The 128,662-nt window shown below is 37.7% G+C and overlaps 1 protein-coding gene and 2 pseudogenes across 1 annotated transcript; all 3 read right to left on the bottom strand.

The window, feature by feature from the left end:
• Window positions 1–24,252: 24,252 nt before the first annotated feature.
• On the bottom strand, window positions 24,253–25,587 carry LOC119516527 (annotated as a pseudogene).
• Window positions 25,588–59,003: 33,416 nt separating this feature from the next.
• Window positions 59,004–108,290, bottom strand: LOC119516446 (annotated as a pseudogene).
• Window positions 108,291–110,049: 1,759 nt separating this feature from the next.
• LOC119516532 (CDKN2AIP N-terminal-like protein) lies at window positions 110,050–110,399 on the bottom strand. Its single transcript, XM_037812838.1, is given in 2 exon segments — window positions 110,050–110,201; window positions 110,204–110,399. Coding segments are annotated over 2 exon segments (348 nt in total).
• Between the last annotated feature and the right edge of the window lie 18,263 nt (window positions 110,400–128,662).

The following is a 128,662-nucleotide window of genomic DNA, read 5'->3' as shown; positions in this document are numbered from 1 at the left end:
AACTGAACCCTCTATCTGCCCCATCAGTGCTCCTCTTTTTTCCTAATGTTACCATCATTTTCCCAATCAAACTTGCTTGAAATCTTAGGGTCATATTCAATGGCTCTCTTCCTGTTTTTCCTAATATCAAATCTGTGGTTTAGTCTGTTCTTAACATAGATATCATTTCTTACTGGGCCTTACTAAACACATATCTGTTAGACAATAAGATCTTCCTCAGCATCAAAGCAGAGAAGCCACCCAGCATGCTGTGTGTCAGGCAGGCCACCCCACAGCCTCTGTGCCAACAAGAATGACCTGCCAAGTTCTGGTCTCCTTGCACAAAAGAGAGCCTAAAAATTCAACTTCTTGGCATTCTTCTACATCTACTATGTTTTTTGTTTATTGGAAAACAATTTCTTCTTCACATTAGCATGGCTTGTGCCATCTATGTCTCTGATCTATCTAGAATGCTGGCTATGAAACACAAAAATGTTCTATAGCAAGAAATCTGTGGTTGATTTTGTCTTACCTATTCTCAAAATTGTAGGCTCTATGGCTGGGAAAAAACAGATTCAAGATCATCTGGTTTCACTTTGTAAAGGAAAAAATGTTAAAGTTCAATGACTTGTTTGAGGTTACTCATCTAGAAGTTGGTTTAGGAGTCTAAATATCTGCCTCCTAATTCTAGGGATGGGATTTGTCTATTTTACAAACTATATTTGGCTGTCTTCTAAGGTGTACTGTTAGGGAGCATAAAGTGTGGTATATGACTGGAAAGTAACTGCATGCATGTGATGGGATAAAAGACAGAAAAGAAATTAAGTATACGGAATTCTCATTTGTGTGTCATGTACGTTCACCCACAGACACGTGTAAGCAGAGCCTCCAATACCAGCTGGCTCATTTGTGGAAAAAAAAAGGAAAGAGCCAGGCTTTCTCAGATTTGTTTTTGCTATAAATGTTCAGATGCATGGTAACCCCTCTATCCACTGAATTATTTATTGATTCAGCTTTGTGCTTGGCACTGCGATAAGAGCTGGAGATGCAGGCTTGAGTGAAAATGAGCTCCTGCCCTAGGGAGTTCAAAGTCAGTTCACATTCTCCAAAGGTAGACTCATTAAGGAAAGACAAATCTGGGAATTTACAAAAATCTTTATTTATAAAACAGAATAATGAAAATTGAAAGCGGGAAATATATTTTACTTAGTCCAGCCCTGTCATTTCACAGATAAGGAAGTAGGCATAGCAAAGTTCTGGCCTTCTGAAAGCCCTTCTTAATATTTGAGCCAAAACTGAATCCAGATTTCCTGACTCCCAAGCAGGACTCTTTCACCACATTCTCTCTACATTAAAATCAGCTGAAAAAAAATGGCTGACTAACTGAAAATTAAAACAACAAAACCCAAAAATACATGCCTGGTCACCAAAGGTAGAGAGATTGGATGTGGGGCCTGGGCTTTTTTTTTTTTTTTTTAACGTTCATCAGTAAATTCTAATATGTAGCCTATGTTGAGAATGATTATACTAAGAGCTGTAAAGGATATGAAGATGAATAAAACATCTATTGATCTCCAGAGGCTCTAATTGGAGGTGTGAGATGCCCTTGACAAGGTGAACTGTGTCTAAACCAGGACTCTGATAAAATGTGTCTAAAAGTAAAATAGGATCATTTGTATTTTAATCTTGCCCATTAATTCAGTAGAGTTGAAACTTTTAAATTTTATTTTTGCTGATTTTTTCTTGAAATTGAGTTGAATCTTATTTATATGCCTGTATTAGTTCTCAATTTTGATAGTAGAAATAATTGGATTTAAAGGATAGTTCCTCTAATTGAAAAAAAAAAAAAAGGGAAACCAGTATCTCCAAATTAAGACCAAATCCTAAACATTCTTTATAGCATAGCAAACACCTTTCAATCTCACCTTCTCTGTCTCACCCCAATGTAGACAATTCTTTAGACATAGACTGGTGCTTTCTCCTTTGCTGACAGGGGACAAGTGGGTGTTTTGAGGGGTTGAGATGAGGGGTTTCTTGCTTCCTTGTAAAACTGTATCAAATATGCTAGGACTAAGCTCCCTGTTACTGTCATCAGTTCATTGGCTCATTCCATCCACATTACGATTTCTCTTTACAGCCCATTTCAGACTGTAACCAGTTGCCTCTGTCTCTTCATTATGCTTATGTAGTTCACATAATTTCACTGATCTGCCATTAAGGAAAGCCAGAGCCAAAAAAGTTACCTATGAGCAGTCACAGTTTAGAAATAAAAACCTGTATTATATATGTAAGTATTTGTGGTGCTAGTTTCATTAATTTCTAGGTTAATTGCACTTCTCAAAATTAAATCTAAGTGACTTAAGAGAAAGCAAGCCTGTGGGCTCAGTGGTAATTCTGCATCCTTCAAAATTTCTTGAGCTGGCAACTCTGACCATGGCTTGCTATACCCGAACGGCATGTTTTGTGAGGTCAAGGGCAGAGCCTTACTCAGAAGTAATGCTTTGACTGGTTCGTTGGTGATGCCTGAAAATGTATCATGAAAGGTTATCTACTTTGGGTCTTCAAAAGTCTGCTGTAAGAATACGGTACTCCAGTGAGCTTTAGCACCTTAATTAATAAAAGATAACATTTTGGGAAAGTAAGGGGAATTTGTCATGACCTACAATAACTGAATGAAACAGTGGTGAGAGACAAGTTACTCTTCCTCCTCAGTGATATGATGTCAGTGACTGTTTTTGGGAACACATTGGCTGGGTAAGAAAGAGATTAGAGAAGACTTTGGGAGCCTGACAATAGACTTGAAACTCTAAAAATAGGACTCTTCTGACAGACACCATGATAAATATTGTCAATTTCTGCACTAAAATAATTTTAATAATAATTTCAAAACTACTTAAAAATCTTTATCTGGTATTTCCCCATAAGTAATAAAAATCTTTTTCAATTGCATAATTACTTATAATTTACAAAGGACTCTTATTCCTTTATCTCATTTGACACTTTCAACATCTCTGTGATATAAATATTCCTGTTTTACAGAATAAGAGACTGAGGGTCAAAGAGCTTAAGTGACTTATAAAGGGCTCCTGAAGTAGCTAGAGAGATGAATCCAAAGCCAGTGTCTCCTAAATTGGGGGGCCTTGCTTTCCTCACTCTTCTGCATTCTGGTACACTCCAGGTGTTGTAATTATGTGCTAAAATCCCTGCATTCCACTTTGGGTAGGAAGGTACTATGGGTGTATCACTGGCTCTTCACTCTGGTTTCTCCCAGTGTTTATGACCACGGATCTCAATCTTGGCTGCACACTAAAATCCTTGAGGCTGAAGCCTCACTCTGAGAGATTCTGATTTACTTTGTCTGAGGTTTGGCCTGGGTGCCCATATAATTTTTAAAAAATCTCCCTGGGTGATTTTGATGTGCATTCAAGATGGAGAACCAGTGGTTTATAGAAATGGCTCTCGGTATGCCATGGGTGGGGGCAGGGTGTGTGTACGTTCGGTCATGTGTGCCCATGCATCCATGCCCATCAGAATCACCTGCAGAACTTCTAAAGAATACTCTAAACAAGCCTCACTCTGCTGGGTGCATTAGAGATATCTTCTTTGTTAGCGTATGTGGTGTGGAGGAGAAGGGAAGAGATTGGGGTGGAGACATGTATTTTGAAAAAATATATTCTAGACGATTTGTTGACTGCTTGAATTTGCGTCTTAAAAACACTTCTCAGGTTGTAGGAACATGATGCATCCTCAGTGGCTAATCAACATTCTGTCTGACTTGGTTCACACTGCCTTTGTGCCCCAGCAGGTAGAATGGTCTGTCATGCGAGCTAAGGAAGCAAGAGTGTAAAGATGAAAATCACCTTCTGGCAGGGGCAAAACAGCGGCACAGTGACTCCTGGGGGAAGACTTGACTTGAGTGTCCAAACCTTCAGGAACTAAAGGGAGGGAATTGTTCATATTATAACATTCTGGTCACCAAAACCTTTCTGGAGGATTGTCCGGTTCAGTCATTCATACAACAATATTGCAGGTCCAATATGTGTCAGGCACTGGGGCTAGTCTGTGAAGATGAAATGGTGAGCAGGACAGAAGAATATCCTGCTTCCAGAAAGTTAAGAGTATCTTACCGAGAGAAGGTTATAGAAGGCACTTGAGCACTTGCAGCTGGCTGACAGAGTGTCTCAGCATCTTAGATGCAAGATCAAGGCTGAGGATGGCTGGTTAGAGTCAAAAGAGCTTGCGACACAGTTAGCAGAACAACGTCAGTCTCGAGGGAGCCAGCAGCCTACAGTGTGAGACAGTGGAACTGACTGAGGTGCTCAGCTAGGAAAACATTTCTGCAGCTCGGTTGGTCAGTTTGCCTTTTTAGCTCAGCGCCAAGGAGGCCAAGACTTGAATATGCAGAGAGTTCCCTCTACTGGTCAGACGCCGTTATTGCATACCACAGAGCCAGGAGAAGCGTAACTACCAAGGGGAAGAGATGCTCCAGTGAAATTAGGCGCTGCCCCGTCACCCTTTTTTTTTTCATATTTATTTTATTTACACTTTCCCTTTTTTACATTTCTTCTTTTACTTTATCTAGCAATAATATCTGTCTCTCTGACCAATTACTTGAGGTGTAGTAAGCACTTAAGGTTCTTGACAACAAACAGGGATACAGACAAGCAGGACATTAAGTTCCTGTCTGGGAGTGTGTTTGGAGAGGCACAGGCACGCATACAAAAAGCCATTGATGAAAAAGCTCCTCAAGTATGTAGTTCCTTCGGTTCTTCCTTTGAAAAGGCTTCTTTCCCCTTCATTCCGCTTGCAGATGCCCGTCCCCTATTGCAGACTCTCGTGACCTCCAGCCTAGTTGAAGCCGGGGGTGGGGGTGGGGGCCCGGACGGGTTCTCTGCCTCTGGCTTCCTCACTGTGGCAGGACTGTCCCGCACCCTCATCTTTATGCACCTCCCTTGCTTAAGCGCCCAGGCTGTCATCCTACTCCGTGCTCCCACAGCACCCTGTGCTTACCTTTCTCTCAGGGGTTTCCATACTACACCGAAAGGCACTGCTTACTGTCCTCCCGCCGGTAGGCTACAAACCAATTACAAACAGGGAATGATTCCAATGGAGAGATGGAGGCATCGACTCATATTTTCTATGCCATTTTGTGTTGTAAGTACTTCTATCCCAGACTTTTTTCTTTTGCCAGAGGGCAGGGACCTTATTTCATTCATCTTTGTTTTCTTAACATTTAGTGCAATGCCTGCTAATACTTGGTGCTTAAATGTTTTGATAAAGATTTGCAGGCAAAGGTGTTTATTGCAGCATTATTTATAATTTGTTTTAAAATGAAAATTATATACATGTTCAAACATAGTGACATAGGTAAGTAAATTATAGTGTCTCCATGGAGTTGTCAGTTATACAGTAAATAAAAATAGGCTTTGAGGGATTTTCAAATTCTTTGGGGAAAGATTTGTCATGTTATGGTAAATTTTAAAAAGGATATTATGTAATATTTGATCTATTCTATGAACCATACACAGAAAAGCGTATTGGAAGGAAATACTAAAAAAAAAATGTTAATAATGGCTATGTAATTTCCTATAGACCCAATTCTTTCTATAAGGAGGATATATTATCTCTATAATTAGAAAAGTAACTCTTACTAAGTTTCATGATATAATCATTACATATCCACTTTTTCAAGGCCTTAAGGACTCCCTGTTGTATATAGGATAAAAAAATAAAATTCTTTTGTTTGGCAAATTAGACCAGGCTCAGTAACAACTTTTTAGCTTCATCTTGCTTCACTGTTCTCTTTTTCTGCATCCCATGCTGCACCCATATTAAATTTCTGAATATGCTATCTTTAAAAAAAAAAAATTTAATACATACTCAATTGTAAAAAACTTGAAAAATTCCAAAAAGCATAAGGAAGAAAACAAAAGTGGCTGTTAGATAGCCACAAAAATATTTGTCACTTTCCTTCTTTCTTTTCTACGTATCTAAATTAACTTGTTGTGTGTAAATGTGTATATATGTTATATATAACGTAATTGGCTATATATAATATATACAGTCCTGCACATTTCTTTTTTCACTCACCATGCATGTTTTCATATGGCATTAAATTTTTTTGAAAACTTTTTTTTTTGCTGCCTAATTTCCATTTTAATACTCTCTCTTTAAGCAATTTTATTGACTCCTTTGAGTTTAAATATGACCTATATGCCAGGAGCTCTCAAATTTATATCTGTAGCCCCACTTCTCTTCTTTGTTTATTCGCTACAAATTTGACATCTGTATCACTCATGCTCCATATGTAACATGCCCCAAACTGGACCCAAATCTGCTTCTCCGTTCTTGCCAATTTAGCAAATTGAGCACCTCTTTTGACTAAGATGCTCCTGGTAGAAACTAGTTATCCTTGACGTCTTTACTTTCCTTCCTTCACATAACCAAATGAAGTAGGTTCACCTCCAGAATATACATTACCTGCTTAGTGCTCCCCATTTCCACACCATCCTCCAGGCCAAGCTGCCATCTTGTATGTTTCTTTAGTACCACTGCAATAGCCTCAGGTCTCCCTCTTTATAGCAACGACAGTGATCTTTTTCACAATGTAAACTATAACTGTGTCTTTCCCTTGCCAAGACTTTTCAATGGCTTCCCATTTCACCTAGGATGATAACGAGAATCCCACAAGGCCCTGGAGGATTCTCACCTTGCCTACTCTCCAGCCTCACTGCCTGTCAGTCTCCCTCCTTGCTCATGATGCTACAGCTACTTGGGCCTTCTTTCAGTTTCCTAGATGCCTTTCTCTCTTGCCCTTCTCAGGGCATTTATGCATGCTGTTCCCTAAGCCTAGAATCTCTTCCTCCTACTCTTCCTGGTGAGCTCCTAACTCCCGCTCATCCTCCAGTTCTCAGATCTCCCTGACCCCCTCATAAATTATGCCCCCGTTATAGTCTCTCATGGAGTTTAATACTTGTCCTTCACAGCCTTACCCCAATTTGCATCACATATTTTTGTCAATTGGTTTATTGCCTATCTCACCCACTGCCCGATATTCCCTGATCTTCATATCCAGTGACCAGGACAGTTCCTGACATAGAGAAGATGCTTCAAAATTGAATATTGAATGAAATATGTTCCCTCTGGCTGTGCCTCAGGTTTTCTGAGAAGACTCACCAGTAGATGATGCTTATATTCACTTGTTGTTCTTTAGGCTCAGAAGGCTGCTGAGGCTCAGGTCAACTTGATTGTGATCAAGAAGGATCCTCCTCTCCAAGGAGATCAGTAGCTTAAAGCCAGGGCTTTGGAGTCAGCTGCACTTGGATTTGAATCCTGGCTCTGCTGTTCATACACGTGTGACAAGAGCAAAGTACATCCATCATTGGTACACTGGGGGGATGATGTTCACCTCCCAGAGCTGTTGTTAGGATTAAGTGCTCACAGCAGGTGCTTAAGAGATGGTAGCTGTTTTTCCCCTCTTTCTCCTCCTCATCTTCATCATCAACGTCATCATTACCTTGAGTGTGTTTTCACATTGGATTATTTGGAAAGGTCCCGGGTGAATCCTTTGTAAAAGGCAAGGACCCATGGTACCTGCCTCAGCCACTTCTGATTATGCCATCCATTGGGATCCTGTGCTTTGTACTACTTTTCTGCCCCATGCAGAGACAGTATCTGCAGCCAAGGGTTTTCCATCAGCTCCTGGCCTCCACTCACTGCTTCACCCTGACAGCCCTGTGCCTGGAGTTGCCACACATTACCCCACACAGCTGAGACCAGAAGCCGTGGGGAGAAGCTGGTGGTGGGAGCCAGCGGGCTCGTGGGAAGATGCAGAAAGGGTAGGGGTGGGGGTGAAAGGCTAATTAGGAGGAATTGAATTCAGCATTTTCCTCTTTGTACAAATTTCCTGCAGAAGGAGGAGTCATTAATAGGAAGGTTCCCAGAATGACACCCTGGGCTAGTTGCCCAGAGAAATAAACTAGAGGGCAGGTCATGAACAAAAGCTAGCTCCTGGGCAGGAGGCTGCATAGCACACCCTTCCCTTTCACATGTCATGTTTGTATTTAAAGTTCCCATTCCAAACACCCATAAAACAATAGCCCCACCACTAATGATTTCCTGCAGGCCCCCTGGAAAGCATTAGAAAAATGTTTCCCTTTTAATAGGCTGTTCAGGGAAGGCAAAATCAATAATTTCTAGCCAGACATTTTGCAGTTGCAATGTATAGTTTAAAGACCCCTGGTTGCTACCCTATCTCCTCTAAAAAATGGCCACATGCTATTGTTGTATTTTGTAGAGGTTGGTATTGGCTTGTAATTCTCAAGATGCATAGAATGAAAGAAAAGCTCATGGTAATAGATACCTTGCAAATGCTTTCTATGTATCTTTCTTGAACCTAGATGCATTTGGCTACTGCAAATAAATTCTATTATGTGATTTACAAATGGAATATCTAACAGAATTATTCTTTTTAGGACTCTGACAAATTAAACCAGTTATCTAATGTGGATAGCCCTATATCTAATAGAGACTTGATTAATGTGTCTTCAATAAAAAGATATACTATATTTCAAAGAGCTAGAAATTGAGATATAATCTGAAGACCAGTTTTCTATGAATTCCGCTCTTCAGTCAAGCTGTGGGTTGCTTTGAGTAATTAAATTCACTAGTGGCCAGCCATTGTTCCACAGTGTGCAGGCATGGTTTCCTCTTTTCTCCATCTTTGAATATATTACTCTAATGATGCTCTCTCTGCTCTTTTTCCTGAGAAATGGACTAAATTTCAGAGATTGCCAATCAGAGATGCGTGTAAAGCAAAGGTGCCTCTCATTTTTAAAATCTTCATCTCCTCCCCCACCATTTCTCCCTTGGTCTCCTCCATGCTGTGCATCATTATCCTACCTTCCCCTTGGCTTGGAGAAAAGTTTGTACATGAATGAGTGGAAGCATTTTCTGCAGGGTAAGTGTTAGGTTGGAGTCGTTCCGGAATCCACACAACGCAGCGAATCATGGTTTAAGTAGAGAGTTTGAGGTTTATTAGAAGAAGAAAGCAGGTGGGAGCCAGCAGGAAGAAAGAAAGAAAATGGCTCCAGCTCTCTATCTGAGAGCAGCATTTTTGAAAGGAAAAACCCACGTTGGGATGGGAGGGTGTTGGGGGGGAAGGGTGCCTGCTGAGTGTGTCCTGTGCCTCGATTGGGTGAGTGCCTATCACTTTCTGAGCTGATTGGTTGCTACGGTTCTGAGCATTATTCTTCTTTGAAATGTAGCTGTGTTATCTATCTAGGGAGACCAGGCCTTTCTGGTTGTTCATCTTATGGGCATATCTGATCTTGCCTTACCCGCCCCCTGGGGGTTGAGGCGCCACCATGGCCCGAACAGCCTTGAATAGCCTTTATCCTTTAGTTTATGTTGCACCTGGTTTTTCTGAGATAAGCTGCAGGGTCCCTAGATTATAAATTCCTTCTATATACTAGATTCTTTTTCTGGAATCTGACAGTAGGGACTGGACTTTTCCTTCCTGAAGCATGTGGGGGAGTAAGAAGAGTGCTGCCCTGGGAGTGAGGAGGATTAATATTTAGCTCCAACCTTGCTGCTAATCTGCTGTGTGACATTGGGCAAGGCACTTATCCTCCACTGGCCCCCTGTTTTGGTTATCCACTGCTCCATGACAAATTACTCCAAAATTTAGCAGCTTAAAACAACAAACATTTATTATCTCTCCCAGCTTCTGAGGGATGGGAATCTGGAAGTGGCTTTAGCTGGGTGGTTCTGGCTCAGGATCTCTCATGAGGTTGAAGTCAAGTATCAGCTGGAGTGGCAGTTATTTCAAGGCTTGATCAGCGCTGGAGAACCCACTTCCAGGCTCACTCATGGTTGCTAGCCAGCCTTGGTTCTTCACTGATGGCTAGAAGTATCTCTTCCTCACTATGTGAGCCTTTCCCTAAGTGACCTGAATGTTCTTGTGGCATAGTTCCTTCCTCCAGGATAGGGAGGGGGAGGGGTAGGGGTAGGGGGAGGATACCCAAGTCTGAAGCCAGTCTTTTCTAAACTCATCTTGGACATGCCATTATTTCTGCCGTATGCTATTGGTTCATGCAGACCAACCCTTGTCCAATGTAGAAGGGACAGTACAAGGGTGTGAATATGGAGCCATCTTGGAGACTGGCTATTGCCCCACATCAGCTACAACATGAGGGGGTTAACTCGGTAAAATAGGACACTCTTAACTCTAACAGCCTATGATGACGTGTGTAAAACAGACCTTTATGCTGACCTAAATCACAGCTGAAGGATGTGGCTGTCTGTCTTTCCCAAATTGTCTTCCCACTTGCCTGCTGGCACTTCCCATCACTGGCCAATATTTAGAATGAAGACACTAAATGCCACTGGAGAGGAAAATACCCTGTGGAAGAGGTCACAAAACATGCCCTTGTCAGCCACTGACACTCCCTTCCAGACCAGCTTAACACCTTCGGCTTCCCTCGCATACCTGGGAAGCAACATGGTAGATGGTATGGGGAGTGGAGTGACATAGTCCTGAATTCAAATCCTGACTCTTCCACCTAAGTCTGAACAAGCCACCTAACATCCTTGTGGCTCAGTTTTTTAGCCATTAAATGAGGGAGATAATGTTTACCTCGCAGGGTGGTTGTGAGAATTAAATGAGATGATTTAGACTCTTGCTGCTGCACCTTCTCTCTAGCAGGTGCTTGATATTTATTAGTTTTCTTCTCCTCACTTCCTTGATAATAGGGCCTGGAGGAAATTAGTGATAATTCAGAAATCAAAGCAGTTTGCCAGCAAAAGAGATGCTAATAATGATGGTACTAAGCACACTGGGCAATTTTGTTCAGTTTCAATATCAGCGAATCTTCACATATTAGAGTTTGGAGGCAACTTATTTAGTCCACTTTATAGCTGTTACATAAGGACTCAGAATGACCCCTTATGATGTGTCAGCGTCCTCTTTATTTGCTCTGAGGTCAAAGAAAGAATCCTGCATGGCTTGCCATTGGCAAGGGTCCTCTCCCGGTTTTCTCATAACATCTCATGTGCTTGTCACCCACAACCAGACTTTTTCAATACTGAGAGTCAGTGCAGGTTGTCATGGGTTTGGAGTCAGAAGATCTGGGCTAGTATCTTGTCCCTTCCACTTAGTCTATGAATTTCCAAAAAGCAGGCAGCGTGTTTCCCAAACTAAATCACAGAAAAATTTCCATGTGTTAGAAGTGAAAAGAGAAAGGGAAAGGAAGGAGGGAGGGAAGGAGGGAAAGATGGAGAGGGGAGGAAAGGAGAGGAGGGGAGGGGAGGGATGGGGAGGGGAGGGGAGAAGAGGGGAGGGGAGAGTACCTCTCAGACATGCTTCTTCGCTTTCACCTGTGAAATAAGTATCATGATAATATTCTCTAAGCACTTACCCTGACAAGGTATTGTGAGGATAAAAATAAATAAGGAATGGGAAAGCTTTAATGGGAAAGCTTTGTAAACCAGAATGTCATACCATGGTTGAAATTCTGATGACTTAATAGAATATCTCCAAGAATAAGGGATCAGCTTTTGTCTCACAGAGTCTGTGACGGTGAATGCCAGGCATTTCACAGTCCAAGGGTGTGATCTGGGGCAGATGGTGCTTCTGGCACCTCTTTCGGGTTGACTTTATTGATCTAAGCATACCATGTATGCAGCTACTGCTCAGTTTTAAGGGCTACATTGACACTCAGGAATGTTCATTCTGTTACAAACTTAAGCATGTTCAGCAATTAGTAAAAAATAAGCTATCACTTTATTGGATCTTCAATATGTGGCAGATGTGGTGCCAAGCACTTTACATGTATTAGTTCATAACCAGGACTTCTATGCTGAACAATTCCAGGCCCCTGTGAATGGTGTTCTCCAGAGTTGTGTAGTGCATGGTCTGCTTGGTTGCACACGAAAGTCCTGCTCTCAGAAACCCAGTGAGGTGTATTTGCACAGGCTATTTGATTAATCTCAGTCACCCTAATTTTACGCATGAAAAACTCCAAGATTTGGAGAAATTAGTAACATTCTCAAGGTAATAAAGCTAGAAAGTCATTGAGTCAGAATTCTAAAGCCCAGGCTTTTATCACTATCTTGTGTTATTTTACGGGTTTAATGGAATTGTCACTGTCTTCCAGTCAAAGACCAGTAGGAGCACATTTGTAGTTGAACAAATTGAGTTTATTGCTCTTTGCAGCAAAGGAGAATGCACACCAGGAAGAATGTATTATGAGATTCAGGCTTGGCTTAGGGGATTTGGGGGAGGGTTTAAGGAAGCAGAGTTTTGTTCTGAATTAGATGCTGTTAGGAAGTGGAGGTAATTGAAGGGTTAGATATCTTAATCTTCTCTATAGGGAGGGCAGACTAGAGCAATGCTAAAGCTACAATTGGTAAAGAGGCAATAGTCATTCATATTAGCTGGGAAAGGGGTATGTTTGGTATTTTGTGGCCTGAACAACGTTCATGTTTTTTGTCTGTGCTCAGATGTGATTATGGAGTACTCTTGCTTCTGTCTTGACCCATCTGAGAAATTGTTTATGTGTAACAGGAGAATACCAAGGCTTAGTTGTGAGTGCTGGGCCATCTCCTAGCAACACCAAAGCCTTGCAAGAGAACCAGGCCAGCTCCTGAATGCTTTACTTTTTATCAGAATAAAATGTCTGGAGAGGACTGGTCTACACATCAGTGGATAAGCATGTTAAGCCTTGACTGGGCAGCTCAAAATGGAATGGGCAGCTCAAAATGGGAGTCAACCATTTTGTCATGAAAGAGGTGGAAGACAGTAAAATATGGCGATATCATGCAGAGGCATCACATTTTCTTTACAGAAGTGACTTATTGCTGGTTGTAGGTATTCTAGAAATAGTTTGTTATAGTTCAGTATAAGTAATATTTTTTCCAGAACCACTTGTTTGGCCTGGATTGCCGTTCTTTGAAAAGTTGCTATCTCATCTGTTTGAATGATGAGTTAGTCAGTCTTGATGGGAGAAGATAGCATAATATGGTAGGAAAAGCACATATGATATGTTGAGTCGTGCAGACATGGGATTGAAACAATCCACAAAGGGCCTTTGTAGGATAAAGGGAATGTGTGGAAGTGCTGTGGCAGCCTTAATTTTAGGTCAAGAACCATGACATATCCATATGGGGAGGGTGACAAAATGAGAACTTTTGAGAGAAGAAGCACATTCTAGTGATATATGAAGGTAGGCAAAATGGTTTCCAAAGTACAATCATTATGAAGGATTTTATATATATATATATATATAAAAAACTATATAATATAAACTATTTTACTTTGTGTGTGTGTGTATGTGTGTATATATATATATATTTTTACATAAATGTGAGACATCTGAGCAAGGGACTGTCATGTTATGGCAGGGACTGAGGATGAGATGAGAAGAAATTCTGCTTTTAATTTCTTTTTAGAGACAAGGTAGCCAATAAACCATGGGCCTAATTTATCTGTGGCTTCAAGGTAGATCATCTTAGGGAAATGTAGGCAGGCATTTTCAACGATAAAATAACTTAGATGAAGTCCCCAAATGCTTTCAAATGTGGCAGCCAGACACGAATATAGTTAGGGCCACACTCTAAAATAGTTATCTAGTCTGCCCACTAAATCGTTGTTGCAGTTGTCAGAATTCACCTTTCTCTAAAATATAATTACCACATTATCTAAAGGGTGTTTTTTTTAAAAAGACTTAGAACTTTAGAAAGATGACAGAAGGCACCATAGCACAAGTTGAAAGGCAAGTGACAGACTGGAAGAAGATGATTGCAATGCTTAAAACTGACAAAATGTTAATATCTGGAATATAAATGAACTCTAGACAAATCAGTAGAGAAAAGACAAAAACCCATAGGAAAACAAAGACTAGGCAATTCAAAGAAGAACAAACACAAATTTGCTAACAAGTATATGAAGAAAAGATCAACCCCACTACTGATAAGTTTATGGCAAATTGAAATGACAAGATACTATCTGTGGTGGTGAAGTTCATATGTCAACTTGGCTAGCTTATGGTGTCCAGTTGTCTGGTCAAGCAAGCCCTGGCCTAACTGTTATGCTGAGGATATTTCGTGGATTAAATCATCAGTAAGTTGATTGCATCAATGGCTGATTACATCTACAATCAACTAAGGAGATTGACTTGAACAATGAGACAGGTCTCATCTAATCAGCTGAAGGCCTTAAAAGGAGAATCGATGATTCCAGCAGTCAGAAGGAGGAATTTCCCTCTACTTCAGCCAGCCAGCTTCTCCTGGGGAATTCATCAAAACTATCATTGGAGTTGCCAGAGAAAGATAAAATCCAGTAAACAATGGGTCTTGCAAGGACCAATGGCTAAGTCAGTGTCTGCACTTAAGGTCCCTCATGCTTCAATGGGAAAATGACAGAAGTTGTTCATTGTGATTGAATATTCAAATACCCATTTATTCTGTTGTCATCTTTAGTATAAGAAAATATACAAGAAACAACATAAGTGGATATATAACAAATAGAATACTTGCTCTTTAAGTAATTAGTAGATACACTCCACCAGGTATGACTTGGCCTTGTTGGGCCACATTTCTCCTCCTTTGTTATCTATGCTCGGTGTTCCCAGGGTTGTGTCAGTTCAGTTCTGAGATTGGGATGGTTGCAGGGAATACTGAGTTCTTGGTCTGAAATTACCCTTAGGTCAATCTTTATGTACCAAATATTTGTACTAAGTCAATTTCAAAAGAGATTTACTTCTTCCAATATGTTCTGCAAAATGTGTGCCACTGGCTAATTACCACATAAATAGGAAAGTCACCTTAGCATTGCCCAGCACTGTGCCTCTTCTGAGAAGACACTGAACTATAGAAGCTATGGGAAGTTTTCAGTTGTCCAGGAAGAGTGTCTTCTAAATTAGTCTACATGTGCAGGCTTTCTTAGGCACTATTCTACTCCTTGTGATTATTCTCAAATATTGTTTCTGGCCCTAGCATATTAGGATTTTACTATTTAACATGTTTCGTTCATTATCACTTAAGTTACTTCTGCACATTTTACTTCATGTAAAATTCCTGTCTTCTAGGTCCTCAGCTATCTACAGAGACTGGAATTAGTGAGAATGTCCTGGGCTTCCTTTGGGTTGGATTTTTAGTTCATCAAATCAACTTCTTAGCATAGGTCTCCATAAAGGTATGTAAATAGTTTAGTGGTAAGACCACTAGCTAGCTATGTGATCTTAATCCTTAATCTGAGTGCAGTTTACTTATCAATAAAATTGTTTACATAGCACATGAAGGAATTGAGTGAAGATTAGAGATTACATATATATATCACACCTGTTACAAAGCTTGGCCCTCGATAAATGATAGCTCATGCTGTTATCAGCTACAACTATGCTTGGCTTTCCATAATATAGTTAAATCAGAGCCATCTGCAGAATGATGGATTTCTTGCCCAAATACAGAAAATACAATACCTGACTCATTTCGTCTCACCCACTCAGCTGAATTTCTCTCCATGGTTGTCTTAGCTCGTGGGGAAAGGCCTATCATTGCCAGTGGGTGATGGTGATTTGTTCTTGCCTCAAGAAACAACATCACATTTTTTTTCCTCCAATTGTCAAGTACATTACAATACACTTTAATAACTTCACCTCCATGGAGAAGATCTCAGATGTGATGAAGGAGTTCCCCTGCTGCTATTAGGTATTATTTCTCCAACTCTTTCATAACTGTACTTCTTACTTGAAATGAAGGGTAGTTTAACATTTGCTCCCTGGACTGAATTGCAATTTTACTATAGAGTTAATCCCCATAAACTGGAAGGAACAGGCAGTAAAGCTGTAGAGACCGTAACATAATCACTAATGAAAAACAGCTGCTGGCCTCATATTGGTGGTCTGGTGGATTACCGCTTCACTTATCCAGAGGTCATTAATTTGACAATCTCAACCAGTGCTCTTTTGGTGGATAAAATGGGGTGTTACTTGCAACATGAAAGGAATTCTTTTTTCTCTTCTGTTCCTGTATTCTTTTTATTTCTGAATCTGTACCTGAGAAGTTAGGAATTAACAAATGATCATAATTATTAAATCAATAAATAGATATTTCTTTTTACTTTCTAAGTGTATCAGAATAGCCAGAAGGAAATACCTGAAATTGTCAAATTGTAATCTAGTCACCTTGATCTTTGATGATTGTGTAACTTTTATCTTGTGCCCTTGTGATTGTAAAAACCTTGTGACTGACCCTCATTTGTAGCCATTTTATCTGGTTTTGTGACTTTGGAGTCCTGTGATCACCAAAGACAGCTTCTAATGTTTATTGATGAAGGGTCTTGGGTCAGCCCAGAACTAACCCACCCCAAGCCCAAAATTATTTTGAAAACTGAAGCTCGATCTAACCAAAACGGGCCCACCTGACATGCACAGTGGCTTAGACTTTAATCTATAAGTGACCTACACCTCATTATAAGACTAAAAATCATGTCGATCATCATATTAAGGCTGCCATTTTCTTACATACGTTCTATGTCTAGGGATGTGATCAATCTGTGCATGCTCAATAATTAGATCACCTCTAATTACATCATCTGGGGCCATTGTGCTCATTATCCTAAAACCTGCCCATCTTTTAATACTATAAAAGTATCAGAATTACTGCAGTTCAGAGAGACAGATTTTTGGGCCCATAGGCCATCTAATCTCCTGCTTCGTGCCTAGCAATAAAACTCTTTCTCTCTTTGAAACCCCAGTGTCTCAGGAATTAGTTGTTTGAGTGCATCAGGCACAGAATTCACCACCTTGGTCTGGTAACAACTCCCTTTTATCCCTTGTTAATTTTATAATTTTTATTATGTGTAACTTATACAGAATGGCAGATGGGAGTTCAGGATTCACCTTACCGCCTGCTGAGAGCCACCTCTTTGGGGACAGGTGTATCAAGTGTTAATCTCCCTTGCCGAGTAACATAGGCACTGTGTTCACAATACTGTATATTAATACCCCTGAAACAGGAGACTAGCACTTACTGGCATGTCGTTTCCTCACAGACTCGTGATGTGATTTGAGTGGCCTGATTCTCTGTTCAGACTGTTATTTCTTCCAGTTTGTTTTCCCTCTGCACATCAGGATCGGGATGTATATGTGGGTAGAGATGGGGAATGGCTAGAAAGCAGCATGGTTGGCATTGAGTTAAACACTTACTGAGACCAAAGAAACATTGTAGAAAATCCAGAGAGGGGATAACCCACAGGTAGGTAATTTGCACAGCAACTGTATAAGAAATACACAGTTAATGTTCCAAGTGAGAGTTCTGAGGGTTTAGAAGTAACTTCTCCCTTAATAAACCCATCCCCCAGCTTCCTGAGAAGAGACTTTGGGTTTTATCAAGTTTCTAAAACTTGCTGACCATGGAAAAATATAGAAATGTATGAAAGGAATTGCCTTTTTAATGTGCCAATTGTAGTCATTAAGGGCCATTGGAAGAATATGAGCATGCAATTTAGGGAGAAACTTGTGTCTAACTACCAGTTTAGTTAATATGGAGGGACTGCAGCAGTAAAAAAAAAAAAAAAATTAGATTTATTTCTTCCTTTATTTGCTAATGTGCAGGGTTGCTGCTTCTTCTCCAAGCACAGGGACCTCGGGTTCTAGGGTAAGCAGGTGATCCTGAGCAGACAGTCCGTACGTTGAGCATTAGCATCAAATGGTGAGGGAGAAGGGGTCACACCACTGTGCCCCTCAGCACTGGGTCCCCAAGCTGTCCCTCTTTCCTGGAGCTCCACCTCTGTTTCTACCGGTTTTTGGCTTGTGGGCCTGACATTTCTCAGTTGTGTGCTTCCCAACATGATTCTATCTCCTAGGTTTCTAGATTCATCTTCCCTTGTTTCTCGATGCCTGCATCTCGTTGCTCCCTCTGCATCCATCCCTGTATTGCGACCACTAGTTCAGACCCCAGCACGATGAGCTGCTCAAAGGACTTGGGCTCTCCTCCTTTATGAGTGTAACCAAGAAATTAGGATTTAAAAAAATGATTATTACTACTGAATCATGATATAAATATTCCTTTTTTTCTTTCTGGTCTGTTAAAGAGAGGGAAATATTTGAAATCTCTGCAGTATGAACCAGTGATTTATCTTTCTCTGGTTGCAGAGTCTTAGCCTGTGAAATTAATTTGATTTATTATCTCATTCCGCAAATATACGTCAGCCTCCTACTGTGTGCCACGCACTGTTAGAGGCACTGAGAATACATGGGTGGATAATTGGATGAACTTCCAAACTGGTGGAGAAAGACAGTCACTAAAAAGAAATGAGGTATTTTCACAAACTGATAAATGCTATTAAAAATAAAAATAGGGATGTGATAGAGAGAAAGAGAGGAGTTGCTTTAGAATGGGACTTCTCAGAAGAGGGAACATTTGACCTGAGACTCAAAAGATAGAAAGGAGCCAGGGGCAGAGGAAACAAATGCAAAGTCCTGATGTTGGAATAAGCCTTTTGTCTCCAAGGACAGGAAAGAATCCCATGTGGTTGGATTCAGCAAGGGAAGAGTAGAGGGCCAGGTAGGAACCAGATTATCTAGTTCCTGTATGCCCAAGTAAGAACTGTACAGAGTTTAAAGCAGAGAATCAGTTGGTCTGATTTGTATTCTTAGAAGACCAACTTGTTTGCTGGGTGAAGACAAGATTGTAGAGACACAAGAGTCAAAACAGAAACAGCGATTAGGAGGGTATTGTAATACATGGTCCAGCAAAGGATGATGGTGCTTGGACTAGAGTGTTGGAGATAAAGAGAAGGGGATACATTCTAGAATATATTTCAGAGATAGAGGTGAGAGGACTTGATGAGGAGTAGAATATAAGGGAAAGAGGAATCAAGGACGACTCCTAAGTGTACAGTTTGAGCAATTGTGTGAACCGGGGGTGAGGAAAATCAAGACTTCTATTTGATTGCTTTGGTCAAATGACAACCATTCTTTTAAGTGACTGAACACCACTGCACATCCTTCTTATGTTTGAGGATTTTCCTATTTTATGAGTCCATGTTTTCCTAAGATAGAAGCCTAGAACCTTGCTTTACCAGTGGTCCTTGTGGCTGGGATGCAGGCTTGTGATCCTGGCTCATTCAGATACTTGTGAAACTCCAAATCAGACTCCATTGTGGCCATGGAGTCCGTAGCCAAATCCAGTTAATGGAGGCAGCAGTGGCAGGGAGGCAGGCATTGTATCTGAGCCCAGAGCCCACGACGTGAGCCCTGCTGTCTGTTCCCAGCAATGGTGGCAGTGGTATCTCCCTTGAGTAGTTCCACGGTATAACTGGAACCTGGCCGTGTAGCCTTTAAGTCTGGTTCTCTTGTCCTTCTAGGAATTTGCCAGATACATAATACACTTTAAAATTCCATTTCTGCCTAAATTAGCAGGATAAGATTGGTTTATTTTCAAGTGAGAATCTTGAGTAGTACTTCCATGTTGGGTTTGAGAAATAACAAGGGATGATCTCAAGCTGACAATGGGAAATATGAGTGTGGTATTTAGTGGAGAGGATATAGCCACAGTTATATATCTGGTAGACAATGGCATAGAGATGGTATTTACAGTCACAGGGTGAGTGAGAGCATGGAGGGAGAGGTTTGTTTACAGAGAAGAGGACCCATCCCTGGGACACTACCCCACAACAAGCTTGAACAGGCAGGCTGAGCCAAGAGTGAGAGGAAGCTCCTTATCAGAGAGAAGAACAATCAGAAGACAGATCATGAAAGCCAAGAGGGACTATTTCAGGAAGAAAGATATGGCTGGTTGTGTCAAATACAACCAAGAAGCACTATCTGGTATTGGTGATTATTTCTTAGTCATTTCTTAAGAAAGAAAGTTGAATATGGGTTTAGAGCCGGTCAAATATGTACGTATCGGAGGTCTGTAATTTACAAACAGCATGGCTTTGGGCAAATCCTTAGCCCTTCTAAGAGTGATGCCTATCTCAAAACATGGTGATGAGATTTAAAGTTAAATCAGAGTAGATGAGACAATGCATCAAAACCCTTAGCATGGATCCTGTATGTACCAAGAGCTCAACAAATGGAAGTTGACTTTGTAAGCTGCTCAAGAGCAAAGATTGAGGATGTGACCTCCAACTTTGCAGAAAGTCTGTGGACAAATTCAACTACAGCCTGTTCCACACCTCCTAAAACAAAGCAAAACAAACAAAAAGTAAAAACACAAAATAAATTAAAAGATCTGTAATTTCTATTAAACCATTCTCATCAGCATCATACAGTTTTCTTCCTGCAGTTCAAGTGGTAGAAAGACAAAATCTGAAGAGGGATGAGAAGCAGTTTCTATATAGATGTTTAACTTTGGAACTGTAAGTTGTTATTTTATGTTTCTGAGGGAATGTCAAAGACCTTTGGATTTTGACCTTTTAGGTAGATTAGGCTCCTGTTTCTTATTTTTGTTTTTTGTTTTTCCTTCCTCCATTTTGTTTCAAGTCTCGCATCTGCTTTATTTTTCTCTCCCTGCAGATCACTTCTCTGCTCTTTCATCCAATGGTTCATTCATTATAGTTACCTCCAAATATCAGCCTCAGATTTTGAGTTCATGACTCTTCTTTGACTCCCCACAATTAATTGATTCAATCTCTGGGCCCCACACCACAGATTTTCAAGAGACAGCCTCTTCATTGGCCCAGCTTCAGTGGTCTGTTTACTCCTGGCCCATCCAGCTTCCTGCATGCTGTAGGCAGTGCTGGTTTTTTAAGATGGGAATGAGGTGGGATGAAATGATGGGCATCACTAGATCATAGAATTATGTATGTAAGTGGTAAAGCAACATTCTATTTGTTTTCCTAGTTATATATTCTAAAATGTTTCTCTTCCTTTCTCTGTTTTTTTAAGATCAAGGACTCAGTAAACTACCACCTGCTTTTTACATTAGTTCTATTCAGTTGAACAGTAACCAAAGCAAGTCGTAGTTTGTTTCTACCAGATTAAGCATGTGAACTAGCCATTTATGAAGTTTGGCACATTTTTGCTTCCATGCTTGCTTTATGCTGTTCAAAATGAAATGTTTCTACACAAAACTGGGCTATCTCACTAATAGATATTGCTCCTTTGCTTCCTGCACAAGTGTTATTTTTCACTGTAATTGAAATAAGTTTTTTAAATCTGTTTTTTTTTTTCAAAAAAAGAAAAGAGAAAAAGTAAAAAAGCAAATATCTTCTAGCAATAGAACATGGTTTGTTTCTTCCTCAGACCAGTCGTACCACACTCTCCTTCCCTTCAAAGCTGCTGATCTCTAATAACAGCTTAAAACAGCTTACGCCTTGTAGTGGGTTGACTAGTGTTTCCCCTCCCCCCAATTCATGTCCCTCATAACCTCAGAAAGTGGCCTTATTTGGCAATACGGTCATTGCAGATGGAATAAGTTAAGATGAGGTCATACTGGATTGGGGTGGGCCCTAAATCCAATAACTTGTATTCTTATAAAAAGAGGAGAGGACACAGAGAGTTGCAGAGGGAAGACGGCCAAGTGAAAATGAAGGCAGAGATTGGAATGAGGCAGCTACAGTTCAAGGACTGGAAAGGATCAGAGGAGCCACCAGAGGTTGGGAAGAGGCAAGGAAGGGTTCTTCCACATAGCCTTCAGGGGGAGCGTGGTGCTATCGACACCTTGATTTTGGACCGATACCCTAATAAACTATGAGAGAATAATTTTTCTGTTGTTTTAAGCCATGCAGTTCATGGTAATTCATTACGGCATCCCTGGGAAACTAATACACACCCCAAACCTCATCTCAGTATCTGCTTCTGTAGAATCCGTCCTGCAGTAGATATCCAAGTGGAGATGTTAAGTCATACAAAAGTGTGAGTTAGAGATGTACAGTTTTAACTAGTCAATATGTGGATGGTGAGTGAAGATATGTAAGTGGCTGATATTGTGTGTAGGAAAGAATGCAGAAGAGACGCAGCCCAGGACCAAGTCTTGACAAACTGGCAGAGAAGGATGAACTAAAAGACTATTCAGGACTAGGAGGATACCCAGGAGTGGGTTGAATCATAAAAGACAAGAGAACAAAATGGTTAACTCCACAGAATGCTGCTCTGAGGCTGAGCGAGTTGAGGATCTAACAATATATTGGTTACCTAAGCTCAGTGGTTTGATGGGCTTTTGTGGGCAGAAGCGAATAATTTCATGGGTTGTGGAATGAGTGAGAAATGAGGAAATAGGGACAGTAAGTGGAAAAAACTCTTTTAAGAAATGTGGTTGATAAAAGGAGAGAAGACACAGGGCTATAACTGAAAGGGAAAATAAAGTTGGAGGGGTTTCTTAGAGAAGACTGGGCGTATCTGAATGATGATGGGGGGAACCAAGCAGAGACAGTGGGTTAGAAGACCCAGAAGAGAGAGGACGTAATTGACAGAGTAGGATTCTTGAGGAAATGGGCTGCAGAACATAGAGGATTTGACTTTAGCTAGGATGAAGGACACTGGTTTTATTTTAATAGGGGTCAAGAAGGAGAGGGGAACAGATGCAGCAAGGATTTAGGCTTGGGAGCTGGTGATGGGAAGTGGGGAACTTTCTGGGGGCTTCAAATTTCTCTGTGAGGTTGGAAGTGAGATTGTCTGCTGAGAGTGAGAACGCTTGTCGGATATGGTGGTTCAGTTGAAGAGAGGGAAGATTTAATTTAGCCACTGGGGAGAGTGAGAAAATGAACTGACTAAAGAAATGTAGTAGGATTGCAGAATAGTGTGGGAGCCTGGCTGAAATTGATGATTCTGAATGTAGGCTTGTTATAGCCCAATGCGGTGCACTTTGGATATTTTGTACTTTTACTTTAGGCACAGAATTGAAAATATCACCATTTTTAGCTGATCCTTTTAGAGGGCTACAGAAAAGTGAGATGAAAATGCTTTGCCACAGAAGGAGTCAATGTTCTAAACATGTAGAACTGTGAGTTCACCTTTCACCCTATGATTCTCCTTGCTTCCTGGCCTTTAGCTATTTCTTCAATAAATTCTTGAAAATGTGTCACCTTATTTTCAGAGAAAAGTACAGTATATGAAGAAGGTTGATATTACGTTTTCTCATTTAATCCTCTAACATCCCTTTAAAGTAGGTAATATTATTCCTACTTGAGGAACGTGTTTGCAAAGTAATGGAAATGACCCATGGTCACTCAGTTGGTAAGAGTCAAAACAGGGACATGAGCTCAAGTCTCTCCATCCCAAATCGGTTATCTTACCATTGGTCTACTTTACAGACATGAACTTAATTTGGGCTAATTTTTACTGTTGAGTTAAATTAGAGATAATCTTATTTTTGCTTCATTTATTTAGCTGCTTCTCCTGATTTTGAATTTGTAATCCATCATGATAAATTCTTTTTCCTTGGCATCCTGAGCAATGGCACTCTTGTGATAATAAAAGAGGTAATTGACTTAAAATAGTTAGTGAATGATAAGCCTTCTCCATGAAGTCGTTTTTGTCTGTGCTTTGCTTGACTTATGGCTACAGTAATGTGGTAACTGGCACAAGTTCAACAGCTATAATATCGCTTCAATTACAGCTGCTTGAGGGTTACTTAAAATTTCAAATGCTTGATGCAGCAAGATAAGGCTATGGGGGAGACCAGTCATGTGAATTCTTGTCTTTGCAAGGAAGAGAAATTTGTGCCATTGAAGCTTTGATAATATTTGAGGTCACTCTAAAAGCAACCAAGACAAATAGAATGACTGGAAATGGATGGTTTGGAACTCATATATTTCAAGTATTTTTTTCAAGTTATTAAAGTGAAATTGATGGTTTCAAAGCATGATAAGGCAGTCTTAGTAGAATAATTAGTTCATTCATTTATTCAACAAACACTTATTGAGCATTTATAATGTGCCAGTTATTGTGCTTGCCATTGAAGGTAAAAAGAGAAATAAGGCATCATCCTAACAATAAAGGACAATGTCTTCTAGTGCACAAGGTAGATCCATACATAGATAACTATAATACTAGTGCAAAGATAAGATGCAGAAGCTAGTAGGGGCCATTATGTCTTTTTTTTTTTTTTCTGAAAGAGCATGCTTTACTGGGAAACAGTGCTGCACAGTGACCAATGGACAAATGCATCCAAAGGGCATCCTACACATCACACTCAAAAAGATACATGGAACGTTTTGTTAATAAAGATCAACTGGAACATGGATTCCTCCGGGCAACATCCCCAACCCTATCTTCTGAGGGTTGGGAAAATGCCCATCCATTTTCTGGAAGGCATGTGGCTCACTCAGAGATAGAGCCCTTCAGGAGTGCCTTTTTGTTTTTTTATAAAGAATATTTTCTTTAGAATTTTTGAAGTCTTCATTTGTTACTTTCATTCTGCCTTCTCTCAAGGCCATCAGACCAGCTTCTGTACAGATTGCCTTGATGTCAGCACCTGAGATGTCATCTTTAGCCATGATCAAGTCGTCGAAGGTTACATCATCAGCCGACATCATCCTGCTTGTGTGAATCTGGAAGATGCGCTACTTGGTCTTCTCGTCAGGCAGGGGGAGCTCGATCTTCCTGTCGATGCGGCCTGGTCTGATCAGCACTGGATCCAAAGTTTCTATTCAGTTTATGGCTATGATAACTTTCACATCTCCCCTTGAATCAAATCCATCCAACTGGTTCAACAGTTCCAACATAGTTGGTTGAATTTCTCTCACCACCAGAATTTGAGTCATATCTTTTTGTCCCAATGGCATCAATTTCATCAATAAACACAATGGATGGTGCATGTTCTTCAGCAACTTGAAACAATTTCCGCACAAGATTGGGTCCATCTCCTAGGTACTTCTGAATAAGTTCAGAGCCAATCACTCTCAAGAAAGTGGCTGAGGTTTGGTTTGCTACTGCTTTGGCTAACAATGTTTTACCTGTGCCACGTGGACCACAGAGAATGATCCCCTTAGGGGGCTTTATACCCATCTCTTCATAATATTCAGGATATGTAAGAGGAAGCTCCACAGATTCCTTAATTTCCTGAATTTGGTTATCCAATCCCCCAATATCAGCATAGGTCTCCTGGGGGGACTTTTTGACCTTCATCACTGTGACCAGGGGATCGGTGTCATCCATCAGCACCCCTATCACCGCATGCACCTTGTGGTTGAGCAGGACAGAGCAGCCTGGTTCCAGCAGATCCTTGTCCACAAATGAAAGAATGCTGACATAGTGTTCCGAGCCCACTGGTGTAGACATAATGGAGTGATTGTCATCAATGATCTCTTCCAAGGTTCCTATCGACATTGGGGTCCCCCTCAAGTCATCCACCTTTGATCTTTCCTCCTCTTGCTTTTCTTCTAATGGTTTCATTTGTTCCTGATTTCTAATGAATTCTTCCTCCATGAGAAGATAGTCTTTAATTCTCTCTAACTTCAATGATTTTAACAGGCACTGACTGTGAGGTGTCACCAGTGGCAGTTTGCTGGCAGCATCTGGTCCCTTTGTTTTCTTCTTCTTTTTCCCCACTCTGGTTGGAACAGGGGGTTCATATTTCTTTTTATTGTCCTTGTCATCCTTTTTGCCACCTCCAGGACCATGACCACCACTCTGACTTTGACCCACCTTGCTTCAGGCACTCGAGCCACAGCTCACCATTATGTTTTATTAGTTTGTTTTTTTTCATATTAATTTGTTGGAGATTTTTCTTTAATTTTTGCTGGTTACTGATCTTTAGTCACTTACATAGGTTGCAAATATCTTTACCCGGTTCATGGCTTGCTTTTTCATTGTGATTTTGGTGTTTGCAATTGTGCCATCCGTTTTAGTTTTTAATATGACCATATTTATTATACTTTTCCTTCACAGATATATTTTTGTGTCATAGAGAAATCACTTCCTATACAGAGGTCATAAATATATTTTTCTCTAGAAGTTTCACATTTAGGTCTCTAAGGAATCTACAGTTTGTTTTTGTGTATGTGTGAAGAAGGGATGTATTACATCTTTTACCTCATGGATGACTTCTTGTCCTAGCACCATTTAATGGACTACTATATTAAAAACTCAGTATCTAGGCTCTTTAATATGTTTTATGATATAGTTATCTATACATTAATAGCTTTATATGAAGACCCGATATCTGGTTAGTCAAGTTCTGTCACCACAATTCTTCTTTAATATTTTCATAGCTATTTTTGGCCCTTTACTCTTTCGAATGAATTGAAGTTTCTTGTTTAGTTCAATGAAAGATTTTTTAAATTGGGATTTTGATTAGAACCACATTACATTTCTAGATTTCAATGGTTATAATATTAAGTCTTTTCATCCACAATCTTGGAATATCTCTCCATTCATTTTGGCTTCATTGTATTCACTAATTCTATAATACTTTATACATATTTTGTTAGACTTATTCTTAAATTTTTATTGGTTGGGGATTGCCTAACTGCCTAAGAGAGACCTCAGTCCAGGGTTTTAAACATATTAGGCATTAACTTCTTAAGTAAAAGATGTCCAGAGGTAGCCAGTTGCTGGTGTTTTGATGACTCTAAATATCTAAAGGTTGAGGTGTGATTCTCTGTTCTTTACAAAAGTTGAGGTCTTTGTGATTCTCTGTTCTTTACTTTCATGGTTCTAAAATGATTTTGGGAGCTTCATCTATCGTGTGCTTTCCATGCAGCTGGAAAGCAGAAATGAGAAGGCCAAAAAAGGCTTTCTGGGAGGTCCTACTCAATAATATTTGCTTACACCTGATTGGCAACCCATTAGATTCAACAGAGTATGGAAGATGGATCTTTTCAACTGGTTGTATTGTTACTAAGGAAGAAAAGAAAAATAAACATGAGGGGTGGAACTGTTTAGCAGTCACTGTCCCATGATTTGTAGTTTCTGTTGCTATCTTAAATACCTTTTAAAAATTAAAATTTCCAGTTGTTTATTGGCATTTATAGGAACATTTCCATTTTTAAAATTGAAGTATTATTTACATGAAGGAAAATTCACACTTTTTGTGTGAATTTTGACAACCACATAGTCGTAGTTTGAGGAGCACGGTAAGCAGAGGGAGAAACAGAGAACAGCAGGAGAAGAAATGGTCAGAGAAGTAGGCAGGACCTTGCTTTCGGGGGTGCAATACTGGCTGTCGTAAGGAGTCTGGATTTTAATCTAAGTGCAGAAGGAGGTCACTGGAGTGTTTTTAGCAGGGAAGTGAGGGGATCTATGTATTAACATTCACTCTGGCTTCTCTTTGGAGAATGGATTGTAAAGGACACAACAGGAAGAAAGGAGCCTGATTATGAGGTTATTTTATAGTCCCCCAAGTGTACATGGTCAATAGGACCAGGGTGGTGTCGATGGAGATGGCATTAAGACAGATTCATAATATATTTGGGAACTGGATTCAGTAGGATTTGCTCTTGGATTTTCATCTTCAACTATTCCTATTACTTGGATGTGATTCCCTGTGGAACTGAATGTTCAGAGTAATCACTGTAATTTGCGAATTTCTCTGTTTTCATAGACTCTGCTAATTTGGCAAAGCTGTTATTATTATTTTTTTTTTCTGATTCCCCACCCTTGCACACAAGTGTGATTCAAGCTGAGTGCCATCATTACTTTTTTGGATTAGAGAAAAGAGTGAAGAAAGTACTCTATTTAATGAAAGAATTTTAAACATGGTCACATGATTTGGTTTTTATATTAGGACTTAAAAGCAGGTAAGAAAACCCCTGGATGGGGTTCTTATCTCAGGGAGTTTTAAGAAGGCCTCAACCTCCTGAATCTAGTCTTCTATAAATTTCTTACATGCCATTAACAATGCTCCTGAGAAGTGTAGCATTTTAAATCTCCAACAGTGTATTATATATTATTTTTTAAATTTATGTCCCATTATTTTGGTTTGCTAAAGCTGACGAAATGCATTATACCAGAAATGGGTTGGTTTTTACAATGAGGATTTATTAACTTACAAGCTTACAGTTCTTAGGACATAAGAAATGTCCAACTCAAGTCATCAACAGGACAATAACTGGACTCTGAAGAAAGGCTGCCGGTATCGGGGATACCTCTGTCACGTGGGAAGACACATGGTTGTTGTCTGCTGTTCCTTTGTTCCCAGGTTTCATTGTTTTCAGCTTCTGGCTTCAGTGGCTTCCTTTCTGTTTTCTGTGGGTCCTCTCTCAGCTTCTCCGGGGCTTTTTTCTGTGAGCTTCTCTGTCTCTTTTATCCTCTTATAAAGGACTCCAATAAGAGGATTAAGACCTACCCAGGACAGGCCCAACTGAAAAAACCTAATCAAAAGGCCTCATCTACATAGGTACACACCCACAGGAATGAATTAAAAAAACACAATCTTAAAAAACATGATCTTTTCTGGAGTACATACAACTTCAAACTGCCACACCTGTTTAAATAAGTCCTGTCACATGTAGAAGTGGATATTTGTAACAGTTTTAGTTAAGTTGAGCAAAATCCTTAGTAGGAGAGAAGGAATGGAATATCTTTTATGGAATGAAGAGGTGAATAAATAGATGAAAGAATGGAATGAATAGACTGAGAGAAGCCTTCTAATCCTGGGGATGCCCTGACCACTTTGTTCTACAGAGATTTCAGCAGAGCTGCAGTACGAACATGTGCTATAATAAAGCAGCAATAGACTATGCAAGGAAATAGGGAAAACAAAGCCAAGGAAATGAAAATTAAAATGGAGTCATAATTACATTAAAAATAAAATAACATAACCTGTGAATCATAAAGTTCAGTGAAGATGTAATATTTGAGCTATAAGTTTCAATCTGGGCTTTCTGGAACCAACATGAAAAGAAAGTCACAATCCACTGCCAATTTCTCTCTTTACTCCCCTGGGAGTATAGAAGGACTCCCAGTTTGGTCCTAAGAAAGGTTTACACTAGAATTGAAATGCACCTGCTGTGCATCTCCTAGTTACATGTTAGCATGAGGCCCTGAAGTGCCTCCTGGAAGAGACGGTGTCCTAAAGGAAGAGATAGCAGAAGTGTCACTCGTGGACAGTGCACCAATGGAGTAAGAATGGGGCAAATACAGATGTGTAGTGACACCCCATCATCCTTTGAACAAGTGCTCATGCTGGAGCCCTACAGTGTAAACAAAAGTGATGCAATCTGGAAACATTATACTGAATAGTCCAGTATCAGAGCACAGTTTCCCAAATGGGTTTACCTGAGAACATTTTCCTACTGGATGTTAATAAGAATTTTGGAAAACAAATGTTCTGTGATCAGTTGGGAAATGTGTTAAACATACCTAAATATGATCCTTTCTTGTGCTTAAGTCCTGGTAGCGGGGTCCCATGAACAGGTTTAAGGCAACTCTCAATGGCTGTTACTCCCAACTGCTTACGCATGACAGCCCTTGCAAAGTCTTCATTCTCCCAAATAATTCTGGGTATCTCCTGGGGGTGTCTGAACAATTCTAGACTGCCACCCTGTGATTCTTGCTGGGCATAGCTGAAAATTCTATCTCTGCCATTAGGGAGCATCCCTGCCCCTGCTCTGTGCTGTTTCCACCTCCCCACCCTGGCACAGCAGCCCCTTGCCTAAGGAATATGGTGTCACATCAGGCCAAATCACTACTGCTACCCTTGTAAGACATTGCAGTACCTCGGTGGACACTGCTTCTGCTGCTGCTCTTTCCTGGTGGACACAGGTCTTCAGCTGGGAGCAGCTATCCCTTCTGTCTCCTTTTGGGTGTTGCTCTCCTGCTGGGCCTTGCCACCAATCACTGGAGATTTTAATATGCTAAGCTGCTTGCTTATCAGTGATGAAGTGGAGACAAACGCCAACCAAAATGGTAGTACTTCAGTATCTTTCAGAATTTTCAGTGCAATAGCCATGTTATTACTGGAGGGTGGGATGCAAGGTTATTGGGGCTTAAAGGCTGGCATTTAGCTCTACTTCCTGCACCAAAGAAGTGAATACACAGGTCTTGGCAGCTCTGGGAAGGTTCAGAGTCTTTAACCTTTGGCTGGTTGGATAATGGACTCAGTCTGCTACGGAGATTTGGCTGTTTTAGATGAACAGAAGGCCACAGGCCTCAGGGCAGCTCACAAGGAAAGCTTTGTATTTAGTGGGGATGGAATAGAGATCTCCTGTCCAGCTTTTGATAAATTGGTACTTTGTTTCCCATTTGCCTGTTTTCCCTCTTTTTAGGAAACCCATTGAACCAGAATTCCACTTTAAATTACTAATATAGACATTAATAGTAATTATTGTTAGTGTATGATAGAGGAAAAACCACAAATCAATGAGAAAGACATGCATTTTTAAAGTAAGATTGAGAACACAGACTGCAACAAAATCTACCTAGATACTTACATTAAACCATACTCCAAAGTGGACGGAAGGGATAAATGTAAAGGATGAAGCCATAAAAATGATAAAGGAATACAGGTGAATATTTTTAATTGGATGGGAGAGAATGTTCTGTGCATAAACACAGTAAATGAAATAAAAAAAGGAAAGATCAATAGATTTTACCACATTAAAATGTAAAGCTCTTGTAAGTCAAAATATATCAGAAACAAAATTTCAATGTTACTAGAACTGAGGCTGAATAGTAATTAAGAGCACAGACTCTACATACTTTAATAATCTGTCAGGGGAAATGAGAACTCAGGAATGGATGATCATTTGACAATATCCATCAAAATATAAAATGATCCTTTGATGCACAATTTCACTGTTATGAATTTACTGTGCATATACATTTATAAACATACAGGAAGGATGTTAATTTCATATTGTACAACAACAAAGGAATCAGTCTAATTAAGGGAATTAACTAGAGAGTTATATACTTGATTTTCTGTTAAAAAATCTGTACCTATATTTGCATAACTTTTTCTTTGTCTGGAATAATATAAGAAACCATTGTCAGGGGCTACTTTTGGGGAATTGGACCGAAGTTTGGAGGAATGAGAACTTTTGTAACTTTCTGTATTGTTTAATTTTTCACAACATGTCCATCTATTGCTGTTATTTAAAAAATTAAAGAGCACATTTTATAATCTGGGACTAAATCTAGGTGTAAATTCGGGAAAATTAATTTCTTCCTCAGAGTTTTTCTCTACTTATCTGTAAAAAGGGAAAATAATAGTGTTTTCTTCAAAGGCTTTTTGTGAAGGTTACATGAGATGATGGTGGTCTACGGAAAGTGCTTAATAAATGTTATGCGTATTATTAATAATCAAAAAAATAATTTAAAATTATCAGTTGGTTTTTAAGCTCTTCTTTATATTATCAATAATAATAATTATTACTGGTTACTCTAGGGATTAAAATACATATACTTGGTTTTACATGGTCTACTTAGAATTAACGATGCACCAGTTCATATAAAATATAGAAACTTTGCAATTATACAGCTCACTTCCCCCACAGCCTTTCTGCTTTAATTGTTATATGTATTACATCTACATACCTTATAAAACCCGCAAGATGATGCTATAATCTTTGCTTTAAGTAGTCATATATATTTTTTAAGAACCCAACAGGAAAACAGTCTTATCTATTTAAGTAGATACTTATCACTTCTGATGCTCCTACATTTTTTAAAAAGATGACCCAAATGTCTTTCTAATATAATTTCCTGTCAGACTGGAAGAACAGCTTTTAGTGTTTCTTGTAGTGAAACTCTGCTTTATTTATCCCATTATTTGTGTATATTCTTACACTTTCTTGCAGAAACCCTGACATGTTTGATTATGGATCCCTACAGCAGATCCTGCTGGGGTTATTATACCATGTGACCTTCTTTTTCACCTTGTGAGTTTTCAGCATCAGGTGACATTCATCAGCCACTCATAATCACTGAAATATTGGTATTTTATCAAACATCTTGGCACCAAAGTCTTCTCCTTGGGTTTCATCATCAGTAGTTATATGAATACAGCATTATGCAGACAACATACAACAAACATAAGAGAAGACCCAAACATCGGCTTCAGCACATGGTATAAACAATGTCATTGCTTGAAAGGAAACTCCTTTCCTCTTTGGGAACCAACCCCATGGAACTTCACAGACCAGGTTCCATAAACTATCCAAATACTTCTGAGATGAGAAAAATGCTTCATTCAGGTAATTTTCTTTGGAGTATTTTTAGTAGCCACTGATTTCTTATAGAAACTATGCATTTTCCTGTTCCTTTCATTCATGCTTTTTAAATACAATTTTATTAAGATATATTCCTGTTCCAGTTTGCTAATGCTGCCTTTTCACAAGCACCAAAAAACAGATTGGATTTTATAAAGGGGGTTTATATGGTTACAAAGTTACAGTCTTAAGGCCATAAAGTGTCCAAGGTAACACATCAGCAATCGGGTACCTTCACTGGAGGATGGCCAGTGGCGTCGGAAAACCTCTGTTAGCTGGGAAGGCACATGGCTGGCATCTGCTCCAGAGTTCTGGTTTCAAAATGGCTTTCTCCCAGGACATTCCTCTCTAGACTGCAGCTCCTCAAAAATGTCACTCTTAGTTGCTTTTGGGGTGTTTGTCTTCTCTTAGCTTCTCCGGAGCAAAAGTCTGCTTTCAAACGCTGTCTCCAAAATGTCTCTGTAAGTTGCGGCTCCTCTTTCGGCTCCTGTGCATTCTTCAAAGTGTCCCTCTTGGCTGTAGCAAGCAGTGAACTCCTTCTGTCTGAGTTTTTATATGGCTCCAGTGATTTAATTCAGACCCACCCTGAATGGATGGGGTAACACCTCCATGGAAATTATCCCATCAAGGTCTTTTCCAGGTTGGTTGAGTCACATCTCCATGGAAACACTCAATCAATAGGTTCCAAAATCTAATCAACACTAATATGAGTGGCCCCACAAGATTGCATCAGAGAACATGGAGTTTGGGGGGACAAAATACATCCAACCAGCACAATTCCCATACCAGATAATCATCCAAAGTTTACAATCAATGCTTCACAGTATCATTATATAGTTGTGCATTCATCACCACAATCAATTTTTGAAAATTTTCATTACTTCAACAAATAAGAATAAAAATTAAAATAAAAAGAACAACCCAAACATCCCAAACTTCTTTATCCTGCCCCCCATGATTTACTTATTTATTTTTTTTTTGCCTTTATTTTCTTACTCATCTGTCCATATACTGGATAAAGGGATTGTCAGTTGCAAGGTTTTCACAATTACACAGTCACATCATCAAAGCTATATAGTTACACAATCATCTTCAAGAATCAAGGCTACTGGATTATAGTTCAATAGTTTCAGGGATTACCTTCTAGTTCTTCCAATACACAAAAAACCAAAAAAGGTTATCCATATAATGCATAAGAATAATCTCCAGAATGACCTCTACTCCATTTGAAATCTCTCAGCCACTGAAACTTTATTTTGTCTCTTTTCCTTTCCCCCTTTTGGTCCAAGAAAGCTTTCTCAATCCCATGATGCCAGGGCCACGCTCATCCCCAGGAGTCATGTCCCACGTTGCTAGGGAGATTTACACCCCTGGGAGTCATGTCTCACATAGAAGGGAGGGCAATGAATCTACCTGCAGAGTTAGCTTCTAGGGAGAGGCCATATCTGAGCAATAAAAGATGTTCTCTGGGGGTGAATTTTAGGCATACTTACAAGTATGTTTAGCTTCTCCTTTGCAGGAATAAGTTTCATAAGAGCAAGCGCTTGATAAGATCAAGGGCTTGACCTATTAATTTGGTAGTTCCCAATGCTGTGAGAATATCAGGAATTCCCAAGATGGGGAGGTTTAATATTTCCACATTTTTCCCCAGTCCCTCAAGGGAGTTTTGCAAATACTTTTTTATTCTATGCCCAAATTACTCTGGGATGTATTGGGGCATCATACTTACTTGTACAAACCAACAAGATCATGCTCCTTATTCAAGATTCCATGTAATTATAGTGTTTGAATAAACTGACCATACAAGTTAAATTAGATAGTGTGCTACAGAAAATATAAATTTTGCACCAAATAACCATCTCTTCCTTTGGTCTCACACAGAAGTTGAAGTTTTAAAACACTGTCAGTATCACCCTTTACCCTTTAGTCTGATTTGTCTTAGTTTTAATAAGATTAGCTTCATTCATAACTCTAATTGAAGTCTGATCTCTTTTTCAGCTTTTTAAACAGCTGCTGTTTGGGGTAATGCTGAGATTCATAGCTGTAGAACCTTTGCTCTGAGTGTCAGGTGTCACACAGAAACCCAAAGTTCCAGGCAACGACCAGGTTATACACAAAGAACTCAGCACCTCAGAATTTAGAAATAACCATTACAACACAGAAATAGATGTAACTGCTGTAAGAGCTTACAATCTAGAGACCTTTACAATAAGCCTTCTCCTGATAACCTATGCTCTTAAATTCAATTCTCAGAGTTTGCACATTATATTTGGTTCATGTTAGTAAGGCATTATAATATTTTTTTGTTTCTGGCTTGCTTCACTCAACATACTGTCCTCAAGATTCACTCACCTAGTTGCATATCTCACAACTTCATTCCTTCCTGAAGTTCACTCAATATTCCATTGTATGTATACACCACAGTTCACCCTTTCATTCATCAGTTGATGTAAACTTAGGCCACCTCCATCCATTGCAAATCGTAAATACTGCCTCCATAAACACCAGTGTGCAAATGTCTATTCATGTCCCTGCTTTTAGTCCTTCCAAGTATATACCTAACAATGGGGTTGTAGGATCATATGGCAACCCTGTACTTAGCCTCCTGTGGAACCACCACACTGTCCTCCAGAAGGGCTGCACCATTCTACTTCCCTACTGACAGTGAATAGGTACATCCCTCTCTCCACATTTTCTCCACATACGATACACCATACAATCCATCGTAAGTAAATAATCAATGGTTCCTGGTTTAATCACATAGTAATGCATTCACCACCAAAATCTACATGAGGCTATTTCCATATCTTCCATGAAGAAAGAAGAGGAAAAAAAATAAAGAATACAAAAATAAAAAATGAAATAAAAAGGAGAAACAACAATACCACCAAGAATCCCATATATTCCCCTCTTATTAACATTTAGCTTCTGTATATTGCCTTTGTTACATATCATGGAAGAATATTACAATGCTGTTGTTAACTATAGACTCTACTGGGCATTGATTGTATTTTTTCACATACCATCCTATTTTCAACATCTTGCAATGTTGACGTTCATTTGTTCTCTTTAATGCAAAAAAAATTCTAATATTTGTACTTTTAATCACCATCATTGTCCACTCTAGGTTTCACTAAATTATACAGTCCCAGTCCTTATTTACATACCTTTAAACAGCCCCTTTCTTTCAATCCTAGTCACCTTCAATACAACTCTGATACTTACTACCCCACTAACAAACAATCATCACCCCCTTCCATTCCCATACCTTTGAATTCACCATCATCTGAACATAGGCTATCATTCCCCCTCCACTAGCTTCTATCTATCACTAGGTCCCCAATATTCCACATCAGAAAACATTGATTTTACATTGCTCAGGGAGTTACTAGAAGTGGTAATAGACAACATCTCTCCTTTTATGTCTGACTTATTTCACTCAGCATTATATCTTCAAAGTTCATCTATGTTGCCATGTTTCAGGACCTTGTTCCTTCTTACTGCTGCATAGTATTCCATCATATGTATAAACATATGTATATACCACATTTTACTTATCCACTTGCTTGTTGCAGGGTACTTGGATTGTTTCCATCTCTTGGCAATTGTGACCAATGCTGCTATGAACATCAGTGTACAAATGTCTGTTCGTGTCACTGCTTTCAAATCTTCTGGGTATATACTGAGAAGTGGAATTGCAGGATCGTAGGGTAATTCGATAAACGCAGGAGAGGATGTGCAGAAATTGGAACTCTTATTCATTGTTGGGTGCCACTATGGAAGACAGTTTGGTGGTTTCTCAGAAAACTAGATATCAAATTCATGTGCTCTTGAAAGCATTTTTGCTAAGACTTTAAAGGAAAAAAGTACCCCAGGAACCTCTGAGAGGATGAGATCTATTTGAGTTTCATGTTTATTGAAACATTGTCAGGAAAGGTCTGAATCCCAAGCCTGGCCTAGAGTGCAGGGGCTCTCAGCTGGCAGATGATCTTGGGGTACACTGGTTTTTCACTTAGGGGAGAGGAATGTAGAAGAGCAGAGGCCTTTAGCTGACAAGCTGAGGCTAATAATTACCGAAATAGATCTAGCCTTTATGTCAAAAGGCGAGTAGGGAGAAATCACATTTACTTGGGAGACAGAAGGCAGTATCAAAAGACAAAGCAATGCAAATGGGCAAAAGCCTAGTTGAATGACAAAGGTACAGGAGGGGAGATACCAGTCTATTTTATTCCTTCATTCCTTTATTCACTCATTCATGGAGCACATGATTTTGGAGTTGGCCCGGGAAAAGAGGTGGGCTTTGGCAACTGCCTAGGAGGGGATGGGTATCTTAAATGGAGGCAGAGACAGGAACACTATTGTAGAAGTCAGAAAGTGTAGGCACAGCTTAAGGGTGAGTAGTTTTTTTTGCTTGGAATGAAATAAATTTGGAGGTAAAATTTGGATCTGGTTGGATAGAATCTGGAATGCCAGGAGAAAGATTTTTTGTTTCCTACATTTAAGATGGATTTTCTAAAGATTAATTTGGCAGGAATGGACACTGGGCAAGCTTTGGAGGGTTCACCTGATGGGGGCTGAGTGGGTCTGAGCCTGGGAATGGAAGAGAGGAAAAACATGTAGAAGATTTTAAGGAGTTATAAATCTCCTGTAGGGTATGGCAGGACAACAGATAGGATGTGGGTGGCAAGGGAGGAATTGCTGAGGTTACAAACCCGGGGGACTGTGAGGATGGTGAAACCCTGACCACCCCCAGAAAAAGGGTCCCCAGTCACTTGCTGACACATTGCCCTTGGCAGAGAACTTGGTACTATACGATCTTTTCTTGGTTTCTTTCATTCATTCATTCATTCATGGTCTTTCTTTTCCTACTAGAAAGTATGCTCCATGAGAGCAGAGAAATTAACTGTCTTGTTCTTCAATATATCTCTGCCTCCTAGATCCAGGCCTGTCAAATACAGGTCTTCAACAAATATTTGTTGAATGAATGTTGAATGGTTCCTTTTACAGAAATAGAAAAAAAAAAAAAATGATAGGAGTGATAAGTAGTCTAAGAGAGAAATTAAATTCAGAAGTTATAGTAAATTATCTAGCCCAGCTCTGCCATGTGAATTTAGGGTATCAGTGCCCTCTTGCCTCAATTTTCTAATCTATAAAATACAGACAATAGTACCTTTTTCCTACTCCATAGCTTTGAATAGAAAACTGTATTATTGGTATCAAAGCATTTTGAAAAATTAAAACAGTGATTCGATATAAGATATTATTATTAGAGAAAGAGCTGGGATTATTGTTGTTTTGATATCTTCTCTAAAAGTATAAAATAGTTTTGAATTGAATTTTCTGTAGAAATTACTAAAGGCACTAAATTTTTATTTTATCTTTTTCCTCCTTTGGCATGATATTGTGACTAAAAGCATTTATTGAATAAAGCTGTGATCTGTGGATCTAAAAAAAGTACCCAGCTAGCTTTAAATCAATTAAATTGCCTCTAGATAAGCCCTGGGAAATTTTTAAATGAGCAAATGAAAATAAAAGGTATGATTTCTTAGAGTCTGAATCTAACTTTTGTTAGGGAGAAAGTTGAGCAGTAATAGGACTCAGGCTTTTCAAGGGGAAGACAGGATCCTGGACTTTCAAACCAAATTTTATGATATTTCAGAAGCTCACAAGGTGACTGCATCTCCCAGCATATCATTCATCAAAGTTTAAGCCATCTTGGCAAAAGAAAACTGTTTGTTTTCCTGAGGTCCTTGCATTGCTTTTTAGGTGAGATTTCCTTTGGAAAAGCTGCCATTGTTCTTTCTGCATCTCTTGAAAAGCTGCCGCTCCATCCTGGCTGTAGGTAAGTGACTCAGAGCTGAGCATCACATTGGAATGGCCAGAAACAAGAGGATTTGGAGTAAGAAAGTCAACCACATAGGTCTTGACAGAGACTGTGTATAAAGGAAAAGAGGAGGTGATGGCTTAGGTCCCGACTGCTAAGGATGTCCTCCATAGGGAAGATCAGGGCTGAAGCAAGTCGGTAACTCTGAGTGGCAGAGCTCGTGAGGAAGAGAAGGGGATGGCAATGCTAGTTGGAGAGGATAAAATGCAATAGAAAGGTAATGTGACCCAAAATAAACAAGCCACTCATACAAAACAATTATTTAACTAACATTCACTTTTTTTTGTCACGCCCATTCTTTTTTTTTTTCTTTTGGATTCATTCTTTTTTTTAATGCAATTTTATTGAGTTGTATTCACCCATCATATACTCTATCCAAAATACACAATCAGTAGTTCCCAGTATCATCATATAGTTGTGCATTCATCACCACAATCAATTTTAGAACATTTTCATTACTAGAAAAAATAAAGAAAAAAAAAAGTAAAAATGAATACCCAAAACATCCCATACATTAGAAACTAAAAAGGAATATATATAATGCATAAGAATAACCTCCAGAATGACCTCTCAATTCTATTTGAAATCTGTTTGCCACTGAAACTTTATTTTATTTCTTTTCCCTCTGTTGATCAAGAAGGGGTTCACACCCGTTCTTGAGGCAACTCATTGCTCTTTTGTGAAATTGCACAGGATGACCATTTCTCTTCCCCTGTTGTAGTGGAAATCACTTGGGTTTTGGAGTCAGACAGATTTGGGTCCAAATATGGGCCCTGCCTCCTCACAACAGTGTGATCTTGGACACATTGCCTGACCCCTATGTGCAATGGTTTCTTCATCTGCAAAATGGTAATAGCCTCCTCCTTAAGGGTTGGTGCAAGAATTTAAAAGATCTAGCACAGCACATGGTTCGTGCCTCATACTCAGTATATTTAGTAACTGCTGACAGTCTCCCCAGCTCCCATATTCCTGCTGCCTCTGAGCATTTAGTCTGTTTCATTGATCAACTCCATGTTTGATGTTTACTTTTATCATAGTTCAACTGTATGAAGTATTGAAAGGGAAGGGAGGAATTGGAGAGCTGCCCAATGGGAATTATCCCAAATTGGCATCTCCTCTCTGAGAGATGGTCTTATTTCTCAAAAACAGTCATAAGAAATCAGCAGCAGCCCCCATGCTTGAAAACAAGACAATCATTCTTATTAGGGGATGGATTTCCCAAACAAGAAAGGAGCAGGAGGCTTTTCTGTGATTTACTTTAGCATACCAACTGCTGAAGAAAGATTTCTCCATTGCATAATATTCTAGCAACATGATTTGTATTTCTTGTGCAATTTGGCAATGGCTTTTTCTCCGGAGAAAATCTTATAAAATAGCTATTATCCACCATGAGGTACTGACATTTTATGTACAGTTTCTTTACAAATCAGCTCACTTAATTTTCACTTGGTCATGGATAAACAGTAAACAGCTAACATTCACATATATAACTGTTTTACCCCAAAATCCATGCTAGGTTAAGACAGTTAAATAACTCTAGTTTAAATAGAGCTGTTTGCTTCAAGTTTTGGTTGACCACTTTAGTTAAAGCTGGAAAGATCACTTTTGTAAATCACTTATCCTTAATATTGGATAAATTAAGACTGTGGCACTCTGCTTTTATCCTGTCCTTTAATTCTACTTTTCATGCCACCGACCCGGCAAGCATACCTAGGGCATGGTGTACCAGTTCAGAGACAAGAATAAAAGAAGCTGTTTTATTAAAAAAATCCTTCTCTTTCAGAAGTTTTTCTAGCAAGCTTTAAGTGTCTATAAAGGCAACAATATGGGATTTCAAACTATGACTTACACAAAGATATTTACCAAACAAATATGTAATGATTCCATAGGGCTGACAGTCATCTTCTCTCCAGCAAGACCTAGACCAGACTTGGGAGAAGCATGGATGACTAAGTAAATATAAAAGTCAGACATTGTTTACTCATTTACTCCAAGTCCTATCCTGAGATCAATCCATCTGTACCATCTCTATTACTCTCATCCTAGATCAAACCCCAACATGATCTGGCCTCTGCGTATGTCTCCAGTTTCCTTGGTAACGGTTATGACCTAGTACACTGGAATTGTCTGACTTATTTAACCAGAGTGAGTTTATTTTTCATGCCTTAAGCACAAGCTATTCTCTCTACCCAGAACACCCTTTCCTTGACCATCATATGGTTATCTTCTTTAAAATTTTTTTTTTTTTAATTAGAGAAGTTGTAGGCTTACAGAAAGGTCATGCAGAAAATACAATGTTCCTGTATACTCACCACCATTCTTAACATTTTGCATTGTGTGGTATCTATGTTACAATTGATTAGAGAGTATTATTTTAATTATACTCCTAATGATAGCCCATAGTTAATATTAGGGTTCACTGTATTGTATAAATCCATGGCAATTTTTTTTTTTAAATTTGTTCTAGTAACATATACCAACTAAAATTTTCCTTTTTAACCACATTCAGATATATAATTCAATGGTGTTAATTACATTCACAATGTTATGTTACAATCACCACTTAACATTAACAAAACTTTATTATACCCAACAGATACCTCTGCACCAATTAAAAATTAACTCCTCATTCCCTACCCCCACCCTGGCCTCTTTGAAAAAAAAAAGAAGACTGAAGGTCAGGTAGGCATCAGATGTCACTGGTTGTCAAAAATTATGGGAAAAACCTTAATGCTTAAAGGGAAACTATTTTGAATCTAGAATTCTATACATTCCTAAAGTACCAATCAACTGTAGGAGTCAAATAGAGACATTTTTAGAATGAAATGACTTAAAAGGTTTAACTCCAAAAAGTTTCTAAAAATTTGCTTCAGAAAAATGAAAAAGCAATCTAAGAAAATGGAAGCCATGATATCTAAGATACAATGGAACTAATCCAGTAAGGCAATAAAGGAAAAATCCTAAATAGACTACAGCAGGCCTGGAATACAATAGAAGGAAATTAGAACAGAAAATCTGAGGGCCCTGTGAATAATGCATTCATGACTAAAGTGAGTACCTTTACAAATTGTGTGATTAAGAATGGCAGATATTAAAGTTATGATGAAGGCATATTTTATTTTCTGTCTGCAGGAAAAAGAAAAGGCAATTAGAAGTGTATCAAAAAAACAAAAAGCTCTACAAGATAGTCATGGTCCAAATTTAGTGAAAAATGAACTGTCACAAGATATAGAATGATTGATGACATGAGAACAAAAAAAGAGAAACTGCATTGGTTTTTTAACTTGTTTTTTTTATTGTTTATTTTATTAAGGCAAATGTACTTACAATGAAAAGTACAGATCTTAGGTTACTGAGTTTGACAAATGTATATACATGTGCAACCAACTCTGCTGACAATATAGAGAATATGTTCATCACTCAAGAAATTTTCATGTCCCTTTCCAGACAATCTTTGTTACTCATCTCCATCCCCAGGCCACCCAGTGTTCTGTATTGCTTTCACCAGAGATGAATTTTTCTCGGTCTAGAACTTTATTTACAGTAAATGAACTTCATTGTATGGTCCATCTTTTTGGGTCAGCATACTGTTTTTTTTTTTTTTTTTTTTTTTTTTTGAGACTGTTCCTTTTTATTGCTTGATACTATTGCATTCTGTACATATATTCCAGTTTGTTTATTCTTTCCCCTGTGGATAGATATTGGGGATGATTCCAATTTCTGGCTGTTTTATATGAAGCTGCTATAACTGTTGTACAAATAATTTTGTAAACATTTTTATCTCTGGGTGTTTATCCTGGAGTGGAATTGCTGAATCATAGGATAGGTGTATTTCAATCTTATAAGAAACTGCCTAAGAGTTTTCCAAAGTATTCTTACCATTTTCTACTCCCACCAGGAATGAATGATAGTTCCAGTTGGTCTACATTGATGACAACATTTTTTGTTGTCAATTTTTGCTTGTTATCCATTCTAGTGAGTATGTAGTGGTGTCTCACTATAGTTTTAATTTGCATTTCCTTATAACTAATGATGTTGAGCCTGTTTTAATGTAAAAGCTTAGCAGCCATTTAAAAATCTGTCTTTGTGAAGTGTCTGTTCAAGTTTTTGTTCATTTTAAGGAATTGGGCTATTTGTCTTTTTGTTATTAAATTGTAGAAGATCTTACTATATTCTGGAAAAAAGTTCTTTGTATATATATATATAAATATATATATATATTCAAATATATATAATGAATATTTTCTCCCAGTGTGAGGTTTGCCTATTGATTTTCTTAACTGTTTTGATAAGAAGTAGCTAATTTTGGTGAAGTTGTTCAATTTATCTTTTTTTCTTTTTAATGGTTAGTGCTTTCCATGTCATAAGAAACCTTCCTATCCCAAGGTCATGAGGTAATCTCCCATGTTTTCTTCTAGATGCTTTCTGGTTTTTGTTCTTTTATTGTCTATGATACATCTTGAATTAATTTTTTATGTATGCTGTGAGGTGGGAGTTGATAGCCAGATGTTTCAGAAACATTTGTTGAAAGTTTTGTTTCCCCAGTGAATTGCTTTGGTGCCTTTATAAGGATGGGTGTATTTCTATCCTCTTTTTGTGTTATTCTCTTGACCTATTTGTCTAGCCTAATGACAATATCCAACCCTCCTGATTGCTATAGCTTCATGTTAAGTCTTTAGCTATGGTAGTATACATCTTCTAACTACGCCCTTAAATTTCAAGGTTGCTTTGGTTGTTCTAGGTCCTTTTCATTTTCCTATAAATTTTAGAACCAGCCTGCAAATTTTTACAGAAGCCTGGATTTTGATTCACAATGTGCTGAATCTATAGATCAATTTGGATAGAGCTGACATCTTAACAATACTGAACCTTACAAACCATGAATAAGATACAGCTTTCCATTTATTTATGTCTTAAATTTCTCTCAGCAATGCTTTGCAGTTTTTGGTATAAAAGTTTTAAATATCTTTTAATAAATACATGTCTAAATATTTTGTTTCTAAAATGCAATTGCAAACGGTGTTATTTTAAAATTTCTTTTTCCTATTGGCCATTGCTTGTTCATATAAATATCTGATTATTTTTGTATTTTAACCTTGTCTTCTGTGACTTTGCTAAATTCACTTACTAGCTCTAATAGATTTTTTTACATTCCTTATGATTTTCTATGCATGCAATCATATTGTCTGCAAATATGAAGTATTACTTCTTATTTTATAATCTGTTTGGCTTATGTATCTTTTTCATCTCTTAGTGCACTAGCTGGGATCTTTAAAAGAATGTTGACAAGAAGTTGTAAGAGTAGATATCCTTGCCTTTTTACTGATTTTAGATGGAAAGTGTTTAGTTTTTTCAATATTAAGCATGATGTCAGCTGCAGATATTTCATAATTTAAAAAATCTAGCATTTCCATTTTACACCTTTTAAAAATAGTTCCCATCTTTTTTCAAAGTTTCCATCTGTTCATGGACATTTCTCACCTCTTTTTCTAGGTACTTTAACCTATAACTCATTGTCATTTCAAAGATTTTGCCTGCTAATTCCAAAAGCTAGTTGCATCTGTTTCTGTTGACTTCTTTATCTCCTGACAGTGGGTTTCATCATCACCATTTTTTTTGGATACACTATAATTTTTAATTTAATTCTGCACATTATGTAGAGACTGCAGTAAATAGAGTTTACATCCCAAAATACGCAGATACATGCATTTTCTTTTGTCAGGCCAGTCGCGTGGGTGATTAGTTAGTAGCTGTTTGCTTGATACCTTCAATGGACCACAGATATCAAATTTCTCCAAGTTGTGGACCACCTTGTGTTTAGTGGAGGCACTGTGGGTCTTGGAATGGCAGAGAGTTTTCCTCAGTGTTTCCATTCCACTCTCAGCTTGCTGCAGATCAGTAATGTCTGTGCTATAGAGCCGTCTTTCCCCATGCTCTTGTCACTCTTCTAGGCTTGTATTGCTTGTTATTTGGTGCAAGTCTCACTGTGGGGGCAGAGGAATTTCTTTAATTCTTTTGCTTCACCTTCTTTCTTAGGCAGCCCCATGTACCTGTACACTGGGGTTGACTTCCTTCCCACTCCTGCACCCCACCCCCACCCCACCAACATGGCAGCCCAATCTGCATGTTTGGGCAGGCAGTCTTAAGAAGGCGGGCAGTGAGAGGAGACCTCAGCTTCAGATTTGGACAAGATCTTGGGCATTGGTTTTTATCTCCTTCCCCTCCAGTGGCAAAAGGCTTTTGCTTCTAGCCTCCCTCAGAGACAGTGCACCTTTGCCTGGAACTAGGAGAGGAGGGTTTCCTATCAGTTCTCTAGTGGTGCAAAACTTCTGCTTTGACTCTTCCCCAGGAGGGAGGGTAACTTTTCTGGGCCTAAAGGGTAAGGGGCATTATTAACCGACCCCCTCCCCCACCACCCCACCACCCCTGTGACTCAAGTCTTTTGCATGAGAGAAGGTCCAGAAAGTGGTTGACATTTTGTATTTGTGCACCACTAAGTGGGAGGAGGGGGGAACAGGGATGTTCTCTGAGATTCTACCTTGACCTTGTCTTTCCTGTGCACCCAGTGGAGGCCCATGGAAAAGTCCTGGCAAGTGAATGAGAATTCCCTTCTACCTGTGGGGCTGAGGGATTAAAACTGTCATGCTAGTCTCCTCTCAGTCTTTAAGACTGATAAACTTTCACCTGTTTTCTTCTTACTTTCTTTATGGTAGATGCTCCCTTTTATATTTTGTAAAAGGTGAATCACTTCATGTGTTTTGGCTCTTCTTAGAGAGCCTTCTAATGCTTTGGAATTCAAAAGTTGCCTTGAGACCTCAATTCTTTGATGGGCTTGATAAATGATATGATTTTTTAGATTATGTGATTTTTGTTCTCATTGTTAGAGAGTGACATGAAGCTTTCTACATTCTAGGTGCAGGTGGAACCTCTAGTCTACTTATTTTTAATGTAATGATCAATATGTTTAGGTCACTATTTGTTTTCAATTTGTCTTCTGTACTTTAAAAAGCAAGAATATGTGACCCACAGCTAGAAAAGTAAGTCAATAGAAACAAAGAGATGAAAGATGTGGAATTAGTAGACAGCAACTTCTAAAACAGCTCTTATAATTATGTTCAAAGATTTAAGGGAAAATGAAGGAACATATGAGGAATCTCAGTAGAGAAATGGAAATTATAAAAAAAATGAAACGGGCATTGTAAAATTGAAAAGGACAATATGTGAAATGAGGAATTCACTTGATAGGCTCATCAGAAGATGGTCTGCAGAAGAGAAATTCAGTGATCTTGAAGACAGGACAATGGAACCTGAAACAGAGAGAGAAACATACTAGTAATTAAAATGAACTGAGCCAAGATGAAGAGAGACAACATCAAAGCATATATTGCACATAGAATTTTATCTAAGAAAGAGAGGATAGAGAGATTATACAGAAAAACATTTGGGGATAAGGACTTAAAGAGTCCCACATTTAATTAGAAATGTCTACCAATAGGTGAAGGAAGCTCAGTAAACCCTAAGTAGTATAAACACAAAGAATGCACAATAGAGCACATTATAGAAAGTATCTAAAAACCAAGGATAAAGAGAAAATTTTAAAAGCAACTAGAGAAGAAGAAATGTTTTTACAGGGAACAATGGTAAAAGGTACTACTGACTATTCATAAGAAAGAGTAAAAGTTAGAAAATAGTAGAATGACATTTTTAAGGTGCTTAAATGAAAAAAAATGAAGGTAAATAAAGATAATTTCAGATAAACAAAAGCTGAGAGAATTTGTCATCAGAGGCTTCTACTACAAGAAATTCTAAGGGAGATTCTTTGGGCTGAAAGAAAAACGACACCACATGATACTTGCACCTACATTACAGAATAAAGAGAACCTCAAATAGTGACCACGTGGGTAAATATAAAATGCTTTTTTTGTTTCTTAATTTCTTTAAAATATATTTGATTGTTTAAAGTAAAAAAAAACAGTGGCAAGGTATTGTGAAGTTTCTAACATTTGGAGAGGTAAAATATATGACAGTAATAGTACAAAGCGGGCAGATGGGACTATAGTGTTAAAATGTTCCCATATCATATATGAAATAGTATAGTATTAATTCATGGTAGAACTATGTTTAAATTAAGGGTGCATATTGTGATTCCTAGAGCAATCACTAAATAATTACACAAAGTGTTATGACTAAACAAAGCCAATAAAAGAGATGACATAGTTCTAAAATATACTGGATTAATACCAAAGAGATAAGAGATGGGAAACTATTTGATTTTTGTTCACTTTGGTGACATAGAATAACATATCCTTTATTGTAGGCTTAATAATAGTGTAATCTGTAAATTGTAACAACTATTTATTGCTTTTTATTTTCTATCTGTGAGTCTTTAGGAAAATCACTTTAATGCCCTGGGCTTCTATTTCTTCAGCTGGAGAACAAGAGGTTTTTCATGATTTCAAAGAGACCTACCATTCTTTATTTCTTTGGTTTTTAGTCTTTTGATGTCTAATTCAGATTGTTGTCCAAGCAGAATTTCAACCTGTCCATTCTTTAGAGACTCTGGTGTTACTCGTATTGTCTGTGTGTAATAGATTTATGTCTGCCCAAATTATAGGGATGCTTGAGGTCTCACTTGCAGTCTCCTATTGATGAGATTCTGCTTTCACCTGGCTTAATGGTTTTACTAATTGAGCCACAGAGTGCAGAAATGATGGTCTAACTCTTCTGAGAGCATCTTATGTTCTCAGTGGCATTTATGGCTTCCTGAATAATTAAGCTGGGACTAGGATAAAATTTCTTACTGTAACCCATAAGTCCCCTGCCTCACCACTCTGCGGCCACAAAATAGGTTACTTCCTTTTTGTATCTTTTTTCCCCAGCACTCCCACCACCCTCCCTTGGTCCCCCAATTTACTTGATGGAAATTAGCCTTTCCTAAGCTTGGTGATTTCTGCGACTCAGAACAAATCCTTCAAATATCCCTTTCTGGTCCCCTCAACTTGTCAACACCCTGCTTCTGAAATTTGTAATATGGCTGATCCTTTGGATCTCTCTTCTCTCCAGGCAGAGGACATACTGCTTTCCCTAATTGTCGTCATCATAACTGAGACCATGACTATGACTTATGACTCTCAACAAAGCTTTGTTGAAGGCTTGGGGGCAATAGAACCATGACCCAGAAGTACTACAAGTAGACACTAAAGTCACAGGCACAAATTTGATGTAAGAATTTCTTAACAGGTGAACTTCTTACTTATCTCCAGGTCTGCTTCCACTTGGAAGTGACATATTTATCTCCACACTTGAGATGCTCCAAGCATCTCCATGCTATGGATTCCAATTCCCCCCTTCTCAAGTTCCATATGTTATAAGAGTAATCTATTCCCAGGGCTTTTCTGGTTTGGGTTTTTATGTTTTCCCTATGCATCAATAATTATTTAGGTTTGACTATAGGTATTACTGGTTTATGTCCTACTATTTTTTTTTCTTAAGTCCAAATTAGCCTTTTTTATAATGATTTTTTTCTGATTTTGTTTTTGTTGGAATACAGGCTAAGGAATTATTTTAGTAATGGTCTGTGAGTGGACAACTTTATGAGTCTATGCAAATCTGCACTTGGCATTATTCTTCCTTTCTACTTGAATGTAGTTTGACTGAGTCTAAGATTCTAGGCTCACATAATTTTCCTTAAAAATATAGAAATTTCTCCATTGTCTTCTGACATCCAGTGTTAGCAATTAGATAGCTCGTGATAGTCTGTTTATTTTACCTTAGTGGCCAGTTTGTTTGTTATTCCCTTTTTGGGAAGGTTTTTATGGCTTTCTCTTTATCTTTTGAGTTTTGAAATTATGCTGCCATGTATCTAATTACAGGTTCTGGCTCCTGATTCTCAGTACCATATACTTTTTGAAATAAAGATTCTTCTCTTCAGATCTGAGAAATTTTATTCTCTTAGGTATTTCATTATTTCTTCCCCTCCAATCTCTCTCTATCTTTTCTTTTGAAATTCCTTTTAGATGGATTCTAGGACTTCCAATTCTATCTTTTATGTCATTTATTTTTTCTTTATACTTAAATTATCTTAGTTATTTTTGCTTTGTTTTGGAGGTATTCCTTAATTTGATGATCCAACTCACTAATCTGTTCTTCATTTGTAACCAGTATGTAAGTCAGCCCATCTATAAATTTTTAAAGATCAAAAATCATATTTTACATTTCCAGGAGCTCTAGTGTTTTTTCAAATAGGTTTTTTATACTCCCAAATATGAAGTTATTAATTGCACTTATTAAAAATCTTATTCTATCTTCCCTATTAACTTTCTCCTCAAATCTGGTTCCTTAGGTTGTTAAATTAGATGACTATTTCACAGTGTCGATTTTCTTCAAGATGGTGATAATTCTTGGTTGTCTGCACATCTTTGTGTTTGGGAACATCTGTTTGCCCATCTAAGAAAGCCTCTGATTAAAGGATGTTATTTAGTGATTGTTGGAGAAGGATGAGATGTAAATCTGTGTGATTCTATTAGTAGCTTATTTTTTCTAATGCAGGAACTTGTACTCCCATGATGTGTTGGTAAAGTGGTACACTGTCTAGGTTTTAAAATGAGTTTTAGTTGATGTTTTAGTGGGTGAATGAACTCTGCTGCCAGCTGCTCAGCACAAGCCCAGAGAAACCAGTGCCCTGCTGGTAACAGTGCCAGGCAGAACCCCATTCCAGGTTCAGGGCTCTCGCCATGGAAAGAATTCAGAGACAAGAGGGGCCAGTAGAAATAAGTAGTAAAGTTTATTAGAGAAAAAGAGAAAGAAGACACATTAAAGAGATAGCGTGGGCATATTCAGGGAGAAGTATTCATTGAGTGGGAATGCGTTGGCTTGTTCCATAGGAATATTTTGCTGGTGGCAGGTTTCCATGGAAACCTTTGAACACTAGGGGCTTACAAAGTTTGTATTAACCATGGTTTGCGTTAACTAAGTATCTTCTTTGTTCTAGAAGGAGATAGCTATCAGGACTGGTGGCCTGCCATCATGCACCAAAAATTTGTCCATGGCAGATGTTTAACAATCTTTATGACCCCATGCTTTTTGTCATTAACTAAGAGTTTGCTTTGGGCCCATGATTTTACAAGCTGTAATGGTTTTGGGAGGCTTCAGAGCATTAGGGGAAATTTTGGCTCCTTGAAGTTTGCAGCTGAAGCTTGCAGATCTTTGTTAACTCTTTCAAAGCTGAGTAAAAGACCAAGAACCCTGGACTTGATGCACTATTCTATCCTGCCTTACTAGGACAGGGTAGAAAACATCTTGCCTGCTACTCTCTGCTTGCAGAGCTTCTGCCTCTAAATGCTCGCTCCCTGCCTCTGGCATCTGTTTTTGCTTGTAGTTTTCTTTGTTACTCTGATTCTAGGCCTGATTTCTATTTTTTTTCAAATATTAAAAAAAAATCTCATCCACTGATAGCATACTTTCTTGTGTCCTAGTGTATTTTTATAAGTTCACATTTTCTCCCATTTCTCAGAATTTGAAATGTGAGGGAAAGTAGGTATATGTGCTCAGTTTAGTTTATTGTTTTATTCTTCTGCTCAACCCTCCAATGGTTTCCCATCTCCTGCACAGTAAAATCTAAAAATTGCATCCACAGCCTAATTTTTCCTTAATGATCTGGCCCCTAGCTACCTTTCTGGCCTCAATTTTCTACTAATCTTTCCTTTAATAATTCTGCTCCAGCCATATATGCTTTGTTACTGGTTAACAAACACATCAAGCTAAGCTCCTTCTCCAAGCTTTTGTTGTGCACCTTCTGTTCTTCTTCTCCTCCAAATGGCTGCACAGTTCCTCCACAGTTCCCAAAGGTTACATTATCAGAGAGTATTATCCTGCCTACTCTATAAAATAGCACCTCTCCACAAACATCACTTTCTTTCCCTCTTACCTGGCTTTATTTTCCTTTGCAGCATTTACCACTTCTTATCATATTATACACTTACTATTTTTTTTTTTTTTTCAAATTTTGGATCTTCTCCACTAGAACGATAGCTCTAAGAGAATAGCAAGTTACCTGTTTTATTCACTCTTGTAGCTTAGTACTTTAGTAGGGCCCATCACAAAGTAAGCATTCAAGACATACTTGCTGGGGGAATAAACAAACATCATTTTGATCTGTTCCCCATGGCTCATTGGCAAAGCAAACAGCAGTTCTCTTCGGAGAATATTTCTGCCCACTCCATTGGGCAGTCTGATCATCACTATAGACTCACTTATCCTGCTCTAAGTAATATGTCTTATGGAACTCCAGGAGGCCAGTGCAGTTTGTTTTTTTGTTCATTTTCCTCTTTGTCATGGTCTTATCCAGCCTGAGAGAAGGTAAACTTAGCCCTGTTTTTCCCTCTCCTTTTGGCTCAGTTTCAGCTCCAGATCTCCTTTAGTACTGGTTTTCACAAGGACACACAGGCATCTTCCAAGAACAAAACCTAATTTTCATATCTCAGACAATCTAAGCTAGGTTCATAGATAAGACCAAACTAAAAAGTGTCTAGTTCAGCAGGTGGACAAAGAGAAAAATTTATATATCAATATGAAATTTCTGCATTGAGACTATTTTTCTGCATTCAGGAAATTCTCTTTGGAATAATGGCTCAGCAGTTACCTTGTATCTTCTCATCTAAGTCAAATCCTCATGGTAGTTTCTTGCCACATAAGGGGAGAGAATGATCCAAAGACAAACTATGGTCTTAATCCTAGAAGGCAAAAAATGTTTAGGAACCTCCCAAATGGCAGTTGCTCCAGTTAAAAATAAAAGACAACAAAAATGAAAATTTTATTGGGCATGCTATTAAATGACATAATAGAAAATTATTGGTATCTGGTTAGTTGCTTCTGAAACAAATTTTTTCAGTTTTTCAATCAATAACATTTATAAAGACAAAGAAATGAAAACACATGATTCTCAAAACTAAATGTGCTAACTATCTCTCTAAAATACAAGACGGAGGAAAAGATTTGATTAAAAAAATAATGCTTGGGTTCCACATCATGAAACAAAGAGTCTGAATGTAAGGGCACTTCTGATTTTCTGTCCCTACTGTCTGTCCCTTGGTTCAGATGCAGGACCTGTACCAGACAGTATAATAATTATTATGTCATTCTTAGTTTCTGAGCCCCAAGTCTCAGGAAATGGGGTTAGAAGATGGCAACTCACTTCATCAAAGGTGCACCAAGTAAAAGCCCATCAGAAACCAGAAATTTAACTTGGAGTGGCTCATGTCAACTTGCCCTTCAGTGGTTGTTTTGCTTTGCTAAAGCTGCTGAACTGCAATATACCAGAAATGGATTGGCTTTTATAATGGGGATTTATTAGCTTAAAAATTTATGGTTCTAAGTCCATGCATATGTCCAAATTAAGGCCTCAACAGGACGATACCTTCTCTGAAGAAGGGCTGCCAGCATCTGGGACACCTCTGTCACATGGGAAGGCACAGGGCTGGTGTCTGCTGGTCCTTCTCTCCCAGGTTTCGTTACTTTCAGCCTCTGGCTTCAGACGCTTCCTCTCTCAGCTTCTGTGGGTGTGGCCTTGTCTGTCAGCTTCTCTGAGGCTTCTCTGAGCTCTCTGGGCTTCATCTCTTTGCTTCTGTGTGTGTTTTATCCTTTCATAAAGGACTCCAATAAAAGGATTAAGACCTACCTTGAATGGGCTGGGTCACTTCTCAATTGAAATAACCTAACCAAAAGGTCCCACCCACAGCAGGTCTGCCCCCACAGGAATGGATTAAAAGAACATGGCATTTTCTGGGGTATATAATAGTTTCCAACCAACTAAATAGTATTGGTACCAGTGATTAACCACCTGAAAAATAATAATAATAAATTAGTTCCCTAATCATATCATTTGCAAAAAAAAGAAAATGAAAGAATTAGAGGAAAATATAGCTTTTAATCTGTAATAATAAATAAAGGAATATCTAACACAATAAATACAATAAAGGTATTCCAATAGTTTTGATAAAGGTACTCAATAACTGGTGAATTAAGAGACAAGACTAGTTCACATACTGTCTCTGTTGTCAAACAGTAAATATGAATAGATTTTCCTCTATTTGAAGGTGAAAATAAACAGAAAATCCCAAAACATAAAAATCTACCTGAAATATTTCAAATAAATGAGAGGAGATGGCACCAAGAAGAGGAAGAGTATGTCTTTGAAAATAATTTGCTGTAAGATTGTCAAAAATATTTAAAAATTGTCATCCTCAATAGAGTATAATTTGACCCGACCTCTCTAAAAGGAGCAAAGTCAGAAGGAAAGTAAAAGATGAAGGAAAATAGGATGATGTGGAAAGGAATATGGAAGGTGGCAGCTTCAGCTTCCAAGTCAATGGAGCCAGTGTTGGACCACTAGGTACTAAGGCCTTGCTTGGTTGCTCCTTCCTCACTTTGTTGTTGGGAATCTCTTAAGGATGTAACTCCTTGGTGGTAGCTAGGTCATGTATCAAACCCACACTGGACAGGAGTCTAGAATATGTAATGTTTGGATTTCCTGTCTCTAACTTGCAGTAAGGAACATTACAGGGGATTGTAATGAAGTTGAGTGAGTAAATTTATAAAATCAATCACTTTAGTTATTCTTTTTTTTTGTTACATTTGCTGCAAATACTTCATGTGTACTTTGTGTCTTTTGTTTATGAAGTCATCTGTTAGACATATTTGACTTTTGATGTGGCCAAATTCAACAATTTTATTTTATAAATTCTGTTTTTGATATATTGTTTAAGAAGGCCTTTCTTATTTTAGTGCAAAAAATGTATTCTCCTATATTTTCCTCTAATTCTTTCATTTTCTTTTTTTTGCAAATGATATGATTAGGGAACTAATTTATTATTATCATTTTTCAGGTGGTTAATCACTGGTACCAATACTATTTAGTTAATAGTTAATTCTTCCTTAGTAATTCGAAATATCGCTTTTATAATAATCAAATATTCAATTTACATATTGTTTGTTTCTGGACCCTTTAATATAGGTCAGTGATTTATTTGTCTAATCCATGCCTTAATTACCATATTATTATAATGCATCTTAAATTTAGTAGAGAAAATACACCTCTCTTTGTTCTCCATTTTCAGAATCATCTTGGATTTTCTGACACATTCATTTTTCCATATTAATTTTAGAATTAGCTTTCAAGTTCAATTGCAAATTTCTTTGAGGCTTTTATTAGAATGGAATTAACTTTAACTTTATGGATTAATTTTGAAGATTTGATACCTTTATAATAGTAAGTCTTCCCTTCCAATAGTGTAAAATATCTCTCTATTTATTCTATTCTCCTTTTATGTCCTTTCATAAAGTTTTATAGTATTCTCCATAAAGGTCTTGCATATTTCTTAAGTTCATTCCTGGGAACTTTACAGTGCTTGCTTCTTTTATGGTAATTAGGGTCTTTTTTATAGGAAATATATTGATTGTGGTATGTTGCTTTTGTGTCTGGCTTCCTTGCTGAAGTCTTTTTTATTAGTTTTGTAATTAATATTTATAAGTGTCTTAGGTGGGAAAAGCCTTCTAACTAGGACAGTAAAGCAGAATCTATATGTGAAAATTTTGCTGGCTTTGTCTGCAGGAAAATAAATAAGTAAATATTTTAAAAACACCATAAATTTTATTGAAAAATAAATAGAAATCTGAGACAATAGTTGAAATACATTAGATAGAAAAATATTAATATTACTTATATGAAAAGGGTTTTATAATAAAGGAAAATATGATCACTATAAGAGGAAAGTATGCAAAGATCATGAATAAACATTTGCATAAACATAAAGAAATGATAATGTTTAATAAATGTGGGACAAAGGGTCAATCTCATCAATAGGTAGGAAATACAATTAAAACAATGCTGTAATTTGTCACCTATAATGTTGGCAAAGGCAAGCAAATGGCAATCCTTGTTTTCATTAGTTTGGAGTAGGAGACAGCCTTTTATGCAGACCCCTTTTAGAAGGCTCTTTCTAATAGATATTAGGAGCTTTACAATGTTCCTACATTCTGACTCAGCAATTTCATGTTTAGGAATTCTAAGATATGCATTTCTGAGGTTATTAATGGGTATGTGTAAATATAAAGGGTTTTCTGTGGTTTAAATAATTTTGGAAAATACTGACTTAAATAAAGATTTTAAACTAAGCTATACATTTATATTCTTCAAGAGAATATAATAAAGTTTTGCCTAAATGTATTCGATTATAGAACCATTTTTTTAGGGAGTACTTCAAGGGACTAGATTATCACACAGTATGGTTTGAGATATGTCAGTATGATCTCATTTTGGAGGCATGTAAAACTGAGCTTAAGAATGTTCATAAAAACCTTGGCTATTATAGCAAAAATAGTTACCACTCGAAATGTTTAAGAATAGATAGTGTTTAAATACACATGCACGTATGTAATTGAATACTCTAGTCATATAATATGCTTTAAAAGATTAATTAATGCAGAAAATGTTCCTGGTATTTTATAATGTGAAAAATCAGGTTATGAAGTACTAAGTATAGTATGTAAAATCCTTTAGGGGTATATATATATGTATAGAAATATTAAAATGTTAATAGGTGCCATTGCTACCTCATGAGGTTGTTACTAATTTCCTTTATCTCATTATTTATGAATAATTTCTTTTATCTTACTTGTGTTTCCAGCAATGATTGAAAATTAACTTTATTCTAAGGAAAATGTTTGTTTTAAAAGTTATTGCAAGAGTTGTCTTTCATGGCTCCAGAAATTAATGTCTAATGTATCTCCTCCCATCCCTCCATTCCTTTTTTTTGTCTCTATTACATGCTGTTCATACTACAAATTTTAATTGTGTCTGCATTTAATAGTTTGTACAATTTTCCTTACTCTCTGAAGGTGGCATTTAATACATGAATTTTTAAGTCAGACTTTATCTTTGGTGCAGGAAATATAAAGCGTCTGTTGCATTTTAAAATGGGTATGCAGATAATATCTTTCCCATTAATTATTAACTTCATAACTGAATAGGTTACATGAAATTTGAGCACTTCTTAGTTCTAAGGACATTATGTCATATGAATGGCAGGTCAATAGACACTTTGACTCTTGGTTAAATATGTATTCTGCAGGTTTTCTGCTTTCAAAATATTGTTCACAAAAATGTAGAGCTTACTGTTTCATGTGTGAAGAAATCAGTTATTACCTCATTTTCCCTTTGAACTAGGCTTATTCTTGTTAAAAGGGCTGTCTTCATTGTTTTTTCACTTCCCGTTTCAGTTCCTTGCCCTCATTTTCATCCAAGTTCCTTTTATTGTCCTTACCCCATGTGCTCATCAGTAGCAACTTGTGTTTCAGCAATTTCCGCCATACTTCCCTTCTCCACATAAAATTCTGTCCTTCCCCTCATTACCAACGAAGAATTGTTCAGTTCTCTGAAATCAATATCAAAAACTTCTCTGAGCTTTGGTTTTAATAACTCATAATGTATGGTCTTAATAACTGATAACAGCTCTCAGGGAAACCTCAGGACTCGTCTGCTGATAATGTCAGGGTCATGTCTCAGGCCCTGTAGGACTTTCTTTCTCACCTTTCCTGTAGACATCACGGATTCAGGCTGCCTTTCTCTCTTCTTTAGTGACTGACCATTCACTCTAACCTAGGTTTCTTCACTCCTCGGGACTCAGATTCAGGAGGCAGAGAAAGAGCTTCCAGTTTCAAAGAGCAGGAAGGACAAAGGAAGTCACGGGAGAGAGGAACAGCCTGGCATCGAAGCCCTTGCGTGTGGGTGAAGTACAGGATGTGTGTTGGTTTGTGGTGGGACATCAAGGTAGAGGGCCCCGATCAGGAAAGACCCTGTGGGCATAGAGAGGGGTTTGGATTTTAACTAAAGGGATTCTCTGACACTTTAAGTAATCAAATACTTGATCATATTTAACATCATAAAGATCTGGTGAGATGTAATGAAATGAAGGAGAGTGAGACTGGAGGCTGAGTATTGATGGCAAGAAATGTGAGGAAATTGATTAGAAAAATAATGAAGACTTGGTGTTTGAGCAGAGACAGAACAATGGCATAAATGAAAATGTTGGCAGGGGCCTTGAGAAATGAGTAGGCAAGGGACAGAATCCAACTCAAAGCTGCTTAGGCAAAAAAAGAAAGAAAGGAAGGAAGAAAGAAAGAAAGAAAGGAAGAAAGGAGGAACGGAAGGGAAGGGAAGGGAAGGGAGGGGAGGGGAGGGAAGGGGAGACATTCATTGGCAGAAGTTAACCAAAGGAAGGAGTTTGGAAGTAGAGAGTCATCACTGCTGATGTTACTCTCATTGCAGCAGGGGACATATTTAGCAGTAGCTCCAGGCTCAGCTATTTCCAGTTGTGCCTGTAGAGAGGGAAATGGGCTCTTTCCTTCAGGCCTTATTTGAAAAATCTAAGGAAAGGATTAGCTTGCCTTCTTTTGTCAAGTGTTCCTGCCTCCCCCACCCCCTCTCCCCCATCATTATTACTATAAAGGATAACATTCCATGATTGGCCTGGTTTGGTTCAAGTGCTCACACTATAAATCAATCACTTTAATTGTAAAAGGTGATGGCAGTTTTCATTCAGACCCTATGGCTGGTGGTGTAGGGTGGGGTGCTATTTCCAGAACAGAGAGGTGTACTGGAAAAAAAGAAAGAATTTTCACTACAAGGAGAGTAACAGAAGTTGGAGGAGTCATTACTTAATAGATGGGGGAGCTGACCACAGGGCTTAGTTCAGATTAAATACTGTAAGTATCTAGGGGTGCCAATTTGACCTCAGAGAGCTAACATAAAATTGGGAGACACAGACAAGCAAGCAGCAGTTGCAATACAGTGTGATGAGTCTTACTAGATGATACAATACAGCCTGTACTGTAATGCTTTCTCCTCAGATCTTCACCTGGCAGGCCACTTCTGGTCATTCAGGTCTCAAGGATCACCTCATTTAAGAGGCTTTTTCTAACGTTCCAACCACATCATCCTCTGTAATTTTCATTGTGCGTGTATATAATTGGTAGTTCTTGATATTTTCCTCTTTATTTACTTGTCTGTTTTCACTTTTTTTCTCCCCTCTCACCCTCACTGTAGTGTAAGCTCTATGAGATGGGTATTTGTCTTGTCTGTCTTATGGTAGGGACTCAAATATTTCCTTAAATGAATTAACAATTCATACCTAAATTCAAATGAGAAATTTTGTGACATTTCTCTTTATTTCTTAAAGTTATATCGCATCAGTAAAAGACATATGCTTTAATTTCTCAGATTTGTCACCTTCATTTAAACTACTAAATCTTTTCATGTGTGGTCTTCTTTGTCTGTATTTCATATTTAGGGTCTAATACTTTCCCAGTGATAATGGCAATTTTGGTAGTTTCTGTCAAAAAGTGAGAATTCTGTTTAGATATTTTAGTCCTCAACAAAGAGATTATGGAAAAAAAAAATTTGTGGTAGTATTACTTCACCAGAGTTGGTATTTATTTAACTTCTAGGAGGAGTTAGGAGGAGGTTACAGCCTAAAACAGCCATGGTTCATTCTGCCCTCCAACTTTGCCACCCAAAGTTATTGAGGCCAGTGTACTCCTTCTCTAACGGACAAGGCTGCCCATTATTTCCGCATTCCTTGCTGGGAAATCAGTAATCAGTGGAGTCATGCTTGGGTATTTTAAACTTACTATCCAAGAAGGCTTTTTTTTTTTTTTTTTTTTTTTTACTATATAGTAAATTGGGGCTGAGATTCTTCTTCAGCTGGTTTAAATCAGTTATTTAGAACCAAATAACCATTGAGAACTAGAAGCTTGTGTCTATTCCATATTTGTAGTCATGCATCTTTTTTTTCTCTGACTTATTTGTGCAGTCTCTCTCTTGCTTCATTTGACTACTTAGTGATTTGCTTATTTTACTAATTTTTCTCCAAAACACCAACTTCTTAGAATTTAAAGACTTGATTTTTTTCTGATTTATAATTTTATTTTATTATTTTTAAATTTATTTTGGAGAGAAAAATAAAACTCTTTATTGAAGAAGTTTAGAATACAAATAAGAATGGGAGAACAGTTCTCTGAGTGAGGCATGCAAAGACATTTTGATGATTTAGTCATGAGGAAAACTTACCAGAAATGAATGCCCAATATATACTTCAACTTACGCAGGTATGTTTAATGATTGGAGCAAAATGGGATCAATTAGGAAAAAGTATATGTAGGAGATGACTTACACAGAATAATACATCCTTTTCATGATGACTATTTTACCTGGATTTAAAACGAGTGTATATTCTTCTCTTCTGAATTAAAATTCTTCAGATGGCCAGAAAGTCTGCAAACACACATCAAATACATAATAGTTTACTGTTAATATGTGCTATGTTCAATGTGTTGTTCCTCACTAACAATTCAAATTTCAGTAAGTTGTGCAAATTGCAATGAACAATGTGCATTAAAGAAGCATTTCCATCAATCCTTGTATAAATATCTGCTATGCATTGTCTTAGATGATTTGTCTCTAATTTTCACTGAATAAATTTGCGCCTTCAGCATGCCTTGGAAGAGGTAATTGAGAGCATTCAATCTATTAAAATATATATATTGTGAAGGTTTCCAGACTTTGTGACCACCTGTATTTGATTTTTTGTAAGATTCATCTATTGTAAGTCTCATAAACATTTTTACTATTTGTATAATCCAAGAAAAATTGGGTACCAATTATGAGATAGTGGAGGAAACAGTTACAAAAAATGTATCTTCTTGGTTTTCAAATAATTCTATACCAAAGCATTCTGGTGAAAATAAAAGTGATTTTTAATCTATAAATAAAAGATTCCCAGAATGACATTGAGGATATAGTACAAATTTGGTTTTAAAATAGATTTAAATTTAAAACAGGTCTTACAATAATTTCAATAAATCTGCATTCCAGAACACAATGTGCAGGTACAACAATTATGTGATGACTCCTTAATGCTCTAAGGATAAAGATCTTTCTCAAATACAGAAGGAAATTAGGTCTTTCTGCAATGCTAACCCTAAAATCTATTCTCCTTTATAGACTGCAATATTATTGTCAGTTTCATATACTTTTACTTTATAAAGAACTCCCATAGGAAGAAATTTCTGAAGGTTTTCCCAGATATAAACAGCCACGTTTTCTGTCATGCTGTAGGAAAAAAAAAGAAGTTCAAAAAGCAAATGATAAATTTTCATGTTTAATATTTACCGAGAACAGAAATTCTAGCTTTATAAGAGATCATCAAACTAAAACTTCAGAAATCACACAGCAATCATAGAAAATGTTAAAATCAATACTTCCTTTTAACTGTCTGTGTAAGGCAAGATAGTGATACCCGCGTCACCACATCAGTGAAGTATGACACATCTGGGTCCAGATTCTTGTGATCAAGGGGCTTCATAAGTGCCTCCTCCATATACTATGTGAGGCCAGTCAGGTTCATAACCATCCCTATAACAGGATCAGTGTCTCCATACACTGTCACCACAACTTTGTAATTGTGTCCATGGCCATTTGGATTGTTGCAGTTCCCAAACAGTTTCAAGTTTTCATTACTCAGAAATTTGCTGTGGAGCCGGTAGCTCGCGCTGAAAGAGACAAGGCGGGAGACTTGGGCACGACAACGACGACCCGAGCCCATAGAGCTCGTGGTCTTCCAGGCCCGCTTGCCTCGCGCGCCCGCCCGGCCTTCCTGGGCCCGCGGCGGGGGAGGGGCTATAATTTTATTTTAATAAATCTTCCTTCCTACTTTCAATTTGTTTTATTTTTTCTTCTCTAATTTCTTGATTTTAAAGGCTAGTATGTTTACATTTATTTCTGTGTACCTGTGTGTTTTAAGGACATGAATTTACTTCACTATACCCCTTTGACCATTTGCTTAAGTTGTAACTGGTAATTTCTCATTTTCATTATTTTCTGAATATTCTGAAATTAAAGTTTCTATTTTTATTTTCATTTATGAGTTATTTTGGATATTTTTGTTTTGTTTATAATTTCCAAATTGCTTATATTTTTATTTATTAGTCATAAATTGTGGCTTACATTATTCTTGATTTTTGAAAATAATAGTTTTTTTGTCCTCATCAATGGTCATTGTGTCCTCATATACAATCATTTAAAAATATCACCTTGCTACTTCTTTAGGATTCATAATTGATAAATGTCAATTTATAATTTCATATGTATAAAGTTACAAATATTTCAGAGTACTCTTCAAGCCTAGGTTTTCAATTTCCCTTATCTTCTATGCATTAATACTTATGATGATTCCCCTCACTTGATTTAAAGACCGATAGACATATGTTAAAATCCCATTCCCTTCACAGACACTTGCTATTTCACCTTATTTGTACATTATATATTTAATATTGTTATTTAACTTACATTTCAGGAGTTTTACTGTTACTCAAGTAGAATAAAAAGACTAATGATAAAAAATAGCTTGGTGCTTCATCCCTCTTCACTGTCAGTTCTGCATTCTAAAGAAAGCCCACTTTAAACTATTTTGTTTTTTTTGTTTGCTTGTTTGTTTCTTAAACCAGTCTTCTTTCCAGTTTGCAAATGTGCCAAGCCTGTTCTCACTCCAAATCTCTGTGTTTGTTTTCCCTCTGGCCGGAACACTTCCCCCACCCCAGGTCTTCCCTTGACCACCTTCTCATCATGTTAGGGTCAGCTCAGATGTCATTTTTTCAAAGACACTGTTTTAGTTCACTAAAGCTGCCAAGATGCATATACCAGAAATAGACTGGCTTTTAACAATGGGGATTTATTAGCTTACAAGCTTACAGTTCTGAGGCCTTGGAAATGTTCAAATCAAGACATCATCAAATGATATCTGAACTCCTCTGTCAGATGGCCAGGCACATGGCATTTGCTGGTCCTTTTCTCCTGGGTCTTGTTGCTTTTGGCTTCTGGTTGCTCCAACTGTGGCTTTCTTTCTGAGTTTTTGTGCTTTTCTGTCCTTTGTGAGTGTCCTTCTCTCTCAGCTTCTGGCTGTTTCTTTGTGTCTTTCATCCTCTCATAAAGGACTCCAGTAAGAGGATCAAGACCAACTAGGGCTTGCCTCAAATGAAATAGTCTAATCAAAAGGTCCCACCCACAATAGGTCTACACCCACAGAAATGGATTAGCTTTAATAACATGATTTTCTGGGGTCCATACAGCTTCAAACCATTAGAAAGTCCAAAGGACTTTTTCTTTCTCCTTAAAGTCTAGTAACTCTATTAGGATATGTCTTGGTGTTGGTCATTCTGGATAAATATTTACAGCTACATGGTATGCTCTTTCAATTTAAGCATCAGTAAGAATAAGAAATACATTGGCTTGAAGGCCATAAGCTATATTTAAAATGAAGAGTTTCTAATGATATAAAAAATCAGCTTCTCACCTATGGAAGAAGACAGGGAACCAACACATTATCTCAAAAAAGTGATTAAAAGAGAGAGTCAAGCATTCATCTTGCTTTTGCTATATTTGCACTGGGTAACCAAATAGTAGGTGAGGTAAATAGTTATTCATAAGACAATTTCCAACTAATAAATAAAACCAAAAAGATTGAATTAAAACATTGCCACTTTGCTTAAGAGTACACTTACTTTAAGTTTCCAAAACTCTCATATTGTCCTCAAGTGTGATTGCATATGATTTATTAAATCTGTAGTCATCAACTATCCTAAATGATTTATCAGTGTGAGATAGGTCAGACAAGATTCTTGTGGATAGAAGAATATGTTAGCTTTCTTCATGGAGGCCATGCTATTGAATACAACGTTTCAATCTTTTTGAAGCCTTTATTCAGAGGACATTTGAATTTAGAGGTAGTCCATCAACAATACAGGCAACAACACAACATTAAAAACATCTTAAATACAGAGTTCAAGGAGTGGTGGTGATGTGATCTGGCAAAAACTGAGTAAAATGCCCTAAACAAAAAATAATAGCAGCCACTATGGATAAAAATAGCTAGAATTTCCTGAGAATTTGCCCTATGGAGCACTGGACTACTCTCATTTGATTTTCAGAACAAACCTTTGAGGCAACATACTGTAATTTTCCCAATTTATAAAAAATTATAAATATCCTTTGGGTTATAGCCTATCCCTGAGCTAGGGATGGAAATTGAGATTTTACTGATTGACCAAAAGGAGACCCATAGGAGTTTAGAAACTTCTCCAGAGTCACACATTTAATAAACTTGGAAGTAAGGAAAATTGGCACCAGTCCCAGAAAAAAAGGGATGGGAAGTAGGGAGTGAGGAGGGGGCTGCCTTCCACTTGCAAAAAATTTACAGAAGTTGCCAAGGTGCAATTCACAATTCCCCTTCTTGAGAAACACTGCTGTGTCACAAGAAGCAGGAAGAAGGGAGGAAAAATAAGACCCCATCAAATTCCCTGAATTGAAAGGAAATGGGGAGAAGACTTCACAATCTGCCTCATAAGCTTTCAGAATCAATTTGCTCAAGACCTAGGGTAAGATAAAACTAGTAGAGAAGTTTCAGAACCCCAGAGGAAAAAAGTATTTCCAAAGATATATTTCCCTGCTGGGACCTATCATAGCCCTGGTCCTTCTGTAAAACCTATACCCTAGAGAAGATGAGTCACAGCTTTCCAGCATAAGCTGTTATTGGAGAATATTAACAATTTCTGTACGACTAGTCCTGGGAACAAGTCACTCACGTTAGAACAAATATCAGAAGAGAATAGACCTTTTCTCATTGTATAAACAGAAATAGCAATGAAGCCTGAAAAATAAAGTGGACAGCATGAAAAAGCTGTATGAGTTTTAGCACTCAGGCAGAAAAAGAATGTATTTTTGAAAATTACTTACTCTAGGAAACATCTGCCTCATATTTTCAATGAAAGTAAACTTACAGCGAAAGATGAAAGATGGAAAAAACCAAGAGACTGAAAAGAAAATTGAGAAGGCATTGTAAGGAAGAAATGTAGGTAAATTATGATACAATAAGATTTAAGATGGCAATGAAAACAGTAAAGAACCGAATGTACATTCTGTTCTAGATTACAGACTTACAAACTTGAGAAGTTCTCCCAAATGCATAAAAACAATGTTATGAAAGGAGAAAATAAATTATGAAAAATAGGTCATAATTCAAAATATGGATAGAATCAGTAGTACAAAAGCAATAATCAACTGCATAAAAGAAAAATGTTTTCCTAAGCTGAAGACCTACACTTACAAATTTATAGGACAGAACATTAAGAAAGAATATTTAGAGAAGAAGCTAACATTTAGATTTATCCAAGTGATTTTTTCTCAAACTTCAAGGATGAAGAAATATTAGAAGCATTCAGGCATCTACAAAGAAGAAAATATTAAGCTGGGCTTTCATTTCTCTTTATTTTTTTATTTGTTTTATTTTATTTGTTTTACTGTTTTATTTGTTAATTGCCAAAGAACAAAGTACAAATGTCTTTATAGTTGTGAATGAACAATATCATGACCCAAGAATCTGAAAGCTAGCCACCTCATCATTTAGATGTGAAACAACAGAAAGATACTGTTATAAAGACTCAGAAAATAACCTTCATATATAATTTTTCTGAAAAATAAAAAACTATTATTAAAGTAATGGCATTTGGGAGGCTCCCAGCTTAGTCTTCTATCCCCTACTTTTGCAACTATCATCAAAGCCTGTCAGTTGGTAAGAGCTCCCTGTTTATACAGAGCTCCAGGTCAACCTTCCCATGTGGGGAAATAGATCTGCATGCAATGCAGCAGGAACTCACAGAAGAAACCTAAAATAACCATCTCAGCTTCTCATTCTTAAATTGAAATAGACAATGGAGGCCAACCAGACTTAAGAACAAATGAGCAGAATAAGAGATTAAGATAAAGAGTTAAAAAGCAAAAACAGGACCTCTGAGAGAAATAAGAGATAATTCTGGGAACACGATATCATCAGAGGCATTCACTTAATATTGCATCCAAAAAAGGGGGTGGGGGGAAGCAGCTATGAAACAGATACAACAAAATAAGTAAAAGCTCTTTGAAATTTAAAATATAGTGCCTTATGTTTTTTATTTTTTTATTTGTTTGATAAGTAAAGTTAATAAAAAATAAAAAAAAAAAAAAAGAGAAAAGGAAATAGTCGAGACAGGGAAATGAGCTGGAAGCATTGATTGCAAGTCATCAGCCTATGTATGAGCATGTCCAGTGAGAGGCTGCAGAGAACAGAAAAAATGGACAGATTACTGGGGAACACAGGGATGAGCAGAATGCAGGGAACCCCTAGAGGGGTTTGAGAGAAAGCCACCAGAGAGGTAGCAGGGGAGTCATATCACCTTGGTGTCATATAAGCAAATGGGAGAGAGTTTCAAGGAGGGATGGTTGACATTATCAGATTATATTGTTTTTGTCATTCAACAGATTGAGTTCCTACAAAGGATGTAGCATCAGATGTTGGTTGTTTATACTGTTTTGCCATGAGTTTCTTAAATGCAGGTATACTGTCTTATTTATGCCTCGGACTCTAGAATCTATTCCAGTACTTGACACACAATGGAGTTCAATAAAGGAGTGTTAAATAAGTGTGATGTGTTTCCTCTGGTTAAGTGAGGGACTTAAAATGTATGGCACATGGGCATAAATAGCTGATTTCTCTTCATTCTTTAGAGAACTTTCTTGTAAATAATGCTTGGATTTGAAAGATCTCAGGAAGAGTGGAATGTGGTTAGGCACTTGCCATTATGTAATTTTTAAATGGGCCAAACCTCATTATTTTCAATTTTATCATCCTTGACTTTTCTGTGTTTACACCTCTCTTCCTCTTTGCGCTCTTAACTAACTAACTAACTAACTAACTAACTATCTAACTAACTAACTAAATAAATAAATAAATAAATAAATAAATATAGTGCCTAAAATAGAAAATTCCCTACAAAGTTTGGGAAATAAAGTCAAGAAAATCCACCAGAACATAAAGTGAAAACACAGAGATGGAAAATATATGTGAAAAGTTCAGAGACATGGAAGGGACAAAATCCATTCAGGCAAATATATGTCTAAAAAGAAAGAATAGAGAATAGAATAGAATGAAATTTCCTAATACTGAAGAAAGACATGAAACTCAGGAAGACTGAAACAAAGACATTGTGAAATTTCAGAACTGCAAAAAATGAAGAAATTATTCTAAAGCTCCAGAGAGAAAAAGTTCACATACAGAGAAAGATGGAACAGATTAAATGTATGTACAGGATGCTAGAAAACAATGGCACAGTACTTAAAAGGTTCTGAAGGAAAATTCTTTTGCATTTAATATATTCTGTATGCCAGGTGAATCATCAAATTGCATAGGAATGCCACTCCAAATACAAAGCAAACTAAAATATGGCATGATTTTAGAATGTAAGGAAATAATCCATTTTTACCATGACTCTAGGAATATTCCACTCCTATTAATGCAGAGGTCATGAGAAAGGGATACAATACTAACACCCAACTTGATAAAGCCTTGAATAGCACTTAAATATGCAATATATAGTATATATGATGTGTGCTGGTGTGCTGGTCTGTATATATTATGTTCCCCAGAAAAAGCCGTATTCTTTTTTTTTTTAATTAAATTCAGTTTTACTGAAATACATTCACACACCATACAATCATCCATGGTATACAATCCACTGTCCACAGTATAATAACATAGTTATGCGTTCATCACCACAATCTATCTCTGAACATTTTCCTTACATCAGAAAGAACCAGAACAAGAATAAAAAATAAAAGTGAAAAAAGAACACCCAAATCATCCCCCCATCCCACCCCATTTGTCCTTTAGTTTTTATCCCCATTTTTCTACTCATCCATATAGTAGATAAAGGGGGTGTGATCCACAAGGTCTTCACAATCACACTGTCACCCCTTGTAGTTTACATTATTATATAATTGTCTTCAGGAGTCCAGACTGCTGGGTTGGAGTTTGGTAGTTTCAGGTATTTACTTCTAGCTATTCCAATACATTAAAACCTAAGAGGTATTATCTATATAGTGCATAAGAATGTCCACCAGAGTGACCTCTCGACTCCATTTGAAATCTCTCAGCCACTGAAACTATTTCGTCTCATTTTGCATCCACCTTTTGGTCAAGAAGATACTCTCAGTCCTATGATGCCAGGTCCACATTCATCCCCAGGAGTCATATTCTGCATTGCCAGGGAGATTTACAACCCTGGGAGTTGGGTCCCACGTAGGGGGGAGGGCAGCGAGTTCACCTGTCAAGATGGCTCAGTTAGAGAGAGAGAGGGCCACATCTGAGCAACAAAGAGGTACTCAGGGGGAGACTCTTAGGCACAATTACATGCAAATTTAGACTCTCTTTTGTGGTAACGAGATTCATAAGGACAAGTCCCATGATTGAGGGCTCAGCACATCAAACCGCCAGTCCCAATGTTTGTGACAACATCAACACCAGTCCAGGTGAGGATGTCCGACACATCCGCACCTTCCCCCAGATCCTCGGGGCTGGGAAGGGGGAGGCTGTAAATATATTTTTTATTATCTGCCCAAATTACTCTGGGGTGTGTCACTATTTCACTCCAGCCTATACTAACCTACCATATCTCACTTCCTATTCAAAGTTCCATGCAATTGTGGTGTTTGAACAAATCAACTGTAGAGTTGTACCGTTTAGAAAATTTAGATCCTGTACCAAATAGATATCTCTTCCCTTGGTCTCATATGGAAGTTGAAGTTTTAAAACACAATCAGTTTCAACCTTTACCCTTTGGCCTGGCTTGCCCTGGTCTTAACCAGACCTTCTTCATTCATATCACTAATTGAAGTCTGGGCTCTTTTTCAGCCTTTTTATTTTTTTATTTTTTGACAGTGAAAAGCCATATTCTTCAATGCAATCTTGTGAGGGCAGACATATTAGTGTTGATTAGGTTGGAAACTATTGATTGAGTGTTTCCATGGAGATGTGACTCAATTAACTGTGGGCAAGACCTTTGATTGGATAATTTCCATGGAGGTATTACCCCACCCATTCAGCGTGGGTCTGAATTAAGTCACTGGGGCCATGTAAAGGGTTCACAGACAGAAGGAGCTCAGAGCAGCTGTGAGGGACATTTTGGAGGGCAACTGAGAGTGACATTTTGAAGAGGAGCTGCAGCTAAGAGAGGACAAATGCTCCAAGAGCAATATTTTGGAGAATGCCATTTTGAAATGCAACCCGGGAGCAAGCAGATGCCAGCCACATGTCCTCCCAGCTAACAGATGTTTTCCGGATGCCAACAGCCTTTCTCCAGTGAAGGGACCCTATCGTTGATGCCTTAGCTTGGACATTTTATGGCCTTAAGACTGTAACTTTGTAACAAAATACCCCCCCCCCTTATAAAAGCCAACCCATTTCTGGTGTTTTGCAAAATGGCAGCAATAGCAAACCAGAACAGTTGGCTTTCAACTTTTAGCACCAAACTTTGGACAAAAACACAAAAGAATTAATTGGGGCTTAAAACAAAATGGATATATTATTGAACTTAATATTATAAAGTAAAGAGGTAAAACAGAGAGGAGCTGTAGAGGGAATGGCAGTAGCTCAAATGCTCTCACTTTAGACAGTAAGAGATCAAAGGATACTGTCTAAATTTTATGGAACAAGAAATGGAGCTTTAAGCATGTTATTTAAAGTTCTAAAGGCAATCAAGTGAATAATTAAAATAATATAATTGTCAGATCTTGGCAGGGGTGTGGTTAGGGAGAAAGAAAAGATGACGGCTAATGAAAGTGAGCTAAACCTTCAGTTTTCAGAGACAGCAGTAAAGAGTCATTAAACATTTAGCAAACACTTATTGAGCATCTATTATATGTGACAAGCTGTTCTGGGTATGATATACATCAGTGAACAACAGAGAGAACTTCTTGCCCTGGGAAAGCTTCCACTATAGAAGGAGAAGCAAACAATAAACAATAGACTCAAAATGAGGATGGGAGTAGTTACAGAACCCTGGAGGCAGGAGATGGACACCTATAGGAGTGGTGACCCTTGGTCAAGGTGCTCAGCCAGTGTGTGAGGATCCTGCCAAGAGCTCAGGTCATTGTTGTAGTCTTTGCAAGTCAGCCTCTCAGGGTATAGAGCAGGGTGGAATGCGGTGAGGAGTGGACCTGGAAGGACAAACAGAAGACACCCAGCACAACATAATAAATAAATAAATTATCTAAGGTGTCGGAAGATAATGCAGTCTATGAGGGAAAGGCAAACACAACAAGAAGAATCAGAAATGACAGGGTGTGGGAAGGGGGCTGCAATTTTAAATAGAGGTGTTCCAATACAGCTTATTGGGAAGACCTTGTTTGAACAAATACTTGAAAAGGTGAGGGGGTGAACTATGTGGATAGATAAATGGAGAAAGCATTCCAATGAGAGGGAAGAGTCACAGTAAATGCCCAGTGGTGGGAACATGCTTGAAGAATAGAACAGGGAACCCTAGAGGTGATAATTCAACTTAAGCATATTCTAGATGGAGAGTGTGCCAGTTTGGATGTATTATGTCCCCCCAAATGCCATTATCTTTGATGCAGTCTTGTGTGGGCAGGAAACATATTGGTGTTTGATCAGGTTGGAGACTTTTGATTGAATGTTTCAGTGGAGATGTGATCACTCAACTGTGGGTGAGATCTTTCATTGGATAATTTCCATGGAGGTGTGGCCCCACCCATTCAGCATGGGCCTTGATTAGTTTAATGGAGCATTATATAAGCTCAGACAGAAGGAGTGAGCTTGCTACAGCCAAGAAGGAGACTTTGAAGAATGCACAGAAGCTGAGAGAGTAGCTGCAAATGAGAGACAGTTTGAAGATGGCCGTTGAAAGCAGACTCTTGCTCTGGAGAAGCTAATAGAGGACAAACACCCCAAGAGCAACTAAGAGTGACATTTTTGATGACATGCAGGCTAGAGAGGAATGTCCTGGGAGAAAGCCATTTTGAAACCAGAACTTTGGAGCAGATGCCAGCCATGTGCTTTCCCAGCTAACAGAGATTTTCCGGACACCATTGGTCATCCTTCAGTGAAGGTACCCAATTGCTGATGTGTTATTTGGACACTTTATGGCCTTAGGACTGTAACTGTGTAACCAAATAAACCCCATTTTATAAAAGCCAATCCTTTTCTGGTGTTTTGCATTCAGACAGCATTAGCAAACTAAAACAGAGAGGTTAAGTATAGAAGAACATTTCATTCACCCAACAGACATTTGAGGAGCACCAGTGCTGTGCCAGTTGCTCTTCTAGGGGCTGGTATTCCAGGATGTTATGATAAAGGACAAGGTCAAATACTATTGAAGCTTATATTCCAATGGGACAGACACAATAGCCAAATAAACAAGAAGATAAACACGGTGATTTTAGATCATGATGTGTTCTATAAGGAAAACAAGCCAAGTTAAAATGACAAAGGGAAGTGGGAAGGCAGGGGCTGTTGCAGACTGAGTGGTCAGAGAAGGCATCTGTGATGGTTTGAAGCTTCTGTGTACCCTAGAAAAGATCATGTTCATTAAGCTAATCCATTCCTGTGGGTGTAGACATATTGTTGGTGGGGCCTTTGATTATATTATTCAGTTGAGGCAAGCCCTAGGTGGGCCTTAATCCTCTTACTGGAGTCCTTTGTAAGACAGTGAAAGACAGAGAAACAGATAGAAGCTGAGAGAAGGACACACACAGAGGACAGATAAACACAGAAACTCAGAAAGAAAGCCACAGTTGGAGCAGCCAGAAGCTGAAAGCAACAAAACTTGGGAGAGAAAGACCAGCAGGTGCCACATGCATGGCCATCTGACAGAGGGGTTCAGGTATCATCTGATGATGCCTTGATCTGGACATTTCCAAGGCTTCAGAATGGTAAGCTTGTAAGCTAATAAATCCCCATAGTTAAAAGCCAGTCCATTCTGGCTTTAGTGAACTAAACAGATTTTGGTAACAAAAGAGTGGAGTGCTGCTTTGCAAATGCCAAAAATGCTGGAACAGCTTTATAAATGGGTAAGGGGAAGATTCTGGAAGAATTGTGAGGTGCTTGATAGAAAAGGCCGCAATTTCTTTGAAGAGACTGTTGGTAGAAATACGGACACTAAAGGTGCTTCTGATAAGGCCTTAGACAGAAATGATGAGATGCCATTGGCAACTGGAGGAATGATGATCCTTGTTTTAAAGTGGCACAGAATTTGGCAAAACTGAGTCCTGATATCGGATGGAAGGCAGAATTTGAAAGTGACAAGCTTGGATATTTAGCTGAGGAGATTTCCAAACTAAATGTGAAAACTGCAGCCTGGCTTCACCTTGCAGCTTAAAGTAAAATGTGAGAGGAATGGGATAAGCTGAGAACTGAACTCCTGGGTACAAAGAAACCAGAAATTGGTGGTTTGGAGAATTCTGAGATTTTGGAAAGTGAGTCCCCATTGAATAGTGCCCCATGTGAGGATTTAACTGAACATGGAAGCAGTCAGCCATTACAGTGCAGGATAGGATTAGAAATTCAGTTGTTCAGGAAGGATCTATGGAAAGTCCAATTGTCTGACAGTGGGGACCCCTGTGTACTGCATGCAAAACCGACAATTTTTTGTGTGATCTGTATGAATGGAACCACTGCCAGCCCAGACTAAAAGGACAGAAAAGGGACAGATTGAAGGAAAAATGGCTTCAAAGGCAGAACCATGGAAGCTGAGGTCTGGAGTGAAGATGTTTTCTTGGGTGGAGGGTGTGGATCCATAGATGTATGTGGAAAGGGTGAGTATGCCCTGGAGCTTGCAGAGGGTGGACCTTCTGCCCCATTGTTCAGGAAGTGTTACCACCACACGGTTCTCAGATGCCTGGGGGATTGTGGAGAAGTTGGCCACCCCATTGTTCAGGAAGAGTGCTGTTGCCCCAGTCTTCAGAGAGGAAACTCTGGCTGCCACCCCACTGTTCTGAGGAGGATAAGCCTGTACCCCAGAGATTGTGGGGATTGCTTGAGGAGGGTGACACCTAAAGTTCAGCCATCAATCACCCCAATGCTTGGAGATGTTGGAGTCTTCACCCCAGTGTTTGGGAACACAAACCTTTGGAAATAGTGGGTCTGCCACTCTATCAAGCCCTGAGGGCAAAATGTCATTCTATAAATGACTCTCAGACCTTGAAATCTAATAGAGGGTTTTGGAACTATTTGGGACCTCTGACCTCTGTTTCTTGTAAATTTCTCCCTATGGCATTGGGAAAGTTTACTCTATGACCATCCCTCCTTTGTATATTGGAAGCGAATAACTTGTTCTAAGTTTCACAGATTCATAGCTGGAGGAGAATTGTGCCCCAGGACAGACCACACCTGTAACTGATTTTGATGAGACTTTGTATTTAATATTGTTACTGAAATGATTTAAGCCTTTTGAGATATTGGGATGGAAAGAATATATTTTGCATATAGAACAACATGTCTTCTTGGAGGCCAGAGGCTGGAGCGAGATGGTCTGAATCTGTATGTGCCCCAGAAAATCATATTCTTAAGGCTAATCCATTCCTGTGGGTATAGACCTATTCTGGATGGGATTTTTTGATTAGGTTATTTCAGTTGCCCCAGGTGGGTCTTAATCCTCTTACTGAAGTCCTTTATAAGAAGATGAAATATAGAGAGAAAGACACAGAAGCTGAGAAAGAAGGACACACACATCAAGATCAATTCTTTTCAATTTAAATTTTAAGGCACATATCTGATCATCAATCAAATGCTGCTCACCCTGGCTTTCTGCCATGGGGAATTTTTTTGGTGACCATTATTTTCCTCTAAGTCCAATACTCTTTGACTAATTTTTGTGCATATATATTCATCAGGAATATATGATTCTTTTATCAATTTTTACTCAGTTTTAAAAATTCAGGTTTTAGCAGTTATCAGATTTATTTTGTGTTTTTTCTTTCCTCACTAATGTTCAGCATGAATTGGATATGAAATTCATTTATAGATATTATTAGCTAATGTAAAACCAAATTGTGAGCAATTTTGTGACAAAAGAGGGAAAGAAATGCACACGCACAGATATGGGGGAGACTAGGAGAGGGAGAAAGGTGGGAAGAAACAAAAGAAAATGGCAGCAGAGAGAGAGGTGGAGAGGGAGCAGCATGGGAGCAGCTATTTTGGTGAATTGAATGTGGGGCAATGGATTTGAATGTGGTGCATATGTGGGGAGAGGTGTTCAAGACATCTTTGGGGGTAAGTGTTTTACATGTTTAATATGTCATTGCAAACCATTTTTGTAAATATCACCTTTGGACAAAGCTTGGATTCATGGAAGCTTGGATTTGAGCAAAGGAGTCCTGTGCTTGCCCATCTTGGTTTGAGAGCAAATGCCCTTCCATAGCATGGAATACGTTTCTGCTCTTGAAAGACATGAGAAGGGACAATATTGCACAGTACATAATAAGTAATTAAGAGAAAAATAAGAAAACAGTAAATCACTTGAAAACTAATGCAAATAAACCTTAATTTGAAGTTGCTTTTAATTGTCCTTATTTTTTAGGGGGATAGAAAAAAAATTTCCTAAAATTCCATAGAATATTTCATAAGTAGTGTACTTTTGAATGATGCCCATACTGGGCCCAGCTGCATTTTTGCTAGAAAGTCATCTGAAATGGTATGCTATGGCTGTGTCTGGTCCTGCCCCAAACTTTTAGGTTAACCTTGAATAAGTGGTCACTCCTCCCTAAGCCCCAGTTTTCTCATGTGTAAAAAAAAGTGGAATGGGCTTTGTGTTTTTTCTAGCTCTGTTATTATAGGGTTGCTTTCTTTGGGATGTTTATATATGTCCTCTGGACACTCTCTAAATGACAAAAGAGCAGTGCTGACAAAACTTTGCCTTTCTTGTACAATATGATGACTGGGACACTCTCATTATTGAGCAGTTGCCACCCTTTCTTCCATTATTGACCCCCGTGGTAGGTCAGGTGCAGGGGCTTGACCCAAGCTGACCCCTGGTTAATGGAAACTGGGTGTAATCACATTAGCTCAGTTGGGAGTATTAAAAATTACATTAGCCATCCCTATACAAGTGAATCTACCAATAATTTATGTGATTGGTTTGCAATTAGACTATAGAGGTTACTGCTTTCTTTCTTTGTATCTTTCTGGTAAAGAATCAAAAGGAAAACCACCCAAAATAAATAGAAATTTCACAGTGCTTACAGATTTTGTTTTAATAGAATTTCATTCTATAGTTATTGATTTGGTCTCCCCAAGCAAAAGGCATTTTAGTGAATTAATTTTCTGTTGTCCATTTTGTATGATCTACCAAGAGTTCCTGGTAATGATTATAGATAAATTTGAATGGTTATTAAAGATATTTGTCAGAGCTAAGTTTTCAGGAATACTGAATTGATTTGAAATTCCCAGGAGAATATTTCTTTGCTAGGTCTTTATGATTCAATTACATGAAAAGTACTATAAATGAGTGAGTGTGAGGTATTATTGATACTTAGATTAGGAAGCCCTTAACTCTGCCTTTGAATGGGGGAAGATACAGGTAGACAAGACAGAGTAAATAGACATTACCTTTGTGAGGAGGTAGCTACCATGAATTAAATATTTAAGTAAATGTCAATTACTGTGCTAAATGTTTTACATACATCATATTAAGAACCCTAAGGGATAGGTGTTACTTGTATTTCATTTTACAGGTGAGAAACTGAATGAAGCTACCCTTTTTAAGCAAATTGTCCATATCACATGATTAATAGGTGGTTGAGCAAGACTTCAGAGCCTTGAACATTGTTCTTAATTCTGGTTATAGATCAAAAATCACCGGTGAGCTTAAAAAACAATAGCAACTGCCCCACGAGTAGCAGTAATAGTAAGGATCTATTGAATCAGAATCATTGGGAATGGGGCCATCTTTAGTTTGAAGAAGTTCACAGGTAGTAGTAATGGGCAACCATGACTGAGAGGTGAGAGGGAGTTTCATTGTGAGCATTCCTGGTAGGTTCTAGCTTTGGAAAAGCCCTAGGGTAAAATTAGTAATCATAAATGAACGGTACTTTCAGTGGCCTTCAGGAAATGGAACATGTTTGTCTTCCTGGGGTGGACAATGACCAGTTATAAGTGTATAAACTGTAAGTTAGTCCCTGCACTCGGAATGCCTGAGAAACACTTCTTTGTATCTAGGTTTATGGGAAGACTTGGAGTTACATTCTTCCTTCCACAAAGAGGAAAGTTAAGGAAGCTGAAACGTGAGCAGTGGAGTTACCGAATAGGAAAGAGATGCTCTTCCCAAGTCGGGTGAGTTGGAACCACCTAGGGAAGACTGGATTTTGGAGGCTTCAAAGTCTCTGGGGAATGACAAGGATGTACGTGGAGCCAGATGCTGGAGGCAGGGTCATGCAGTTGGAGAATGGAGAAATGGAACTGGCCTGCTGCATCTGAAACCCAGGCAATGTTATTCCTGTTCCTCTCATCAGTGGCATGTGGGGGAGGGTTATATCTGATTTTGGGCATCAGGCTTCAAATGGAGCATTGAAAAACTACAATGTTTTGAGAGGGTGGTAATGATGGTGGAATTTTGGAATTCAGAAAAGTCATTTTGTAAATTATCGAAGGATAAAAACGGGATGGCTTGAAGGATGGTAAACAGCAACTTAGAGGAAGACTTGTAAATATTTGAAGATGCCATGTGGAAGAGGTAAATTCTATTTGGCCCCATTGGGGACAACTGAAACCAATGGGTAAAAGTTAGGAGACACAGCTTAGTTAATTATAAGAAAATATTTTCTAACAGCCAGAACTTGCGAGTCTAATTCAAAGATGCAAGTGTACAGACAGGAGCTGGTCTACTACATTATTATTCAAGTTACAGAGTATATTCGATCATTGGTTATCTTTTTAAACCAGGTGTCCTTTAGCATCTCTTCCAATGTTTTAAACAAACCCTTTTTTTTTAGAATGGTATTTACTTCTAGCTATTCTGCTACATTAAGACCTAAAAATTAAGGCTATTCATATAGTATGTAAAATGCTCTTGACTCCATTTGAAATTTCTCAGCCAGTGAAATTTTATTTTGTTTCATTTTGCATCCCCCTTTTGGTCAAGAAGATGTTCTCAATCCCATGATATGAGATCCAGATTCATCCTCAAGAGTCATAACCTGCGTTTCCAGGGAGATTTACACCCCTGGTCCCATGTAGAGGGGAGGGCAATGAGTTCACCTGCTGAGTTGGCTTAGCTAGAGCGAGAGAGAGAGGGCCAATCTGAGCAACAAAGAGGTACTCGGGGAGATTCTTAGGCACAATTATAATCAGGTTTAGCCTCTCCTTTGCAGTAACGAGCTTCATATGGGCAAGCCCCAAGATAGAGGGCTCAGCATATCAAACCGCCAGTCCTCAATGTTTGTGAGAACATCAGCAACAATCCAGGTGAGGAAGTCTAACACTTCTGCATTTTCCCCCAGCTCCTCAGGGGGGCCCTGCATATATATTTTTATTCTCTGTCCAATTTACTTTGGACTGTGTCTCTATTTCACACTAACCTATACAAACCTACCAGGTCTCACTTCCTATTCAAAGTTCCATGTAATTATGGTGTTTGAACAAACTGACTGTAGAAGTTATATTGTTTACAAAATACAGATCCTGTACCAAATAAATATCTCTTCCCTTGGTCTCACATGGAAGTTGAAGTTTTAAAACACAGTCATAAACTCCTGAAAGCACTGGAAAGGGACTCATCAGACCTAGGGGATCCCAAGAAGGGATCATGAGCTCATTGTCTCTTATCTGCATGGCTCATGGCTACACAGAGTGAATAACAAAATCATGTTTTCAGAGGTGGGTGGGATGGTGAATAGAACACTGCAGTAAAAGCCAATATTAGGTTGCTAATTACAGGGGCTAGGTAAGAAATGGCAGGCCATTGACAGAGCCCAAGTGGAATAAGAGAGTTTGGGAAAGGGCCTGATTAATCAAGAAAGCTGGAAGCAAGGAACAGTAAGAGTCAGAGAGGAATTGCAAATGATCAGATGAATGCATGGCATAGGTTTAGAGCTTATCGCTGTGGCAGCTTTTTCCATAGTCTCAATGTACTTTTGAGGATGAGTTGGGCCCTTTAAAATTTAGTGGGTTTAATTAAATTAAGTTTCATTTAAGTGCCATTCAGCATTATTAAGTTGTGTATGTTATGATGCTGAACAATCATAAGGTATGTAACTCTGAAGGCTGTTTTATTTATAGCATCTACAAAAATAAAAATTACATTAGGGTGACAAAGTGGAGGGACCTCTGAATTGGAAGTCAGGAAACATGGTTCTGGCATAATTAGCTGTTTGACCTTAAGCAAATCAGGAAAACTGTGCTTTAGTTTTATCACTAGCAAAATGCCTGGACTACAATTGACCATCAAGGTCAGTTTTTCAGCTTTCAAATCACATAATTATATTATATATTTATATTCCCTAAAATTTCTTATTATAAACATTACTCTTGTTACTGTTCTTGGGGTTCTCTCTCAAATAGCCTAAGGACTCCGGGTCTTTGTTTCATGCATCTACCTTGCACCAGGATTATAAATATTGGGTAGAGACAAACTGTCTGAGCCAATTATATTTGTGACAGTCTGAAAAATAGAGCTATAACCCAAATGACCCCAGCGTTTTCTTGACATCCTGCCTTGTTAAGATACAGTGCCACTGGTGTTTAAGAGCATGGTGGCTGATGCAATTTATCACCGTCTTCAACAAATTGCATTTATTATCATTTCCCTACCATTTGTCTTCCTTTCTAATCAATTTCTAAGGCTTCAATTAAATCCAAAAAATTCAAAGGAAGCTCATTTAGATAATGGTGCAAATGTGGATTGAGTTTACATGATTTCCTCATTTATAATTTTCTTATTAAAATGCTTAGTGGATTTTTTGTTCATCTATGTCATGTATAAAAATTCTTAGTCTTCTTTCTAAGAGAACAAAAGAGAATGTAGGACAGATGTCAAAATGCTTTGGTCTAGAATAATACATTTGGCTCAATATTTTCTTCTCAAGTACTACTAAGAATTTTTTGCCCCAATTGTCAGAAGGTTTGACAATATGCTTGGATAGGGTTGCTGGAAATTCTCTGACTTTATTCTTTTACATCTTAATTGTTAAGGCAGAAGTTTTTAAAAAAAGATTCTATTGAGGGTTGGCAATTTCAAGTAAAATTTTACAAAGTGTCAATTTGGTGTGGAAAATGGGGAAGAGATACCTGGAAAAATGTGAACCATTCCTTGCTATTAGCAGAAACAACCACTGACATTTTCCTTTCTCTTTCTCTTCATGCAGAGAAATTAGCTTTAGAAGGAATCTTAACTATTATCTTGTCAAAATCTTTTTCCTTTTATAGAAAAGGAAAATGAGGGCTAAAGTTGTTTAAACACTTAACCAGTCATACAGTGATGGATCCAGGCCAAGAGAATTAAGTATTTCTCCAACTGACATTGATTAACAAATCCTGACAAGACAGAACTCAAAAAATACTTAATCGCAATAAGAAAAAAATCTTATGTCGCCTTTCTACAAGTTTATTTCATTTGATATATATATTAATTATCATGTGCAAATGCACTGTGGTAGGTGCTAGTTTTCCGGAAAAATTTTTGTGACTGATGAAATTATTTCCCAAAATCCAATTAATTTGGATTCCACTAATTCAGAGAAGAATTTTGAAATGAAATTCATTTTGTGCTATATATAAATAAGAATTTGCTGAATAATTAATAACAATAAATAATATTTTAGGGATTAGCTACTTAGAATTAGGACAATTCTAATTCAATAAATGTAAGTCTCCTGAAGACCTCTGCTAGGTAACTCTGTGTTAGCTTATTTCGTGGAATAGCACAGGTAACAGAACTGCATTTCTTTTAATAAATTATTCTATTTTTCAGACATTTCGTGATGTCATAAGCCTTTCTCCCCAATAAGGAACCTTTAGCAAAATCATCCTCCCTACCCAGAGATAATGCTAAGGCAGTTATATAGCTCAAGAGTGGGTATGCAAAGACTGTTAAATCATTAAACATTAAATTTGTATCAATTATTTTTCAATATATTAATTAGTAAATTTCTTGTTTAATGATGCCCAGAGCTTAACATCATTATATACATTTACATGTTCATGGCTGATGATATAGTCCCCGTTCTGGGGCATCCCCACCTTTACTCCATACAGTGCAGCCATGGAAGTATGCTGTCTGACCCTGTATGACCCAAAGGGTGCGCCAGGACCCCCCTCCTGTACTGTAAGAAGTGTAGATCTGGATTGTTCAGTGCCTTTACTCTTCCTCATGTTAAGCAATTTAAATATTACCCCTACATGCATCCTATTTTAATTTGAAGTATTTTAAATTTTTGATACATCCCAAAACTACACGTAATATGTAGGTAGGATAGAAAGCATATAAAACAATAAGCATGAACCCACCCCCAAAGTTAAGAAGTGGTAGTTGAAGATGCCTATTTTCCTCTTCCTCATGCCATCCCCTGACCTCCCTTGGAAGAAATCCCTACTATGAATTTGCATGTATCGTTTCTTTGCTTATTAAATATTAGTTTTATCATATACATATAAAAATATTTTTTTCATTGCTTAATGATTGTCTATGAGTTGTGTATATAGTTTTACATACAACTGTTTATAATGCTGCTGAATCTTAGCTTTACATACATAATGTATGCAGTCTTCTGTAATTTGATTTTTCACTCAGCATTGTTTCTAAGATTCAAGGGTAATATTGATTATGCCTATAGTCCATTTTCCATGCCTTATAATATTCCACTCTGTGAATGTTACGTCATTTTCAATTTTTTCCTTTATGGATAGGAATTTGTGTGGTTTCCTAGTTTTGCTATTATAAACAGTACCATGATGAAAAATTTTGATCATGTCTCCTAGTGCCCATGAACAAGAATTGAACTTAAAAGTAGAAGTGGAATTGCTGGGTCATCTAGCTTGCATATATTCAGCTTTACAAGATAATGTCAAATGGCTTTCCAAAAAGGTTGGCCAGTTTACAAGCACTGAACTTTCATCAAGACTTAGCATGCAGACTTTTTTATGTTTTCCCAATCTAGTGGATATAGAATGTAACTCACTGTAATATTTTCTTTTCTTGATTATTAACAGAGTTGAATGTCTTTTCACATGTTCCTTAGTCATTTTTATTTCCTTTCCTGTTAAAATTCTATTTTTTTTCACTCTACCTGGGTTACTAGTTTCTTTCAGCATTTTAAAGATGTTCTTCCAATGTGTTAGGACATTCAATGTTTCTGATGCAAAGTCAATAATTATTTTTATTGTCTCCCTGCAGGTAATGTTTCCCCTCTCTGACCACCCCCAACCCCCAGTTGCTTTCAAGATTTTTCTCCTTATTTTTGGTTTGTAGAAATTTGGGATATAATGTATCTAGGTATAGTTTTCTTTGTATTTACACTTCTTGGGGTTTGCAGAACTTATTAGATCTAAAAGCCACTATTTCTCATAAAATTTGGGGAAATTTTGGCTATTAGTTCTTCATATATTTTATTCTGCCCTATTTTCATTCTCTTCTCCTTCTTAGACCCCTATTATATGTCTATTTGTCTGTTTGATATTGTCTCACACTGAGGTTCTTTCATTTGTTTTAGATCTTTCTTTTTCTGTTTTTCAGACTGCAAAATTTCTATTGATCTATCTTCAAGTTCATTAATTCTCAAATCTATTCTTTAATCAATCCTGTGAATTTTTCAATTCAGTTTTTGTTCTTTGAATCTCTAAAATTTCCATTTTTGCAGTTTGCATTTCTCTGCTGAAACACCCCACCTCATCTCTCATTAAGGCCATATTTTCCATTAATCCTTTGAAAATATGTTTTCTTTAATTATCTGAACACATTTAAAACAGCTGCTTTAAAGAGTTTGTCTGCTAAATCCAATATCTGAGCTATCTTGGGATCAGTTTATTGACTGCTTTTTCCTTGACTTGGATTATTACATTTTCCTGTTTTTAAAAATATTATTTTTCACATATCTACTATTTTTAAAATTGAGAATCACTGATATTACATTGATGAGCCTCTGTATTCTGTTATTTTCTTCTGAAACTTGTTGATTTTGTGCCAGCTCATGTAAAGAGCTTTGAAGCGATTAGTCCTGTCCTTACAACAATAAAAAAAAGCTACAAACTGAAAATCAATAACTTTTCTTGGGCTTATCACAAAAATGAGATTAAAAGGCAAAATGCCACCCTGAAATCTGGATAGACAGGAGCCTCGAGATAGTCATGGCTGAGAGAAATTACCTAGAGCAGAAGCTTCCAGAGCCATAAACCAGTAGGACACTTAAATGGCTATTTTGATAAAATCCTGGAAGCTGAGTGTGGACCAATGTGGGAGAGAGAAACTAGTGTGACAACAATCTCAGGGGCTCTCCCACACAGTCTTGGACTCTTACCTCCAGAAACCCCACCAAGTTCTCATACCAAAAATATGAAAAAGATCTCCTGGAGGCTCTGGCTAGGAGAAGAGAAGAGTAATCCTTGTGAAATATACTAGAGCTTTGACCATAATAAAGGCCTATTCTCCAGGGAAAAAGATTTTTCCAGTGTCATATCCTAGTTAGGGAAGAACATTCCTTCCACTCTAGTCTCCACAATCATTCTTGTCTTACCAAAGGGTTAATACATAAAAATATAGTCAACAGGGGTTATGGCTTCAGGAAAATAAATTGTGAATTCTGACAGGGAGAGAGGGAACAGAGGAAAAAAGCTATACCTTGGGAGATTAACTTGTGAAGGTCATAGAGCAGAGACGCAGGCCTACTAAAAGACCTGGATTTAATCATAAGATTATAAAATGCTTCCTTTCCCCCACACCTTACCACTATAGTAACTTAACTTTATTATAGTAGTGATTTACATTGGAAATATCTGCCAGACATGGATTCTTTCTAAGGAGAAGAATCTCAGGGAAGTCAAAGTCAAGAGGGGTGATATAAACAAGGAAACTAGAGGATTTTGAAGGCTCTGGCATTAATAGCTACAGAAAATATTGGATACAACTCAACTCCTAGCCAGATTAACATAAATTCTTACATCAAAAGCATATTTACTTCAGTTCCCATTTCCTGGTACATCAAGTCTAGCTTTCAATGAAAAAATTACCAGGTAGGGCAGAAGGCAAGAAAAAGCATGGTCTGAAGAGACATCAGAACCAAATTCAGATGTCACATGTATATTGGAATTATCAGAAAGAGAATTTAAAATAACTATGATTAATATGTTGAGAACTCTGATGGAAAAAGTAGCCAACATGCCACAACAAATGTAAGCAGAGAGAAGGAAATTATAAGAAAGAAGCAAAAGAAAATGCTAGATCAAAATCACATAACAGAATTGATGCAAGTCTTTGGTGGGCTCATAAGTGGACTCAATGCAGCCAAAGAATGAATCAATGAGTTTGAAGGTAGGTCAATAGAAATGTCCAAACTGAAATTCAAGAGAGAAAAAATGAAGAAAAAACAGACCAGAGCATCTAAAAAATGTGGAGGCAATTTCAAAAGGTATAACTTAAGAGTAACTGGAATACAAGAAGGAGAAGAAAGAGAATGGAGCAGATGAAATATTTGAAGCAATAATGGCTGCAAAGTTTCCAAAATAATGACAGACACAAGACTAAAGATCTAGGAAGCTCAGCACACACCAATTAGGATAAAAATGAAACCAAACCAAACCAAACAAAAACACACCTTAGCATGTCATATTCAAACTGCAGAAAATGAAAGACAAAGAGAAACTGAAAGAAACCGGAGGAATAAAGCACCTTCCTTATAAAGGAGTAAGGATAAGAACTACAGCAGATTTCTCATCAGAAACTGCGCAAGCAAAAGGAAGTGGAATGAAATATTTAAAGTTTTGAAAGAGAAGAATCACCAACAAAGAATTCTATATCCAGCAAAATTATCCTTCAAAAGTGAAGGAGATGAAAGACTCTCTTAGTAAAGCAAAAACTAAAGAACTTCATCAGCAACAGACCTCCCCTGCAAGAAATGTTAAAAGAAGTTCTTCAGGAAGAAGGAAAATTATATAGATTAGAAGCTTGGATCTACATAAAGAAAGAACTCTGAGAAAGAATAAATGAAGGTAAAATAAAATCTTTTATTGTTCTTATTCTTCATTGATCTAAAATGTAACTGTTCATTTAAACAAATAATACGAACAATGTATTGAGTGATTATATCATATAAGTGAAGTGAATGACAATGATATCACAAGGGACAGAAGGAGGAATTTGAAATACTCACCACTAGTGCACTACATGGGAGGTGATATAGTATTGTTTAAAGGTGGATTTAGATTAGTTAAAATTTTATATTGAAATATAAAAATCGCTTAGCCATGTAAAGATCTGGAGTCAGAGTGAAACAGGAGTAGAATAACTTGTGGATGGCCTCTAAGACATCTGATGTACTCAAGGAAGAGAAAATCTATGCAGCTAGAGCATATTGAAAATGAGTTTGAAGACATAGGCTGTTATTCTTCGTAAGGAATTTGGATTTTATTCTAAGTCCATTGGAAAGCCATAGGAAGGTTTTTAAATATGGGTGGGTGAAGAGAGCATGTGTGTGTGTGTGTGTGTGTGTGTGTGTGTGTGTGTGTGAGAGAGAGAGAGAGAGAGAGAGAGAGAGAGAGAGAGAGAGAGAGAGAGAGATGACTTTAAGTATGCTTTAAAAAGATCATCTGGCTGCTCTGTGGAGAATGCATTTCACATGGCCAAGAGAAAAGACTAATAATCCACCATAATCCATTTAAGAAAGAGAATGGCTTGGCTTGACAACAGTATTATCAGTGTAGTGGATAAGTTAAATGGATTAGGGATATACTTTGGAGATGACTATGACAAGACTTGTTGATTAATTTAATTTGTGATGTAATGGAACAGGATAAAGGGTGACTACCAAAATTGGACTTGAGCATCTCAGTGGTTAGTGATAACAGTTACTGAAATAGGGAAGACTGGAAGAAAAATAGGGATGATATGCTGTATTAAGAATTATGCTTTGGCCATATTAAGTTTGCAATGACTATTAGGCCTCCATGTAAAGACACAAGAAGGATCTTTGACATCAAAATTCAAAGTTTGGGAATGTCAGGAATGAAGATGGCACTTGAAAGCCACTAGCATATAGATGGTATTAAACAACATAGGAATTAAAGAGAAGAGAGTGTAGACAGAGAAGAGTGGAGGACATGGACCAGAGCTTTGCTTCATTTAATAAGTTGATATCAGGCAAAGAGGGAGAAACCAGCAGTTGCAGATGAACTTGGCAAAATCTAAGAGTTTTGAAGGGACAAAATCTAAGAGAAAGGGTAATTAAATGGGCAGATAGGGTGAACTCTATTGAATCAGCAGGTCAATTAAGAGGAGGACAGAAAAGTCATGGTGTCATGGAATTCATTGGTGAATTAATTTTAATAGTTTCAGTGAAGTGGTGGGAATGGAAGCCCAGTGAATCAGAGTAGAGATGATAATGTGATTTGAGGAAGTGGAGAAAGGCACGATAGACAACTCATAGCAGTAAGAATTTTGCTGGAAAAGGAAACAAAGAAATGGGGTGTTAGCTAGAGGAGGACATAGATTTGTGGTAGTACTTCTTCCTCATTTTTTCCAACTGGAAATTGCTAGATTATGCTTGTATGCTGATGAAATTGATCTAATAGACATATAAATTAATGATGAGAAATGTAGGGTTGAAGTCCTTTAAATAAACAAGGGATGGCCTTAGATAGGTTTAGGGACCCTTTATCCATAGTAACAAAGGGAAAAGTAGATAGCATGTATACAGATGCAAATAAATTGGTGAATTTATGGTGGAAAGATGAGGGATTACTGTCTGTCTGATTCTTCCTTTTTCTTAATGAAATGTTAGACAAGATTATTAGCTGTGTAGGAAGTGGCTAGGGTTGGAGCGGTTGAAGTTTTGAGAAAAGAGAAGCACAAAGGAAATAATAGTTTTGGAGAGTGGGAGAATGAACAAACTGAGAAAGTATAGCAGGCTTATTTGGCAGTGATCTGTGCCCAAATGAGATTTGTATTCATGAATATGAAATTAGAGCTCCAGGTTGATTGTGTATTTTTCTCCAGATCTTCCCAGCTGGACGTAAATAGCCAGAGTAAGAAAGATGAGTCTAACTAAGACAGATGGTGTATATGAGAAATTCCTTTTCTCTGTAATCTTAGTAACACTAGATAATATCAGTCTTTAATTTTGCATTATGATTGCTGAAAACCAAAATCTCATTTTATTTTTGCTTGCATTTCTCTGACCACTAGTGAGACTGAATATCTTTGTACATCTCTATCAACCATTCTGTTTCTTCCTTCATAAATTGTTGGTTCATGTCCTTTGACCATTTTTTCTTGCTAAATTATTTGCTTTTTCAAATTGATTTTTAGAATTTATATAATGGATACTAGCATTTTGTTTGCTATATACCTTGCACTATTTTCTTGGAGCCTATTATTTATCCTTTATATATGGTATCTTTCATGATACTGACAATTTTAAAGATTGCATAGTCAAGCATATTAATGATTTCTTCTGGAGCTTCTGGATATGTGATCTTCTGCCTTCTTACCTCACCTGAAGTTTATAAAGTTATTCTCTTATATTTTATTATAGTATTTTCAAATTTTTATATTTACATATAATTGAATTTACAGATTAATTTTAACTTTTCCTTTGGAGGAGGAGAGGAGAGCAAGAGAGCATGACACCCCCAGCAGACTCAGGTGAGCTGATCCTGTGGATTTTAAAATATGGTCCCAGAGCCTCTGTGTATAAGTGATCCAAAGGCAGAGGGATGAAGGGACAGATACTAAAATCAGCTTTCCTGATTCACAAATTTACTAAAGAATAGTAAATTGAAGCATCTAAGTGCAGAAAGTTTGAGAAAATTACCTGCTAGAATGGTGCCTAGTAAGTTATATCATAGCTGATGTTTACATCTGTTGAAAAGAACTAATATTCTCAAATTATCCAATTATTTGGTGGGGAAAAGTTCAAAAGAAAAAGAAACAGAGTGTAGGGGAAAGGAGGTAAAAACGCTTGGAAGAGGGAATTTACACTTTATCAAAATAAGAATACCGACTTTTTTTTTTTTTAAACTCTCTTATTGTATGAGAATATCTTGGGTGAAATAAATTTTGCAAGGGAATTAGAGTTTATTCAAAGAAAGAAAAGAAGCCAGATTACTGTACTGATCCCTTCTTTATGGATCCATGAAAACCAGGCTTAAGTATCATAACGAACTCCCACCTAGTGTAACATAAGGGGCAACATATGCATTATTTTCATAGCTGCAGGAGCTTACGGACCATGCCTATGAGATGAAACATTAAAGTCTTGGGTTATACATATCTAGCAACTCTTTCTTCCATCTTCTTTCCTGTGGTGTTTATTTTTCTTTCTTGCTTTCCACAACGAGAAATAATAAGATTAAAAAAAAAAGGAAAAGAATCAGAATTCAATTTCTTGCTGCAACACGCAGAGCTGCAGTGTTGCTGCAGAGCCTCCTTTCTGATGGGGCTAATGGCAGGGAGCTATTTATAGACTGCCTCTGAAATTTCCTTAGTAACCAGGGTTGGAAATATCCTGCCCCCAGCCAGTGGCCTTGCCCTGATTCCCTTAACTTTGAAATTCTTCTCAAGTTTTCATAGTTGCAGTGTTCTCTTCTTCTATATCAACACATAATTCATGGTTGGAGACCTTTCATGAATATTTACCAGGCCAATTGTGTACTATGTTTTGTTTTGATGTAATGTGTTCTTTCGAAGGGAAATATTTCATTTTGATGGGTAAGTTTTGTACTGCAAGGACTTATGTCTATACTTTAGTTTCTCATGCTTTGAGATTTATATGCTTTCTATTATATTTCACATTTCCGGGTATTAGCCAGAATCCTAACCTTTAATTTTAAGCATTTTTTTCCTTCTCTTTATGTTTGTTCTCTTTTTCCTTCCCTCCAGCTTGACCATCTGTCTCCCTACTTTTGCTTCCATAGAACAACGTACTAAGTACCTAGGGGTGAAACAGCATGTGTCATCAAAGGATTCACTATTCAGAAGTCATCTCTGATCTGTCAAGTACAGAGTGACTTCTGCAAAGTGTTCTATATCTTGTTACCATCTGGTCCTGTTACCTCATCTAGTTAGAGCACAGCTAAGAAGGCCAAGGTCACAGATTCAGACCTCATATGATCCAGTTTACTTAGCAGAATATTCTTCTGTAGCCATAGGCTCTGCAACAGTTAATGCAGTGGGTCCACCTTGAAAATGAACCCACTCAGGAGGAACTGGTGAGAGTTGGGTTCATGCCAACCTTCACTGTTATTACAGAAAACTTCAAAGCATATGTTCCTTGGCTCGTCAGTCAGCAAGATTCTTATCTCCGTGTTTTCTTTATAATAAACTTTAGAATAGGCAGAAATTGAGCAATCATATGTTTCACCCATCTAAGTTAACACAGATGAGAATAAGAACCCAAGTCTTAGTCTAGTCCTATATGTCATTCTGCCTTTCCATTTGGTTTTCCTGATTACATATCCATAAGGTACATCTCTGTGGAGTTACAAATTTTACAATAGGGGATTAAGGTACCAGCACAATTAAGCCTGGTGAAATGAGCTGCCACATGTAATTGGGATGAGTTGTGACTAGATGAATAGAATGTCTGAGGACTTTAAAGAACAAACATTTTCAGCATCTTCTCCATTTGGCTTCTGTAATACTGATAAAACATTTGAGGGTGATTAAAACTCTACAAGGCATTTATTTCCATGGCCTTCATTTCATTTGATCCATCCAATGTGAGACTGATTTGACAGATATTCTTACATCTTTCAGGTTAGAAAAATTACGTATAGAGAGGCTGCATGACTTGTCCAAGGTTGCACAATTAATCAAGTCTTCTGACTCTGGTCCTGGGTGCATCCCATGATATCACACTGGTTTTTTTTTTGCTTCTTGACTTATCCCTATACAAACATCTCTACAGAAATTTGATTGCATTGTTAAAACATTTCCTGTTTGCTTTTTGTTTGATTAGAAAGGGCAGATTTCATAAAATTCATAGAGTCCCAATCAGATTCCAAATCAGGTTTGTGCATCTTGGATATGTCTACAGACAGTAGTTGAACAGATGCTTCTGAAAGTGATCCAGAGCTCTTTTAGAGAAATCGTCTGACATGACAGTTAACAACAAAGTTTCTGAAATAAGAGAGACATCGTTTCAAATCCCGGTTCATCCTTAATTTATTCCTCAAATTATCCTCCCTTATACGATTAGGAAATAAATTGGCAGCAGTCTTTCTGAAACTAATTTGCCAAATTGTGTACAAACTCTGCTCAGAACTGAAATGCAAAAAATAAGAAAATTGTTAATGGATTTTCAATTCCAAAGCCTGGGAGTAGGAGGGAAAAGGATGTTCTTAGTCTTTGCCCGCCTCAAGATATTTGCACTTCAATTGTTTAACATTTCTGTTCCAATCAAAGGGATGTCTTATATCCAAGGGGCTCATTACATTTTCCTGCTTTGCAAGCCCTAGCATCATTTTATCTTATTTTTTTTTTACATTATTATATAATGCATCACGTCTTGATGCAATTTAATGCCTTCTGCTGACTATTCAAAATTATGAAGCAGAAGGTCAGACTAGATCAGTGAACAGCTATTAAAATGCATAGGCAGCAACACAAACAGTAGATAATTAGTGCTCAAAGCAAGCCAAAGCAGAGAGAAATGTGAAGAGAAAAAAAAGGTGTTTTCTTAATTCTGTGACTACTTCTCCCAGTCATATTGATGGTTATGGAATTAGATTCATCATCCCTTTGCTTTTGTGGGGTTTGTTGATTTTTCTACTTGTGCAATATTTTATACATACAGAAAAACTGTATAAAACACCCGTACAGTTTAAAAAATAATTACAAATCAAACACCTGTGAAAACACTGAGATCAAATATAAACTTTCCACTGTGCCTCTCCACCATCACAACCTGGTCTTCTGCACCACACTCAACAGCCAAACAAATGTGACCATCTGTCCTTGCTTATGTCTATAGATTTATCTCCTCCATAGTCTACCCCCTAAAGACTTTCATTTGATTTTGTCTGTTTTTCGAAATTAATGCAAATGAATCATACAGATATTTTCTTTTGACTTTGCTTCTTTTGCTTAATAGTATGTTTGTAAGATTTACCCATGTTGTTGTGTGTGTCTATAGTTTATATATTTTTATGGGTGTATGGTATAACATTGTATTAATATTTAACAATGTATGTGTTGATTCTACCTTGATGCACCTTGGATTAATTCCATTTAGAGGCTATTTTGAATGATGCTGTTATGAAAAGGATTGTATATATTTCTTGGCTATTTGCTAGGGTTCCTCCAGAGTGTATACTTAAGGATATGTATCATAGGGCATACATATTTTCAACTTTACTAGTTAATGCTGAACTATTTCCAAAGCATTTGTACCAATTTCACTCCCAGGGGAGTTCCTATGGGTCCACATTCTCACTAATACTTGAAATGGTCAGATACTTTAATTTTTGCCAACCTAATGGATATATAATGTTTTTTTATTGTGGTCTTGATTTGAATTTAAATCTTAATAATGAGTTGAGCATGTCAACTTTTTGAGTGACCATTTGGATTCCCTGTTTTGTGAAGAACTTATTCCAATCCTTTGCCCATTTTATTTTCAGTTCAGTTATCTATATTTCTTATTTGTCTTTTTGGTGGTTATATGTGCTGCAAATAACCTTAAATTCCATGGTTTGCTTTTTCACTTCCTTTTGGTGTCTATTGATGAAAAGAAATTCTTATTTTGTATTTTAATAAAATTGAGTTTATCAGACTTTTCCTTTATAATTAGGGTGTTTGGAAATTCCTCACTATCCAGAAGCCATATTCTCTAATATTAATACATTTTACAATTGGGTCTTTAATTCACTTTGACATGACTTTTGTTTGTAGTGTATGATAGGGATAATTTTTTTTCATGTCCAATTGTCCCAGCACCAATTATTGAAAAGTCCATCCATTCCTTACTGATTTGCATTGATACTTCATATATAAAATATCCTTTGATGGGGGAGCTATCTGTTCTGTAGCATTGATTTATTTGTCTATATTTGTTTCAGTACTATTCTGTATTAATTACAGTGGCTTTGAAATAAATTTTGCTATTTGATAAGACATGTGGTTCACCTTCCCTTCTTTTTCAAGGGTGTTTGACTGGAGTTTGCTTTTAGCATTTCATATACAGTTTAAAATCAATTTGGCAGTTTCGCATCCACACACACACAACACAGATATTTTGGGATTTTCCTTGCGATTGTATTAAACCTAAAGATTAATTTAGGGGGAATTGCTTTTGTCACTCAGTGAATGTGGCAAGTTTTCCCACATATTTAGGAGTTTTTAAATGTCTCTCAGTTACATCAAAAATTTTCTCCATAAATATTTTGCACAACCTTTGTTAGATTTATTCTTATGGACTTCATATTTTTATGCTATTCAACAGGATTATTTGTTTTTAGATTTTCTGTTGATGGTGTGCAGAAAGGCAATTGGTGTTTGCATATTGGTTTTTTTTTCCTCAGAGAAATCCTGATAAAATCTTTTTTTAACCTATTATTTATTTGTAGGATTTTTTATTTTAAATATGTGATCATATGATCTTCAAATAATTTTAATTTTGCTTCTTAATTCTCATACTTATATCTTTTATTATTATTTTTCCTGACTTACTGCTCTGGCTAGAAAATTGAGTACAAACTTGAATAGGGTTGGGTTGATGATACCAGCCATTTTGAGTGTTTTTTTTTTTTTTTTTTTTTTTTTTGATCTCAGAGGGAATACTTTGATAGATTGATTGATTCCTTCATTCAACAAATATTTATTGAGCAGTGACTATGTGCTATGCATGGTTGAAGGTGCTTAGAATATAACAGGAAATAAACAGACTAAAATCCTGGCTCTCTCTCAAAGTTTATGGTTTGGTGGTTAGAAGAGAGAATGAAATGCGACATAATAAATAACTAAAGCATGTACTATATGAAATTATGCTGGAAGAGTTAGCAATATAAATAAGTGTAATAAATAACTGTATTATTTATTTATTTAAATAAAGGTATTATTTGAAATAATGACTTGAAGGATGTGAGGGAGTTAGCCATGGGAATCCTAGGGGAATAACATTTCAGATAGAGGGAAGAGTCACTGGAAAAATTCTCAACCAGAAACCCGATAGGAGTAAAACAGAGAGTGGGAAATTCATAGCAGATGAATTCATAAGGGTAATGGAAGGAGACTTTCGAGGCCTTATAAACTTCTTTAGCTTGGACTCAGCAGAGTATTGAGCAGAGGAGTGACATGACCTTTTGAGAGTATCAGCTTAGTTCCTGGGCTGAGAATATACTCTGTGATGAAAAGGGTAGAAGCAGGGAAACCAGCTCACTATTCCTGTAATTAGGGTAAAAGGTGACAATGGCATAGAGGTAGTGATAACGTTGGAGGTGATGATAGGTGGTAGGATTCTGTGTGTGTGTAAGGGAGATAAGTGAGGAGAGACAGAATAATATATCTGATTTTTAATCTTCCTTTTGGATTTAAGAAAATTTATATTTTGTTTTTACTTGTTATTTACTAACAGCTTGTTATAATGGACTTAGTGACAATCCATCGCTTTATGCTGGGACTTGAACCAATTTTCAGATCCAGATATGATTAACTAAAGATGAGGTCAGACACCCAGGGGTGTAAATCTCCCTGGCAACGTGGGATTTGATTCCCAGGGATGAATCGGGACCTGACATCGTGTGATTGAGAACATCTTGACCAAAAGGGGGATGCAGAATGAAACAAAATAAAGTTTCAGTGGCTGAGAGATTCCAAATGGAGTTGAGAGGTCACTCTGGTGGGCACTCTTATGCACTAATAGATAATCCTTTTTAGGTTTTAATGCACTGGAATAACTAGAAGTAAATACCTGAAGCTAACAAACTGCAACCCAGTAGCCTGGACTCTTGAAGACGTATGTATAACAATGTAGCTTACAAGGGGTGACAGTGTTATTGGGAAAGCCTTGTGGATCACACTCTCCTTTATCCAATGTATAGATGGATGAGGAGAAAAATGGGGACAAAAAAACTAAAGGTAAAATAGGGCAGGAAAGGGGGCAGATGATGTGTTTTTTTTTTTACTCTTATTTTTTTTATTTTTATCTACACTTTTTCAGGTATAAGGAAAATGTTCAAAAAATAGATCTGGGTGATGAATGAACAACTATATGATTGTAATGTGAACAACTGATTGTACCCTTTGGATGATTGTATGGTATGTGAATAGATCTCAATAAAATTGAATATTAAAAAAAAAGTGGATTTACAAGCCAAAAAAACAAACAAAAGAAAAATGAGGTCAGAGCCCCAGAAGGAACGACCCTATAGCATCCTGGCAAGAATATATGGTAGGGATTCCCCCATCCTCCTCAAAGAGACCCACAGATCTTTAGTTGGGTGACTGTACACCATGGGGAAAACTCAGACTTGGTAATTTTACATTTCCCCCCATACACCATTCACTAGAACTCATTCCATCCAGTTCTTAACATAAGAAAAAGGTTTTTGTTTTTGTTTTGGCATGTGTGTGCAGTGTGCACAAGTGTGTGTTTTACTAAAATTTAAAAAAATAGAATGGAAAGAATAATCCTGGACTGTAGATCCTAAAATAGTGGATTTTGGTCACTGTTTTCCACTAACTGGCTTTGTGGCCATGAGAGTAAGTCACTTCATTTTTAACATCCATGAAGATGAAGAGTTGTCCTAAATAATCTCTGAAGTTTGTACAGTGCTGACATTCTGTGATTTTTTATAAGGTTAAAACAATAATCTCGTCCTCTTTTTGGAGATAATGATCAGATTTCAAGATGGCCCTTCTCCCAGACTAAAAGTGAGTTTGATAGGATGACCAGAACATGTATAGGACTTAGAGAAAATTCTATTGTGAAGTTTATTAGAATGGTGAAAAGAAACAAGTTTCTATTTAAGGATATTTGGTGATGATGGTGGCTGGGTGTGAATGAGGTTTCTCCAGGGAGACTGACAAATTTCTATTTCCAAGGCAAAGGGAAAATATTTTCAGCAGGATTTCCATGCTCCATTCTAATCAAATCTTCATTGTCTTTGTTTGTGCAAACATTCTATCTCAGAGGATCATGATCTTGGCCTCTGAGCGGGCGATGCTGTGGAGAATTAAATTAAATTAAAATATGCTTATTAAATAATAATTCATGTCCATAGCATCAACCTTTAAAATAGCCCCTTCTTCATCATTTTAGGAGAACAAAGGAGTGTCTGTCAGCAGAAGGGCCAAGTCAGATTTACTTGCTGTTGCATTGATTATCTAAATCAAAAGGAGCGTATGCTGCCAGGGCTCTTGAAGGATGGTAGTGAGAACACAAATACTCAGCTTCCTCTCTCTCCCCTCCCATCAGAATTGGCAGACAGGAACAAAAAAAATATAAAAACGGTAATGTGAGTTAAGGAAGGCTGCCATTGACTGACACAAAAGTAGAGTTTCTCAGGCCCCCAGGCAGATAGAAGCAGTGTGAAAATGGTCATGGAAGCCTGACTCACAATTTTATTTCATTGAAAATGTTGTGAAGTCACAAGGAGTTGAAAATAGACCCAAGGTATGGAATTGTGGGTAGAGTGTGGGAGAAAAAAACAGGAGGCAGAGGACAGAGAGACAGATTGTTTCATGTGAACCAACTTTAGCATCCAGAGGTAGCTGTACTCTGGTGAGGTTCTAGTAGTTTCTGGTAGGTTCTAGGTGAAGCTGCCACACTAAACAGAACTGTTAGGATTTTCCCTGAGTTAGTTTCTTCCAGAATATTACAGGGCACATCCTTCTGTTGTAGAGATCCTTCCTGGAAACTACAGGACCCTTTCTTGGTTGGACAGACAGGCTGGTCTGTTGTTTAAGATAAAGGCTTGGTTGAAGAGATACAGAAATCAGACAGAAAACTTCAATCTTGTGCAGTATTTTCAGTAAATATGGAGAAGCCATGCAGAGGCAAAATCTCTTGCTGGACTGTTCAGTTCATTTCTCATCCTCCTTGAGCTGCTAGGCCATGGATCAGAAAAATTTAAATAAACTGACATCATGCAACCTCCATACAAAGGCACGAAAGAATTCTACTATAAGTTAGATGAATAGTATGGAGAACCAGAGAGAAGCTTCCTACACTCTTATTAGGGTAAATACCAAGGCAGGCTAGACTTAACCTCATTCAAAGATGAAAAGTAGAAACAAATTTTAAAAATTAGTAATACACAGTCCAGTAATTCTAGATATTAATTTTCATAAAAGGTGTCTCTGTTCTTGTGTGTGGTGGAGTTCTGAAATTAAGGAAGAAGTGAAAAAATGAATTAAAGTATGGGAATTGTAGGTGGGCAGGAGGAAAGTTGGGGTGAAGTGATGCTCATAAAAATGTTGACAGAAACTATTCTTCGGGTTGATAACTGGACGTGGACACAAAGTGGAAAAGGACAGCAGCAACAGCAGAAAGAAAATAGGAGTTCTGACTTCTCACCGGGGGAGCAGCCTGGCTGGAAGTGGGGGCTCCTCATGGATGAAGGGGTGGTTGAGAGCAATGAGGCCTGTCTTCTAGGTCTGCTGGGAGACAGGCCTCTGATGGCCTTTTGGGCAGTGTTCCTGGGAAGCGTGTTTATTTATTCAAGGAGTGTATGTCCTTAATACAAATACACAGTCACAGAATTGGAGGATGGAAACTGGGGGATGAGGAAATAAGGGAGAGAGTGAGTGAAGGCGATCCTAGGCTGAATGAGCTTGCCAGACAAGAACACTAAAATGGATCCATCAACCTGAACAACAATAACAACAAAATAAACCAGGAAAAAATGTTGGGTTGCAATAATTTTCTGGGTAAAATGACTTGTGATTAAATTTTTAAAGACTAAAACAAAACAAACCAAAGCAACTGTAACTTTTGGAATATCAAACGGTTCAAGAAACACCCAGATTAAGCAATTTTTGATGTGGCTGCACCAAGCTATGGATCTCCTTGGTTAGAATGACTTGTCATTCTTAAAACAGAAAGAAAGAAAGAAATATCTTGGTTTAAATGTTCAACTACAGGACCTTGATTGATAAATGGTAGTATATTTGCATGACAGAATATGAGGAAGCTATTTATATCATGGTTTGGAAGTGTATTTAATAAGACAGGAAATTATGACACATTTTAAGTAAAAATGCAGGTTATAGAACAATATGTAATGTAATATCTCTTTCATCTATCTACCCACTTAATTAATCTTGCTGTAATTTGTCTATCATGAGGGATACTATAGTATAATGAGAATGTGACCCATGGAGTCAGATCTACTGAGTTTGTATTTCAGATCTACCTTAGAGAAATATCTTAATATCTCTTTGCTTTTATTCTCTCATTTTTACATGGAAATACTAATAATACCTCATTTGACTGTTGTGAAGTTTAAATGATTTAATGCATGTAAAACCCTTAGCATAGTACCTAGCTTATAGTAAGTGTACATAAAATGTTTAGTTTTTATTATATTTATGCACACATGTATAGAAAGAAGTTGAGTATTCATACATATATACATACATATATACATTCTGTGAATATATCTTGGTGATGACATTATTTTTGCTTTGATTTTTTGTATCTATAGGTATTTTCTAAAATTTCTATGCCAAACATGAATTTCCTTTATAATTAAAAAATACGAGAGATATATATGGAAAAAAAGGAAAGAGTAATTCATAGATTCTTAAATTGTGTCAAAAATATAAAATGAAACATATTATCTGTAAGAGACATAGTTAAAATGTATCAACTCAGAAAGATTAAAAGTACAAAGTTGTAGAAAGTCATATAAAGACAGTGCAATAACAAAGTAGTGATTGCCATATTGATATCATAATTTTCAAAGAAGATTCATTAAACAAGACATAGAGGGACTTTTTTTAATACAATCCAGAATTATGTCATGATAGTCTGGAAGTTTTGTATTTCAGAAATTTATAAAGTAAACACTTTTCATATAGAAATATGCAAAGAAATCAAATAGAAGACATGAGGAATTGGAAATTTTAACTCACCTGTCTTGGTCTTTGATAGAATGAGTATATAAAATATAATAATAAAGAGGTTCTGGTCTTGGATTTAGAAATGCAAGCGGAGAATTTTGATTCGACCACAAATTTCAAGTGCGTACTTAACTTTTTAAAGCCCCAGTCACCTTGCCTGTCAAATTAGATTAACATGTCTTAGAGATTGCAAAGCTGTTTGCTATTAGGGTAGATGAGAGGACTCAGGGTGGGTAGATGGTGGTAAATTGAAGAAAAGGCTGGTTAAGGACTTGAGGCTTGAAGGACACTTAGGATTATTCCATGAACGTAAGGAGGAAGAGAACATAAGACTGTGAAAGGCATATATGCAGGGAAAAGCAGGGTGATAAAGGTTGCTGTTTATTATTATTGTTGCTAGAGGGAAAAATGTAGTGAAGGCATGTTGATATAGTTGGAAATTAGGAGTTGTGAGAGAAAATGCTAGAGAGATTGCTGGAGCTCATGATGGGATTATCTATAGTGGTTAACCACCTCCTGGGCTCAAATCTTGTCTTTACCACCAAATACTTGTTTGACTTTGAACACAATACTGCATATCTCAGTTTTCTTACCTGTAAAATAAGGTTGCTAATAAATACTATTAAAATACTACAAAAATAAATAATACTAAAATGCAGTTACTAAAAAATCCTATACCATAAGTACTTTAAAATGTTTGCGATAGCATATTCAGCAAGCTCAGAACATTCCTTGGCACATGTCGTTTAGCTCTTATTGTTGTTTTTGTCCCAATAAGTAATTATGGCCTTATCTTGTAGGTTAAAGGAGCCATTAAAGGTTTTTAAGCAAGCAACAGCAGATCGAATTTGCATTTCATAAAAGGAACTCTGGCATTGCTGTGGTGAATGGATCATAGGGATATAAGATTGGAGCTCCACTTAGGAATCAGTTTCCTTTGTATTTTCTCATGTTCAATAATGAAAATTTTTTTCAAGTTATTCATTTTCCACCATAGGTTTGCTAATACAGAGTGGTGTGATGATCTAATGACTCAGGAGATCATTGATGATCTTTCAAAGGGAGATGAATACCTGGTAGCTGTGCTGACATGATACCCCAGTTTTTTGTATCAATACTGGGCTGGAGGTCCCCCTGACTAACGCAAACCATCAGCATTATTTCTGGAAGTGTGGTAAACATTTTAATCCTTGTGGCCTGATCTTGATGGAGAGCTGATAAATCAAATCTCCGTTTCCTCCTGCAAAACAATCAATACAATAGCAGAAAATGAAAAGCACTTAAGCCAAGCTTCCTGCATGAATACTCTCAAGAAATACAGGAATGGTTTTACCCCAGAAATGTTATCTTGGGGGATTTGAATCCTTTATATAGCAATGAAAAATAGTTCAAAAAGATTAGATACAGAGTTATCAGGAATGATGAAGATCATAAGGTCACCACTGAACTTAACAAAGATAAAATTGTTTTCTAAAATTGAGTTGGTAAAAGCATTGTTATTTGTGTAGTATACAGGCCAGTGGGATTAAGGTGATCTTGTAATGTATAACAAAGATGTTTTTTATTTGATACAAGTCTTTGAATGCTGGTCAGTGCTTCCTCATTTCCTCTAAAATCAGGTATTAGCAGATATCTGAGATCCCACAGTAGGAAAATTAATTTAGTCAACCAGAGCACTGTGTGGGAGTCACTAATATCCTTCCTGTTGCTAAAACCAGTATCCACTCTGCAGCCCTCACCTCAGTTGGCCTATCCTTAACACTCCCCTTTACAACATGTCTTTTTCCTTGACTTCTGTGACTCAACCTTTTCCTGGATGGCCCCTTATCACTCTGCTTTTTCTAAGTGTCCTTTACAGGCATCACTCCTTGGCTATCACTTAGTTGCCTCTGTTTTTCAGAGTTTCAACCTAGACCTGCTTTGTTTTCTCACCTACATGTGCTTCCCACACACTCTTAATCTTTTCCCTTCAATTATCATATTTAACTAATGGTTCTCAAATTTTTAACTCTAGCCCCAATTTCCCTTTTGAACTCCAGACCCCATAACCAGTTACTAAACATCTCTACATAGATGCTCTTCAGCTATCCAAGGCTCAATATGACCAAAATCATAAACTTTTCCCAAGAAACTATTCCCATTACTCATTCAGTCCCCCAAGCCAGTCTTTGTTTTTCACTTGAAAACCTCTCTGCCTATCTAACCAATCAACAGGTCCATTTGGTTCTATCCCCCAAATTGTTTTTTAGCCACCCATTTCTATTTGCACTTGTCATATTTATCTCTCACCTGGATTGTTTCAACAGCACTCCATCTGGTCTTTTGACTTCCAGTCTTGCTTTCCTCTAGTACAGATACCAGAGTGATTTTTCTAAAATGCAAATCTAATCATGTTGTCACTGACTACTACTTTCAAACCTTTCATTATTTCCAATTGCTATCAAGAAAAAGCCCAAACTCCTTAATGTGGCATATGATGGACTTACCTCTTGATACTACTTCTTACCTAATTCTACCATTCACTCTCATTAAACTAGATGTAGTTTCTTGAATGATTTATAATCAATCTCTGTCTCTCTCTCTCTCTGTCTCTCCCTCTTTCTCTTCTCCCTTTTTTTATTAGATCCCTCTGTTTGGGTCTGTCTTTCTTTCCATGCCTTTCACTGGTCAGGCTAACACTTCCTTACTCTTCAGATTTTAGTTTACATATTACCACCTCCTGGTAAGCATCTCTCAATCCCACTTTCCAAAGCTGGGCTATGGGTCCTATTTATGTGCTCCCATAGAACTCCCTACTTCATTTTGAAGCACTTACCACACTATGATGTAATTGTCTATTTTTCTATTTTCTTTCCAAAGCTATGAAGTCCTTGAAGATAAATGCTGTTGTCACTGTATGTGTAGCACCTGAAACAATGCTAAGTGCATAGTAGGTGCGCAAAAATTTTTCTGCAAGAGAGGGAGGGTAAGAGGATGAGTTTGAGATACTAAAAGTTATTAAGTGATGAGTAATTATATTTTCAGAGAAGATGACATTAAATACATTCCATTTGAGTTTCCAACTGTGCTTAATTTCTTTCACACTAAGTTTAGCATTGAATTAAACATATTAATTATATATATAAAATTGCTTTAACGTAAAAGAATATGCTGGACTTTCACCTATTTTTCAATCAGAAAGGAATGCAATTTTTGTAAACTTCAATACCTCTAAAACCAAACTCACGATTTCTCTCTCCAAATTTGTTTACTTCAGTGTACTCTGGCCTAGAGAAGGCATGACCTCATGCAGGCGCATAAACCACACACTGTCATTTTGTTCCTCTATATTTAATCCATGTCCAATTCCTGTTTCTTTTACCTACTGAATGTCCACTTGATTCTTTGCCACCACAGGATCTTTTCACATACTCTTCCCTTTCTTGGAACATGTGTCAGTTCAACTTCTACATAACTCTCACTCATTCTTCAGTTCCCAGCTCAAGTTCTCACCCTTCCTAGAATGTTTCATTGATACCACAATTTTGATCAGATTCCTCTACGATATGCATCTAGATATTCCCTCTTTACTTCTGAGAATTTTGTTAGTATATATTTGTTAGCATAATTATTTGGTTAATACTTGTCTCTTCCACTATGCTTCAAGTTTTATAAAAGTAGAATATGTCTATTTTTGTTCAACAGTAGATCATCAGTGCTTAGAACATTATCTGCCACATAGTAGATGCTCAATATATGTTTACTGAATTACTGAGTGATAACTATAACCTTAGAGATGAATAATAAGGTAACAATGCTAGCAAGATGTTCAAGGACATGGCTATAGGACTAGAAACATCCATTTGGCCTAGAATGGTGAATCAGTTAAAGCTTCTCTGAAGAAGTAATCTTCGATAAAAACACTTTAGCCTGATCATGTATAAACATGACATTTTTCCCAATAACTGAACTCCATTGTGATACGTGGAACCTGCTTTCCTGCTATTTATTTTGTCCCTTAACATCTCACCATATTCTATAGTTTTCCAGACATATTCAATTATTAGAACAGCCTTAGTCTAATGTTTAAGACTCAGTTCTATTCAGGTTGAGTGGTCAGATCAGCCTTGGTGGGTGGGGGCCCATGCTGTTAGGCCAAGCACAGTCTCCGGCTGTTCTACCATTATCAGTCTATTTATAGGCTCATTGTGCAAGTAAAGAGCAGGTTGAGTTCATCTGGTTTTTGAGTACCTCCTCTGTAGTGGATACTCTTTATTGGGCATTAATGCAAGATACAAATATCCGCATGCTTTGTATACTTCCATAATTCATTTACATACTTTTCCCTAGTCCTCCTTGCACCTGTCCTTCAAATCATCTTCTTTTCAGAACCTTGAACAATTAGACAAGTCAGTCCTCTCACCCTCTCATCTGCCACAGTGTACACATACACACACACACACACACGTGTGTGTATATGTATATGCACGTGTACTCCTCAGTCCACCTTTACATCTATACCATCTTTAAAAAATAAACCACCAAGTATTCTGTCTGTTTGCAACTCTGATCACTAGGATAATTTCTCTTCACACTATTATTTAGGATCATCCTTGAGTGGGGCCATAATGTGGGGCAATCCATTTCCTGCTGGTGCCAACACATTCCATTGACCCACCTGTGAGCCAGGCCAAAGTTCTTTTCTCTTTTATCATTTGGTCATAGGGAAACCCCAGGAGGCCAAAGGTATGAGTTGAGGGGTAGTCATTAAGTCAACATAGGTAGGTGACCTGGGAATCTAGGCCACTTGTTTATATAATTTGTTTTTGCCTTTTGGATCTGCTCAGGTTCAATCAGAATGTGCAACTTTTATCCTGTAATGGATTGCTGCTATATGTACCTTAACTTATGACTTGGTGGATCTGACAATATCCATAATAGGCAGCTCCAATATCCCAATCCCTTTGTATTTCACGGTCAGAGGTATGGACTCTACTAGGTCCCAGTAGCATGCCAAGAGCTATTTTTCAAATGGAGAATAGTTTCTGCTGCAGATGGCATGGCTTTGCTCCAGAATACTATGGGTCTGTGCTGTGACTCTCTATTTGAGACCTGCCAGGGACTCCATAGGTTATTCTAACCCATTGTGAATCCCTCTTGCACCATTGGATCTGCTCATATCACCTGATTTGTGGGGCGTCTTGTACTATACCTTGGACCTTCTGCATTGCTTTCCTTTGTTAGACCTCACTCAAAACTGGCAAACTTCCATGTCATCCAGTAAATGGGTCAGAAAAATGTCCCTAGGATGGTGTATCCTTCCTCCAACATCCAAAGAGGTCTACCATATATTTCTTTTTCTTAGTAGTAGCAGGGGCTAGGGACAATTTATAGTTTACCTTAGAGGGAGTGATCAGGCATGTGCCAGTACACTTCACCAGTGTGGCATGCCTTTGAATAATCATGGAGACTGTCTTCTGCCTTCTGACACATATATGTCCCATTAGAACAGCTAGTATACATGTCACTTTCTGCTCACAAATGTCATTAATATAGAGGATCGGCATTATGTTTTTCAAATTGTCAGGAATATCAAGGCCCTGCTGAATATATTATTACCTAAAGATGGAGAGTTAATATGACTCTGAGGCAAGAGAGGAAATGTATATTGCTGTCCTTGTGATGTAAAACAAACTGATTTTGAACCTCCCTATTGATGGGAGTTGAGAAGGAAGATTTTGCCAGAGCAAATTGTCATACCAAGTACCAGAGACTGTTTTGATTCAGTATGATAGCTGCAATCAGGTCTTTCTGTTGTTTATATTTACCTTAGTCTAAACCATCAGCCACAATCCAGCTGATTATTGCAGAGGCTAGATGTGTGAATTAAATGCATATATGTTGGGAACTACCACTGCTGCATCTTTCAAGACTCTGAATGTGCCACTAATTTATACAAGTGCTTCTGGACTGCGTATTGCTTCTGATGTATTCTCTAGGCTGGAGGTGGTCAGTTTCATGAGCTTCCACTTGGTTCTTCCCATCGTAATAACCTTCATTCCCGTATCAGGGATTCAATTTAAAGGTTCCGATATCTGAGAAGAATATCTATCCCAGTTATTCACTGTAAGACTGGTAAAAAAAAAAAAAAAAAAAAAAAGATCACAGGTGGGGCCTGGGAAACAATGGAGCCACTGTGAGAGAGATTTAGGTCAAAACTCCATGTTATACCAGCTATACATATAAGCAAAGTTTCATGATGGTCCTTCAGGTCCCCTGGTATGTGACAGCTCAGACATGGACTACAGTCTGGGTATTCCACTTTTTGTACTGTATACTTCTCCTGCAGGTTCATTTGGGGAATGTTCTGAAGTATATTAGATGTGTGTTCTTACAGTGTGTTTCAGGAAGGATTTGTCAGCTATCTCCCTCTCATTCCCTGTCTCCCATTGGTTAAACCACATCCAATGAGATATTAACTCTCCTGTGTTTCTAGGTTGCATCAACTAGCTTCTCTGAGCAGTTACTAGGGAAACTAGATACCCAGCAGACCCAATCTGTATTTACAAATTGGAATGATTCAGAGCTCCTAGGCATATAATGATGGCAGGAATAATATCCATGACCTGGCTCTACAACCAGAGGCACTGCACTGCATAAAGTGTTTTCTAGAACTGCTCTGGCCAGAAAGCAAGGCAAATTCAGGGATAGATGGTAGTGCATTAAAACTATGTCCAGTATATCATTTATGGGAAGCAGGATTTCAAGCCTCTCCTTAAGTGGTTTTCCTTGCTATTCTAACATTATCTGATTGTCTTATCTTTAGTAGACCAGGTGTCTAAATGCTGACTTTCTCACGGGCCATATTCAGGGTTCTTAACTGAATCCATTGGGATTTCCCTATTGCACAATTCTCTAATGTCAGAGATGCAGCTCTGGCTCAATCTCTTCCATACAACACAACCATTCACCATCACCAAAAACAGACACATGCTAGTCAAGTCTCCTTGCCTGGAAAAATACCAGCAAGAGTGTTCAACCCCCACTATCTTCCTGGTTGTTCACTCAACCCAAATGACACTCTAATGTTTTCACCACATGAAATGGTGAGTCTCAGGCTGCTCTCTCACCTGCACCATCTGCCTTCAATTCCCTTTTATCTGTTGCAGTAGCACAGAGGCATTTTTCTAATATGGATCATTCAATACATATTGCTGGATAATTCAATATTTGAGGGAGAAACAAATTTCAAGTTTCATCTTCCTTCAGGTACTCCTACTTTTCTCAAATCATTCTCTAGGACACTCCCTCCTTTGGTTTCTCATGGAGAGCAAAGGGGATAGCCTCTCTCCATCTCTCCATTAACAGTGTTTTTGCCAAAAGACCACCAACCCATCCAACATTTCTTTTTTTATATTGGCAAGTGGTGGGAAGACTCTTTCTATACTGATGTCTCTCAATAGACCTTGCTGATAAAAGGCTAGGTGCAGCTGCTGGTGGGTCTTGACCTTAAAATATGAGGTCCTTGGTATTTTTTTCTCATCTCTGTGCCTTAGTTATAATCTTGTATGCTTGACATCAATCTCCTTTGAGTACAAGTCTTAAACACTGAGCTTAATGTTAGTAAAGTCATGTTATGCCTAGAGATATTAATTAGAAAACTGAAAGAGATAAATACCATATTTGCACCTAAGCTACTGAGGTTAATTATATAATTTATAAATGACTTTTCAGGACATAATGACAAAAAGGACAACACACAAAGAGGAACCAAATTAGATCATTTGGCTTCTAAGATATGGATTCCCTTACTTAATTCTTATGGGTTCTGAAGGACAGAGGTTGCACAAGGATTTATTTATCTGTGATCAATGCTATTTCACGCCATAAGTTCTTCTCTCCTGGGAAAAAAGTTTGGCCAAAGTTCCCTATCTTTCTTCATTTGTAACTTTTAAGTTTTTACTTACAACTTTTCAGATCCTGAGGAGCTTATTGCCCAGCACATTCTTAAATATACAAGACATTTCATCAGGGGATCAAACTATTGTGGATTCAGTGCTGAGCTCTAAAGTTTGGAATTAAAATTCTTCATGGTTTCTAACTACTTCAAAAGCCTGATATGTTCTTTGAGAAAAGATTTCATTTCCCCACGGCCCAAGTGATACCCAGGCACTCCTTCTGTACTGTTACCAAGTAGTGGGCTCACGTGTCCACTTTCTATACTGAGAAAGCAACAGAGCACTGGTGATTCTCTCACCATGGCTCTGAGAGCCTCTTTGTATCTCAGTTATCTGTGGCCACTTAGATCCTTTGTCCATAATTTGGGACACTCAAAAGGTAGGATATCAAAGACCTTTTGACCCTTCTGAATCAGGATGTCATTATTTGATTTTTTCTTCTCTGGAAGGTCAATCAAAAGGAAAGACAGGGCTCCCAAAATAAAGAATAAACGTTGAATAGTATTGGTTGAGTTTCAAGAGACCTTCAACGTCAATCTAGGTTTGGGGAACTGTTCAGTTCTTTGCAGTACCTTGTCCTAAGGGGACCATTTTATTCTACGTTTCCTAATTATATTATCTCTTGTAATTCCTAATTGTTGCTAATTGCTTGGATGAGTCCCAGAATAGCCTATAGATATCCTACACAGGTTTCTATTTCTGGGTTGATTGTGAATGATGTAAGCAGGTTAAGTTCTCCAACTCTACTGGATTGTTGACCTGATATTGGACAAAGGATAAGGCATTCCTCAGGCCCAAAGGGAAAACTTTAAACTCTAACAATAGCAAACATATATTGATCTCTTACAATGCCAAGCACTAAACACTGTACATGCATTATATCGATTAATCTTCAGAATCATCCCCATGAGGTGGATTCTATTACCTCCATTTCATAGATGGCAACACCTAGAGAGATGCTACACATCTTACAAAGGTCACACATGGAGTAGATGTCAGAACTAGGACTGGATTTAGGTCTGTCTAATACTGAAGGGTAGGCTCTTAAGAACTGAACTGTATTGCCTCCTGGAATATTGATTAAACTGTTTTTGGCTCAGCCTCTTTTCTGGGACCACATTTATCTATCAGTACACCTCTAATAGGTCTGGGTTTGAAGTACCCCTTGCAGAACCTATTTACCTCAGAAGGTAATCTGTTCAGGTTATTGGATAAGCATCTGACTAAGGGATGATAAGTAGCTCTTGATATTCTCTTTAGAACTCTATGGAACACTCTGGCTTTGAATCAGTGTTCTCGGGAGGCTAAGGCTCCCCTGGACATTCTTGTAACCTTTTTTAATACAACCCCTTTCATCTAGAATGAAGTGAGAGAGATGGGTCCAGATTGGGAGGGGATTCTTTCTGTCAATTTTATAGTTGATTGTCTTATTTTATCCTAATTCCCAGTGGGAGGCATCCTTAAATTTTGTAAATACTGAGAGAATTTTTAGAACTTTATGTGAACATGGCACTTGAATCAGGAAAGGACTGCATTTTATGTGGAGTCTGAATGTGGACTGCATTTATCTGGACTACCTCTTGTTTCAAAGCTGTGTATAATTAGCACAGTGGCCTTTTCCTACCTTCCTTCTGGTGGTAGGACTCCAGAGTTTGTGGTCCTGCTACTACATGAGTTATTTGGTATATTATTTTATTTTTCTTACTATAGTGTATTTTGTTTTTTCTTGTGACGGATATAAATTGAACAGTCATAAGTCAAATGTGTGTAAAACTGAAACTTGTTATTTTCTTTTAATTAAAATTTTTTTTGTGAACCTTCTTTCCCACTCAGAAGAAAATTTTGTGTTGACGTTTCTGGGTATTTTACTTAATGTCAAATTAAAAATCTCTTATGGATAATATTTTAATTCAAGCATTATCTTCTCAATTCATGCCTCTTCTTGTAAACTTCCTTCTCTTCTCATGGGTCTTTCCTCCTCATCTTTGTCCTACTTCTAATTTAATTGACAGCATAAAGGATGTCTCTCTTTGATTCTTTCTATAACGTTGCTATGCTTTTGTTATATTCTCCAATAATGTTTATATTTTACTGCCTGACTAGGCCTCTTTCTGGGCTAACTTTCATAATAGGTCTTCTGGCTCCACCATATCAGCAAAGATCTGCCTCATACCTAGTATATAGGATATGAATTAGCTTCTGACAAAGTTCCCTCCTTTCATTTTTCTCACCCTCCTACCCCCTTATTTTTCTAAACAGAAAAAGTGAGCTTCAGGTATTCTCCACAAATTAGTTCAAAAATGAAAACCTGGAGAGTTTCCCTAGAAGCAATCTATAAATAGTGGTACATTCTTCATCCTAGATATTTTGGCTATTTTTCGTCAAAGCCTGCAGTGCTCAACAAGGTATCCAACAGTCTATTTTTCCTGGGGTGATGTTTGGAGCATTCCAAGTTCCAGGCAGAAAATTCAAGCCCAGGATCATGGCTCTTAGGAAGGTTCTGCCTTTGTCTGAATAGTTTTAGATACCATAGGTAGCAGGGTGACTGCCAGGATAAACTAAATCAGGCTGAGAGAACAAGAAGCAAACAAACAAAAAGAAAGTTCAGCAACATAAAACAATGAGGGCTTATTTCTGGTTTGTGCTACATGTCAAGGCTGATCATTCTGTGTTCATTGCAGCCTCTCAAGAATCCAGAATGATAGAGCAGCCACCTTCTTGAATAGTGCTAGACATGTCCTAGAGGACAAGAGCCTGGCAAACCGTGTGCTGGCTCCTAAAGCTTCTAATGACTTCTAATAGCCTCTTTTTTGGGTATCAGATTTAGTCACATGACCACACCCAACCTAAAATGGTGAAGGAATGCTATTCTACTGTGTGCCTGGGAGAAGAACTAGGAATGCCTGGAAAACAGCACTAGTATACCCATGATAGGATGTATTTCTTGTCCTTGGATTATTGATTTGACTTCTGTTTTGTCGGTTTCACAGGGAGAATAGAGAGAGAGAGAAAATGAACACTGTTAAATTTTGGATCCAGACTCCCTTAGGTCTGATAACTTGGGCAGACTCATTTGTAAATTACAAACCTTCTTTTGGACTTCTAGCCTACGGCCCTTACTCCTTGGTCATTTCTTCTAGATCCAAGGCCTGTTTTGTCTCACTACATGGGGAGAAAAAGGAAGGAAATCCAAGCCCAAGTAAAATTACAGCAAAGGAATTTGTTTCTTCCTATGATTTAGGGTAGGGCCAATAAAAACTTCTCACTGTTAGGTCTCTGCTTGGTAGGAAACCAGACCCAAGTAGGGGCAGCCCTGCTTTATCTGAACATTCCAGCTAGATGGGTACATTGAGAGGAAGAGAATAATCCAAATAGTTAAGAAGCAAAGAAATTATAGTAAAATGAAGATTTTAAACCTCTTTGCTATAACACTTAAAGTGCCTAAATGTGGCCTAAAGGAAGAGATTTTTAGTTCTCCAGTCCTCGGCTGGAGTTAAAGGTGAGTGTGGTGTCTGAACCAAAGAACTGCAGTAACCTTAGGAAAGGACTCAGTTTTACCCATTTTCTTGGAGTGGAGACTCTCCAAGAAGGGAAAGAAGGTTCTGGAGAACACTAGCCTTCTGCCCTCATTTCTCAACTCATTGATTTTCAAAAACTGCAATTGCTCTGTTTTGTCTGGACTTTATTGATCTCTCTCCTCTTCAATGTGATCTCATGTGGCTTGGCTTTTGAAAGTCATCTGTTACCAAACAACTAGCCCCTCTCAAAGTCTAGTGCTATGTTGGAGCTATCAACATCCATTTATAATACTTTGTCTTGATGTCTTTCTTGGTCTTCAAGACCTTTTGTCTGTCAAGATCTGATCTATTTAGACAGGTTTTATGTATCGGATGAAAACAATTGTATTTGTTTCCTAAGGCTGTCACAACACATTACCCTTAAATTTGGTGGCTTAAAACAACGGAAATTTATTCTGACAGTTATGGAGACCAGAAGTCTAAAATCAAGGTGTCAGTTGGGTATCCTCTCTCTGATGGCTCTAGAGAAGATTCCTTCCCTGCTTCTTCCTAGCTTCTGGTGGTGGCCAACAATCTTTGGCTTCCATGACTTGAAGCTGTGTAACTCCAGTTTCTTCTTCTGTCTTCCTGTCCCTTGTGTATTTCTGTCTCGTGGTCTCTTTTCCCCCTCTTAAAAGGACACCAGTCATTGAATTAAGCTCCAACCCTACTCCAGTATGACCTCATTTTACCTTAGCTAATTACATCTGCAACTACCCTACTTCCAAATAAGGTCACGTTCTGAGATTCTGGGGTTTAGGACTTCAACAATCTTTCTAGGGGACACAATTCAACTTATAACAGCAATTAACCTTAATAACCTGGTAAATTAGTGGTTATTACTTGACTGTAGATTTTCATATTCCTTAATAAATTTGTGCTATATACTTCCACTATTTGCAAGAGAAACTTTCTACTTCAAGGGGTCCAGTAGACTTCAAACCTGGACCCTAGTGCCCACAATTTTTTGTTTATCTATCTATCTATCTATCTATCTATCTATCTATCTATCCATCTAATCATCAATTAGCAAATCTACCTCAAGTTGGTCTCAAAGGTTTGCAATTTCCCTTTTAACACTTTGTTTAAGCTAATTTTGCTGAAATATTTAAACTTTACTCTTTGGTACATTGGACTCCAGGTTCACACTTAGTTTCTAATTCTGCTCAACATCATGACTTTGATATTCCCTGGCAGCTCCTGTTCTTGACTGCCTGGGCTGATGAAAAAAGGGGCTGTAGGGAACAATCAGGACAGTCTACATTCTAGGAGGATTTGAAAATGACAGTGATTTTAACCCATACCATGTTGGGTCCTGTGGTGGGCAAACTCTCAGGAGGCCCCTTTGATCCCTGCCTCCTGGTCCTCATGCCTTTGGGTAACCTCTTCCCATTGTGTGTGGGCAGGGCCTGTGGCTTGTTTCTAAAGGTGATAGTCTCTCTTATGGTTCTGTTACTTTATAGAAGACTTCAGGCTGCTAGCAGTCTCACACTAGTTTCTCTTTCCCTCCCTGCTTGCTTTGAAGAATCTATATGCCACACTTCCCACAGCTGCAAGGAACCTAATGCTGCAAACACACATGCAAGTGGGGAAGCAGAAGCTTCTCTGAGCCTCCAGCTGAGAACTCACCTGTCCAACATCTTTGTGAGGCCCTGAGCAGAGAACCCAACAAAGCCACACCTGGACACCTGCTCCACGGTAACCACAAGCTAATAAATGTGTGCTGTTTTAAGCCACTAAGTTTGTGGTGATTCATTTACACAGCAAACAAAAACTAATACAGTCCCCAAACACTCAGGAAATCTTTTTTTTTTTTTCCACTTTATATTTTAAGCTTCATGAATTTGCACAGGTAATCAAAATGGAAAGAGGCTGGTTTACATTTGAGGAAAAGAATAGGCTAAGGCTTGTTAGGCACATTTAATCTTAATTAATCCTTGCCTTCAAAGCTGTTTGTGGTAAATATTTCCATGATCTTCATTTTTGAGGTGAGCTCAGGGGAGAGAAGTCACTTATCCAAGATCACAGATCAGAGGCAAATTCCAAGTCCTTGACCTCTTTGCTCAGTTCATCCTAGTGGTTACTAGGGAAACTGGAGCTAGAAGCCGTGCGGGGATGTGGCCCATCCAAAGCATACTGCCTGGCCTAAGACTCAAGCCATGGGCAAGAGTATTGTCCCACTTCTCTGTCCTCAGGCACCATGCTCCCACAGGCAGCTCTCCTCTCCTCCACTTCTGGCACAATGAATTGCTTGTCCAGTTACCCATAGTCACAGGAGATTAAGCTAAGGCAGGGTCTATGTTTTATTTGTCACCATCCCCAGTACCAAGCATAGTGCCTGGCACTGAAAGAGTGAATCCAGCTGTGTTTAGCTGTTACATTGTGTCCCCCAAATGAAGCTTCTCTCCTAGTGTTTATGCCTGAAGGTATATACTTAATGGTGAGCATTAAATAAGAAAGAGGAACAGGAGAGGAGATGAAGAACAGATACACTAAAAGGGGGAAAATGAATACAATAATTTCAGAGCAAAGCAGAATTCTGCTAAAGAGTATTTCCTGAGGGGCTATGGGCAAGGCAGTACCTCAAGTCTAGAAGACCCAAGCTTCAAGCTCTCCCTAGGGAAAAAAAAAGAGAGGTGGGCTTTGCTTAATAGCCTGGATACTTCTAGAGACTCTACAAATTGGCCGGCTGTCTGGGCAAAGCTGTAGAATCGTGGGTGAATGAGATTAAAAAATAAGACAAGATGATGTTCAGTAGGATGCCTCTTCCCATGAATTGGTGGGTACCTCAGGGACCCTCCAAGTCCTATGATTTGATTCCCAACATAAAAAAAAGAGGAGGGAAAAAAATGAAGGAAAAAAAAAACTATACACACACACACACGTATATACATATATATATACATACACACACACACACATATATATATATATATATTTCAGGCATAAATTTCAGGTAGAAATAAGGAAATAAAGGATGTTTTTCTTCAGTGTGGAGGGGAAAGTTAAAAAAAAACTGAACCACACTTAAAGGTACATTGTTGAAAAATACAAATTGATAAAATGCATATCCTCATAATATAGCAACAGTTAAAAAATCAGGCATTTTTCATAAAATTTTGACATTAAAAACTGAAAATAAAGAACAGGACTTTTACAATCTTGATAAACTTATCTTACAAACACATGGATGTCCATGCAAGCTTTTACAGTGATAGCTGCTAGAAGAATGAGAACAACTAAAAAGTCAACCTAGACAGATTCCATTTCATTCCAACTGCCTCTCCTCCTTTGGGTGGGCAATACCAGAAGTCTTGAGAAAGACACTGGTCAGTGTCACATTCATCGCAGTCTCCTTTCTGAGCCTGTAGGTGATGATGAAAATGTGATAAATCTGTTTTAGCTTTGATGCTTTTTCATTAATTCACTTCTGGTAGTGAACTGTGGCAGGCCTTCCACTTCAATTCCATCAGCCATTTGCATCACCTTGTCTAAAAGATCTTTGTTGCTACTGCAGCCCTGGAAAAGGTGACTGGCTCAGACCATGGAAGGGAGAGCAGCTGGTCCACGCGTCCGCCGCCGTTGGGCAGGTGGCGGCAGTGCGGGAGGTGGCAGAGGATGAACTCCATCCCGGATTTCCATTGCTTTTCGCTCTTGGAGTAGGAGCGGAACTGTTCGGCGAAGTTGGTCGCCTGCCGCACCCCCAAAACCAGCTCGTCCACCACAGCGGCCGCCTCGCCACCCACCATGGCACCTGCTGCTGCCAAAAGCAGGTCAGGAAATCTCTTAAGGTAGTCACAAATGTATCTGGTCTGGACCATTTATTCTTTGTCCGAGAATTTTGTTAAGGGAAGGAAATACTTGGATCATTCTGAGCCGTAAGATGGAGATCTAGACTAGTTCCATGAACAACTTCTAAACTCACATCAGCTCTCTCTCTGTTCCAGCCTGGGTGAGGAATTTAAGAATTTGAGTCCAACCACTTAGTTCTAGGCTGCCTTCTAAGCCCTTATCCCAGCCTTTGTGTCTCCTGTAGGTAGTAACCTACCTTTTGAGTAGGACATAGAGGAACCAGTGATCCCTGGGGGTCTTTCTTGCTGCAGCACCCTCCTCCTTACACTGGGCAGCGGATGCTGATGGCTGCTGCCAATGGTTGCAAATGATGCAGAGCTCCTTCTCCTGCAGACCATGCCAGGTCTTCAGGTCCAACAGGCCCCATGATGTTTTTGTATCTATTCTGAGTGACACTCTAATTTTCTTTCAATGAAATCTTGAATTTCTTACAACTTTTTTTTCTCCTATATAATAGACCATATTACTGCATATTAAAGTTTGGCTTGTCCCCTAAGGGTTTTAACATTATATGGGTTTTTTCCTCCTACATCTTTCAAAAGTTCCAGTTTTACCTCTGAAAACACTGGCCCGGAATGAGAACAAAGTAGGCATATTGGCTGCCTGACACGCCCTCCCTTTGCTTCACTGCTGCTGCCCAACTGGTAAGGGTGGGAAAGGGCATGAAAGGAAGGGTATAGCAGTTAGAATGTAAAGGTGATTGGAGGGAGGGAAGCAGGGTTGATGGATTCAGAGAATTATTTTAGCTACATGTTACAGAACCCAACTAAGAGTGGCTTAATACTGAAGAGTTAATTATTTCACATTTCCAGGATTAATTCAGTGATATAGCCATGCAATTGAACACCCAAGTGCTTTTCATTTTTCTGTTCTGCCATACTTAGTGTGTGGATGGCATTCCTCCTCATGGTTACAGAATGGCTGCCAAAGCTCCAAACATTCATCACAACCCCATAAAGAATATGCAAAGGCAGGAAAGGGCAAGTCCCATCTGTGTCCTTCTCAGGAGTGTGGAAAATGTCCTGCAACAGTCTTAGGTCCCATTTGCCAGGGTTACTTAACAAACTAATGCTTAAACTAATTACAGTGAGGGGAATAGAAGTTTCATAACCCATATTTGTCCCTTGGGGCTGGGGAGTACTCATCTTCCTTGAGCTCAGGGGAGGCTGACTAAATACACAAAATTGGGTTTCTGCCAGCAAGAAGTATGTAGCAGGGAAGATACGGTTCTTGGCAACCAACAGTGTCTGCCTCAGAATTTAGATGTGAAAAGGTGATGTAACTCCCTTTGATTGTATGGGAAGTGAGTGACAGAGCCCGGTCTAGAACACTGGCCTCCTGCCCTTCAGGACCATGATTTTTACCCCCTTATCTTTATTTCCTCCTGTATAATAGGGATTGGGGATAGCACTTGCCTGGGTTATATGGTGATAGCATAATAATAATAATAATAATAATAATAATAATAATAATAATAATAATAATAATAATAATAATAAAGAAAACCTGCCTACAGGACTACTTCCATGTGGGGCAATGAACAATAACCTAAATAGCCACAGCTCAATTTCACAAATGCTGCTGCTTGAAGACAGGGCAGACTGCTGACTTATTACACATCTCTGCTGGGGCTGTTTCCTCTCCCCACCTCTAACCAGCTGGTATACCTTGTCTCATCCCTTTTCTCATGCTTGCTGGCTCTGGTAAGTCCCCTGCAAGAAAGTGGAAAATTTTCCTTTCTCAGGGGTTTTCTCTTTCAGCTCTTTTGCCCCAGTATTTCTGCAGAGCTGACACATGCAGTGCTTTCCTGTCCAAGGAGATGCTGGAACCAAGTGCCTTCTCACTTCACTTGATTCAGGGAAAAGGATTAGGCTGCCCTGGGCTCAAGTATCATCCATTGGAGCAGCTCAGTATTTGCTCTGCCTTTTGCCTTCTAGAAGCGTGTGTGCATGTTTTCAACTCCTTTGGGATTTTACAAGACAGCAGCTGGGGTAGGCACCCCAGCCAGGAGCTGGGGGCTCATGGCTGGCACTGGATAACCTGATATTGTAGGATTTGGCATGGGGGGAGGAGGATTCGGAAGGGAAGAAAGCACGTGCAGTTAAGGCTATGACTGCAGAGTTCTGAGTCAGCGTGATCTCCTGTACATCCCTCACTTGATCCCCTGGCCAAGGACATTGTGGGAAGGGCAAATGCATGTGGTTGGGAACAGAAATGGATGCTTTGGAAGCAGATTGGCATTTACTTTTTAATTATGTCCCCTTTGCTTCTGAAGATGATTTTTTTTTTCATAGCAAAGAGTCAGGAAGCAAAGAAAATGCCCTTTCTCATTTCAGTGGTGCTAACAACGTCTGTACGTTAACCTTTAGCACTGATTAAGATAAATGCCATTCCAACCCCTGATGCTTTTAGAGTCAATTTGCATTAAACAGCCCAGCTCCTGACAAGCTTGTATTCCGTTTCTCTGAGTTATGGCCCCCTCAGTCACCTGAAGTATTCGGAGAGAGGGTGAACAGATACAGTCAGTGAGCATTAGTCTCTTAGACCAAGATAAATGAGGGCTGTGGGGTTGGGGTTCGGATTCCTGTCCCCTGAGTGGTTACTCGGGCACCATCAGAAAGGTCTTTGTGTTCATAAATAAAGCAATCATGCAACACACCACGGGTGTGGTACTGATTATAAATGCCATAGGGATTCAGAGGAGAGATTTCCTTTTGCTGAGGTGATCATGTAAAAAGCTTTGTGGAAAAAATTGATTATTAGATTGGGGAAGTAATTGTGTTTAAAATATAGTCATATCCGTACATTTTTTTCTGGGAGGTGGTATAAAGGAATAATTCATAGAGCTTATTTAACTAGAAACACTGTATCAGAAGTCTATCTTTGTCACAATTAAAGCAACATCCATCTCTGCATCATTCTGTTGAGTTTTTCAGGAAAGATGGTGACGGTCCTGATGCTGTGTATGTCTGAAGATTGGTGGACAGGGTGTGCTGTGATGTGCAGTGGGGTTTCTTTTGCCCAAAGGAAGTATATCCTCTTCAAGAAGTCTTCAATCTAAAAATGTGAGAACTGCTGCTCTCTGGAAACAGGGAGACTGAGTTAGATTTTTCTCTAAGCAACATATCATCTGAACTATACCAATGTAACAGAAGCTCCTGTGGGTCTTGCTTGAAATAAAATCTAAGATAAGTTTTTTGGAAGCTTTTAGATTTATGGCATTGTTGGATTTTTTTTTTTTTTTTCCCTTGTGCTTTTCCTGGAAGCAGAGACTTGAAGCAGCAATTGGCTGGCCTGGCCACAAAGATAAAGGGTTTGAAGCAGGTGCCCCACTTCCAGGGGTTTTCTGCTTTCAGAGAGAAAGTATGTGTCCTCCCCTCCCCCGGTTGAGTGGTCCAGGGAAACTAGCATTCACAGTTGCAGACGAACAGATAGACCCACTGGAAAAGAGTCCATTCATATGCTCTGAGTTTATTTGCTATTCATGCAAGGGTTTTATTTTTTATTTTGTTTTGTTTTTTGCAGCTGTTAGTAGCTTGATTTTTCATGAGAGGATAAGGAAGGTGACTAAAGACAAGCTTGCTTCTATTGCTTCCTTTTAAGAATCCTCCTGGCTTTGGGGGGTGTTGTTAGGTATTAGTTACTGATGGTTTAGCTTACACAACAACACAAAATACACCCCTACATAAAAAGGAATAAAGCATAAAAAGGAATAGCACAGAATAAAGGAGACAGGAAAAGGTCTCTCGAAGCTGCAGTCCCAGGGAAGGCACCCTCCCCCTCCGGCCGGAATGCAATTTGCACTCAGCCTCCTTTGCTACTCAGCTTCCTGCTCCTCTGCTGCCTCCCTGGGGAAGTTTATGGTTGCAGACCGTCATTAAAGGGCAGCAGCCCTTAGCAATTCACTCAGGGGGAGGAAATGAGCAGGACACATTTTCACAGGAGCCTAATGCTGCAAAGCACCTGGAAAGATAGGGATCTTCAATCGCCTTCAGGATGGATCACAAGTAAATCAGACCAGGAGGTTGAAATCTTCTTTGATTCTTAGATGACTTTTATCAGGGGCTGAAATGCATGTTTAATGATACTTGCAGAGAGAACAGTTCACATGCTGAAAGCAATACTATAGGTGGGTTTTATAGTTATTCAGTGTTCTGAAACCAGGGCAAACATGGTTTCAACAGACTGTCTGCAGCACCGTCTGACCAGCGTTCTCTCCCGAGCCTTCAAGGTCGACCAGCCTTGTATAAAAGCTTGGACTCTGCCTGAGAATGTGGGCTAAAAATGTTCTTCCTTTCACTCTTCCTTACTACCCCCTGGTCTCTTTCATTGTCTGTCCTCTTAGCCCACCCTTCCCATTCTCTCCTCCGTCTGGCAGAGATTCTTGTCACCGCTCACAGGGACTGAGTTTACTTTCCTTCTTGGGGAACATGCCTTATTTTCTACTAGAAATGTATGGAGACCCAGCTTTCCCCCTGCACAGAGATTATTTCCAGAATTATTTTTGACTCTGAGGGATCCCTTTCCTCTCCTTCAGAAACTGAACCTTAGAGAATCCTGCTTTAAAAACAAAACAAAAACAAAAATGAAACTAAACCAAAACCCACAGGAAATACCACATTAAAACCTTCTCCAATTTAGACAATAATGCCTCGAATACCATCCAAGGAGCCTTCAAAGGTAAATCCAGTTGTATGTCAAAGAGAATATTGCTTTCAAATATTTGTATCAAATCAGTAGCAAAAACATTTACAAATGTAGCAGTAAAGATAGATTAGTGATATTTAATGAAAAAGAAATTGTCAGTGGCTGGATACCTTTTCATCGTGAATTTTTTTCTGTGTATGTGCAGTAATCTTTCCCCTGATGTTTATCTCTTTGTTGCTCTTACATGTCAGACTCCTATTGTTTCCCATGCTCAAAGCAAAATGGCTCGAATGTGCTCAAAAGTATTGCCTGCCCTGTTGGGTTCACTATTGCATAAGTTCAATATTGTAAATCATCTAAGTTTAATATTATATATTGTATCATGTCCTGATTTTGAAGGCATGCTCCTAAGATATCAGTTTATAAAGTGAAGATCTCATTGTTTGATAAGACAAAGTTTATAAGACTATATTTCAGAGAGTCTGACATTATGGATGCTATTCCTTTGTGTCCACCAAGCAAAATAAAACTAAAATAAAGAACAGAACCCCCCCCCCCCCCCAGGAGTATAGAACAAATTGAAAGTAGGTCTGGGCATCTTTAGCAGTTAAGCTCCCTCTTCCTCCATCCTGCGGTGCTCCCTCTTCCACCATTCTGTTGTGCTCCCAGCTGCCTGGAGGTCTGGACTAAGGTGTCTTTTCTTTAGCTGCATACCTTTCAATGTCTTTTTTCCTTTACCCCATCAGGCACTGTTATGTGTGTTCCATTCTTTCTGAGCCAAGCACTCTGTTATCTGTCCATTTAGAAAGTAATCTCAAAGGAATGCTCTGAGGCACACACAGGGCTGTCTCAGTGACAGACCTAAGGAGGGGGCCAGGAATGTGGACTCTGACAGATGGGAAAGAGGAGAGAAAAGCAAAATGCACAAAGTTAACATGCTATTGCTCTCCAGACTCATTCTCTACCTCCCTAGGCCTGGAGCTTTATGTGCAAGTGGGAGCTGGATTTTGAATAAGATGGTGTCAAATTGCAAAAAGAGAGGAGTGAGAAGGTGATTTGGAGGACCACTGTATCTAGAAGATATGTTATTCCTGAACTGTACACAAGGTCTTGTGATATTTAATTTATTTTAATGAGGTGTTAGAAATGGAAGTATAAGTAGGTTTGATGGTCAAGCATAATTGAAAAATAATCTGATGGCAGAATTTCAATGCATGTGAAGGATGTTACATCTTAAATAAAAATAACAGGCAAATGACAAACTCTGATTCAATAAGAAGACAAAAACTACTATGAACAATAGACAATTATTGAGAAGAAGATGAAAACCCTAACAGGAAAAATAGCAATAAGCCTGAATTGTTAATTCACAGCAGAAAAATATAAATACCCAATAAATGTGAAAAGAGGTTAACTGTACAAGTAATCAAAGATGTAGAAATTAAATGAAAATGTTTTTTTCCTGTGAATTTGGCAAAATTATTTTTTTAAGATGCTGACCAATATTGATGAGAATATGAAAAAAAGATGAACTCATTTAGTAATGCTGAAAATACAAATCTGTGCTCTTTCCTGGAGGGTAATTTGGTGTTTTTGTCAAGAAGTTTTAAGAAATTCACAGTTTACATTTTTTTTTTTAACCAAAGAATTCAACCTCTAGGACTTGATTCCCATGAAATAATCAAAGTTGTATACAAATATTTAATAGAAATATGTTAATTGTAAATTAGAATAGTGAATATTGAAAATAACTTAAATGTCTGTAAGATGTTAAATTCAGATGGGGGCATGGGGTGGCTAATACTTCGTTATTAAAACAAAGAACCCAGGAATGAATCAATTCCACTGGGCTCTGTCACATCTCTTTTCCAAGAAGATAGAAGGAAATATATATCCAAGTATGGGAAAAAAATAATGTCAAGCAAAGCAAGGTTACACTTTAACTGGGGCTCTGGAAGTGAACTTGAGATGATTTGGATCATGTAGAGAACCTCTTTAATTTACCAAGTTTCTTTCTCAATAATTATTCCTGGACTTGCCCAGGCTACTTTCCTCAGATTTTCAAAGTCTTGCATAGTTTTCTCAGGCCTGGGTTCCACCTGTGAAAAACAGAGAACCAATTGCCTTGAGAGCAACATATGACTGGGTCTTCCACCATTGGCCTTTGACCAATCCAGGTTCAAGAAGAGAGAGAGCAAGGACAGCCCTGACCATGAACACTGAACTTTAGCCCCTTGAAATTTTACTGCTAGAAAAATAGAGCCTAATCTATGTTCTAGAATTTGAGCCTGCATTCTTCTTTAACGCATCAACTTTCTTGCTCTGTTTTCTGAATTTTCCTTGAGAAGAATAAGTGTGAGAAAAAGAGAGGAATTTTGAGATTATAGTGGAGACCAAACAACATCACAAATTACATATGTTCTTGCACAAAAAAATTTGCATGATGTCGTAAGATAAAGGCAATAAAAACCAAAGATGTGAATAATCATATAATGAGAAGATGTGGAGTTTAGTGAAAAAAGCTAGCTATACTATATGTAGTCTGAGTTTAATAGTGTAAAATTATACATATTTGTAGAAAAAAGACTATATGTTAATGACATTGGATATCTTGAAGTACTTGAAGTATGCATATTGTAAACTCTTGAGTATCCACTAAATACAGAAGCAAAGTAGTACAGTTAATAAACTAGTAATGGAGATAAAAAGGAATTTTACAAATGCACATTTAACTCAAAAGGAATCAGGAAAAGAAAGAAAAAACAAATGAGATGCATAGAAAACAAATAACAATTTGGTGGATTTAAATGCAACCATGTTGTAATTATATTAAATATAAATGGTCTAAATGCTCAAATTAAAAGGCAGAATTTGTCACACTAGGTAAAAAGAAAGCAGGACCCAACTATATGCTCTCTACAAGAAACCCATTTATAATGATACAGATAAGTGAAAATAAAAGCATGGAAAAAGATATGTCATGAAAACAGTAGCACAATGAAAACTAGAGTGGATATATAATCCAGACAATACAGAATTCAGGACAAGGAATATTATCAAATAAAAGGTTGATTAATTCAATAGTATTATATACTCATATAGAGAATAGGAAAGGTAAGAAAAACTGTGATCTAAGTTTCTATCTTAAGTAACAATTAAGAAAGAGCAAAGTAAACCCCACATAAGTAGAAGGAAGGAAATAATAAAGATAAGGGCAGAAATCAATGACATGGAAATGAACAAACAAACAAGAAAATCAATGAAAGCAAGAGATGTTTATTTGAAAAAAATTTTTGATTGAAAAGCCTCAAGCTAGACTGATCCAGAAAAGAAGACAGAAAATACAGATTACCATTATCAGGAATGCTTGAGAGGACATCACTAAATATGCTACAGAACTGAAATGGAAATAAAGGAATATAATGAATTATTTCACACCAATGAATCAGAAAAGTTAGAAGAAATGGGAAAATTATTTGAGAGACAAATTACCAAAACTAACTTGAGAAGAGATTTTAAATGTAGTCTCCTACTTATTAAATGAATTGACTTTACAATTACAAACCTTCTCACAAAGAGATTTTCAGCCCAGATTACTTCATTGGCAAAGACTATCAAAGATTTAAGGAAGAATTAATATACATATTACATGCATTTTTTAAAAAAATGGAGGTTTAAGAAAAACTTCTCAACCTATTTTATGAAGCCAGCATTACTCTGATTCTCACAATTGCAAACAAGCAAAACCCTCCAAGAACAGACCAATATCTCTCATAATCACAGACCCCCCCAAAAAAAATTCTTATAAACTATTATTAAACAGAATCTATCAATACAGAAAAAGGTAACACATTCTGATTCAGTGCATTTTATTCCAATAATTTAAGTCTGGTTTAACATTCAAAAATCAGTGAGTGCAGTTCACCATAATAGCAGAACAAGGGAGAAAATAAATAACATACCAATAGATGCAGAAGAAACAAAATTCAATACTCATTCATGATAAAAACTCTCACTTAAGTAGACATAGATGAAATTTCCTCAACCTGACAGAAGGCATTTATGAAAAACCTGCCACTAGCATCATACTTAATAGCAAAAGAAGGAATGATTTCTCCTTGAGATCTGGTGTAAGTGAGGATATCTGCTTTCACAATTATTCAACATTGTACTGGAGATCTTAGCCAGGGCAATAAGGCAAGAAAGAGAAATAAAAGACATATAGATTGTGAAACACTAAGTCAACCAGCTACTGTTTATAGATACCTTTTTTTTTTTAACACAGAAAATCCTAAGTTATCTAAAAAGCAACTTCTAGATCTAAGTGAATTTAGCAAAGTTGAAATGAAAGAAGTATACAAACATCAATTATTTTTCTATATTTTAGTAGTAAGCAATTGAAAATCTATTTACAATAGCATAAAATACGAAATAGTAATAAATTGGACAAAAGATGTTCAAGACAATGACACTGAACTACATAATATTGCTGAGTGAAATTTTAAAAGACCTCACTAAATATAAACAATAGTGTCAAGGTAATTTCATGGAGGTTGGTAGAAGGAATGGATAGTATTTTCAAAACTGGTAATGGACAAACTTGATATCTGTATGAAAAAAAAAGTGAACCTCAGCCTGTAACTCACATTATTTACAAAAACTAACTTGATTAGAGAATTAAATATAAGGGCTAAATCTGTTTAACTCTTAGGAAAAAATATATGCAAAATATGTTTGCAATCTTGATGTAGTGGTTCTGGTTGTCTTTTGCTGTGTTAAGAAGCCACCCACAAACAGTGGCTTAAAACAACAGTTTTAAATTTTTCTCACAATTCTGCAATTTGGACAGGATGGCTAACTTCTGCTTCTCATACCAGTTGGGGTCACTCAACTAGTGCTGGAGGATTCTATTCCAAAATGCCAGTTGATGCTGACTATTGGTGGGGAGCTCAGCTGGAGTTGTTATCTAATAGCATCTGTCCCTTACCATGTGGGCCACTCCACAGGGCTGTTTCAGCTTTCTTATAATATGGTGGATGGGTTCCACATGCCAGTACTCGAAGAGGCAGGTAATGGATGCTGCCAGTCTCTTAAGATCTGAGTCCCCAAACTGGTATGGCATAACTCTGCCGTATTCTATTGGTCCAGCAGTCATGCAGCCAGTGGAGAGTCAAGAGGAGTGACCAGTTGATTGGAGGAATGTCAAATAATTTGCTCACACCTTTAATATATCCCAGGTTAGTACAAAATTCTTCTGTAGGACACAGAAGACACTGATGTTATGAAAAAAAAAAACTGATGAATTGCACATCCTTAAAATGTAAAATTTCTTCTTTTCCCAAGACATCTTTAAGGAAATAAAAGGGTAAGCCAAAATATGGCAGGAAATATTCAAAATACATATCTCCAACAAATGATTTGTATCTATAATATATAAAGAACCCTTATAACTCAATAAAAAGATGCTAATTAATACAAACACATGAAACTGTCCCAAAAGTTTTTGAAAATATTTTTCATAAAATACTTGAGTGGCAAATAAGAACATGAAATAATTTCTGACAATATCTTTGTCAACCATTCCTAAGGGCTTGTGAACTGGCAGAACAAATAGGGACTCATTGGATTTAGAAAAAGGAGTAAAAGTTATAGTCTTCAATAAATTTATGGATTTTGTATTTCTAGCTGTCCAGATTGCATTGGATAGGACAATTCACTTAGCACTCATGGATCTCAGTTTCATTTTTCAATCATCAGGACAGACATATTTTTAGTGCACAGTATCTGGCACTCAGCAAGGGGTGAAAGCAGACCTTATACCTATCAATATTTTCTAAGTTAAAACAACAATAACGACAACCTACTATCTATTGAAAACATTATAAGCAGTTTCATCCCTCCCTTTGGAGACAACTGACCAAGCAACTTTTATGAGGAAAAAAACTCTTACTCTTGAAAAGAACCTTATACTTAGATAATTAAAAAAAAAAAAAAAAAAAAAAAAAGCAAACTCCCTGATTTAGCTTCCTGGATGTAAAACAAACACCATATAGTGTGTTGGTTTAACACTTTATTGGCTCATGGTTTCCAAGGCTAGAAGGCTTGCTTCCCCCAGGTCATTATCTTCTGACTGGCCAGGAATCTTTGGGGTTTCATGGTTTCATGGCTAACCCTAACCCTAACCCTAACCCTAGCCCATGGCCATGACTGTGCACATGGCTGTGTCTTCTCCTTTCTCCTCTGAGTTCCATTGACTTCCAGTTTCTGGCTGCTCCTAGTGGCCTCTCTCTGTGTGGTCTTCTCTGTGAAGCCTCCAGTAGTAGAATTAGGACCCATCTTGATTCAGTGGGGCCACACCGTAACTGAAGCCCCCTCATCAGAAGGTCCTATTTACAATAGGTTCACTCTCACAGGAATGAGATTAAGATTAAGAAGATGTTTTTTCAGGAGTATGTAACTTCCAAGCCACCACTCTCCTTGCCTCTTATTCTTGTGGAAAACCTGAATCCAATGAAATTATTTCAACATTGACCCTATGGTCTGAAAAACTGAATATTCTGTAAAGTAATGCAAATGGGTATTTCTTTAAACACAACCAGATTTTTGTAGATTACATTTACAACTGAGATATTCCCCCCTAAATTTAGACTTGTATCTCTAAATTTATATATTTTGCCATGTTCTTGTGGAGTTGTGGCCGTAGTGAGTTCAGTGCCATTCTTTGTAGGTGATGTAGAGCTGGGGTGGAGAAGACTGGGAGAAGGACTTGAGAAGTTTCCATGAGAAACCAAGAGGAGAAAGTCTTCAGAAAAGGAAAAAAATGGCTCAGCATAAATTTGACTGGATTGTGAAATTACAGACATAGTATTGTTTAAAATTGAATAGCTATGACCTTGGGAAATGTGATGATGTCAGAGAAACACTGTCTGGTGTGGCCAGAAGAGACTTTGAAGGGCAGAGCAACCTCCCAGAGCTCGACACTGGCTGAGGATTGCTAAGGACACTTAAATGCTCCCCAGTGATGCATATTTGAGGGGAGGAAATTGGCCAAAACACTGGGTCAAATAGACTGGGGGCCCAGACCCCAATGACTTCATCATTAAAAGTAAGATCCCATAGACTAGTTAAATTTATGATATATTTTAAATGCATCTGAAAATAGCACTCATTGCTTGTATTATACAAAATAAATAAATAAATGATTAATATTTGAAATAGAATGTTTTTCAAGTTATCATGTAAAAATGTAGCAATAAGATGATTTAAATAATGATGATTAGGTAAGGTTTGGTTAAAACTTGTTTGGTGAAAATATCTAACTAGTGCTACTGGGAAAGACATAAGGTTGTTCTTCCTCATATAAAGCTTTTTAACTTTTAATACTTGCCGAAATGATATTATCTTTGTAAGGATGAGCCAGACACTTTACCTTAATCATATGAAAGGCAAAGTGTTTTCTCCTTATACTACCTCATTATTCATGAGATACGTTAATTTCAGTTCTAAAACAGTGAAGAAAGGACACAACTATGAGGAACCATATTAATATTCATGCTTAAACTGTTTATAAATTCAGTGCAAAATTCAGCGTAGACACCTACTAAAACTTCAGATGCATTCACTTTATCCAATTTGCAGTGATGAGTCAGATGAGAATGAAAAGTGATATAATATTAGCAACAGCTGTGGGTTCTGAGTTTTTTTTTTGTTTTTTTTTGATCCAATTCACTTTGGTTTAGACATGAAGGACACAGCACTGTGATCATAAAAAAAACGTACAGGATCAAGATTTTGATCAAGTTCCAAGCTACTCCAGCAATGTGCTGTGTTGTCAGCTTTCTTCTCCTCCTCCTTTTTCTTCTCCTCCCTCTTCTCATTCTTCTCCTTCTCTTCCTCTTCTTCCTTCATCATCCTCCTAACAAAATAGCAGATAATATTGTTTGCAACAGCTTAGGGCTCATAAATATTAATAACAGTACTTTGCAGTTTTAAAGGAGTCCTTTTGAATTTTTGTTTTATATACTAGGGGAAGAAGGGAAGGGCTAGAACATTTAGCACTTATGTTAGGTGCTAGATTTTACAATTTTTTAGAAATATATTTTCTCATTTTACACAGAAAGATTCAGAGAGGTTAGATAAGTTGCTCAAAGGCACATACCTGGTAAGTGCTGATAAATATGAGATAAAAAATTGTTCTGCCTAATTTAAAGCTTGTGTATTTACCATTATATAACCCAACTTTTCGTGTGATCACAGAGGCTAGATAAACCTGCAAGTACTACCCTCTAAACTGTTGACAGAGGAACAACTTTAATCAGAAAGAAACTGTGAGGAGATTCATACGTCTTTGCCTAAAAGTACTTTGAAATACAAGAAAGGACTATTAACAGTGTGTCTACACTGTGTTTTGGGAAGCAGAATGCGCAGGGGGCTGCCGTGAATGCTGTCTATGTGGAAAAGCACTGAGTGATGTTCAAAACCTTGGATTAGGCCTCAATGAACCAGGTGGGTTTTCAGTTTAGTATATGTAACTTCCCAAGGCATTTTTCACCTATGTTATCACTATCATATTTTAGTTCTCTTAACAAGAGTGCCATGTAAGTAGGGCAAATATTTATTTCATTATATAGATGAAAAGAAAGTTAAGCAATTAATTAATAATACTTTTTAAATGTTTCCTTACAAGTTACTTCCATTATATCATATGGTTCTTATCAATAAGGTATGGGTATTAAATGGGAAAAGAATTTTTTGTTCTTTGTCTACTCCTTTGGAGAGGGAGATGAGAGTTGGCTAAGATGTGCTTTGAGCTGAATAAATCTTTTTAGTTAATAGAGAAATCTTTATCTTTTTTTACCCCTATCTGCTGAAAGAAATTAACTGGCTGGGCCTTGGAATTTCTCTTAGCTAATAATACTAGGTTATAAGTTTGCTCGGAAAGTGTATATGCAATTCCCTACTTATTAAAGTGAATACCTAATGGAAGTATTAAAGGAAGGTGGTATCACTGTTGAAGTGTCACTTTATTAGGCCTTCTGCAAGGACTTGTACACACAGTATTTTATTTCACTTTCCCAGTCACCCAGTAATTTAGGTCTATTATTTCCATTTTATAAATAAAGAAACTGAGGCTCTGAGAAAATGTGTAATTTGCCCAAGGTCATATAGCTTGATATCGTAGAATTTGAAGCCAGATTTGAGTTTATCTGTCTTCAGGGCTCAGGATCTTTCCAGATGAGCTTGGAATTTAGAGCACTCTGTTACTTTTCTATCCTTTCCCCCCATTTCTCCTACTCATGATTCTAACTCTGAAATCACACTTGACCTATCAATATCCCTTACTACTTTGGTATTCATTGTCTTTCTATGGATAAATATTGTTGCCTTGAAATATACTTCCTGTTTCTCTCTGTCTGTTGAAATCCCATCTGTCTTTGAGCTTAAATGTTACCTCTCCAAGTTTAAATCTATCTCTCCAAGGAAAGTCTCTCCAAGCTTAAATCTCTCTCTCCAAAAAAAAGTCTCTCCAAGCTTAAATCTCTCTCCAAAAAAAGTCTCTCCAAGTTTAAATCTATCTCTCCAAGAAACTTGGAATTGGAAGTGATTTTTGTCTCCTTGGGACTGCGATAGAACTTGGTTGTATCACTAAGTATAATTTGTCACTGTTAATTATTTTTTTCATGTCACTTTTTATTTCTCTACTTAGTTTAAGATTTTTGAGAATAAGGATAGTGCCTATTAAACTTTATATCTACCTCAATGATGAGCACAATGGCATAGAATAGGTGTTCAATAAATATTGTTTGAACTCTAGTAGAGAGTAATTAGTGAACAACTAGTTTGGTACAGATGCATAGAAGGCCAGTCTTTACTATAACTAGTCTTAAGTCATTTTTACTATTAACATCAACTAAATTACCATTGTCAAATGGAAGTGCTGCTCGAGCAACCTAGCACTGATGATTTGTGCTGGTCATTAATTGTATTCTGTATGTGGGTATTAGTGAAGCCCTCAAAATTTTCATTTTTGAAAAGTTAAGCTTTTGTCCTTTCTATTTTTGTTGACTATTTCTTTGCTCACCACATTTTTTTTGTTTTCCACAGAGAGCACTAAAGCAAATGCCAGTCTAGCTCCTGTCAAAATAATCACAAGTGAATCCAGTCTGAACTGATGAGCTTTTATAGTGTCTTTCCAAGTCCTCCTGGTACTGAGTAAAGTCATGAAAATTTTAAGCTTTGTTGCACAGGAGGTAGAAAGCTTGTTTCATAAACCTAGAGTTGAGAATTGAATTTTCTGCAAACAAATAAAGGTTAAGCTCCCTACCCTTTCCTGGTCACCTCCCAGCATGTGATATAAAATATGTGTTACATGAATGTTTGTTAGGTGAAATGTAGAAACTTGAGATTTATAAATGCCCTATTGAATGTTACAACTTTAGAAGAACTGGAGTGTTCTCAATATTCTTTTTCTCTCTACCTAGCTCTTTATAGGGGGAACTGTAATATGGGAGCCTAGGGCTGGAGGACAACGGCTCACACAAATGGCTTCCTCTGCATACTTCTGAGAGGCCAGTCTGGGCAGGTGGACAGAAGCCAGTTGTTCAATTAGTGGAATGTGCGTTATTGGCCTTCAGAGTCCTCAACCCTTTTTGATTACTTATGAAATATTGCAGTTAGAACCTCAGAGTTTCCAAAGGTTCAAAGGACTGATAATGGTTAATTAAACCTTACTAGAATTTTAAAAATTGAAAAATGCAAAAATTAAGCTTATTACAAAACTGTATTCACACTAACTTATGAATTGAGTTGAGGAAGCTGATTTAAGATCTCCAATAACCCTGAATCAGCTGCCTGTTACTGAAGAACCTGAAATTTACAAGTTCAATTAACAAATTAATACAAAGAGAAATTTAGAATTGTCACTAATTTACTCTTGTTCCCAAGAAAATTAATTATTATATGGTACTTGGATAGCATTTTTATTTTTGGAAAGCACTTTTATATCTATTATCTCATTCAACTCATTATAATTGAATGTTAGATTTTATTTATTAAAATAGAAATGAAATAACATTTTCCCCTGGATTTATAAGGCAGAATTTTTAGCAATTATGCCAAGTGGAGATGATTTAACACATTGCTGTGGTGAAATTCTATATAGATCTGCAGCTTTCATAAAACAGAAGTCCATAGAGACATTATCCCAGTACAAAATTCATTTATCTCAAATATGCTTACAAACTCAAGAGGGACATTGTTTCATCACTTAATTTACTAATTAGGGTAAATCCACTTGCTGTAGTGTAGCAGTCCAATGAGGTAGCTCCTGTTCAACTGTTCTCCTTCACAGTCTGTCACTCAAGAACCCAGTTTCCTTCCATCTCTTAGCTCGAGTCTCCTCCAGGGCCTCAGAGACTCTGTAGGAAGCTGGCAGATGGGGGGAAAGAGAGAGTAAAGAAGGTCCATCTACTTCTTAACCACACTGGCCTAGAGTTTACACACTTGGTCACAAACTAAAAACATGGGAGGGAGATCTGGTAAATATAGACTTTCTGAGTATCCAGAAAGAAGAGAAACTGGGCTTGATAAACATCTAGTCCACCTATGCCACATTTTATTTTTGAGTTACTTAAAATATCTTATAATCCTGAAATACCTCCTTTTCTGTACCATCAGATATCCGAAATTTTTACATCTAGAATCAGAGTTTTGGAATTTAACTTGAAATTATGGTAAGTAGAGGGAGCTGCAGACACATATGGGAGGACACTCTAAAGACAAACAGCTTGATGCTAGGAACGTATTGATGTACCGAAATATAAGAGTAGGTCTTTGACTCAACAAGGCAGACCTACCTCATATGTTTATATTCTTTCTTTCCCCAAAAGTTATTAAAGTGATAGTAAAGAATGAAAATAAAACCACAAACAAATAAGCAAATAAAAAAAATTAAAAAAGCTAATTAACAGTGTTTGGATGGTAGACCACTGGTACAAAAGAGATTTCAGCAACTCTCTGGAAGGTGCAAGAGGGCAGAGGACAGATGGCTGATGAAGGCTGGTGAATGAATTTAGGATCTAAAATATATGGGGCAGATGAGTCCAACTGAAAAGGGAGCAGTATCCCTTGCAATACTATAGAACTGAGGTTCTCAGAGGGAGGGCCTCAGATAAGCAGCATCAGTGTCACTTGGGAATTGTTATAAATGCCAATTCTCAGGCCCTGCCCCAGATCTAGGGAACCTGAATCTCTGAGGACAAGGCTCAGTAATCTGTGCATTGTTAAGCCTTCCAGGTGATTCTGATGCACAGTAAAATTTGTGAATCACTGCTCCAGAGAGTTTCTGGATTCCAAACTGTGAGTGATGAGGAAGGGCAGGAATGAAATGTGGAGCTGAAATAAGAGAAGATTTGGAAACTGCACACAGCACAGTTTCCTTTCACTGCTCCCCCATTCCATGGGCATTGTATTAAACATTCAAGTACTTATGCCCTAGGCAAAACTAAGAACTAGACCCAACAAAACCAAATCAAAAGGAAGGTTTCTGTCTTAAGAAACTGAATAGCTATCTTGCAACAATCAGGTAAAGTAGTGTGAATGATGGTATTTCTTACCATTCTAGCACACAGAAGTCCCCCAAGTACCTGCCAGCTGACTCTAAAGTGATGCTTAGTGATGGATTTTTTAGCTACACAGGATCACCCAATCAGCATAAACATGAAGCAAGTTTACAATATTACAGAAATAAAAGCCAAGAAAAACAAATAGAAAAAAAGGACCTTAACAGAAATTAACATAACTTTGGGTATCAAAATGATCTGTAAAATAACTCTATTAGTGCTCTCAGAGATATTTAGGAAATTGCTTTCTCTACAGATCCAAGATCAGAAAGACCCATTCAAAAATTAGTAACTTATGAATAAGAACTAGTTTTTTTAAAAATTAAAAACACTAGTAAAATATATAAATAATCCTGTTAAACAGTTGGAATGTTTGTGGAAATTTCACCAACTGCGGCAGAAAAATAAACAAGTAGAAGAGATAAGTGAAAAGACAAGAGACTTAGAGGATTGATATTGATGGTAAATGTTTGATTAGCAGAGATACAGAAAAAAAACAGATGAAGAAAATTATAAAATACAAACTAAAAAAGAGATTTCCAGAGCTGAAGTATAAGTGCCTTCAGATTGAATGGGTCCAGTAAGGGACTGTAGAGCACAATGGAGTAGAAAAGGTCAGCACTCAAATACATTATTGAGAAATTTTACAACTCCAGAGTTAACAAAAGATGCTAAAAGCTTCCAGAGAGTAAAACCACATCACTTACAAAGGAATGAGACTCAGACTAACATTAGCTTTACATCATTTATTGTGGATGCTAAAAGGAAATGGAAAGATGCCTTCAAAGTTCTGAGGGAAAATTATTTTTAAGAATATTTTTCTATACCAAGCCAATTCAAGCAATCAGGATAAGTGCAGAATAAAGGGATTTACAGAAATTAAGGATTTTACT

This window comes from Choloepus didactylus, chromosome 20, assembly GCF_015220235.1.
Source record: "Choloepus didactylus isolate mChoDid1 chromosome 20, mChoDid1.pri, whole genome shotgun sequence".
Taxonomy (NCBI): domain Eukaryota; kingdom Metazoa; phylum Chordata; class Mammalia; order Pilosa; family Megalonychidae; genus Choloepus; species Choloepus didactylus.
This window is presented reverse-complemented; position numbering and strand designations above follow the sequence as displayed.